At 43.7% G+C, this 144,179-nt stretch overlaps 2 protein-coding genes across 4 annotated transcripts in view; both read right to left on the bottom strand.

Annotated features, from left to right (window-relative positions):
* Nucleotides 1-42,515: 42,515 nt before the first annotated feature.
* LOC129864248 (dihydrolipoyllysine-residue acetyltransferase component of pyruvate dehydrogenase complex, mitochondrial-like) lies at nt 42,516-104,317 on the bottom strand. The gene is made up of 14 exons (XM_055936957.1): nt 103,881-104,317; nt 92,010-92,111; nt 90,647-90,771; nt 90,378-90,510; nt 77,832-77,958; nt 77,095-77,276; nt 73,549-73,684; nt 73,373-73,443; nt 72,456-72,581; nt 67,468-67,575; nt 64,253-64,371; nt 54,100-54,262; nt 53,729-53,994; nt 42,516-46,968 (listed from the first exon to the last, which is right to left on the bottom strand). Exons 1-13 carry the CDS (start codon nt 104,139-104,141, stop codon nt 53,854-53,856), a joined length of 1,794 nt encoding a protein of 597 aa, XP_055792932.1. The 5' UTR covers nt 104,142-104,317; the 3' UTR covers nt 42,516-46,968; nt 53,729-53,853.
* A 22,017-nt stretch (nt 104,318-126,334) lies between these two features.
* The window catches only part of LOC129864247 (dixin-like), a 180,362-nt gene continuing 162,517 nt past the window's right edge, over nt 126,335-144,179 (bottom strand). For all 3 annotated transcript variants that reach the window (XM_055936955.1, XM_055936954.1, XM_055936956.1), the window contains 4 exons: nt 131,094-131,202; nt 129,577-129,685; nt 128,531-128,610; nt 126,335-128,454 (listed from right to left, as the gene is read on the bottom strand). In XM_055936955.1, coding sequence (XP_055792930.1) covers nt 128,433-128,454; nt 128,531-128,610; nt 129,577-129,685; nt 131,094-131,202 — 320 coding nt within the window. In that variant the 3' untranslated portion in view covers nt 126,335-128,432. The remainder of the gene's footprint in view (nt 128,455-128,530; nt 128,611-129,576; nt 129,686-131,093; nt 131,203-144,179) is intronic.

The raw sequence follows: 144,179 nt of genomic DNA, 5'->3' as shown, positions 1-144,179 counted from the left end.
CGCAGTGCCCTTGTTTGGGTGTAGGGCCTGATCAGAGCCTGAAGGTACTGAGGTGCCGTTCCCCTCACAGCTCCGTAGGCAAGCACCATGGTCTTGTAGCGGATGCGAGCTTCAACTGGAAGCCAGTGGAGAGAGCGGAGGAGCGGGGTGACGTGAGAGAACTTGGGAAGGTTGAACACCAGCCGGGCTGCGGCGTTCTGGATGAGTTGTAGGGGTTTAATGGCACAGGCAGGGAGCCCAGCCAACAGCGAGTTGCAGTAATCCAGACGGGAGATGACAAGTGCCTGGATTAGGACCTGCGCCGCTTCCTGTGTGAGGCAGGGTCGTACTCTGCGGATGTTGTAGAGCATGAACCTACAGGAACGGGCCACCGCCTTGATGTTGGTGGAGAACGACAGGGTGTTGTCCAGGATCACGCCAAGGTTCTTAGCGCTCTGGGAGGAGGACACAATGGAGTTGTCAACCGTGATGGCGAGATCATGGAACGGACAGTCCTTCCCCGGGAGGAAGAGCAGCTCCGTCTTGCCGAGGTTCAGCTTGAGGTGGTGATCCGTCATCCACACTGATATGTCTGCCAGACATGCAGAGATGCGATTCGCCACCTGGTCATCAGAAGGGGGAAAGGAGAAGATTAATTGTGTGTCGTCTGCATAGCAATGATAGGAGAGACCATGTGAGGTTATGACAGAGCCAAGTGACTTGGTGTATAGCGAGAATAGGAGAGGGCCTAGAACACAGCCCTGGGGGACACCAGTGGTGAGAGCGCGTGGTGAGGAGACAGATTCTCGCCACGCCACCTGGTAGGAGCGACCTGTCAGGTAGGACGCAATCCAAGCGTGGGCCGCGCCGGAGATGCCCAACTCGGAGAGGGTGGAGAGGAGGATCTGATGGTTCACAGTATCGAAGGCAGCCGATAGGTCTAGAAGGATGAGAGCAGAGGAGAGAGAGTTAGCTTTAGCAGTGCGGAGCGCCTCCGTGATACAGAGAAGAGCAGTCTCAGTTGAGTGACTAGTCTTGAAACCTGTTCCAGGGTCAGTTTATAAATCTGCATGTAATCTATGAGTCGACATGCACTGCATACGCCTTCCCTGTCAGCAAGCAGTGAGAATTGGAATGGAGTTGCTAGGTAGATCTGAGGCTGTATAAAGGCTCATGGAACGGGTGGTGCAGTCTTTTCAACGTTCGTCATGGCGCAAAGCAGACCTCAGGATGGCATTCTGAAAAGCTCTCGTTATAGGAGTTAGATATATCCGGCTCTGATTTTATTCGATATAGGTGTTAAAGACATCATAATGTTGTTATTTTAAACCGAGTTATATCAGTTTATATCAGTATATTGCGATTTTCTGAATTTTCTTAGTGCTGCGTTATAGTGAGTTGGACACGTCTTCGCCACATGGCTAATGTTTACTGCTAATTCCAAAGTTGAAGGCGACAATCTACAACCGAGCAACGATTCTTCTGGACAAAGGACAACTTGCACAAGATTCTGTTGGAAGCTCATCAAATAGTAAGAACTATTTATGATGTTAATTCGTTGTTCTGTTGAAAAATGTGAAACTACTATTCCGCCATTAATTTCGGTGCGGTCTCGCTGTAACGCACGCTGTATGTCGTAGTAACGTTAATTTTAAAAATCTAACACAGCGGTTGCATTAAGAACTAATGTATCTTTCATTTGCTGTCCAACCTGTATTTTTTAGTCAAGTTTATGATTAGTTATTGATTAGATTAGGTGCCTCTCCCAAGATTTCTCCCGACATTTTCTTTGCAGCTTGGCTACTATTCTCATTGTATAACCGCGATATGTGCCGCTAAATATGCACATTTTCGAACAAACAATATATGTGTTGTGTAATATGATGTTTGTTAGGCGGGCTGTCCGGACACTTATGACAACATCCAGCTCTATTGCAGGGCGCGAAATTCAAAATCTATTTTTTTTTAATATTTAACTTTCACACATTAACAAGTCCAATACAGCATTTGAAAGATAAACATCTTGTCAATCCAGCCAACATGTCCGATTTTTTTAATGTTTTACAGAGAAAACACCACATATATTTATGTTAGCTCACCACCAAATAAAAAAGAGGACAGACATTTTTCACAGCACAAGTAGGATTCAAGTAGCATGCACAAGCCAACCTAACTAACCTAGAACCAACCTAAATAACCTAGAAAAAACTACCTCAGATGACAGTCCTATAACATGTTACACAATAAATCTATGTTTTGTTCAAAAAATGTGCATATTTTAGCTATAAATCAGTTTTACATTACTGCTCCCATCATAGCTACAGTCTGAAATCGCACGGGAGTAGCCAGAGAAAATACAGACACCAACGTCAACTACTAATTACACCTCATAAAACATTTCAGAAAAATATATGGTGGATAGCTAATGAAAGACAAAGATCGTGTGAATAGAGCCAATATTTCCGATTTTTGAAGTGTTTTTCAGCGAAAACACAATATATCGTTATATTAGCTTACTACATTAGCTAGCATACGGCAGCATTGATTCTAGTCAAACGGTAGCATAGCACAGTTCGACAGATATATGAAAAAGCATCCCAAATTGGGTCCTTATCTTTGTTGATATTCCATCAGAATGTTGTAAAGGGGTCCATTGTCCAGTACAGTCTTTGTTTGGGATCCAGAACGAACGATTTCCCTCTTGAATTAGCAAGCACACTGGCCGTGCGGCGCTAACCTCTCTTTCTTCAAACAATTCTTGCGTCGCATCACGTCTAAAGTCCAGAATAAATTTCAATAATATAATTAAACTATATTGAAAAAACATACTTTAGGATGATTTTGTGACATGTATCAAATAATATCGAAGCCAGAACTCATATTCACCTTTAACGAGCGTTGTCCAGGAGCCGAGTCATTGTTCTATTTCGTGCCCAGAAAAAAATATAAAGTGCGCAGGTCTCACTCCAGGATGTTGTGTTCAGTCCCTGGACGAGATATTCAAGTGCTTTCTGCTCTCACTTCCGCATTACACCCAGAGGAAGGCGTATGACGTGTTTCTACAGTCCTAAGTGACATGACCTTTTATTGACAAGCTCTTAAAGAGAGACATCGCATTTGGAAATCTCAATTCCGGATAGGAAATGGGCTGTAAAAATAGTTCTGTTCCACTTAGAGAAATAATTCAAACGTTTTTAGAAACTAGAGACTGTTTTCTATCCAATAGTAGTAAATATATGCATATTGTAAGAGCAAAAATTGATTAAGAGGCCGTTTGAAAATGTGCACATATTTTCCAGTTTTTCAATACGCCCCCTGCAGCCATAAGAAGTTATAGAACTGTCATCTGATGAAGTTTTGAGAAGGTTAGTGAAAAATGTAATATCTTTTGCTGGTTTATTAGCTATCGCTAACGTGCATGAATCAATGCTGCTGTGTGGTTGGCTATTGTAGTAAGCTAATATAATGCTAAATTGTGTTTTCGCTGTAAGACACTTAAAAAATCTGAAATATTGGCTGGATTCACAAGATCTTTGTCTTTCATTTGCTGTACGCTGTGTATTTTTCATAAATGTTTTATGATGAGTATTTAGGTAATTCACGTTGCTCTCTGTAGTGATTCTAGTTGCTTTGGTGAGAGTTGTGATGGTGGCTGCAATGTAAAACTATGATTTATACCTGAAATATGCACATTTTTCGAACAAAACATATGCTATACAATAAATATGTTATCAGACTGTCATCTGATGAAGTTGTTTCTTGGTTAGTGACTATTTACACCTTTATTTGGTCGAATTTGTGATAGCTACCTATGCAGTAAAAAAAAAAGTTGTGTCTTTTGCTATCGTGGTTAGCTAATAGATTTACATATTGTGTCTTCCCTGTAAAACATTTTAAAAATCAGAAATGATGGCTGGATTCACAAGATGTGTATCTTTCATCTGGTGTCTTGGACTTGTGATTTCATGATATTTAGATGCTAGTATTTACTTGTGGCGCTATGCTAGGCTATGCTTGTCAGCTTTTTTACTGATGAGGGTGCTCCCGGATCCGGGATTGTGCGCAACTAGAAGTTAATGAATAAGAGTTCAAAGTTCATACCATTCACAACCAAAGCTCACGCTGAGGTTGGATTGGTTCTGTAGTTGACATGTTAGTCCTTTTAACGTATGGACCGTCGTCCTATCGTCCTCGGAACAGGAGGTTACATTTTCGTCAAGGGCTTATATAGTGGAGGGAGAGAAGGGTGTGAGTCATAGTTTATAGCCCATGTCTCTTCACAGGGGCGGGCCACTGATTGAGCAGAGCTCTAACCTTATGAAAACCCAAATCTCTCATTTGGAAGCTAAAATTACATTTAATCTTTTAAACATTTAAATTGCACAACAATTCCATGTGAATATGATAACTAGAATGTGTAGACTTTCCCAGATACAGTTTATGTCGTCCTGTCATCAGTCATAGTGTCTCAGATGACAACCGAACTGACATCATATTCATTAAGTGCTTCTACACCTGCATTGCTTGCTGTTTGGTGTTTTAGGCTGGGTTTCTGTACAGCACTTTGAGATGTCAGCTGATGTACGAAGGGCTATATAAATACATTTGATTTGATTTGATGATTAAGTACCGACGCATATTTTACACTGGTTGGATTACCGAAATATGGTTCCTTTCACCGTTTGATGTTCCCAGACTCTCTATGTTTAACAAAGGCCAATCAAGAGTCCTTCAGTAGAGTCAAGAGAGAGAGGGGAGAAAGGAGCAGGTTGAGAGCTTCAAATTCCTTGGTGTCCACATCAACAACAAACTAGATTGGTCCAAACGAACCAAGACAGTCGTGAAGAGGGCACGACAAAGCCTATTCCCCCTCAGGAAACTAAAAAGATTTGGCATGGGTCCTGAGATCCTCAAAAGATTCTACAGCTGCAACATCGAGAGCATCCTGACCGGTTGCATCACTGCCTGGTACGGCAATTGCTCGGCCTCTGACCACAAGGCACTACAGAGGGTAGTGAGTACGGCCTCGTACATCACTGGGGCAAAGCTGCCTAACATCCAGGACCTCTACACCAGGCGGTGTAAGAGGAAGGCCCTAAAAATGGTCAAAAACCACCCCACTGTTCTCTCTACTACCGCATGGCAAGCGAAACCGGTGTGCCAAGTATAGGACAAAAAGTCTCCTCAACAGTTTTTACCCCCAAGCCATAAGACTCCTGAACAGGTAACCAATCTACTTCAATGTTTCATTGAAATATACAGCTTTGTGTCATCCGAATAGCAATGAAAGTTAACATTATGTTTTCGAATGACATCAGCAAGAGGTAAAATATATAGTGCAAACAATAGTGGTCCTAAAACGGAACCTTGAGGAACACCGAAATTTACAGTTGATTTGTCAGAGGACAAACCATTCACAGAGACAAACTGATATCTTTCTGACAGAGATATGATCTAAACCAGGCCAGAAACCAGGCCAGAACTTGTCCATGTAGACCAATTTGGGTTTCCAATCTAGCTGGTCTGTCGTAATATAATAAAGATAGCAGATATAGCTAGTCTGTCGTAATATAATAAAGACAGTCGATGTAGCTGGTCTGTCATAATATAGTAGTAATAATAGATCTATATGGTCTGTCATAAAATAGTAGAGACAGTAGATCTAGCTGGTCTGTCATAATATAATAGAGACAGGAAATCTAGCTGGTCTTTCGTAATATAATTGAGAGAGTAGATCTAGCTGGTCTTTCATAAAATAATTGTGGCAGTAGATCTAGAAGGTCTGTCATAATTTAATAGAGACAGTAGATGTAGCTGGTCTGTCATAATATAATAGAGACAGTAGATCTAGCTGGTGTGTCATAATATAAATGAGACAGTCGATCTAGCCTGGTCAGTCATAATGTAATAAAGACAGTAGATGTAGCTGGTCTGTCATAATATAATAGAGACAGTAAATGTAGCTGGTCTGTCATAATATAATAGAGACAGTATATCTAGCTGGTCTGTCATAATATAATAGAGACAGTAGATCTAGCTGGTCTGTCATAACATAATATAGATCTACTGTCTCCTTTATATTACGACAGACCAGCTATATCTAATGTTTCAATTATTTTATGACAGACCAGCTAGATCTACTGTCTCTATTATATTATGACAGACAAGCTAAATCTATCGTCTCAATTATATTACGAAAGACCAGATAGATTTACTGTCTCTAGTATATTATGACAGACCAGCTACGTATACTGTCTTTATTATATTATGATAGACCAGCTAGATCTAATGTCTCTATTATATTATGACAGACCAGCTGGATCTATTATATCTATTATTTTATGACAGACCAGCTAGATCTATTATATCTATTATATTCCGACAGTCCAGCTACATCTACTGTCTCTATTATATTATGACAGACCAGCTAGATCTACTGTATCTACTATATTATGACAGACCAGCTAGATCTATTATATCTATTATATTATGACAGACCAGCTACATCTAATGTCTCTATTATATTATGACAGATCAGCTAGATCTACTGCCTCTACTATATTATGACAGACCAACTAGATCTACTGCCTCTACTATATTATGACAGACCAGCTAGATCTACTGCCTCTACTATATTATGACAGACCAGCTAGATCTATTATATCTATTATATTACGACAGACCAGCTACATCTACTGTCTATGTTATACTATGACAGGCCAGCGAGATCTACTGTCTCTATTATATTATGACAGGCCAGCTAGATCTACTGTCTCATTTATATTATGACAGACCAGCTAGATCTACTGTCTCTACTATATTACGAAAGACCAGCTAGATATACTGTCTCAATTATATTATGGCAGACCAGCTAGATCTACTGTCTCTATTATATTATGACAGACCAGCTAGATCTACTGCCTCTATTATATTATGACAGACCAGCTAGATCTACTTTCTCAATTATACTACAAAAGACCAACAAAATCTACTGTCTCTATTATATTTTGACAGACCAGCTAGATCTACTGCCTCTATTATATTATGACAGACCAGCTAGATCTACTGTCTCTATTATATTATGACAGACCAGCTAGATCTACTGTCTCTATTATATTATGACAGACCAGCTAGATTTACTGTCTCTACTATTTTATGAGAGACCAGCTATATCTATTATCTCTATTATATTACGACAGACCAGCTACATCTACACTCTCTATTATATTATGACAGACCAGCTAGATCTACTGTCTCTATTATATTATGACAGACCAGCTAGATTTACTGCCTCTTTTTTTATTATGACAGACCAGCTATATCTATTGTCTCTACTATTTTATGAGAGGCCAGCTAGATCTATTATATATATTATATTACAACAGACCAGCTCCATCTACTGTCTCTATTATTTTATAACAGACCAGCTAGATCTACTGTCTCTACTATATTATGACAGACCAATTGCATCTACTGTCTCTACTATATTATGACAGACCAATTACATCTACTGTCTCTACTATATTATGATAGACCAGCTCGATCTACTGCCTCTATTATATTATGACAGACCAGCTAGATCTACTGTCTCTTATATATTATAACAGACCAGCTAGATCTACTGCCTCTACTATATTATGACAGACCAGCTAGATATATTATCTCTATTATATTATGACAGGCCAGCTACATCTACTGTATTTATTATATTTCGACAGACCAGCTAGATCTACTGTCTCTATTATATTTTCAAAAGACGAGCTAGATTTACTGTCTCTTCTATATTTTGACCGACCAGCTAGATCTACTATATTATGAAAGACCAGCTAGATCTGTTATCTCTATTATATTACGACAGACCAGCTACATCTAATGTCTCTTCTATTTTATGACAGACCAGCTAGATCTACTGTCTCTTCCATTTTATGACAGACCAGCTAGATCTATTATATATATGATATTACGACAGACCAGCTACATCTACTGTCTATATTATATTATGACAGGCCAGCGAGATCTACTGTCTCTATTATATTATGACAGACCAGCTACATCTATTGTCTCTATTATATTATGACAGGCCAGCGAGATCTACTGCCTCTTTTATATTGCGACAGACCAGCTATATCTACTGTCTCTACTATTTTATGAAAGACCAGCTAGATCTATTATCTCTATTATATTACGACAGACCAGCTACATCTACTGTCTCTTCTATTTTATGACAGACCAGCTAGATCTACTGTCTCTATTATATTACGAAAGACCAGCTACATCTACTGTCTCTATTATATTATGACAGAACTCTGAGATCTACTGTCTCTATTATATTATGACAGACTAGCTAGATCAACTCTCTGAATTATATTATGGCAGAATAGCTAGATCTACTATCTCAATAAAACTATGAAAAACCGGCTAGATTATTAACTGTCTCTATTATTTTATGACAGACCAGCTATATCTATTGTCTCTACTATTTTATGACAGACCAGCTAGATCTATTATATCCTTTAAATTACGACAGACCAGCTACATCTACTGTCTCTATTATATTAAGACAGACCAGTTAGATCTATTTTCTCTATTATATTATGACAGTCCAGCTAGATCTACTGTTTATTTCTTATTACGACAGTCCAGCTAGATCTACTGTCTCTACTATATTATGACAGACCAGCTACATCTACTGTATTTATTAAGTTACGACAGACCAGCTATATCTAATGTCTCTATTATATTATGACAGACCAGTTAGATCTATTATCTCTATTATATTATGACACTCCAGCTAGATCCACTGTCTCATTTATATTACGACAGACCAGCTAGATCTATTGTCTATTCTATTTTATGACAGACCAGCTAGATCTATTATATCTATTATATTACGACAGACCAGCTAGATCTACTGTATCAATTATAATTTGGAAGACCAGCTAGATCTACTGTCTCTATTATATTATGACAGACCAGCTATATCTATTGTCTCTACTATTTTATGACAGAACAGCTAGATCTATTATATATATTGTATTACGACAGACCAGCTACATCTACTGTCTCTTTTATATTATGACAGACCAGCTAGATCTACTTTCTCTACTATTTTATGACAGACCAGCTAGATCTATTATATCTATTAAATTTCGACAGACCAGCTACATCTACTGTCTCTTTTATATTATGACAGACCAGCTAGATCTACTGTCTCTATTATATTATGACAGACCAGTTAGATCTATTTTCTCTATTATATTATGACAGACCAGCTAGATCTACTGTTTATTTCTTATTACGACAGTCCAGCTACATCTACTGTCTCTACAATATTATGACAGACCAGCTACATCTACTGTATTTATTATGTTACGACAGACCAGCTATATCTACTGTCTCTATTATATTATGACAGACCAGTTAGATCTATTATCTCTATTATATTATGACACTCCAGCTAGATCCACTGTCTCATTTATATTACGACAGACCAGCTAGATCTATTGTCTATTCTATTTTATGACAGACCAGCTAGATCTATTATATCTATTATATTACGACAGACCAGCTAGATCTACTGTATCAATTATAATTTGGAAGACCAGCTAGATCTACTGTCTCTATTATATTATGACAGACCAGCTATATCTATTGTCTCTACTATTTTATGACAGAACAGCTAGATCTATTATATATATTGTATTACGACAGACCAGCTACATCTACTGTCTCTATTATTTTATGACAGACTAGCTTGATCTACTGTCTCTATTATATTATGACAGACAAGCTAGATCTACTGTCTATTATATAATATGGCAGACCAGCTAGATCTACTGTTTCAATTATATTATGGCAGACCAGCTAGATCTACTGTCTCTTCTATATTTTGACCGACCAGCTAGATCTACTATATTATGACAGACAAGCTAGATCTATTATCTCTATTATATTACGACAGACCAGCTACATCTAATGTCTCTATTATATTATGACATGCCAGTGAGATCTACTTTCTCTATTATATTATGATAGACCAGCTAGATCTACTGCCTCGTTTATATTATGACAGACCAGCTACATCTAATGTCTCTTCTATTTTATGACAGACCAGCTAGATCCATTATATCTATTATATTATGGCAGACCAAATAGATCTATTAGATCTATTATATTATGGCAGACCATCTAGATCTATCATATCTATTATATTATGACAGACAAGCTAGATCTACTGTCTCAATTATAATATGGCAGACCAGCTAGATCTATGGTCTCAATTATATTACGAAAGACCAGCTAGATTTACTGTCTCTAGTATATTATGACAGACCTGCTGCCTCTACTATATTTTGAAAGACCAGCAAGATCTATTATCTCTATTATATTATGACTAACAAGCTACATACTGTTTTTATTATGTTAAAACAGACTAGCTATATCTATTGTCTCTATTATATTATGACAGACCAGTTATATCTATTATCTCTATTATATTATGACAGACCAGCTAGATCTACTGTCTATTTTATATAATGGCAGACCAGCTAAATCTACTGTCTCTATTAACTTATAACAGACCAGCTAAATCTACTGTCTCATTCATATTTCGAAAGAAAAGCTACATCTACAATCTCTATTATATTATGACAGACCAGCTAGATCAACTGTCTCCTCTATTTTATGACAGACCAGCTAGATCTATTATATATATTATATTACGACAGACCAGCTACATCTACTGTTTCTTTTATATTATGACAGACCAGCTAGATCTACTGTCTCTATTATATTATGACAGGCCAGCGAGATCTACTGTCTCTATTATATTATGACAGACCAGCTAGATCTACTGTCTCTATTATATTATGACAGACCAGCTAGATCTACTGTCTCTTTTATATTATGACAGACCAGCTAGATCTACTGTCTCTATTATATTATGACAGACCATTTACATTTACATTTAAGTCATTTAGCAGAAGCTCTTATCCAGAGCGACTTACAAATTGGTGTATTCACCTTATGACATCCAGTGGAACAGCCACTTTACAATAGTGCATCTAAATCTTTTAAGGGGGGGGGGGGGGGGGGTCAGAAGGATTGCTTTATCCTATCCTAGGTATTCCTTAAAGAGGTGGGGTTTCAGGTGTCTCCGGAAGGTGATGATTGACTCCGCTGTCCTGGCGTCGTGAGGGAGTTTGTTCCACCATTGGGGTGCCAGAGCAGCGAACAGTTTTGACTGGGCTGAGCGGGAACTGTACTTCCTCAGTGGTAGGGAGGCGAGCAGGCCAGAGGTGGATTGAACGCAGTGCCCTTGTTTGGGTGTAGGGCCTGATCAGAGCCTGAAGGTACTGAGGTGCCTTTCCCCTCACAGCTCCGTAGGCAAGCACCATGGTCTTGTAGCGGATGCGAGCTTCAACTGGAAGCCAGTGGAGAGAGCGGAGGAGCGGGGTGACGTGAGAGAACTTGGGAAGGTTGAACACCAGACGGGCTGCGGCGTTCTGGATGAGTTGTAGGGGTTTAATGGCACAGGCAGGGAGCCCAGCCAACAGCAAGTTGCAGTAATCCAGACGGGAGATGACAAGTGCCTGGATTAGGACCTGCGCTGCTTCCTGTGTGACGCAGGGTCGTACTCTGCGGATGTTGTAGAGCATGAACCTACAGGAACGGGCCACCGCCTTGATGTTAGTTGAGAACGACAGGGTGTTGTCCAGGATCACGCCAAGGTTCTTAGCGCTCTGGGAGGAGGACACAACGGAGTTGTCAACCGTGATGGCGAGATCATGGAAAGGGCAGTCCTTCCCCGGGAGGAAGAGCAGCTCCGTCTTGCCGAGGTTCAGCTTGAGGTGGTGATCCGTCATCCACACTGATATGTCTGCCAGACATACAGAGATGCGATTCGCCACCTGGTCATCAGAAGGGGGAAAGGAGAAGATTACTTGTGTGTCGTCTGCATAGCAATGATAGGAGAGACCATGTGAGGTTATGACTGAGCCAAGTGACTTGGTGTATAGAGAGAATAGGAGAGGGCCTAGAACAGAGCCCTGGGGGACACCAGTGGTGAGAGCACGTGGTGAGGAGACAGATTCTCGCCACGCCACCTGGTAGGAGCGACCTGTCAGGTAGGACGCAATCCAAGCGTGGGCCGCGCCGGAGATGCCCAACTCGGAGAGGGTGGAGAGGACGATCTGATGGTTCACAGTATCGAAGGCAGCCGATAGGTCTAGAAGGATGAGAGCAGAGGAGAGAGAGTTAGCTTTAGCAGTGCGGAGCGCCTCCGTGATACAGAGAAGAGCAGTCTCAGTTGAATGACTAGTCTTGAAACCTGACTGATTTGGATCAAGAAGGTCATTCTGAGAGAGATAGCAGGAGAGCTGGCCAAGGACGGCACGTTCAAGAGTTTTGGAGAGAATAGAAAGAAGGGATACTCGTCTGTAGTTGTTGACATCGGAGGGATCGAGTGTAGGTTTTTTCAGAAGGGGTGCAACTCTCGCTCTCTTGAAGACGGAAGGGACGTAGCCAGCGGTCAAGGATGAGTTGATGAGCGAGGTGAGGTAAGGGAGAAGGTCTCCGGAAATGGTCTGGAGAAGAGAGGAGGGGATGGGGTCAAGCGGGCAGGTTGTTGGGCGGCCGGCCGTCACAAGACGCGAGATTTCATCTGGAGAGAGAGGGGAAAAAGAGGTCAGAGCACAGGGTAGGGCAGTGTGAGCAGAACCAGCGGTGTCGTTTGACTTAGCAAATGAGGATCGGATGTCGTCGACCTTCTTTTCAAAATGGTTGACGAAGTCATCTGCAGAGATGGAGGAGGGGGGTGGGGAGGAGGATTCAGGAGGGCGGAGCAGGTGGCAAAGAGCTTCCTAGGGTTAGAGGCAGATGCTTGGAATTTAGAGTGGTAGAAAGTGGCTTTAGCAGCAGAGACAGAAGAGGAAAATGTAGAGAGGAGGGAGTGAAAGGATGCCAGGTCCGCAGGGAGGCGAGTTTTCCTCCATTTCCGCTCGGCTGCCCGGAGCCCTGTTCTGTGAGCTCGCAATGAGTCGCCGAGCCACGGAGCGGGAGGGGAGGACCGAGCCGGCCTGGAGGATAGGGGACATAGAGAGTCAAAGGATGCAGAAAGGGAGGAGAGGAGGGTTGAGGAGGCAGAATCAGGAGATAGGTTGGAGAAGGTTTGAGCAGAGGGAAGAGATGATAGGATGGAAGAGGAGAGAGTAGCGGGGGAGAGAGAGCGAAGGTTGGGACGGCGCGATACCATCCTAGTAGGGGCAGTGTGGGAAGTGTTGGATGAGAGCGAGAGGGAAAAGGATACAAGGTAGTGGTCGGAGACTTGGAGGGGAGTTGCAATGAGGTTAGTGGAAGAACAGCATCTAGTTAAGATGAGGTCAAGCGTATTGCCTGCCTTGTGAGTAGGGGGGTAAAGGTGAGAGGGTGAGGTCAAAAGAGGAGAGGAGTGGAAAGAAGGAGGCAGAGAGGAATGAGTCAAAGGTAGACGTGGGGAGGTTAAAGTCACCCAGAACTGTGACAGGTGAGCCGTCCTCAGGAAAGGAGCTTATCAAGGCATCAAGCTCATTGATGAACTCTCCAAGGGAACCTGGAGGGCGATAAATGATAAGGATGTTAAGCTTGAAAGGGCTGGTAACTGTGACAGCATGGAATTCAAAGGAGGCGATAGACAGATGGGTAAGGGGAGAAAGAGAGAATGACCACTTGGGAGAGATGAGGATCCCAGTGCCACCACCCCGCTGACCAGAAGCTCTCAGGGTGTGCGAGAACACGTGGGCAGACGAGGAGAGAGCAGTAGGAGTAGCAGTGTTATCTGTGGTGATCCATGTTTCCGTCAGTGCCAAGAAGTCGAGGGACTGGAGGGAAGCATAGGCTGAGATGAACTCTGCCTTGTTGGCCGCAGATCGGCAGTTCCAGAGGCTACCGGAGACCTGGAACTCCACGTGGGTCGTGCGCGCTGGGACCACCAGGTTAGGGTGGCCGCGGCCACGCGTTGTGAAGCGTTTGTATGGTCTGTGCAGAGAGGAGAGAACAGGGATAGACAGACACATAGTTGACAGGCTACAGAAGAGGCTACGCTAATGCAAAGGAGATTGGAATGACAAGTGGACTACACGTCTCGAATGTTCGGAAAGTTAAGCTTACGTTGCAAAAATCTTGCAAAAATCTTGCAAAAATCTTTTTGACTAAAATGATTAAAATGATACAGTACTGCTGAAGTAGGCTGGCTAGCAGTGGCTGCGTTGTTGACCAGCTAGATCTACTACCTCTTTTATAATACGACAGACCCGCTAGATCTACTGTCTCTACTATTTTATGACAGACCAGCTAGATCTATTATATATATTATATTACAACAGACCAGCTACATCTATTATCTCTATTATATTATGACAGACCAGCTAGATCTACTGTCTCTATTATATTATGACAGACCAGCTAGATCTACTGTCTCTATTATGTTATGACAGACCAGCTAGATCTACCGTCTAAATTATATTATGACAGACCAGCTACATCTACTGTCTCTATATTATGAGAGACCAGCTAGATCTGCTGTCTCAAATATATTATGGCAGACCAGATAGATCTACTCTCTCAATTATACTACGAAAGACCAGCTAGATTTACTCTCTCTAGTATAACATGACAGACCAACTAGATCTACTGTCTCTACTAAATTATGACAGATCAGCTATATTTACTGTCTCTATTATATTATGTCAGACCAGCTAGATCTACTGCATCTTTTATAATATGACAGACCAGCTAAATCTACTGTTACAATTATGTTACAAAATACCAGCTACATTTACTGTCTCTATTATATTATGACAGACCAGCTAGATCTACTGTCTCTATTATATTATGACAGACCAGCTAGATCTGCTGTCTCAATAATATTACGAAAGACCAGCTACATCTACTGTCTCTATTATATTATGACAGACCAGCTACATCTAATGTCTCTAATATATTATGACAGACCAGCTAGATCTAATGTCTCTAAAATATTATTTCAGACCAGCTACATCTACTGTCTCTATTATATTATGACATACCAGCTAGATCTACTGTCTCTAATATATTATGACAGACCAGCTAGATCTAATGTCTCTAATATATTATATCAGACCAGCTACATCTACTGTCTCTATTATATTATGACAGACCAGCTAGATCTACTGTCTCTATTATATCATGACAGACCAGCTACATCTACTGTCTCTATTATATTATGACAGACCAGCTAGAACTACTGTCTCTATTATATTATGACAGACCAGCTAGATCTACTGTCTCTATTATATTATGACAGACCAGCTAGATCTGCTGTCTCAATTATATTACGAAAGACCAGCTACATCTACTGTCTCTATTATATTATGACAGACCAGCTACATCTAATGTCTCTAATATATTATGACAGACCAGCTAGATCTAATGTCTCTAAAATATTATTTCAGACCAGCTACATCTACTGTCTCTATTATATTATGACATACCAGCTAGATCTACTGTCTCTAATATATTATGACAGACCAGCTAGATCTAATGTCTCTAATATATTATATCAGACCAGCTACATCTACTGTCTCTATTATATTATGACAGACCAGCTAGATCTACTGTCTCTATTATATCATGACAGACCAGCTACATCTACTGTCTCTATTATATCATGACAGACCAGCTACATCTACTATCTATATTATATTATGACAGACCAGCTAGATCTACTGTCTAATGTATATTATGACAGACAAGCTAGATCTACTGTCTCTATTATATCATGACAGACCAGCTAGATCTACTGTCTCTATTATATTATGACAGACCAGCTAGATCTACTGTCTCTATTATATCATGACAGACCAGCTAGATCTACTGTCTCTATTATATTATTACAGACCAGCTACATCTACTGTCTCTATTATATTATGACAGACCAGCTACATCTACTGTCTCACTTGTATTATGACAGACCAGCTAGATCTACTGTCTCACTTGTATTATGACAGACCAGCTAGATCTATGTCTATTGTATTATGACAGACCAGCTAGATCTATTGTCTCACTTGTATTATGACAGACCAGCTAGATCTATGTCTATTGTATTATGACAGACCAGCTAGATCTATTATGTCTGTTATATTATGACAGACCAGCTAGATCTATTATGTCTATTATATTATGACAGACCGGCTAGATATACTGTCTCTATTATATTATGACAGACCAGCTACATCTACTGTCGTTATTATATTATGACAGACCAGCTACATATACTGTCTCACTTGTATTATGACATACCAGCTAGATCTAATGTCTCTAATATATTATTACAGACCAGCTACATCTACTGTCTCTATTATATGACAGATCAGCTAGATCTAATGTCTCTATTATATTTTGACCGGCCAGCTACATCTACTGTCTCTATTATATTATGACAGACCAGCTAGATCTACTGTCTCTATTATATTATGACAGACCAGCTACATCTACTGTCTCTATTATATTATGACAGACCAGCTAGATCTACTGTCTCTATTATATCATGACAGACCAGCTAGATATACTGTCTCTATTATATCATGACAGACCAGCTACATCTACTGTCTCTAGTATATTATGACAGACCAGCTAGATCTACTGTCTCTATTATATTATGACAGACCGGCTAGATATACTGTCTCACTTGTATTATGACAGACCGGCTAGATATACTGTCTCTATTATATCATGACAGACCAGCTACATCTACTGTCTCTAGTATATTATGACAGACCAGCTAGATCTACTGTCTCTATTATATTATGACAGTTCAGCTAAATATACTGTCTCTATTATATTATGACAGACCAGCTAGATCTGTTATGTCTATTATATTATGACAGACCAGCTCGGTCTACTGTCTCTATTATATTATGACAGACCAGCTAGATCTATTGTCTCCATTATATTTTGACAGACCAGCTAGATCTACTGTCTCAATTATATTATGGCAGACCAGATAGATCTACTCTCTCAATTATACTACGAATGACCAGCTAGATCTACTATCTCTATTATATTATGACAGACCAGCTAGAACTACTGTCTCTATTATATTATGACAGACCAGCTACATCTACTGTCTCTATTATATTATGACAGACCAGCTAGATCTAATGTCTCTATTATATTATGACAGACCAGCTAGAACTACTGTCTCTATTACATTATGACAGACCATCTAGATCTACTGTCTCTATTATATTATGACAGACCAGCTAGATCTAATGTCTCTATTATATCATGACAGACCAGCTACATCTACTGTCTCTATTATATCATGACAGACCAGCTACATCTACTGTCTATATTATATTATGACAGACCAGCTAGATCTACTGTCTAATGTATATTATGACAGACAAGCTAGATCTACTGTCTCTATTATATCATGACAGACCAGCTAGATCTACTGTCTAATGTATATTATGACAGACCAGCTAGATCTACTGTCTCTATTATATTATTACAGACCAGCTACATCTACTGTCTCTATTATATTATGACAGACCAGCTAGATCTAATGTCTCATTTATATTATGACAGACCAGCTAGATCTAATGTCTCATTTATATTATGACAGACCAGCTAGATCTACTGTCTAATGTATATTATGACAGACCAGCTAGATCTACTGTCTCTAATATATTATTTCAGACCAGCTACATCTACTGTCTCTATTATATTATGACAGACCAGCTAGATCTACTGTCACTACTATTTTTTGACAGACCAGCTACATCTACTGTCTCTATTATATTATGACAGACCAGCTAGATATACTGTCTCTATTATATCATGACAGACCAGCTACATCTACTGTCTCTATTATATTATGACAGACCAGCTAGATCTACTGTCTCTATTATATTATGACAGTTCAGCTAAATATACTGTCTCTATTATATTATGACAGACCAGCTAGATCTATTATGTCTATTATATTATGACAGACCGGCTAGATATACTGTCTCTATTATATTATGACAGACCAGCTACATCTATTGTCTCTATTATGTTATGACAGACCAGCTAGAACTACTGTCTCCATTATATTTTGACAGACCAGCTACATCTACTGTCTCTATTATATTATGACAGACCAGCTACATCTACTGTCTCTATTATATTATGACAGACCAGCTAGATCTACTGTCTCTATTATATTATGACAGTTCAGCTAAATATACTGTCTCTATTATATTATGACAGACCAGGTAGATCTACTCTCTCAATTATACTACGAATGACCAGCTAGATCTACTGTCTCTATTATATTATGACAGACCGGCTAGATATACTGTCTCTATTATATTATGACAGACCAGCTACATCTATTGTCTCTATTATGTTATGACAGACCAGCTAGAACTACTGTCTCCATTATATTTTGACAGACCAGCTACATCTACTGTCTCTATTATATTATGACAGACCAGCTACATCTACTGTCTCTATTATATTATGACAGACCAGCTAGATCTACTGTCTCTATTATATTATGACAGTTCAGCTAAATATACTGTCTCTATTATATTATGACAGACCAGGTAGATCTACTCTCTCAATTATACTACGAATGACCAGCTAGATCTACTGTCTCTATTATATTATGACAGACCAGCTAGATCTACTGTCTCAATTTTATTATGGCAGACCAGCTAGATCTGCTGTCTCAATTATATTACGAAAGACCAGCTGCATCTACTGTCTCTATTATATTATGACAGACCAGCTAGAACTACTGTCTCTATTATATTATGACAGACCAGCTACATCTACTGTCTCTATTATATTATGACAGACCAGCTAGATCTAATGTCTCTATTATATTATGACAGACCAGCTAGAACTACTGTCTCTATTACATTATGACAGACCATCTAGATCTACTGTCTCTATTATATTATGACAGACCAGCTAGATCTAATGTCTCTAATATATTATGACAGACAAGCTAGATCTAATGTCTCTAATATATTATTTCAGACCAGCTAAATCTACTGTCTCACTTGTATTATGACAGACCAGCTACATCTACTGTCTCTATTATATTATGACAGACCAGCTAGATCTAATGTCTCTAATATATTATGACAGACAAGCTAGATCTAATGTCTCTAATATATTATTTCAGACCAGCTAAATCTACTGTCTCTATTATATTATGACAGACCAGCTAGATCTACTGTCTCTATTATATCATGACAGACCAGCTACATCTACTGTCTCTATTATATCATGACAGACCAGCTACATCTACTATCTATATTATGACAGACCAGCTAGATCTACTGTCTAATGTATATTATGACAGACAAGCTAGATCTACTGTCTCTATTATATCATGACAGACCAGCTAGATCTACTGTCTAATGTATATTATGACAGACCAGCTAGATCTACTGTCTCTATTATATTATTACAGACCAGCTACATCTACTGTCTCTATTATATTATTACAGACCAGCTACATCTACTGTCTCTATTATATTATGACAGACCAGCTAGATCTACTGTCTTACTTGTATTATGACAGACCAGCTAGATCTATTATGTCTATTGTATTATGACAGACCAGCTAGATCTATGTCTATTATATTATGACAGACCAGCTAGATCTATTATTTCTATTATATTATGACAGACCGGCTAGATATACTGTCTCTATTATATTATGACAGACCAGCTACATCTACTGTCGTTATTATATTATGACAGACCAGCTAGAACTACTGTCTCCATTATATTTTGACAGACCAGCTACATCTACTGTCTCTATTATATTATGACAGACGAGCTAGACCTACTGTCTCTATTATATTATGACAGACCAGCTACATCTACTGTCTCTATTATATTATGACAGACGAGCTAGACCTACTGTCTCTATTATATTATGACAGACCAGCTAGATCTACTGTCTCTATTATATTATGACAGACCAGCTAGATCTATTATGTCTATTATATTATGACAGACCAGCTAGATCTACTGTCTCTATTATATTATGACAGTTCAGCTAAATATACTGTCTCTATTATATTATGACAGACCAGCTAGATCTATTATGTCTATTATATTATGACAGACCAGCTAGATCTACTGTCTCTATTATATTATGACAGACCAGCTAGATCTGCTGTCTCAATTATATTACGAAAGACCAGCTACATCTACTGTCTCTATTATATTATGACAGACCAGCTAGAACTACTGTCTCTATTATATTATGACAGACCAGCTAGATCTACTGTCTCTATTATATTATGACAGACCAGCTAGATCTGCTGTCTCAATTATATTACGAAAGACCAGCTACATCTACTGTCTCTATTATATTATGACAGACCAGCTACATCTAATGTCTCTAATATATTATGACAGACCAGCTAGATCTAATGTCTCTAAAATATTATTTCAGACCATCTACATCTACTGTCTCTATTATATTATGACATACCAGCTAGATCTACTGTCTCTAATATATTATGACAGACCAGCTAGATCTAATGTCTCTAATATATTATATCAGACCAGCTACATCTACTGTCTCTATTATATTATGACAGACCAGCTAGATCTACTGTCTCTATTATATCATGACAGACCAGCTACATCTACTGTCTCTATTATATCATGACAGACCAGCTACATCTACTATCTATATTATATTATGACAGACCAGCAAGATCTACTGTCTAATGTATATTATGACAGACAAGCTAGATCTACTGTCTCTATTATATTATTACAGACCAGCTACATCTACTGTCTCTATTATATTATGACAGACCAGCTACATCTACTGTCTCACTTGTATTATGACAGACCAGCTAGATCTACTGTCTCACTTGTATTATGACAGACCAGCTAGATCTATGTCTATTGTATTATGACAGACCAGCTAGATCTATTGTCTCACTTGTATTATGACAGACCAGCTAGATCTATTATGTCTATTATATTATGACAGACCAGCTAGATCTATTATGTCTGTTATATTATGACAGACCAGCTAGATCTACTGTCTCACTTGTATTATGACAGACCAGCTAGATCTATGTCTATTGTATTATGACAGACCAGCTAGATCTACTGTCTCTATTATATTATGACAGACCAGCTAGATCTACTGTCTCTATTATATTATGACAGACCAGCTAGATCTATTATGTCTATTATATTATGACAGACCGGCTAGATATACTGTCTCTATTATATTATGACAGACCAGCTACATCTACTGTCGTTATTATATTATGACAGACCAGCTAGAACTACTGTCTCCATTATATTTTGACAGACCAGCTACATCTACTGTCTCTATTATATTATGGCAGACCAGCTACATATACTGTCTCACTTGTATTATGACAGACCGGCTAGATCTACTGTCTCTATTATATTATGACAGACCAGCTAGATCTACTGTCTCTATTATATTATGACAGTTCAGCTAAATATACTGTCTCTATTATATTATGACAGACCAGCTACATCTACTGTCTCTATTATATTTTGACAGACCAGCTAGATCTACTGTCTCTATTATATCATGACAGACCAGCTAGATATACTGTCTCTATTATATCATGACAGACCAGCTACATCTACTGTCTCTAGTATATCATGACAGACCAGCTCGGTCTACTGTCTCTATTATATTATGACAGACCAGCTAGATCTACTGTCTCAATTATTTTATGACAGACCAGCTACATCTATTGTCTCCATTATATTTTGACAGACCAGCTAGATCTACTGTCTCAATTATATTATGGCAGACCAGATAGATCTACTCTCTCAATTATACTACGAATGACCAGCTAGATCTACTATCTCTATTATATTATGACAGACCAGCTAGATCTACTGTCTCAATTTTATTATGGCAGACCAGCTAGATCTGCTGTCTCAATTATATTACGAAAGACCAGCTACATCTACTGTCTCACTTGTATTATGACAGACCAGCTAGAACTACTGTCTCTATTATATTATGACAGACCAGCTACATCTACTGTCTCTATTATATTATGACAGACCAGCTAGATCTAATGTCTCTATTATATTATGACAGACCAGCTAGAACTACTGTCTCTATTACATTATGACAGACCATCTAGATCTACTGTCTCTATTATATTATGACAGACCAGCTAGATCTACTGTCTCTATTATATCATGACAGACCAGCTACATCTACTGTCTCTATTATATCATGACAGACCAGCTACATCTACTGTCTATATTATATTATGACAGACCAGCTAGATCTACTGTCTAATGTATATTATGACAGACAAGCTAGATCTACTGTCTCTATTATATCATGACAGACCAGCTAGATCTACTGTCTAATGTATATTATGACAGACCAGCTAGATCTACTGTCTCTATTATATTATTACAGACCAGCTACATCTACTGTCTCTATTATATTATGACAGACCATCTAGATCTAATGTCTCATTTATATTATGACAGACCAGCTAGATCTACTGTCTAATGTATATTATGTCAGACCAGCTAGATCTACTGTCTCTAATATATTATTTCAGACCAGCTACATCTACTGTCTCTATTATATTATGACAGACCAGCTAGATCTACTGTCACTACTAGTTTTTGACAGACCAGCTACATCTACTGTCTCTATTATATTATGACAGACCAGCTAGATATACTGTCTCTATTATATCATGACAGACCAGCTACATCTACTGTCTCTATTATATTATGACAGACCAGCTAGATCTACTGTCTCTATTATATTATGACAGTTCAGCTAAATATACTGTCTCTATTATATTATGACAGACCAGCTAGATCTATTATGTCTATTATATTATGACAGACCGGCTAGATATACTGTCTCTATTATATTATGACAGACCAGCTACATCTATTGTCTCTATTATATTATGACAGACCAGCTAGAACTACTGTCTCCATTATATTTTGACAGACCAGCTACATCTACTGTCTCTATTATATTATGACAGACCAGCTACATCTACTGTCTCTATTATATTATGACAGACCAGCTAGATCTACTGTCTCTATTATATTATGACAGTTCAGCTAAATATACTGTCTCTATTATATTATGACAGACCAGGTAGATCTATTATGTCTATTATATTATGACAGACCAGCTAGATCTACTGTCTCTATTATATTATGACAGACCAGCTAGATCTACTGTCTCAATTATTTTATGACAGACCAGCTACATCTATTGTCTCTATTATATTATGACAGACCAGCTAGAACTACTGTCTCCATTATATTTTGACAGACCAGCTAGATCTACTGTCTCAATTATATTATGGCAGACCAGATAGATCTACTCTCTCAATTATACTACGAATGACCAGCTAGATCTACTGTCTCTATTATATTATGACAGACCAGCTAGATCTACTGTCTCAATTTTATTATGGCAGACCAGCTAGATCTGCTGTCTCAATTATATTACGAAAGACCAGCTGCATCTACTGTCTCTATTATATTATGACAGACCAGCTAGAACTACTGTCTCTATTATATTATGACAGACCAGCTACATCTACTGTCTCTATTATATTATGACAGACCAGCTAGATCTAATGTCTCTATTATATTATGACAGACCAGCTAGAACTACTGTCTCTATTACATTATGACAGACCATCTAGATCTACTGTCTCTATTATATTATGACAGACCAGCTAGATCTAATGTCTCTAATATATTATGACAGACAAGCTAGATCTAATGTCTCTAATATATTATTTCAGACCAGCTAAATCTACTGTCTCACTTGTATTATGACAGACCAGCTACATCTACTGTCTCTATTATATTATGACAGACCAGCTAGATCTAATGTCTCTAATATATTATGACAGACAAGCTAGATCTAATGTCTCTAATATATTATTTCAGACCAGCTAAATCTACTGTCTCTATTATATTATGACAGACCAGCTAGATCTACTGTCTCTATTATATCATGACAGACCAGCTACATCTACTGTCTCTATTATATCATGACAGACCAGCTACATCTACTATCTATATTATGACAGACCAGCTAGATCTACTGTCTAATGTATATTATGACAGACAAGCTAGATCTACTGTCTCTATTATATCATGACAGACCAGCTATATCTACTGTCTAATGTATATTATGACAGACCAGCTAGATCTACTGTCTCTATTATATTATTACAGACCAGCTACATCTACTGTCTCTATTATATTATTACAGACCAGCTACATCTACTGTCTCTATTATATTATGACAGACCAGCTAGATCTACTGTCTTACTTGTATTATGACAGACCAGCTAGATCTATTATGTCTATTATATTATGACAGACCAGCTAGATCTACTGTCTCTATTATATTATGACAGACCGGCTAGATATACTGTCTCTATTATATTATGACAGACCAGCTACATCTACTGTCGTTATTATATTATGACAGACCAGCTAGAACTACTGTCTCCATTATATTTTGACAGACCAGCTACATCTACTGTCTCTATTATATTATGACAGACCAGCTAGATCTACTGTCTCATTTATATTATGACAGACCAGCTAGATCTACTGTCTCTAATATATTATTTCAGACCAGCTACATCTACTGTCTCTATTATATTATGACAGACCAGCTAGATCTACTGTCTCTATTATGTTATGACAGACCGGCTAGATCTACTGTCTCTATTATATTATGAGAGACCAGCTAGATCTACTGTCTCTATTATATCATGACAGACCAGCTACATCTACTGTCTCTATTATATTATGACAGACCAGCTAAATATACTGTCTCTATTATATCATGACAGACCAGCTACATCTACTGTCTCTATTATATTATGACAGACCCGCTACATCTACTATCTCTAATATATCATGACAGACCAGCTAAATATACTGTCTCTATTATATTATGACAGACCAGCTACATCTACTATCTCTAATATATCATGACAGACCAGCTACATCTACTGTCTCTATTATATTATGACAGACCCGCTACATCTACTATCTCTAATATATCATGACAGACCAGCTAAATATACTGTCTCTATTATATTATGACAGACCAGCTACATCTACTATCTCTAATATATCATGACAGACCAGCTAAATATACTGTCTCTATTATATTATGACAGACCAGCTACATCTACTGTCTCTATTATATCATGACAGACCCGCTACATCTACAGTCCCTAAAATATTATGATAGACCTGTTAGATCTACTGTCTCATTTATATTATGACAGACCAGCTAAATATACTGTCTCTTATATCATGACAGACCAGTTAGATCTACTGTCTCTAGTATAACATGACAGACCGGCTAGATATACTGTCTCTACTATATTATGTCAGATCAGCTAGATCTGCTGTCTCAATTATATTACGAAAGACAAGCTAGATCTACTGTCTCTATTATATTATGAGAGACCAGCTAGATCTACTGTCTCTATTATATTACGACAGACCAGCTACATTTACTATCTCTAATATATTATGGCAGACCAGCTAAATATACTGTCTCAATTATTTTTACGAAAGACAAGCTACATCTACTGTCTCTATTATATTATGAAAGACCTGCTACATCTACTGTCTCTATATTAAGAGAGACCAGCTTAATCTACTATATTATGAAAGACTAGCTAGATCTACTGTCTCTATTGTATTATGCCAGACTAGCTAGATCTACTGTCTCTATTATTTTATGACAGACCAGCTGTATCTACTCTCTTAATTATACTTTGAAAAACATGCTTTATTTACTGTCTCTATTATATTATGACACACCAGCTACATCTACTGTCTCTATTATATAATGATAGACCAGCTAAATCTACTTTCTCAATTATATTATGGCAGACCAGCTAGATTTACTGTCTCTAGAATAAAATGACAGACAAACTAGATCTACTGTCTCTACTATATTATGACAGACCAGCTAGATCTACTGTCTCTATCATATTATGACAGACCAGCTACATCTACTGTCTCTACTATATTATGACAGACAAGATAGATCTACTATCTCTAGTCTATTGTGTCATACAAGCTAGATATACTGTCTCTATTATATTATGACATACCAGCTAGATCTACTGCCTCTGTTATATTATGACAGACCAGCTAGATATACTCTCATGACTATATTTTGACAGACCAGCAACATCTGTCTCGATTATATTTCGATAGAGCAGCTACGTCTACTGTCTCTATTTTATTATGACAGACCAGCTAGATCTACTGTCTCCATTATATTATTAAAGACCTGCTAGATTTACTGTCTCAATTATATTATGACACACCAGCTAGATCTACTGTCTTTGGTATATTACTACAGCCCATCTACAGTCTCTATTATATATGACATACCAGCTAGATATGTCTCTACTATATTATGACTTACCAGCTAGATATACTGTCTCTACTATATTATGACAGAGCAGCTACGTCTACTGTCTCTACTATATTATGACAGACCAGCTAGATCTACTATCTCTATTATATTATGACAGAGCTGCTACATCTACTGTCCGTTTTATATTATGACAGACCAGCTATGTCTTCTGTCTCTATTATATTATGACAAACCAGCTAGATCTACTGTCTCTACTATATGATGACAGGCCAGCTAGATCTACTGTCTCTACTATATTATGACATACCAGCTAGATCTACTGTCTCTATTATATTATGACAGACCAGCTACATCTACTGTCTCTATTATATTATGACAAACCAGCTAGATCTACTGTCTCATATTATGACAGACCAGCTACATCTATTGTCTCTATTATATTACTACAGCCCAGCTACATCTACTGTCTCTATTTTATCATGACAGACCAGCTAGATTTTCTGTCTCTACTCTATTGTGACAGATCAGCAACTTCTACTGTCTCTATTGTATATATACATATATTATATATATATATATTATATATTTATTGCCTTACTTGCTTTACTTACGAAGATGGTGGATGGGAAAACATTTCTACCGCACATTATACATGGCAGAAAAACATTTTAAAAAACGTATTTAAGATGTCTTCGGTACATCATTGGTTTAGCCTATACTCCAAAATTAAACAAATTCTAGTAATCGCCTTTGAGTGTGGACTGTATCACGATGCGTACTGGGTGGTTACCTTATGCTCCAAATGTTTTATTAATGAGTCTGGGAGAGAACGTCTAGGTCTAGGTGATGCAGTTGGTTCATTAATTGTGCAGGACGGCAATTAGAGTGAAAATGTATTTGATTTTGAATAGCCTAGTAATAGGGGATTTTTATATTTGTATAATTAATTTACACATTACCTTTAGCTACAGAATCTCACAACTGTGCGTTTCCATCTCCTCTCTCTCCTTCATTCCTTTCTCCAGTGGTCAGAGAGAGGGGCGTTCAACTGTTTAAGCACTGGGTAAATGCAGGAACAGGTTGGAGAGCTCATGGTGTACAGAGGGCGGAATATCACCTGTCGTGCAGCAAAAGGCTGCATGCTCCTCAAACAGTGGTTGATGCCTGGTGTGAAACATCCGGAAAAAACAAATGATAGTCCCACTAAGCACAAAACAGATGGGATGGCGTATCGCTGCAGAATGCTGTGGTAGCCATGCTGGTTAAGTGTGCCTTGAAATCTAAATAAATCACTGACAGGGTCACCAGCAAAGCACCCCCACCACCTCCTCCTCCATGGTGCCACACATGCAGAGATCATTCATTCAACTACTCTGCATCTTACAAAGACACGGAGGTTGGAACCAAAAATGTCAAATTTGTACTCATCAGACCAAAGGACAGATTTCCACTGGTCTAATGTCCATTTGCTCGTGTTTCTTGGCCCAAGCAAATCTCTTCTTATTATTGGGGTCCTTTATTAGTGGTTTATTTGCAGCAATTTGACCATGAAGGCCTGATTCACATTGTCTCCTCTGAACTGTTGCTGTTGAGATGTGTCTGTTACTTGATCTCTGTGAAGCATTTATTTGGGCTGCAATTTCTGAGGCTGGTAACTCTAATGACTTATCCTCTGCAGCAGAGGTAACTCTGGGTCTTCCTTTCCTGAGGCGGTCCTCATGAGAGCCAGTTTCATCATAGTTCTTATGGTTTTTGTGACTGCACTTGCGGAAACTTTTAACGTTCTTGAACGTTAACGTTCTTTTCGGTATTGACTGACCTTCAGCTCTCAAAGTCTCTTTGCTTATTTGAGCTGTTCTTGCCATAATATGGACTTGTTCCTTTACCAAATAGAGCTATCGTCTGTATACCACCTTGTCACAACACAACTGATTTAAGAAGGAAAGAAATTCCACAAATTAATTTAACAAGGCACACCTGTTAACCTGTTTGGGCTGCAGGGGCAGTATTGAGTAGCCAGATAAAAGGTGCCCATTTCAAACGGCCTCGTACTCAATTCTTGCTCGTACAATATGCATATTATTATTACTATTGGATAGAAAACACTCTCTAGTTTCTAAAACCGTTTGAATTATATCTGTGAGTCAAACAGAACTCATTTGGCACAAACTTCCTGATCAGGAAGTGGAAAGTCTGAAATCGATGCTCTGTTCTACTTCCTGCCTATAAATGGGCATGATACGTATGAGTATACATGCACTTCATAGACCTTCCCCTGGATGTCAAGAGGCGGTGAGAGAAGAAATTTAGTGTTTATCTTGGTCTGAAGTGGAATACAAGCTCTTTGTATGACGTGTCCCCCGTTTCCGGTTTTCTGGAGAGCGCGAGGTGGTAACTGGATTTGCCTTCTGTTTAGCTGCCGTTATAGGCGGCTACTATCTCCGGCTTTGATTTTATTTGATACATGTGACCATATCATCGTAATGTATGTTTTTTCAATATAGTGTAATCAGATTATTGACATTTTTTCGGGAGTTTTGCCGTGTTCCATTCTCTGACTTTGTTGACGATGGAGCGATTCGTGCCACTTGGCTAGTGCGCGTGCTAAATCGAGAGGGAAAGTGGCCGTTCTAAATCCAAACAAAGACTGTTCTGGACAAAGGACCCCTTGTCCAACATTCTGATGAAAGATCAGCAAAAGTAAGAAACATTTTATGATGCTATTTCATATATCTGTCGTGCATGTGAACTAGTCGTCAGCGCCGAAAGAGTACCAAAAAATTAATTACTTAAAAATCATACAATGTGATTTTCTGGATTTTTGTTTTAGATTCCGTCTCTCACAGTTGAAGTGTACCTATGATAAAAATTACAGACCTCTACATGCTTTGTAAGTAGGAAAACCTGCTAAATCGGCAGTGTATCAAATACTTGTTCTCCCCACTGTATATTTATATAATATATATATATATATATATATATATATAAACACATACAGTTGAAGTCGGAATTTAACATACACTTACACGGAACCCAAACCGGCTGCGCGCGTGCGCTATCATGCATACATTTATTTTGTCCCCTTACACCAAACGCAATCACGAAACGCAGGTTAAAATATCAAAACAAACTCTGAACCAATGACAATAATTTGGGGACAGGTCGAAAAGCATTACATTTATTGGCTAGTTAGCTTGCACTTGCTAGCTAATTTGTCCTATTTAGCTAGCTTGCTGTTGCTAGCTAATTGTCCTGGGATATAAACATTGAGTTGTTATTTTACCTGAAATGCACAAGGTCCTCTACTCCGACAATTAATCCACCCATAAAACGGCCAACTGAATCGTTTCTAGTCATCTCTCCTCCTTCCAGGCTTTTTCATCTTTGAACTTAAATGGGGATTGGTATTACGACAACCGGCAAAACATTTAATCTTTCAATAACCCACGTGGGTATAACCAATGAGGAGATGGGAGAGGCAGGACTTGCCGCGCGAGCTGCGTCAGAAATAGAAAGAGTTCTATTTTAGCCCTTGGCATCGCGGACTCTCGTTGGCACGCGCGAGCAGTGTGGGTGCAATAATTGAATAACATAGATTTCTAAATTTATTTTGCGACGCTCGCGCACGTGACGTGTCCGGTCTGGTCAGCATGTTAGGTTGGAGTCAGTAAAACTCGTTTTTCAACCACTCCACAAATTTTCTGTTTATAAACTATAGTGTTGGCACGTCGGTTAGGACCACTTTGAGCATGACACAAGTAATTTTTCCAACAATTGTTTACAGACAGATTATTTCATTTATAATTCACTGTATCACAATTCCAGTTGGTCAGAAGTTTACATCCACTAAGTTGACTGTGCCTTTGAGCAGCTTGGAAAATTCCAGAAAATGATGTCATGGATTTAGAAGCTTCTGATAGGCTAATTGACATAATTTGAGTCAATTGGAGGTGTACCTGTGTATGTATTTCAAGGCCTACCTTCAAACTCAGTGCCTCATTGCAAAATCAAAAGAAATCAGCCAAGACCTCAGAAAAAACATTGTAGACCTCCACAAGTCTGGTTCATCCTTGGGAGCAATTTACAAACGCCTGAAGGCACCACGTTCATCTGTACAAACAATAGTATGCAAGTATAAACACCATGGGACCACGCAGCCGTCATACCGCTCAGGAAGGAAAAGCGTTCTGTCTCCTAGAGATTAATGTACTTTGGTGCAAAAAGTGCAAATCAATCCCAAATCAAATCAAATCAAATTGTATTTGTCACATACACATGGTTAGCAGATGTTAATGCGAGTGTAGCGAAATGCTTGTGCTTCTAGTTCCGACAATGCAGTAATAACCAACGAGTAATCTAACCTAACAATTCCACAACTACTACCTTATACACACAAGTGTAAAGGGATAAAGAATATGTACATAAAGATACATGAATGAGTGATGGTACAGAACGGCATAGGCAAGATGCAGAAGATGGTATAGAGTACAGTATATACATATGAGATGAGTAATGTAGGATACGTAAACATTATATTAAGTGACATTGTTTAAAGTGGCTAGTGATACATTTTTACATAAATTTCCATCAATTCCCATTATTAAAGTGGCTGGAGTTGAGTCAGTATGTTGGCAGCAGCCACTAAATGTTAGTGGTGGCTGTTTAACAGTCTGATGGCCTTGAGATAGAAGCTGTTTTTCAGTCTCTCGGTCCCTGCTTTGATGCACCTGTACTGACCTCGCCTTCTGGATGATAGCGGGGTGAACAGGCAGTGGCTCGGGTGGTTGTTGTCCTTGATGATCTTTATGGCCTTCCTGTGACATCGAGTGGTGTAGGTGACCTGGAGGGCAGGTAGTTTGCCCCCGGTGATGCGTTGTGCAGACCTCACTACCCTCTGGAGAAGATTACGGTTGTGGGCGGAGCGGTTGCCGTACCAGGCGGTGATACAGCCCGACAGGATGCTCTCGCATAGGTATTCCTCTTCTCCAGATGGGTTAGGGCAGTGTGCAGTGTGGTTGCGATTGCGTCGTCTGTGGACCTATTGGGTCGGTAAGCAAATTGGAGTGGGTCTAGGGTGTCAGGTAGGGTGGAGGTGATATGGTCCTTGACTAGTCTCTCAAAGCACTTCATGATGACGGAAGTGAGTGTTACGGGGCGGTAGTCGTTTAGCTCAGTTACCTTAGCTTTCTTGGGAACAGGAACAATGGTGGCCCTCTTGAAGCATGTGGGAACAGCAGACTGGGATAAGGATTGATTGAATATGTCCGTTAACACACCAGCCAGCTGGTCTGCGCATGCTCTGAGGATGCGGCTGGGAATGCCGTCTGGGCCTGCAGCCTTGCGAGGGTTAACACTTTTAAATGTTTTACTCACCTCGGCTGCAGTGAAGGAGAGCCCGCAGGTTTTGGTAGTGGGCCGTGTCAGTGGCACTGTATTGTCCTCAAAGCGAGCAAAAAAGTTATTTAGTCTGTCTGGGAGCAAGACATCCTGGTCCGCGACGGGGCTGGTTTTTCTTTTTGTAATCCGTGATTGACTGTAGACCCTGCCACATACCTCTTGTGTCTGAGCTGTTAAATTGCGGCTCTACTTTGTCTCTATACTGGCACTTAGCTTGTTTGATTGCCTTGCGGAGGGAATAGCTACACTGTTTGTATTCGGTCATGTTTCCGGTCACCTTGCCCTGGTTAAAAGCAGTGGTTCGCGCTTTCAGTTTCGCGCGAATGCTGCCATCAATCCATGGTTTTTAGTTTGGGAATGTTTTAATCGTTGCTGTGGGTATTACGTCGCTGATTCACTTTCTAATGAACTCGCTCACCGAATCAGCGTATTCGTCAATGTTGTTGTTGTTGGACGCAATGCGGAACATATCCCAATCCACGTGATCGAAGCAGTCTTGAAGCGTGGAATCAGATTGGTCGGACGCGCGTTGAACAGACCTGAGCGCGGGGACTTCTTGTTTTAGTTTCTGTCTGTATGCTGGAAGCAACAAAATGGAGTCGTGGTCAGCTTTTCCGAAAGGAGGGCGGGGGAGGGCCTTATATGCGTCGCGGAAGTTAGAATAACAATGATCCAGGGTTTTACCAGCCCTGGTAGCACAATCGATATGCTGATAGAATTTAGGGAGTTTTGTTTTTAGATTAGCCTTGTTAAAATCCCCAGCTACGATGAATGCAACCTTCAGGGTGTGTGGTTTCCAGTTTACAGAGAGTCAGATAAAGTTTGTTCAGGGCCATCGATGTGTCTGCTTGGGGGGGAATATATACGGCTGTGATTATAATCGAAGAGAATTCCCTTGGTAGATAATGCTGTCGACATTTGATTGTGAGGAATTCTAAATCAGGTGAACAGAATGACTTGAGTTCCTGTATGTTGTTATGATCACACCACGTCTCGTTAATCATAAGGCATACCCCCCCCCCCCCCCCCCCCCCCGCCCCTCTTCTTACCAGAAAGATGTTTGCTTCTGTCGGCGCGATGCGTGAAGAAACCGGCTGGCTGCACCGACTCCGTTAGCGTCTCTCGAGTGAGACATGTTTCTGTGAAGCACAGAACGCTACAGTCTCTGATGTCTCTCTGGAATGCTACCCTTGCTCGGATTTCATCAAACTTGTTGTCAAGAGACTGGACATTGGCGAGTAGTATGCTAGGGAGTGGAGCGCGGTGTTGCCATCCTCCGGAGCCTGACCAGAAGACCGCTTCGTTTGCCCCTTTTACGGCGTTGTTGTTTAGGGTCGCCGGCTGGGATCAGATCCATTGTACTGGGTGGAAGGCAAAACACAGGATCCGCTCCGGGAAAGTCATATTCCTGGTCGTAACGATGGTGAGTTGACGTTGCTCTTATATTCAGTAGTTCTTCCCGACTGTATGTAATGAAACCTAAGATTACCTGAGGTACCAATGTAAGAAATAACATGTAAAAAAAAAATACTGCATAGTTTCCTAGGAAGTAGGCTGTTCTCTCCCAGAACAACAGCAAAATACCTTGTGAAGATGCTGGAGGAAACAGGTACAAAGTATCTATATCCACAGTAATACGAGTCCTATATCGACATAACCTGAAAGGCCGCTCAGCAAGGAAGAAGCAATTGCACAAAAACCGCCATTAAAAAGCCAGACTATGGTCTGCAACTGCACATGGGGACAAAAATTGTACTTTTGGAGAAATGTCCTCTGCTCTGACAAAAATAGAACTGTTTGGCCATAATGACCATCGTTATGTTTGGAGGAAAAAGGGGGAGGCTTGCAAACCGAAGAACACCATCCCAACCGTGAAGCACGGGGGTGGCAGCATTATGTTGTGGGGATGCTTTGCTGCAGGAGGGACTGGTGCACTTCACAAAATAGATGGCATCATGTGAAATAAAAATTACGTGGATATATTGAAGCAACATCTCAAGACATCAGTCAGGAAGTTAAAGCTTGGTCGCAAATGGGTCTTCCAAATGGACAATGAGCCCAAGCATACTTCCAAAGTTGTGGCAAAATGGCTTAAGGACAACAAAGTCAAGGTATTGGAGTGGCCATCACAAAGCCCTGACTTCAATCTGACAGAAAATGTGTGTGCAGAACTGAAAAAAGCGTGTGCGAGCAAGGAGGCCTACAAACCTGACTCAGTTACACCAGCTCTGTCAGAAGAATGTGCCAAAATTCACCCAACGTTTGACCCAAGTTAAACAATTTAAAGGCAATGCTACCAAATACTAATTGAGTGTATGTCAACGTCTGACCCACTGGGAATGTGATTAAAGAAATAAAAGCTGAAATAAATCACTCTACTATTATTCTGACATTTCACATTCTTAAAATAAAGTGGTCATCCTAACTGACCTAAGACAGGGAATATTTACTAGAATTAAATGTCAGGAATTGTGAAAAACAGAACTTAAATGAATTTGGCTAAGGTGTATGTAAACTTCCGACTTCAACTGTATATAGAACAACGGAGTTTGGACACATCAATAGATAGACATAAATATAGATGTGTCAACTCCATGATTCTATTTCTATATATATATATATATATATATATATATATATATATATATATATATATATATATACACAGTGGGGAGAACAAGTATTTGATACACTGCCGATTTTGTAGGTTTTCCTACTTACAAAGCATGTAGAGGTCTGTAATTTTTATCATAGGTACACTTCAACTGTGAAAGACGGTGTCACGTTCCTGACCTATTTATGTTAGTTGTTATGTGTGTTAGTTGGTCAGGACGTGAGGTTGGGTGGGCATTCTATGTTTTCTGTTTCTGTGTTGGTTTTGGGTTGCCTGGTATGGCTCTTAATTAGAGGCAGGTGTTTGGCGTTCCTCTAATTAAGAGTCATATTTAGGTAGGCGTTGTCACAGTGTTCGTTGTGGGTGGTGGTCTTCCGTGTTTGTGTATGTCGTTGCACCACACGGGACTGTTTTCGGTTTGTTTTGTTCATCGTTGTTTTTGTGTAGCCTGTTTTCTCTATTCGTGCGTTCTTCTTGTTTCATGTAAGTTCGTCGTCTAGGTCTGTCTACACCGTTTGTTGTTTTGTTAGTTTATTCAAGTTCGTGTTTTTTCGTTAATAAATATGTGTTCAAACTCCACTGCGCCTTGGTTCGATAAATACTCCTCCTTTTCTGATGAAGAGAAGGAGGACCGCCGTTACAGACGGATTCTAAAATGTATTTGGCTAAGGTGTATGTAAACTTCCGATTTGAACTGTATAATGACGGCCTACCCCGGCCAAACCCGGACAATGCTGGGTCAATTGTGCGCTGCCCTATGGGACTCCCAATCACAGCCGGATGTGATGCTGCCTGGATTCAAACCAGGAACTTGCACTGAGATGCAGTGCCTTAGACCGTTGCTCCACTCAGGAGCCTTTTGGCAAACTCCAAGCGGGCTGTCATATGCCTTTTACTGAGGAGTAGCTTCCGTCTGGCCACTCTACCATAAAGGTCTGATTGGTGGACTGCTGCAGTGATGGCTGTCCTTCTGGAACCTTTTCCAAATCTCCACAGAGGAACTCTAGAGCTCTGTCTGAGTGACCATCGGGTTCTTGGTCACCTCCCTGACAAAGACCCTTCTCTCCCGATTGCTCTGATTAAGCTAATCAGGTACATAATTAACTAGAAAGGCGGGGCACCAAAAAAATAATGTTTATAGAGCTGTTATCTTCCGAATAAACTCTTAAAGACTTGGTAATCTTTTACCTCAATAGCAGTCAATATTTAATCGTCACCTTATTTAGTCATATCTGAAAGTTGTAAATTCTTGGTTATCTTCACGAACCCTGGCTAACAAGTTGAATCAGCAATATAAAATTTGGTTTAAAACCTCTTTGGGCTAGGGGGCAGTATTTTCACGTAACAGGACTGAAATGGCAGGTGAAACCCAGAGGACAAACCACCCCCCCCATTTTTTTTTTAGCATGACACCGATTCCAATGACTGGCACTTTTATTATAGGGCGAAATCCTCCCTGATTGCAGATCCTGGGGCTTCCACTAGATGTTAGAAAGAGTTTCAGGCTGGTTTTTTGAAAAATGTGGGAGAAGTTGTAGTTTTTCTATGTGGCTCCCATTTTGGCTGTAGTGTTTCCAAATCATGGCCGAGAGAGCGCGTTCTTTTTGTTTATCTCCGGTAAAGACAATAACGATTCTCCGTCTTAAATTTGATCGTTTATGTACGTATTAGGGTAACTAAGGTTTGATTATAAACGTTGTTTGACTTGTTTGGAAAAGTTTATTAGTAACGTTTGGGATTCATTTTTGTATGCATTTTGATGAAGGGAAACTGGGTCGATTATTGACTTTAGCGTGCCAGCTAAACTGAGTTTTTATGGATATAAAGAAGGACTTTATCGAAGAAAAGGACCATTTGTAATGTAACTGGGACCTATTGGAGTGCCAACAGAAGAAGATCATCAAAGGTAAGGCATTTATTATATCGCTATTTCTGACTTTCGTGTTGCAACTGCCTGGTTGAAATCTGTTTTTCATGGTTTAGTATACGGGGCGCTGTCCTCAGATAATCGCATGGTTTGCTTTCGCCGTAAAGCCTTTTTGAAATCTGACACCGCGGCTGGATTAACAAGAAGTTAAGCTTTAGTTTTATGTATTGCACTTGTATTTATATGAATGTTAAATATTTATTTTTCTGTCGTTTGAATTTGGCGCTCTGCAATTTCACCGGATGTTGTCAAATCGATCCCGCTTAAGAGATTTCATTATTTATTTACTAAATAATCACACAGAATTACATCTACACAGAATGGATCATACATTGATTACAAATATGTCATAAAGGAAAACGTCCCTAGCGGACGGAACAGATAAGATGGCTGGTTACACAAAGAAAGGGGGTTGGGTTTTGAATGAAAGAGCGGGAAGACTGAGGAAAAAATATTTGGTGTCTCTATCGGGCTGTAGGCAGCTAGTCTATCGTAAATACTGAATCTTAAGCATTCTAAATAACCACCCATTTAAAAAAGGAAAATGCAATAAATATTTACTCTGAGCTGCGCTTCGGTAGATTGATCGTAGATAGAAGGTGGGGTGGTCCAGCATGGATCTCTGGTCCTCTGAAGAATGTCTAGTTGTGAACTGGAGCGTGGTAGAATGGTTACTCTGTCCATCCTCTCCTAGCCAACGTCTACAGTTGCTGCTCTAACGCAACAGCTAGGAGGTATCACTTCCTTAGTGAATAAGAGTTCAAAGTTCATACCAAGTTGCCATACTTTAACCTCTCTTGGGTATGTGGGACGTTAGCATCCCACCTCTTCAACAGCCAGTGAAACTGCTGGGCGCCATATTCAAATACGCACGTTTTCTTCAGGAATCCACAGGCTCAAACGCAGTCAAAACAGGAAGAAAAAATCCAAATTGTATCCGTAAAGTTCATAGAAACATGTAAAAATATATATATATATATTCAAACCTCAGGTTGTTATTAGCCTTAATTAATAATAGCCTTAATAATCGATCATATTTCAACCGGACAATAACTTCAATTTATAAAGGTAAACAAGAATTGCTCTCTCTCTGTCGAGCGCATGAAAAAGCTCTGCAACACTTTAGCGTCCAGTCATTCCGAATGTTCTTATTCCCTAATTTTTCAGAATACAAGCCTGAAACTATTTCTAAAGACTGTTGGCATAGAAACTGCAGTTTGAGTCCTAAGTCAATGGATACTGTAATGGCATTGAATAGAAAACTACAAAACCCCCCAAAAGCGTTTTTTGCCTGTCAAATCAGTTCTGTTATACTCACAGACACTATTTTAACAGTTTTGGAAACTTTAGAGTGTTTTCTATCCAAACCCACCAGTTATATGCATATCATATCTTCTGGGCCCAAGAAGCAGACAGTTTAATTTGGGCATTTCATCCAAAATTCCGAATGCTGCCACCTTCCCTAGTGAAGTTAAGCTCATGCGATATTCTGGCTGGTATAGTCGAAATTCAGCCTTTTGGCGTGTGGATCGCCATCTTCATGTTGAAATTCGATGTTAATTTCCTTCTTGTCGTTCAACCAGAGCTCACGCCGAGGTTGGATTAGTTCTGTAGGTGACCTTGTCCTTTTAAACACGGGGACCGCAAGTCCTCACGTCCTTGGAACAGGAAGTTGAATTTTCGTGAACGGGTTTATATATTGGTGAAAAAAGGGCGTGTTTCATAGTTTACAACCAGTGTTTGTTCACTTGGGCGGGGCCTCTGAGTGAGCAGAGTTTCTCTATGACAAACCGTTCTCTCATTTAAGAAGCTAAAATTACATTTCATCATTTCACAAATAGTTTCATATTTAAACATTTAAATTATACAACAATTCCATGTGAATCTGATAACTAGAATTGGTAGACTTTCCAAGATACAGTTTATGTCGTCCTATCATCAGTAATAATGTCTCAGATGCCAACTGATCTGACATCATATTCATTAAGTACCAACGCATATTTTCAACTGGTTGGAATAGCGAAATATGGTTCAGTTTCCCACCTTTCGATGTTACCAGACTCTCTGTTAACAAAGGGATTTTCAATAGTCACATCGGTAGAGTAGAGAGGAAAAAGGGGAAAGGTATTTATGGGAGTCATAAACCTCCCCCAACAGGCCAACATCATGACACTAGGCTAGAGGCCGACCGTTTAATCCGAATGGCAGATTAATTTGGGCCGATTTCAAGTTTTCATAGCAATCGGTAATCTGTATTTTTGGACACCAATTTGGACGATTTTTTTTAAGAACACATTCTTATTTTCAATGACGGCCTAGGAACGGTGGGTTAACTTCCTTGTTCAGGGGCAGAACGACAGATTTTTACCCTTGTCAACTCAGGGATTCAATCTCGCAACCTTATAGTTAACTAGTCCAACGCTCTAACCACCTGCCTCTCATTGCACTCTACGAGGAGCCCGCCTGTTACGCGAATGCAGTAAGAAGCCAAGGTAAGTTGCTAGCTAGCATTAACCTTATCTTATACAAAACAATAAATCAATCATAATCACTAGTTAACTACACATGGTTGATGATATTACTAGTTTATCTAGCGTGTCCTGCGTTGCATATAATCAATGCGGGGCGCATTCGCGAAAAAGGTACCTAACCATAAACATCAATGCCTTTCTTAAAATCAATACACAAGTATATATTTTTAAAGCTGCATATTTAGTTAATATTGCCTGCTAACATGAATTTCTTTGTGCCACTTCTCTTGCAACAGAGTCAGGGTATTTGCAGCAGTTTGGGCCGTCTGGCTCGTTGCGAACTGTGTGAAGACTATTTCTTCAAAGACAGCCAACTTCTCCAAACGGGGGATGATTTAACAAAAGCGCATTTGCAAAAAAAGCGCAATCGTTGCACGACTGTACAAGGGCCCATTTCAAGTTTTCATAACAATCGGAAATCGGTATTTTTGGACACCGATTTGGTCGATTTAAAACATAATAATAATAATATATATTTTTTTACACCTTTATTTCACCTTTATTTAACTAGGCAAGTCAGTTAAGAACACATTCTTATTTTCAATGACGGCCTAGGAACGGTGGGTTAACTGCCTCGTTCAGGGGCAGAACGACAGATTTTTACCTTGTCAGCTCAGGGATTCAATCTTGCAACCTTACAATTAACTAGTCCAACACTCTAACCACCTGATTACATTGCACTACTCCACGAGGAGCCTGCGTGTTACGCGAATGCAGTAGAAGCCAAGGTAAGTTGCTAGCTAGCATTAAACTTATCTCATAAAAATCAATCAATCATAATCACTAGTTAACTACACATGGTTGATGATATTACTAGTTTATCTAGCGTGTCCTGCGTTGCATATAATCGATGCGGTGCGTATCGTTGCACCAACGTGTACCTAACCATAAACATCAATTCCTTTATTAAAATCAATACACAGAAGTATAGATTTTTAAACCTGCATATTTAGCTAAAAGAAATCCAGGTTAGCAGACAATATTAACCAGGTGAAATTGTGTCACTTCTCTTGTGTTCATTGCACGCAGAGTCAGGGTATATGCAACAGTTTGGGCCGCCTGGCTCATTGCGAACTAATTTGCCAGAATTTTACGTAATTATGACATAACATTGAAGGTTGTGCAGTGTAACAGGTATATTTAGACTTATGGATGCCACCCGTTAGATAAAATACGGAACGGTTCCGTATTTCACTGAAAGAATAAACGTCTTGTTTTCGAGATGATAGTTTCCGGATTCGACCATATTAATGACCTATGGCTTGTATTTCTGTGTGTTATTATGTTATAATTAAGTCTATGATTTGATAGAGCAGTCTGACTGAGCGATGGTAGGCACCAGCAGGCACTTAAGCATTCATTCAAACAGCACTTTTGTGTTTCGGCAGCAGCTCTGCAGTTTATGACCTCAAGCCTATCAAGTCCCGAGATTAGGCTGGTGTAGCCGATGTGAAATGGCTAGCTAGTTAGCGGGTTGCGCGCTAATAGCGTTTCAAACGTCACTTGCTCTGAGACTTGGAGTTGTTATTCCCCTTGCTCTGCATGGGTAACGCTGCATCGAGAGTGGCTGTTGTCGATGTGTTCCTGGTTCAAGCCCAGGTAGCGGCGAGGAGAGGGGATGGAAGCTATACTGTTACACTGGCAATACTAAAGTGCCTATAAGAGCATCTAATAGTCAAAAGGTATATGAAATAAAAATCATATAGAGAGAAATAGTCCTATAATAACTACAACCTAAAACTTCTTACCTGGGAATATTGAAGACTCATGTTAAAAGGAACCACCAGCTTTCATATGTTCTCATGTTCTGAGCAAGGAACTTAAACGTTAGCTTTCTTACATGGCACATATTGCACTTTTACTTTCTTCTCCAACACTTTGTTTTTGCATTATTTAAAACAAATTGAACACGTTTCATTATTTATTTGAGGCTATATTGATTTTATTGATGTATTATATAAAGTTAAAATAAGTGTTCATTCAGTATTGTTGTAATTGTCATTATTACAAATAAATAAATAAAAATCGTCCGATTAATCGTTATCGGCTTTTTTTGGTCCTCCAATAATCAGTATCGGTGTTGAAAAATCATAAATCGGTTGCCCTCTACACTAGGCATGTGTGTGCCTTTCCAAATGATGTTCAGTCGATTGAATTTACTCCAATCAAGTTGTAGAGACATCTAAAATGGCGATCAACGGAAACAGGATGCGCCGGAGCTCCATTTCAAGTTTCATTTAGTCCGAATACTTATTTTCATAAAGGTGTTCCTGTCATAGATTTTTAACACATTTGCTACATTTTCAAAAAAACTTTTTGGGTTTGTCATTATGGGGTATGATGTGTTTAGATTGAGAGAAAAAAAGTTATTTAATTTGTTTTAGAATAAGGCTGTAACGTAACAAAATCTGGAAAAAGTCAAGGGGTCTGAATACTTTCCGAATGCACTATATGAACAAAAATATAATCCTAACATGCAACAGTTTCAAAGATTTTACTGAGTTACAGTTCATATAAGGAAATCAGTCAATTGAAATAAATTCATAAGGCCCTAATCTATTGATTTCACATGACTGGGAATACAACAATTATCTGGTGTGACCACCATTCGCCTCATGCAGCGCGACACATCTCCTTCGTATAGAGTTGATCAGGCTGTTGATTGTGGCCTGTGGAATGTTGTCCCCATGGCTGTGTGAAGTTGCTGCATAATGGTAGGAAGTGGAACACTGTCATATATGTCAATGCAGAGCATCCCAAACATGCTCAATGGGTGACATGTCTGGTGAGTATAGAGCCATGGAAGATATGGGACATTTTCATATTCCATGAATTGTGTATAGATCCTTACGACATGGGGCCGGGCATTATCATGCTGAAACATGAGGTGATGGCGGAGGATAAATGGCACGACAACGGGGCCTCAGGATCTCCTCACGATATCTCTGTGCGTTCAAATTGCCATCGATAAAATGCAATTGTGTTCGTTGTCCGTAGCTTATGCCACGCCCAAACTATAAACCCACCATGGGGCACTCTGTTCACAACCGCTTGCCCACACGACGCCATACACGTGGTCTGAGGTTGAGGTTGGTTTGAAGTACTGCCAAATTCTCAAAAATTACGTTGGAGAACGCTTATGGTAGAAAAATTAACATTCAATTCAATGGCAACAGCTCTGGTGGACATTCCTGCAGTCAGCATGCCAACTGCATGCTCCCTCAAAACTTGAGACATCTGTGGCATTGTGTGGCAAAACTGCCCATTTTAGAGTGGCCTTTTATTGTCCCCAGCACAAGGTGCACCTGTGTATTGATCATGTTGTTTAATCAGCTTCTTGATATGCCACACCTGTCAGGTGGATGGATTATCTTGGCTAAGGAGAAATGCTCACTAACAGGGACGTAAACAAGTGTGTGGACAACATTTTAGAACTATAAGCTTTTTGTGCGTATGGAAAATCTCTGGGATCTTTTATTTCAGCTCATGAAACATGGGATCAACACATTTGTATTTTTGTTTAGTGTATAATATATATATATAACTGAGCTATAATATATATATATTAATATAGGACTCTCCCAACAGCACCATAGTAGCTCATTTTGACTCAAATTATTCAGCAATAATTCCCATGGCAACGGTACATCCAGCTTCACTTCTTTGTGCGTTTCACTTGTTTTCAGATGATGTCATGTAAATACACAACGTTTCCTGTTCAGAATGTTTGTTAACAGGTTATAAAATAATAACATGTCCAGGGGAAGAAGGGGATTGGCCGAGTGATAAGTCAGGGGGTGATGTCATAAATAAAGCCCCTCCCACTCTGTAAATGAAGACTCCACCCATCCTAGATTAGCTGATCGTAGAGCAGGGGTCTCCAACCTTTTCTAGCATAAGAGCTAGAAATGTCTTCAGTTACTCATTTCTTTCTAGCTTTCAAATAGGCACATTCTCCTCTTTCCTGCTACTCAGAAAGTAGTGAACTGTATTTTCTGTCAATATACCTGGTCAAATAACAGTTCATTCATAAACAACTCTAAGGGGGGCTATAAAGTCTTTTTTCTCTCTCCTAAATGATGGTTACAATTGTTCATAGAGAAACAACTACATTATGTTCTGAGTCCATGTCATTAAATCACATCAGAAGACCTATAGAGCCCCACAGTGGAGGTGTCATCACATCAGAAGACCTATAGAGCCCCACAGTGGAGGTGTCATTACATCAGAAGACCTATAGAGCCCCACAGTGGAGGTGTCATTACATCACATCAGAAGACCTATAGAGCCCCACAGTGGAGGTGTCATCACATCAGAAGACCTATAGAGCCCCACAGTGGAGGTGTCATCACATCAGAAGACCTATAGAGCCCCACAGTGGAGGTGTCATCACATCAGAAGACCTATAGAGCCCCACAGTGGAGGTGTCATCACATCAGAAGACCTATAGAGCCCCACAGTGGAGGTGTCATCACATCAGAAGACCTATAGAGCCCCACAGTGGAGGTGTCATCACATCAGAAGACCTATAGAGCCCCACAGTGGAGGTGTCATCACATCAGAAGACCTATAGAGCCCCACAGTGGAGGTGTCATCACATCAGAAGACCTATAGAGCCCCACAGTGGAGGTGTCATCACATCAGAAGACCTATAGAGCCCCACAGTGGAGGTGTCATCACATCAGAAGACCTATAGAGCCCCACAGTGGAGGTGTCATCACATCAGAAGACCTATAGAGCCCCACAGTGGAGGTGTCATCACATCAGAAGACCTATAGAGCCCCACAGTGGAGGTGTCATCACATCAGAAGACCTATAGAGCCCCACAGTGGAGGTGTCATCACATCAGAAGACCTATAGAGCCCCACAGTGGAGGTGTCATCACATCAGAAGACCTATAGAGCCCCACAGTGGAGGTGTCATCACATCAGAAGACCTATAGAGCCCCACAGTGGAGGTGTCATCACATCAGAAGACCTATAGAGCCCCACAGTGGAGGTGTCATCACATCAGAAGACCTATAGAGCCCCACAGTGGAGGTGTCATCACATCAGAAGACCTATAGAGCCCCACAGTGGAGGTGTCATCACATCAGAAGACCTATATAGCCCCACAGTGGAGGTGTCATCACATCAGAAGACCTATAGAGCCCCACAGTGGAGGTGTCATCACATCAGAAGACCTATAGAGCCCCACAGTGGAGGTGTCATCACATCAGAAGACCTATAGAGCCCCACAGTGGAGGTGTCATCACATCAGAAGACCTATAGAGCCCCACAGTGGAGGTGTCATCACATCAGAAGACCTATAGAGCCCCACAGTGGAGGTGTCATCACATCAGAAGACCTATAGAGCCCCACAGTGGAGGTGTCATCACATCAGAAGACCTATAGAGCCCCACAGTGGAGGTGTCATCACATCAGAAGACCTATAGAGCCCCACAGTGGAGGTGTCATCACATCAGAAGACCTATAGAGCCCCACAGTGGAGGTGTCATCACATCAGAAGACCTATAGAGCCCCACAGTGGAGGTGTCATCACATCAGAAGACCTATAGAGCCCCACAGTGGAGGTGTCATCACATCAGAAGACCTATAGAGCCCCACAGTGGAGGTGTCATCACATCAGAAGACCTATAGAGCCCCACAGTGGAGGTGTCATTACATCACATCAGAAGACCTATAGAGCCCCACAGTGGAGGTGTCATCACATCAGAAGACCTATAGAGCCCCACAGTGGAGGTGTCATTACATCACATCAGAAGACCTATAGAGCCCCACAGTGGAGGTGTCATCACATCAGAAGACCTATAGAGCCCCACAGTGGAGGTGTCATTACATCACATCAGAAGACCTATAGAGCCCCACAGTGGAGGTGTCATCACATCAGAAGACCTATAGAGCCCCACAGTGGAGGTGTCATCACATCAGAAGACCTATAGAGCCCCACAGTGGAGGTGTCATTACATCACATCAGAAGACCTATAGAGCCCCACAGTGGAGGTGTCATCACATCAGAAGACCTATAGAGCCCCACAGTGGAGGTGTCATCACATCAGAAGACCTATAGAGCCCCACAGTGGAGGTGTCATTACATCACATCAGAAGACCTATAGAGCCCCACAGTGGAGGTGTCATCACATCAGAAGACCTATAGAGCCCCACAGTGGAGGTGTCATTACATCACATCAGAAGACCTATAGAGCCCCACAGTGGAGGTGTCATCACATCAGAAGACCTATAGAGCCCCACAGTGGAGGTGTCATCACATCAGAAGACCTATAGAGCCCCACAGTGGAGGTGTCAATATGGATGTTCTGAGTCCACGTCAATGCTTAAATCACACAAGGCCATTTTATGGGCGTCTGGAAGAAAAATAACAAATGTAGACTTTTTGGGGTGTAATTCCCCTTTAATTGTGCATCTGGCCCTTTAATTGTGAAACTGGGGTTGTGAGGAATGTGCCGATCTAGTGATGGTTATGGACTGCTGCTGCTCAGCTCATGGCAGAGTTAACAAATAACAGATGCAAATGACGTACTTACTCATGATATGCTTCTGCCAGGTAAGCCTACTTTTGCAGTTAACATTTAATTGAGAAGGTTTTGGCGAAAGTATTTCTGTAAAACCACAAGACGGTTATCATATGAACTGGCTACACACTGAGTGACAGAAAAAATATGCACACCACACAGACAGAGGCAATATTGCTGGAAACTAATTGGCAGATATTGCTATAGGTTTGGCTTTCGAAGCCGATAGTCGCTAACAAGGGGTGGGATAATGTCATCGTTGTGTTGTTAGATAGTAGTTGGGAGCTTGCGGTGTCTGATACTGAAAAGGGCATGTACTTCCAGAATTGTTTGGCGAGCTACTCATAGGTGGGCTGGTAGCTACTGGTAGATGGACCTGTTGGAGACCCCTATCATAGAGCATCACAAGGTAGATCAGCTGATCATAGAGCATCACAAGATAGATCAGCTGATCATAGAGCATCACAAGATAGATCAGCTGATCATAGAGCATCAAAAGGTAGATCAGCTGATCATAGAGCATCACAAGATAGATCAGCTGATCATAGAGCATCACAAGATAGATCAGCTGATCATAGAGCATCACAAGATAGATCAGCTGATCATAGAGCATCACAAGATAGATCAGCTGATCATAGAGCATCAAAAGATAGATCAGCTGATCATAGAGCATCACAAGATAGATCAGCTGATCATAGAGCATCACAAGATAGATCAGCTGATCATAGAGCATCACAAGGTAGATCAGCTGATCATAGAGCATCACAAGATAGATCAGCTGATCATAGAGCATCACAAGATAGATCAGCTGATCATAGAGCATCATAAGGTAGATCAGCTGATCATAGAGCATCATAAGGTAGATCAGCTGATCATAGAGCATCACAAGATAGATCAGCTGATCGTGTCTCTATACTGGTTCTACATAGCAGGCTGATCAGAGGGGCTGGGCTAGTGTGTCTCTATACTGGTTCTACATAGCAGGCTGATCAGAGGGGCTGGGCTAGTGTGTGTGTTTGTCTGTGTGTGTCTTCAGGTCTCTCTGCTAACGTACTCTTAGCTCCAATCTCATCTTTTTTAACTTTAAACACAATCTTCTCCCAACTGTAACAGTTACCTTTATAAACAACATTTTGTAGTGACATCACAGCCTCTGGGCTAAACTGTAACTTTGTCAATAAATACAGTTATGGAGGGGGGAGAGACAGAGGAAGAGGGAAACGTGTCTGATATTCTGAGGGGAGTGAGTCCTGCCTCACCCCTTTAAGGGGGAGGGGGAGTGTCCTTGTGGTGGGCCAGCCAATCACAGAAACATGATGAACGGTTTCCACCAATCAGCTTGGCGACGGCTCCAGCCAACCACAGCGTGGCCTGGTGAGGGTGTTATCCAATCAGAGCAGCATGGTGACAGGCTTCTCCAGGAACTTCCTGAACTCTGCGAGCCACTGAGCGCCGACTGCTCCGTCCACCACGCGATGGTCACAACTCAACGTCACCGACATCATGCTGGCCACGTCAAACCTACACACACACACACACACACACACACACACACACACACACACACACACACACACACACACAACACACAACACACACACACAGTATAACAGAACAGTGTAGGATCAACCTTAAGTTTTAAAGGCCCTGTCCAGTCAATTCATGGGTTGCACCTATGTCACGTCATGCCATTGTTATACAGTGGGGCAAAAAAGTATTTAGTCAGCCACCATATGTGCAAGTTCTCCCAGACGTGTTGCAAATAAATTCATTAAAAATCCTACAATGTGATTTTTCTGGATTTTTTTTCCTCATTTTGTCTGTCATAGTTGAAGTGTACCTATGATGATAATTACAGGCCTCTCTCATCTTTTTAAGTGGGAGAACTTGCACAATTGGTGGCTGACTAAATACTTTTTTGCCCCACTGTACCTGTTCTAGAGACGCCGCAGGGGCAGCCATATTGGTGCCTGAGAGTCAAGTGGTGCCCAGTCATTCTGAACGGAGGCTAATGACGCTTTTCATCAAATTACACCAGTGTGATTTGGAAATACGGTGACATTGCTCAAGCAGGCAAATATTTAGTAGGAACAACTTTGCCTTCATCATGTTGTCACATTTCCTTTAAAACGGATGCATCGACGCTTAGTCAGGCGTCCAACGATATTGTGACGAAACGTGCAACCTATTAATATCGCGATGACATCACATGTATCACATTCAGTCACGTCAACGATGAGCCATTATCATTTACCTGATGACAAGACATCACAGGTTTTGGTAACATAGGATGGGTTAGGACAGGTTAGGGTTAGGATGGTTAGGACAGGTTAGGGTTAGGATGGTTAGGACAGGTTAGGGTTAGGATCTGTTAGGACAGGTTAGGGTTAGGATCTGTTAGGACAGGTTAGGGTTAGGATCTGTTAGGACAGGTTAGGGTTAGGATGGTTAGGACAGGTTAGGGTTAGGATCTGTTAGGACAGGTTAGGGTTAGGATCTGTTAGGACAGGTTAGGGTTAGGATGGTTAGGACAGGTTAGGGTTAGGATCTGTTAGGACAGGTTAGGGTTAGGATGGTTAGGACAGGTTAGGGTTAGGATGGTTAGGACAGGTTAGGGTTAGGATCTGTTAGGACAGGTTAGGGTTAGGATCTGTTAGGACAGGTTAGGGTTAGGATCTGTTAGGACAGGTTAGGGTTAGGATCTGTTAGGACAGGTTAGGGTTAGGATCTGTTAGGACAGGTTAGGGTTAGGATGGTTAGGACAGGTTAGGGTTAGGATCTGTTAGGACAGGTTAGGGTTAGGATGGTTAGGACAGGTTAGGGTTAGGATGGTTAGGACAGGTTAGGGTTAGGATGGTTAGGACAGGTTAGGGTTAGGATCTGTTAGGACAGGTTAGGGTTAGGATGGTTAGGACAGGTTAGGGTTAGGATGGTTAGGACAGGTTAGAATTAGGATGGTTAGGACAGGTTAGGGTTAGGATGGTTAGGACAGGTTAGGGTTAGGATGGTTAGGACAGGTTAGGGTTAGGATCTGTTAGGACAGGTTAGGGTTAGGATCTGTTAGGACAGGTTAGGGTTAGGATGGTTAGGACAGGTTAGGGTTAGGATGGTTAGGACAGGTTAGGGTTAGGATCTGTTAGGACAGGTTAGGGTTAGGATGGTTAGGACAGGTTAGGGTTAGGATCTGTTAGGACAGGTTAGGGTTAGGATGGTTAGGACAGGTTAGGGTTAGGATGGTTAGGACAGTTTAGAATTAGGATGGTTAGGACAGTTTAGAATTAGGATGGTTAGGACAGGTTAGGGTTAGGATGGTTAGGACAGTTTAGAATTAGGATGGTTAGGACAGGTTAGGGTTAGGATCTGTTAGGACAGGTTAGGGTTAGGATGGTTAGGACAGGTTAGAATTAGGATGGTTAGGACAGGTTAGAATTAGGATGGTTAGGACAGGTTAGGGTTAGGATGTGTTAGGACAGGTTAGGGTTAGGATGTGTTAGGACAGGTTAGAATTAGGATGTTAGGACAGGTTAAGGTTAGGATGGTTAGAATTAGGATGGGTTAGGACAGGGTAGAATTAGGATGGGTTAGGATTTGTATTCATTGTGGATCCCCATTAGCCAAGGCAGCAACTACTCTTCCTGGGGTCTGGCAAAATTAAGGCAGTTATACAATTTTCAAAAACTACAATACATTCATTACAGAATTCACAACCCACTAAGTGTGTGCCCTCAGGCCCCTACTCCATATCTACAACGCAAAACCCATGTGTACGTGTATGTGTGTGTACAGTGCGTATGTCATCGTGTGTCTTTGCCTGTGTGTGTGTCTTAACAGTCCTCACTGTTCCATAAGGTGTATTTGTATCTGTTTAAAATCTGATTCTGTATCAGTTACCTGATGTGGAATAGAGTTCCATGTAGTCATGGCTCTATGTAGTACTGTGGAATAGAGTTCCATGTAGTCATGGCTCTATGTAGTACTGTGGAATAGAGTTCCATGTAGTCATGGCTCTATGTAGTACTGTGGAATAGAGTTCCATGTAGTCATGGCTCTATGTAGTACTGTGGAATAGAGTTCCATGTAGTCATGGCTCTATGTAGTACTGTGGAATAGAGTTCCATGTAGTCGTGGCTCTATGTAGTACTGTGGAATAGAGTTCCATGTAGTCATGGCTCTATGTAGTACTGTGGAATAGAGTTCCATGTAGTCGTGGCTCTATGTAGTACTGTGGAATAGAGTTCCATGTAGTCATGGCTCTATGTAGTACTGTGGAATAGAGTTCCATGTAGTCATGGCTCTATGTAGTACTGTGCACCTCCCATAGTCTGTTCTGGACTTGGGGACTGTGAAGAGACCTCTGGTGGCATGTCTTGTGGGGTATGTATGGGTGTCTGAGCTGTGTGCTAGTAGTTTAGACAGACCTCTGGTGTCTTGTGGGGTATGTATGGGTGTCTGAGCTGTGTGCTAGTAGTTTAAACAGACCTCTGGTGACATGTCTTGTGGGGTATGTATGGGTGTCTGAGCTGTGTGTTAGTAGTTTAAACAGACCTCTGGTGGCATGTCTTGTGGGGTATGTATGGGTGTCTGAGCTGTGTGTTAGTAGTTTAAACAGACCTCTGGTGGCATGTCTTGTGGGGTATGTATGGGTGTCTGAGCTGTGTGTTAGTAGTTTAAACAGACCTCTGGTGGCATGTCTTGTGGGGTATGTATGGGTGTCTGAGCTGTGTGTTAGTAGTTTAAACAGACCTCTGGTGTCTTGTGGGGTATGTATGGGTGTCTGAGCTGTGTGCTAGTAGTTTAGACAGACCTCTGGTGTCTTGTGGGGTATGTATGGGTGTCTGAGCTGTGTGCTAGTAGTTTAAACAGACCTCTGGTGACATGTCTTGTGGGGTATGTATGGGTGTCTGAGCTGTGTGTTAGTAGTTTAAACAGACCTCTGGTGACATGTCTTGTGAGGTATGTATGGCTGTCTGAGCTGTGTGTTAGTAGTTTAGACAGACCTCTGGTGGCATGTCTTGTGGGGTATGTATGGGTGTCTGAGCTGTGTGCTAGTCGTTTAAACAGACCTCTGGTGACATGTCTTGTGGGGTATGTATGGGTGTCTGAGCTGTGTGCTAGTCGTTTAAACAGACCTCTGGTGGCATGTCTTGTGGGGTATGGATGGGTGTCTGAGCTGTGTGCCAGTAATTTAAAAACAGACAGCTCGGTACCTTCCGCTTATCAAAACCTCTTACAAAAACAAATAATGAGGAAGTCAATCTCTCCTCCACTTTCAGCCATGACAGTTTGACATGCATATTATTAATATTAGCTCTCCGTGTACATCCAAGGGCCAGCCGTGCTGCCCTGTTCTGAGCCAACTGCAATTTTCCCAAGTCCCTCTTTGTGGCACATGACCACACGACTGAACTGATATCCGTTTGAGACAAAACTAGGGTCTGTAGGACCTGCCTTGTTGATAGTGTTGTTAAGAAGGTAGAAACTAGGGCCTGTAGGACCTGCCTTGTTGATAGTGTTGTTAAGAAGGTAGAAACTAGGGCCTGTAGGACCTGCCTTGTTGATAGTGTTGTTAAGAAGGTAGAAACTAGGGCCTGTAGGACCTGCCTTGTTAATAGTGTTGTTAAGAAGGTAGAAACTAGGGCCTGTAGGACCTGCCTTGTTGATAGTGTTGTTAAGAAGGTAGAAACTAGGGCCTGTAGGACCTGCCTTGTTGATAGTGTTGTTAAGAAGGTAGAAACTAGGGCCTGTAGGACCTGCCTTGTTGATAGTGTTGTTAAGAAGGTAGAAACTAGGGCCTGTAGGACCTGCCTTGTTAATAGTGTTGTTAAGAAGGTAGAAACTAGGGCCTGTAGGACCTGCCTTGTTGATAGTGTTGTTAAGAAGGTAGAAACTAGGGCCTGTAGGACCTGCCTTGTTGATAGTGTTGTTAAGAAGGTAGAAACTAGGGCCTGTAGGACCTGCCTTGTTGATAGTGTTGTTAAGAAGGTAGAAACTAGGGCCTGTAGGACCTGCCTTGTTGATAGTGTTGTTAAGAAGGTAGGAACTAGGGTCTGTAGGACCTGCCTTGTTGATAGTGTTGTTAAGAAGGTAGAAACTAGGGCCTGTAGGACCTGCCTTGTTGATAGTGTTGTTAAGAAGGTAGAAACTAGGGCCTGTAGGACCTGCCTTGTTGATAGTGTTGTTAAGAAGGTAGAAACTAGGGCCTGTAGGACCTGCCTTGTTGATAGTGTTGTTAAGAAGGTAGAAACTAGGGTCTGTAGGACCTGCCTTGTTGATAGTGCTGTTAAGAAGGTAGAAACTAGGGTCTGTAGGACCTGCCTTGTTGATAGTGTTGTTAAGAAGGTAGAAACTAGGGCCTGTAGGACCTGCCTTGTTGATAGTGTTGTTAAGAAGGTAGAAACTAGGGCCTGTAGGACCTGCCTTGTTGATAGTGGTGTTAAGAAGGTAGAAACTAGGGCCTGTAGGACCTGCCTTGTTGATAGTGTTGTTAAGAAGGTAGAAACTAGGGCCTGTAGGACCTGCCTTGTTGATAGTGCTGTTAAGAAGGTAGAAACTAGGGCCTGTAGGACCTGTCTTGTTGATATTGCTGTCAGGAAGGCAGAGCAGAGCTTTATTATGGTCAGACTTCTCCCCATCTTGGCTACTGTTGTATCAATATGTTTTGACCATGACAGTTCCACCTGTGTGGAATCTAAGTGTCACATGATCTCAGTATATATACACCTGTTCTGAAAGGCCCCAGAGTCTGCAACACCACTCGTAATACATAGACCCTCTGGCTTTACTCAAAGACAGTGGCATGTCATTAGTAAAAATTGAAAAAGCAAGGGGCCTAGACAGCTACCCATTATATTTGAGAGGCTTCCATTAAAGAACACCCTCTGTGTTCAGGTAACAGGTAACTCTTTATCCACAATATAGCAGGGGGGTGTAAAGGCATAACACATTATAGCAGGGGGTGTAAAGCCATAACACAATATAGCAGGGGGTGTAAAGCCATAACACATTATAGCAGGGGGTGTAAAGCCATAACACATTATAGCAGGGGGTGTAAAGCCATAACACATTATAGCAGGGGGTGTAAAGCCATAACACATTATAGCAGGGGGTGTAAAGCCATAACACATTATAGCAGGGGGTGTAAAGTCATAACACATTATAGCAGGGGGTGTAAAGTCATAACACATTATAGCAGGGGGTGTAAAGCCATAACACATTATAGCAGGGGGTGTAAAGCCATAACACATTATAGCAGGGGGTGTAAAGCCATAACACATTATAGCAGGGGGTGTAAAGCCATAACACATTATAGCTGGGGGTGTAAAGCCATAACACATTATAGCAGGGGGTGTAAAGCCATAACACATTATAGCAGGGGGTGTAAAGCCATAACACATTATAGCAGGGGGTGTAAAGCCATAACACATTATAGCAGGGGGTGTAAAGCCATAACACATTATAGCAGGGGATGTAAAGCCATTACACCCCCTGCTATAATGTGTTAAGCCATAACACATTATAGCAGGGGGTGTAAAGCCATAACACATTATAGCAGGGGGTGTAAAGCCATAACACATTATAGCAGGGGGTGTAAAGCCATAACACACACGTTTTTCCAGTAGCAGACTATGATCGATAATGTTAAAAGCTGCACTGAAGTCTAACAAGACAGCCCCCACAATTATTTAATCATCAATTCTCTCAGCCAATCATCAGTCATTTGTGTAAGTGCCATGCTTGTTGAGTGTCCTTCTCTAGAAGCTGAAAGTCTGTTGTCAATTTGTTAAATGTGAAATAGCAATGTATCTGATCAAACACCATTTTCCCCAGACGTTGACTAAGGGTTGGTATCAGGCTGATTGGTCGGCTGTTTGAGCCAGTAAAGGGGACTTCACTATTCTTGGGTAGCGGAATGACTTTAGTTTAAGATGGGTTAGGACGTTAGGGTTAGGATGGGCGTCCCTGGGGAAGAAAAGTTTGAAGACCCCTGGTAGTGTATTTACCCTTTTTAATTATCAGCGGGCAGCAGTCTCTTCTCTGAGCCCCCTACTGCCAGTATACAGGCCTGGGGTAGTACTACAGTCTAGTATAGTGTAGTTACAGTAGTAGTAGTAGTAGTAGTAGTAGTAGTATAGTATAGTGGTAGTGTAGTTACCCTTTCTCATTGTCAGCGGGCAGCAGTCTCTTCTCCGAGCCCCCTACTGCCAGTATACAGGCCTGGGGTAGTACTAGTCTAGTATAGTGTAGTTATAGTAGTAGTATAGTATAGTGGTAGTGTAGTTACCCTTTCTCATTGTCAGCAGGCAGCAGTCTCTTCTCCGAGCCCCCTACTGCCAGTATACAGGCCTGGGGTAGTACTAGTCTAGTATAGTGTAGTTATAGTAGTAGTATAGTATAGTGGTAGTGTAGTTACCCTTTCTCATTGTCAGCAGGCAGCAGTCTCTTCTCCGAGCCCCCTACTGCCAGTATACAGGCCTGGGGAGGGTTGATGATCGCTGAGAAGTTCTTGACGCCAAACATTCCCAGGTTAGAGATGGTAAACGTGCCTCCCTGAAACACACAGTTTTAGAGGATTCAACTCCTGGAACCTGTGGGACCAACTAATGTTGCCGAAGTGTTTAACACATTTGTTTTTAGTGTGTAGTTGGTATTTACCTGGAACTCATGCGGCTGCAGTTTCCCGTCGCGGGCCTTGGCAGCCAGAGCTGAAACATCAGAGCTGATAGCAGCCAGTCCTTTGGTGTGGGCGTTGAACACGATGGGCGTTATCAGACCGTTGGGTGTACTCACCGCCACGCTCACGTCCACCACATGGTTCCTACACACACACACACACACACACACACATTAAAACTTGACCTATTCAAAAATTGGTTTTTGGGTGATGTGTTACTGGTTACTGTATGTTTGTACCTTCAGAAAGTATCAACACCCCTTGAATTTTCCCACATTTTATTGTGTTACAACCCACATTTAAAATGGATTAAATTTAGATTTCGTGTCATTAGAATTATGTTTGTAGAACATTTTCGAAATGTATAAAAAAAAATCTAAAGCTGAAATGTATTGAGTCAATAAGCATTCAACCCCTGTGTTAAATAACTACTGTTCAGTCGTGTACAGCACCATCTAGTGGTCAGAACCACCTGGACTACTGTTCAGTCGTGTACAGCACCATCTAGTGGTCAGAATCACCTGGACTACTGTTCAGTCGTGTACAGCACCACCTAGTGGTCAGAATCACCTGGACTACTGTTCAGTCGTGTACAGCACCACCTAGTGGTCAGAATACTACTGTTCAGTCGTGTACAGCACCATCTAGTGGTCAGAATCACCTGGACTACTGTTCAGTCGTGTACAGCACCACCTAGTGGTCAGAATACTACTGTTCAGTCGTGTACAGCACCATCTAGTGGTCAGAATCACCAGGACTACTGTTCAGTCGTGTACAGCAACATCTAGTGGTCAGAATACTACTGTTCAGTCGTGTACAGCACCATCTAGTGGTCAGAATCACCAGGACTACTGTTCAGTCGTGTACAGCACCACCTAGTGGTCAGAATCACCTGGACTACTGTTCAGTCGTGTACAGCACCATCTAGTGGTCAGAAACACCTGGACTACTGTTCAGTCGTGTACAGCACCACCTAGTGGTCAGAATCACCTGGACTACTGTTCAGTCGTGGTCAGAACCACCAGGACTACTGTTCAGTCGTGTACAGCACCATCTAGTGGTCAGAATACTACTGTTCAGTCGTGTACAGCACCATCTAGTGGTCAGAATACTACTGTTCAGTCGTGTACAGCACCATCTAGTGGTCAGAATACTACTGTTCAGTCGTGTACAGCACCACCTAGTGGTCAGAATACTACTGTTCAGTCGTGTACAGCACCATCTAGTGGTCAGAACCACCAGGACTACTGTTCAGTCGTGTACAGCACCATCTAGTGGTCAGAACCACCAGGACTACTGTTCAGTCGTGTACAGCACCACCTAGTGGTCAGAATACTACTGTTCAGTCGTGTACAGCACCATCTAGTGGTCAGAATCACCAGGACTACTGTTCAGTCGTGTACAGCACCATCTAGTGGTCAGAATACTACTGTTCAGTCGTGTACAGCACCATCTAGTGGTCAGAATCACCAGGACTACTGTTCAGTCGTGTACAGCACCACCTAGTGGTCAGAATCACCTGGACTACTGTTCAGTCGTGTACAGCACCATCTAGTGGTCAGAAACACCTGGACTACTGTTCAGTCGTGTACAGCACCACCTAGTGGTCAGAATCACCTGGACTACTGTTCAGTCGTTTACAGCACCATCTAGTGGTCAGAATACTACTGTTCAGTCGTGTACAGCACCATCTAGTGGTCAGAATTCTACTGTTCAGTCGTGTACAGCACCATCTAGTGGTCAGAATACTACTGTTCAGTCGTGTACAGCACCACCTAGTGGTCAGAATACTACTGTTCAGTCGTGTACAGCACCATCTAGTGGTCAGAACCACCAGGACTACTGTTCAGTCGTGTACAGCACCATCTAGTGGTCAGAATCACCTGGACTACTGTTCAGTCGTGTACAGCACCATCTAGTGGTCAGAAACACCTGGACTACTGTTCAGTCGTGTACAGCAACATCTAGTGGTCAGAATACTACTGTTCAGTCGTGTACAGCACCATCTAGTGGTCATAACTACCTGGACTACTGTTCAGTCGTGTACAGCACCATCTAGTGGTCAGAATCACCTGGACTACTGTTCAGTCGTGGTCAGAACCACCTGGACTACTGTTCAGTCGTGTACAGCACCATCTAGTGGTCAGAATCACCTGGACTACTGTTCAGTCGTGTACAGCACCATCTAGTGGTCAGAACCACCTGGACTACTGTTCAGTCGTGTACAGCACCATCTAGTGGTCAGAATCACCAGGACTACTGTTCAGTCGTGTACAGCACCATCTAGTGGTCAGAAACACCTGGACTACTGTTCAGTCGTGTACAGCACCATCTAGTGGTCAGAATCACCTGGACTACTGTTCAGTCGTGGTCAGAATCACCTGGACTACTGTTCAGTCGTGTACAGCACCATCTAGTGGTCAGAATCACCTTGACTACTGTTCAGTCGTGTACAGCACCATCTAGTGGTCAGAATCACCTGGACTACTGTTCAGTCGTGTACAGCACCACCTAGTGGTCAGAAACACCTGGACTACTGTTCAGTCGTGTACAGCACCATCTAGTGGTCAGAACCACCAGGACTACTGTTCAGTCGTGTACAGCACCATCTAGTGGTCAGAACTACCTGGACTACTGTTCAGTCGTGGTCAGAATCACCTGGACTACTGTTCAGTCGTGTACAGCACCACCTAGTGGTCAGAATCACCTGGACTACTGTTCAGTCGTGTACAGCACCACCTAGTGGTCAGAATCACCTGGACTACTGTTCAGTCGTGTACAGCACCACCTAGTGGTCAGAATACTACTGTTCAGTCGTGTACAGCACCATCTAGTGGTCAGAACCACCAGGACTACTGTTCAGTCGTGTACAGCACCATCTAGTGGTCAGAATCACCAGGACTACTGTTCAGTCGTGTACAGCACCATCTAGTGGTCAGAATCACCTGGACTACTGTTCAGTCGTGTACAGCACCATCTAGTGGTCAGAACCACCTGGACTACTGTTCAGTCGTGTACAGCACCATCTAGTGGTCAGAATCACCTGGACTACTGTTCAGTCGTGGTCAGAATCACCTGGACTACTGTTCAGTCGTGGTCAGAATCACCTGGACTACTGTTCAGTCGTGTACAGCACCATCTAGTGGTCAGAACCACCTGGACTACTGTTCAGTCGTGTACAGCACCATCTAGTGGTCAGAATCACCTGGACTACTGTTCAGTCGTGTACAGCACCATCTAGTGGTCAGAATCACCTGGACTACTGTTCAGTCGTGTACAGCACCATCTAGTGGTCAGAAACACCTGGACTACTGTTCAGTCGTGTATAGCACCATCTAGTGGTCAGAATACTACTGTTCAGTCGTGTACAGCACCATCTAGTGGTCAGAATCACCTGGACTACTGTTCAGTCGTGTACAGCACCATCTAGTGGTCAGAATACTACTGTTCAGTCGTGTACAGCACCATCTAGTGGTCAGAATCACCTGGACTACTGTTCAGTCGTGGTCAGAACCACCAGGACTACTGTTCAGTCGTGGTCAGAACCACCTGGACTACTGTTCAGTCGTGTACAGCACCATCTAGTGGTCAGAATCACCTGGACTACTGTTCAGTCGTGGTCAGAACCACCAGGACTACTGTTCAGTCGTGTACAGCACCATCTAGTGGTCAGAATACTACTGTTCAGTCGTGTACAGCACCGTCTAGTGGTCAGAACCACCTGGACTACTGTTCAGTCGTGTACAGCACCATCTAGTGGTCAGAATACTACTGTTCAGTCGTGTACAGCACCATCTAGTGGTCAGAATCACCTGGACTACTGTTCAGTCGTGTACAGCACCACCTAGTGGTCAGAATACTACTGTTCAGTCGTGTACAGCACCATCTAGTGGTCAGAACCACCAGGACTACTGTTCAGTCGTGTACAGCACCATCTAGTGGTCAGAATCACCTGGACTACTGTTCAGTCGTGTACAGCACCATCTAGTGGTCAGAAACACCTGGACTACTGTTCAGTCGTGTACAGCAACATCTAGTGGTCAGAATACTACTGTTCAGTCGTGTACAGCACCATCTAGTGGTCAGAACTACCTGGACTACTGTTCAGTCGTGTACAGCACCATCTAGTGGTCAGAATCACCTGGACTACTGTTCAGTCATGGTCAGAACCACCTGGACTACTGTTCAGTCGTGTACAGCACCATCTAGTGGTCAGAATCACCTGGACTACTGTTCAGTCGTGTACAGCACCATCTAGTGGTCAGAACCACCTGGACTACTGTTCAGTCGTGTACAGCACCATCTAGTGGTCAGAATCACCTGGACTACTGTTCAGTCGTGGTCAGAATCACCTGGACTACTGTTCAGTCGTGTACAGCACCATCTAGTGGTCAGAATACTACTGTTCAGTCGTGTACAGCACCATCTAGTGGTCAGAATCACCAGGACTACTGTTCAGTCGTGTACAGTACCATCTAGTGGTCAGAATCACCTGGACTACTGTTCAGTCGTGTACAGCACCATCTAGTGGTCAGAATCACCTGGACTACTGTTCAGTCGTGTACAGCACCATCTAGTGGTCAGAACCACATGGACTACTGTTCAGTCGTGTACAGCACCATCTAGTGGTCAGAAACACCTGGACTAATGTTCAGTCGTGTACAGCACCATCTAGTGGTCAGAATACTACTGTTTAGTCGTGTACAGCACCATCTAGTGGTCAGAATACTACTGTTCAGTCGTGTACAGCACCATCTAGTGGTCAGAATCACCTGGACTACTGTTCAGTCGTGTACAGCACCACCTAGTGGTCAGAATCACCTGGACTACTGTTCAGTCGTGTACAGCACCATCTAGTGGTCAGAATACTACTGTTCAGTCGTGTACAGCACCATCTAGTGGTCAGAACCACCTGGACTACTGTTCAGTCGTGTACAGCACCACCTAGTGGTCAGAATACTACTGTTCAGTCGTGTACAGCACCACCTAGTGGTCAGAATCACCTGGACTACTGTTCAGTCGTGGTCAGAACCACCTGGACTACTGTTCAGTCGTGGTCAGAACCACCAGGACTACTGTTCAGTCGTGGTCAGAACCACCTGGACTACTGTTCAGTCGTGTACAGCACCATCTAGTGGTCAGAATCACCTGGACTACTGTTCAGTCGTGGTCAGAATCACCTGGACTACTGTTCAGTCGTGTACAGAATCACCTGGACTACTGTTCAGTCGTGTACAGCACCACCTAGTGGTCAGAATCACCTGGACTACTGTTCAGTCGTGGTCAGAATCACCTGGACTACTGTTCAGTCGTGTACAGAATCACCTGGACTACTGTTCAGTCGTGTACAGCACCACCTAGTGGTCAGAATCACCTGGACTACTGTTCAGTCGTGGTCAGCACCATCTAGTGGTCAGAACCACCTGGACTACTGTTCTGTACTGCCTCAATAACTGCAGGAGTAAAAATGTACTTAACAAATCACATACGTTGCATGGACTCATTCTGCGTTCAATAATTGTGGTTAACGTGACTTTTGAATAACTACCCCATCTCTGAACCACACACATACAGTGCATTTGGAAAGTATTCAGACCCCTTGACTTTTCCCACATTTTGTTACATTACAGCCTTATTCTAAAATTGATTTTAAAAAAAAGAAGAAGTTTAGACCAAAAAGCTCTATTTTTGTCTCATCAGACCACATGACCTTCTCCCATTCCTCCTCTGGATCATCCAGATGGTCATTGGCAAACTTCAGACGGGCCTGGACATGCGCTGGCTTGAGCAGGGGGACCTTGCATGCGCTGCAGGATTTTAATCCATGACGGCGTAGTGTGTTACTAATGGTTTTCTTTGAGACTGTGGTCCCAGCTCTCTTCAGGTCATTGACCAGGTCCTGCCGTGTAGTTCTGGGCTGATCCCTTACCTTCCTCATGATCATTGATGCCCCACGAGGTGAGATCTTGCATGGAGCCCCAGACCGAGGGTGATTGACCGTCATCTTGAACTTCTTCCATTTTCTAATAATTGCGCCAACAGTTGTTGCCTTCTTACCAAGCTGCTTGCCTATTGTCCTGTAGCCCATCCCAGCCTTGTGCAGGTCTACAATTGTATCCCTGATGTCCTTACACAGCTCTCTGGTCTTGGTCATTGTGGAGAGGTTGGAGTCTGTTTGATTGAGTGTGTGGACAGGTGTCTTTTATACAGGTAACGAGTTCAAACAGGTGCAGTTAATACAGGTAATGAGTGGAGAACAGGAGGGCTTCTTAAAGTAAAACTAACAGGTCTGTGAGCCGGAATTCTTACTGGTTGGTAGGTGATCAAATACTTATGTCATGCAATAAAATGCAAATGAATTACTTAAAAATCATACAATGTGATTTTCTGGATTTTTGTTGTAGATTCCGTCTCTCACAGTTGAAGTGTACCTATGATATAATTACAGACCTCTACATGCTTTGTAAGTAGGAAAACCTGCTAAATCGGCAGTGTGTCAAATACTTGTTCTCCCCACTGTAAGTATTTGATCACCTACCATCCAGTAAGAATTCCGGCTCTCACAGACCTGTGAGTTTTTCTTTGGGTATGACGCTACAAGCTTTGCACACCTGTATTTGGGGAATTTCTCCCATTCTTCTTTGCAGATCCGCTCAGGTTGGATGGGGAGCGTTGCTGCACAGCTATTTAAAGGTCTCTCCAGAGATGCTCGATCAGGTCCAAGTCCGGGCTCTGGCTGGGCCAATCCTGCGTTGTCTTGGCTGTGTGCTGAAGGTGAACCTTCACCCCCAGTCTGAGGTCCTGAGCACTCTGGGGCAGGTTTTCAACAATGATCTCTCTGTACTTTCCTCCATTCATCTTTGCCTCGATCCTGTCTAGTCTCCCAGTCCCTGCCGCTGAAAAACATCCCAACAGCATGATGCTGCTACCACCATGCTTCACCGTAGGGATGGTGCCAGGTTTCCTCCAGACATGACGCTTGGCATTCAGCCCAGAGTTTGATCTTGGTTTCATCAGACCAGAGTATCTTGTTTCTCATGGTCTGAGAGTCTTTAGGTGCCTTCCGGCAAACTCCAAGTGGGCTGTCATGTGCCTTTTACAGAGGAGTGGCTTCCATCTGGCCACTCTACCATAAAGGCCTGATTGGTGGAGTGCTGCAGAGATGGTTGTCCTTCTGGAAAGTTCTTCCATCTCCACAGAGGAACTCTGGAGCTCTGTCAGAGTGACCATCGGGTTCTTGGTCACCTCCCTGACATAGGCCCTTCTCCCCCGATTGCTCAGTTTGGCCAGGCGGCCAGCTCTAGGAAGAGTCTTGGTGATTCCAAACTTCTTCCATTTAAGAAAGATGGGGGCCACTGTGTTCTTGGGGACCTTGAATGCTGCAGAAATGTTTTCGTACCCTTCTCCAGATCTGTGCCTCGACACAATCCTGTCTCGGCGCTATACGGACAATTCCTTCGATCTCATGGCTTGGTTTTTGCTCTGACATGCACTGTCAACAGTGGGACCTTATATAGACAGGTGTGTGCCTTTACAAATCATGTCCAATCCATTGAATTTACCACAGGTGAACTCCAATCCAGTTGGAGAAACATCTCAAGGGTGATCAATGGAAACAGGATGCACCGGAGCTCAATTTCAAGTCTCAGAGCAAAGGGTCTGAATACTTATGTAAATAAGATATGTTTTTTTTGTTTTTAATACATTTGCAAACATTTCTAAAAACCTGTTTTTGCCCAAAGCACAATGGGCAAATGTTATACAATCTAGAAAGACTCACAGCTGTAATCGCCTCCAAAGGTGCTTCTACAAAGTATTGGTCTCAGGGGTGTGAATACTTATGTAAATGAGATGTCTGTAGTTCATTCTCAATACATTTACAAAAATGTCTAAAAACTTGTTTTCACTTTGTCATTATGGGGTATTGTGTTTAGATGAGTGAGAGAAATCAAACAACAAAATGTGGAAAAAGTCAAGGGCTGGGAATACTTTCTGAAGGCACTGTATGTGTGAAGGAGCGCGGGAGACGGAGAGCGCGGGAGACGGAGAGCGCGGGAGACGGAGAGCGCGGGAGACGGAGAGCGCGGGAGACGGAGAGCGCGGGAGACTGAGAGCGCGGGAGACGGAGAGCGCGGGAGACGGAGAGCGCGGGAGACGGAGAGCGCGGGAGACTGAGAGCGCGGGAGACGGAGAGCGCGGGAGACGGAGAGCGCGGGAGACGGAGAGCGCGGGAGACGGAGAGCGCGGGAGACGGAGAGCGCGGGAGACGGAGCGCGCGGGAGACGGAGCGCGCGGGAGACGGAGCGCGCGGGAGACGGAGCGCGCGGGAGACGGAGAGCGCGGGAGACGGAGAGCGCGGGAGACGGAGAGCGCGGGAGACGGAGCGCGCGGGAGACGGAGAGCGCGGGAGACGGAGAGCGCGGGAGACGGAGAGCGCGGGAGACGGAGAGCGCGGGAGACGGAGAGCGCGGGAGACGGAGAGCGCGGGAGACGGAGAGCGCGGGAGACGGAGAGCGCGGGAGACGGAGAGCGCGGGAGACGGAGAGCGCGGGAGACGGAGAGCGCGGGAGACGGAGAGCGCGGGAGACGGAGAGCGCGGGAGACGGAGAGCGCGGGAGACGGAGAGCGCGGGAGACTCGTACATTTCCTCAGTGAAAACAATGTACTGAGCAAATGTCAAAATTGCCTTTTTACCAAGTTACCGTACGACAGACCACGTATTCACCCTGCACACCACAATAAACAAACAAACAAACAAAGGCAAAGTCTTTTCATGCTTTGTTGATTTTTTAAAAAAGACTCCATTTGGCATGAGGGTCTGTATCGTATAGCGGCAGGGAGCGCGGGAGACAGCGTAGCCTAGTGGTTAGAGCGTTGGACTAGTAACCGAAAGGTTGCAAGTTCGGATCCCCGAGCTGATAAGGTACAAATCTGTCGTTCTGCCCCTGAACAAGGCAGTTAACCCACTGTTCCTAGGCCGTCATTGAAAATAAGAATTTGTTCTTAACTGACTTGCCTAGTTAAATAAAGATAAAATTATAATTAAAAGTATAGTGTGTGTGTGGCAGGCTTATAATGATGGCAAAACACAACAGTTGAGGGTGTGCTGACCCTGGTGCTAGAGGGGGTACAGCTGGAGTGTGCTGACCCTGGTGCTAGAGGGGGTACAGCTGGAGTGTGCTGACCCTGGTGCTAGAGGGGGTACAGCTGGAGTGTGCTGACCCTGGTGCTAGAGGGGGTACAGCTGGAGTGTGCTGACCCTGGTGCTAGAGGGGGTACAGCTGGAGTGTGCTGACCCTGGTGCTAGAGGGGGTACAGCTGGAGTGTGCTGACCCTGGTGCTAGAGGGGGTACAGCTGGAGTGTGCTGACCCTGGTGCTAGAGGGGGTACAGCTGGAGTGTGCTGACCCTGTTGCTAGAGGGGGTACAGCTGGAGTGTGCTGACCCTGGTGCTAGAGGGGGTACAGCTGGAGTGTGCTGACCCTGGTGCTAGAGGGGGTACAGCTGGAGTGTGCTGACCCTGGTGCTAGAGGGGGTACAGCTGGAGTGTGCTGACCCTGGTGCTAGACGGGGTACAGCTGGAGTGTGCTGACCCTGGTGCTAGAGGGGGTACAGCTGGAGTGTGCTGACCCTGGTGCTAGAGGGGGTACAGCTGGAGTGTGCTGACCCTGGTGCTAGAGGGGGTACAGCTGGAGTGTGCTGATCCTGGTGCTAGAGGGGGTACAGCTGGAGGTTGAATGTTTGAAGGGATACGGCACTATAAAACGTTTGGGAATCACTGCTCTAGAGCACACAAAAAAACGATACATACTTCGGCCTAAACATCAGCGCAACAAGTAACTTGCACAAAGCTGTGAACGAGCTGAGAGGGGCCTTCTATGCCATCAAAATGAACATTCAATTCAACATACCAACTAGGATCTGGTTAAACATACTTGAATCAGTTATAGATGGTTGTGAGGTCTGGGGTCCAACTAAGAATTCACAAAATGGGACAAACACCAGATTGAGACTCTGCATGCAGAATTCTGCTAAAATATCCTCCGTGTACAACATAAAGAGACAGACACGGGGAGACAGACACGGGGAGACAGACACAGGGAGACAGACAGAAAGAGGTAGAGTATGTACTTACTGTCGGATGACAGAGTCGAGCCACTGGGAGTTGGCTTCCGGGACCTTGAGGCAGGCCAGAGCGCTGGCTTTAATGATGAAATCATTCACACTCAGCTTGATGTTCTGGGCCTTTACCTCCTAGGAAGGAGAGTACAGTATTACTTTATTAATCCCATTTGGGAAATTGTTTTATTTGACACTGGAAATAAATTGGTCTCTCTGTAATTAATGAAAGCAGCTAGATTCCTGGCGTTGCATTTCCCCCCAGCTTTAAGATAAAAACAAATAGACTGGGTTTTATCGTCTGCTGCCAATGCTCGGCTCAGAGCTGTAGAAAGCTGGGAAGAAACCTATGGTCATTGGTGGAAACATGAAATCAGCTGATACAAATGGACCAATAGAGATTATTTGGGAGGTTGGTGGAAAGTAACATATGAAATCAGATTATATAATAGGCCAATTTGTCTTCATGCTTTTTGTTCTATGTTGCTCTGTCTGTATGCTATGTCTTGCTTGTTCTATGTTGCTCTGTCTGTATGCTACGTCTTGTTCTATGTTGCTCTGTCTGTATGCTACGTCTTGTTCTATGTTGCTCTGTCTGTATGCTACGTCTTGCTTGTTCTATGTTGCTCTGTCTGTATGCTATGTCTTGCTTGTTCTATGTTGCTCTGTCTGTATGCTACGTCTTGTTCTATGTTGCTCTGTCTGTATGCTACGTCTTGTTCTATGTTGCTCTGTCTGTATGCTACGTCTTGTTCTATGTTGCTCTGTCTGTATGCTACGTCTTGCTTGTCCTATGTTGCTCTGTCTGTATGCTACGTCTTGCTTGTCCTATGTTGCTCTGTCTGTATGCTACGTCTTGCTTGTCCTATGTTGCTCTGTCTGTATGCTACGTCTTGCTTGTCCTATGTTGCTCTGTCTGTATGCTACGTCTTGCTTGTCCTATGTTGCTCTGTCTCTATGCTACGTCTTGCTTGTCCTATGTTGCTCTGTCTGTATGCTACGTCTTGTTCTATGTTGCTCTGTCTGTATGCTACGTCTTGCTCGTCCTATGTTGCTCTGTCTGTATGCTACGTCTTGTTCTATGTTGCTCTGTCTGTATGCTACGTCTTGTTCTATGTTGCGCTGTCTGTATGCTACGTCTTGCTCGTCCTATGTTGCGCTGTCTGTATGCTACGTCTTGTTCTTTGTTGCTCTGTCTGTATGCTACGTCTTGTTCTATGTTGCTCTGTCTGTATGCTATGTCTTGCTTGTTCTATGTTGCTCTGTCTGTATGCTACGTCTTGTCCTATGTTGCTCTGCGTGTGCTCACTGCTCAATGATTGTGTATATTGTAATTGTTTTTAATAACCTGCCCAGGGACTGCGGTTGAAAATTAGCCGACTAGCTAAAACCGTCCCTTTTACTGAAACGTTGATTAATGTGCAACTGTCCCTGTAACAATAACATAAACAACTCAATATAGATTATTGTAGAGGTTGTTATGAACTTGTCAGTTGTTGTGAATTAAATTGATGAAATCTAAAAGGACTCAGTTAAAGGAGAAGTTGTTAGGCCCCTTGTCAGCGATAGCTCTTTTCTTTGGGTATTTGTCACGACTGTGGGTGCTTGTATTTACACATACTTCAGTCCTTTCAAATGTCCTGACGAAGAACTGTGGATCCATTTTGTATCCACCTGGGCAGATGTAGCACCGGAAATACTGAGTGTTGACGCTGCGCTGGCGTCAAGCACCAACGTCTCTCCAAGTAGCGGTCGTTTTTAAATGTGCTTCTCTCCTCCGAGGGAACAACGGCTGATTCAAAGGGGGTGGATTTCAAAACTCTTCTGTGATAGGGAGCCCGTCAGACACACGAGTCTCCTTAGCCTCCTTCTCCTTAGCCTCCTTCTCCTTAGCCTCCTTCTCCTCCCTCTCCTTAGCCTCCCTCTCCTTAGCCTCCCTCTCCTTAGCCTCCCTCTCCTTAGCCTCCCTCTCCTTAGCCTCCTTCTCCTTAGCCTCCTTCTCCTCCCTCTCCTTCTCCTCCCTCTCCTTCTCCTCCCTCTCCTTAGCCTCCCTCTCCTTAGCCTCCCTCTCCTTAGCCTCCCTCTCCTTAGACTCCCTCTCCTTAGCCTCCTTCTCCTCCCTCTCCTTCTCCTCCCTCTCCTTCTCCTCCCTCTCCTTCTCCTCCCTCTCCTTAGCCTCCCTCTCCTTAGCCTCCCTCTCCTTAGCCTCCCTCTCCTTAGCCTCCCTCTCCTTCTCCTCCCTCTCCTTAGCCTCCCTCTCCTTAGCCTCCCTCTCCCGAGCCTCCTTCTCCCGAGCCTCCTTCTCCCGAGCCTCCTTCTCCTTAGCCTCCTTCTCCTGAGCCTCCTTCTCCTCCCTCTCCTTCTCCTCCCTCTCCTGAGCCTCCTTCTCCTTAGCCTCCCTCTCCTTAGCCTCCCTCTCCTTAGCCTCCCTCTCCTTAGCCTCCCTCTCCTTAGCCTCCCTCTCCTTAGCCTCCTTCTCCTTAGCCTCCTTCTCCTTAGCCTCCTTCTCCTTAGCCTCCTTCTCCTTAGCCTCCTTCTCCTTAGCCTCCTTTCGACTACTGATTATTCATTCATTAACACTCTCCTACATAAGACCACCATTCACCAGTTTCCGGGTCACGGAGAAGTTGAGGAGAGGACAGACTTTTCCCAGAATCTCACGTCTCTCAGGCATGCTAAGAACCTCATCAAGGTGCTGGGGGTCAAGCTGACAGGTCATTTATGTTGATAGACCCCACGAGGTACAGATGGACCCAGGCAACCTCTCTACTAGGGAGTTGGAGTCCTGTCTATTCACAGAGTAAAGGGTTAGACAGAGACAGACGACAGACAGCCAGCCAGACGACAGACAGAGAGACAGACGACAGACAGAGAGACAGACGACAGACAGAGAGACAGACGACAGACAGAGAGACAGACAGAGAGACAGACGACAGACAGCCAGCCAGACGACAGACAGAGAGACAGACGACAGACAGACAGAGAGACAGACAGACAGCCAGACGACAGCCAGAGAGACAGACGACAGACAGAGAGACAGACGACAGACAGAGAGACAGACGACAGACAGAGAGACAGACAGACAGACAGACAGAGAGACAGACGACAGACAGACAGCCAGAGAGACAGACGACAGACAACAGACAGACAGCCAGAGAGACAGACGACAGAGAGACAGACAGAGAGACAGACGACAGACAGAGAGACAGACAGAGAGACAGACAGACTCACAGCGTTGAGCTCCATGCGTAGTTCTAGGACGTGGTCCATGTTGACGTCAACAGACAGGTAGTAGTGGGGAATGGTCTGCTTGGACTGCATCAACCTCTGGGCTATCACCTAGGTAACAACAAGAACAATATCACCTGGACACACAGAACAATGTTTAACATAATGGTGAAGATATCTTTCAGATACGTGTGTTAACTGGTGTGTGTGTACGTGTGTTAACTGGTGTGTGTGTACGTGTGTTAACTGGTGTGTGTGTACGTGTGTTAACTGGTGTGTGTACGTGTGTTAACTGGTGTGTGTGTGTACGTGTGTTAGTGCTAAGCGATTGGTGCGTTTTGAGGTCGGTTCAGTATCTATAATCACAGTTATTTTAAAACATTAAATGTATTATGAAATAATGAAAAAATATTTGAGTATTTCAATGAAAATTCCAAAGCCAATATTTCAGTTGTGTATATTACTTAGTTTTTATTTGATTACTTTATTATATTTAATTCCTTAAAGTCTAGTCTTTAGTCCTCCTATTCGCCATACTGTAGTCTTTAGTCCTCCTATTCGCCATACTGTAGTCTTTAGTCCTCCTATTCACCATACCGTAGTCTTCAGTGCTCCTATTCGCCATACTGTAGTCTTTAGTCCTCCTATTCACCATACTGTAGTCTTTAGTCCTCCTATTCACCATACTGTAGTCTTTAGTCCTCCTATTCACCATACTGTAGTCTTTAGTCCTCCTATTCGCCATACTGTAGTCTTTAGTCCTCCTATTCGCCATACTGTAGTCTTTAGTCCTCCTATTCACCATACTGTAGTCTTTAGTCCTCCTATTCACCATACTGTAGTCTTCAGTCCTCCTATTCACCATACTGCAGTCTTTAGTCCTCCTATTCACCATACTGCAGTCTTTAGTCCTCCTATTCGCCATACTGTAGTCTTTAGTCCTCCTATTCACCATACTGTAGTCTTTAGTCCTCCTATTCACCATACTGTAGTCTAGTCCTCCTATTCGCCATACCGTAGTCTTTAGTCCTCCTATTCGCCATACCGTAGTCTTCAGTGCTCCTATTCGCCATACCGTAGTCTTCAGTGCTCCTATTCGCCATACCGTAGTCTTCAGTCCTCCTATTCGCCATACCGTAGTCTTCAGTCCTCCTATTCGCCATACCGTAGTCTTTAGCCCTCCTATTCGCCATACCGTAGCCTTTAGCCCTCCTATTCGCCATACCGTAGCCTTTAGTCCTCCTATTCGCCATACCGTAGCCTTTAGTCCTCCTATTCGCCATACCGTAGTCTTTAGTCCTCCTATTCGCCATACCGTAGTCTTTAGTCCTCCTATTCGCCATACCGTAGTCTTTAGTCCTCCTATTCGCCATACCGTAGTCCTTAGTCCTCCTATTCGCCATACCGTAGTCTTCAGTGCTCCTATTCGCCATACCGTAGTCTTCAGTCCTCCTATTCGCCATACCGTAGTCTTCAGTCCTCCTATTCGCCATACTGTAGTCTTTAGTCCTCCTATTCGCCATACTGTAGTCTTTAGTCCTCCTATTCGTCATACTGTAGTCTTTAGTCCTCCTATTCACTATACTGTAGTCTTTAGTCCTCCTATTCACCATACTGTAGTCTTTAGTCCTCCTATTCACCATACTGTAGTCTTTAGTCCTCCTATTCACCATACTGTAGTCTTTAGTCCTCCTATTCACCATACTGTAGTCTTTAGTCCTCCTATTCACCATACTGTAGTCTTTAGTCCTCCTATTCACCATACTGTAGTCTTCAGTCCTCCTATTCACCATACTGTAGTCTTCAGTCCTCCTATTCACCATACTGCAGTCTTCAGTCCTCCTATTCACCATACTGTAGTCTTTAGTCCTCCTATTCACCATACTGTAGTCTTTAGTCCTCCTATTCACCATACTGTAGTCTTCAGTCCTCCTATTCACCATACTGTAGTCTTCAGTCCTCCTATTCACCATACTGTAGTCTTTAGTCCTCCTATTCACCATACTGCAGTCTTTAGTCCTCCTATTCACCATACTGCAGTCTTTAGTCCTCCTATTCACCATACTGCAGTCTTTAGTCCTCCTATTCACCATACTGCAGTCTTTAGTCCTCCTATTCGCCATACTGTAGTCTTTAGTCCTCCTATTCGCCATACTGTAGTCTTTAGTCCTCCTATTCGCCATACTGTAGTCTTTAGTCCTCCTATTCGCCATACTGTAGTCTTTAGTCCTCCTATTCGCCATACTGTAGTCTTTAGTCCTCCTATTCGCCATACTGTAGTCTTTAGTCCTCCTATTCGCCATACTGTAGTCTTTAGTCCTCCTATTCGCCATACTGTAGTCTTTAGTCCTCCTATTCGCCATACTGTAGTCTTTAGTCCTCCTATTCGCCATACTGTAGTCTTTAGTCCTCCTATTCGCCATACCGTAGTCTTTAGTCCTCCTATTCGCCATACCGTAGTCTTCAGTCCTCCTATTCGCCATACCGTAGTCTTCAGTCCTCCTATTCGCCATACCGTAGTCTTCAGTGCTCCTATTCGCCATACCGTAGTCTTCAGTCCTCCTATTCGCCATACCGTAGTCTTTAGCCCTCCTATTCGCCATACCGTAGTCTTTAGCCCTCCTATTCGCCATACCGTAGTCTTTAGTCCTCCTATTCGCCATACCGTAGTCTTTAGTCCTCCTATTCGCCATACCGTAGTCTTTAGACCTCCTATTCGCCATACCGTAGTCTTTAGTCCTCCTATTCGCCATACCGTAGTCTTTAGTCCTCCTATTCGCCATACCGTAGTCTTTAGTCCTCCTATTCGCCATACCGTAGTCTTTAGTCCTCCTATTCGCCATACCGTAGTCTTTAGTCCTCCTATTCGCCATACCGTAGTCTTTAGTCCTCCTATTCGCCATACCGTAGTCTTTAGTCCTCCTATTCGCCATACCGTAGTCTTTAGTCCTCCTATTCGCCATACCGTAGTCTTTAGTCCTCCTATTCGCCATACCGTAGTCTTTAGTCCTCCTATTCGCCATACCGTAGTCTTTAGTCCTCCTATTCACCATACCGTAGTCTTCAGTCCTCCTATTCACCATACTGTAGTCTTCAGTCCTCCTATTCACCATACTGTAGTCTTCAGTCCTCCTATTCACCATACTGTAGTCTTCAGTCCTCCTATTCACCATACTGTAGTCTTTAGTCCTCCTATTCACCATACTGTAGTCTTCAGTCCTCCTATTCACCATACTGTAGTCTTTAGTCCTCCTATTCACCATACTGTAGTCTTTAGTCCTCCTATTCACCATACTGTAGTCTTTAGTCCTCCTATTCACCATACTGTAGTCTTTAGTCCTCCTATTCACCATACTGTAGTCTTTAGTCCTCCTATTCACCATACTGTAGTCTTTAGTCCTCCTATTCACCATACTGTAGTCTTTAGTCCTCCTATTCACCATACTGTAGTCTTTAGTCCTCCTATTCACCATACTGTAGTCTTTAGTCCTCCTATTCACCATACTGTAGTCTTTAGTCCTCCTATTCACCATACTGTAGTCTTTAGTCCTCCTATTCACCATACTGTAGTCTTTAGTCCTCCTATTCACCATACTGTAGTCTTTAGTCCTCCTATTCACCATACTGTAGTCTTTAGTCCTCCTATTCACCATACTGTAGTCTTTAGTCCTCCTATTCACCATACTGTAGTCTTTAGTCCTCCTATTCACCATACTGTAGTCTTTAGTCCTCCTATTCACCATACTGTAGTCTTTAGTCCTCCTATTCACCATACTGTAGTCTTTAGTCCTCCTATTCACCATACTGTAGTCTTTAGTCCTCCTATTCACCATACTGTAGTCTTTAGTCCTCCTATTCACCATACTGTAGTCTTTAGTCCTCCTATTCACCATACTGTAGTCTTTAGTCCTCCTATTCACCATACTGTAGTCTTTAGTCCTCCTATTCACCATACTGTAGTCTTTAGTCCTCCTATTCACCATACTGTAGTCTTTAGTCCTCCTATTCACCATACTGTAGTCTTTAGTCCTCCTATTCACCATACTGTAGTCTTTAGTCCTCCTATTCACCATACTGTAGTCTTTAGTCCTCCTATTCACCATACTGTAGTCTTTAGTCCTCCTATTCACCATACTGTAGTCTTTAGTCCTCCTATTCACCATACTGTAGTCTTTAGTCCTCCTTTTCACCATACTGTAGTCTTCAGTCCTCCTATTCACCATACTGTAGTCTTTAGTCCTCCTATTCACCATACTGTAGTCTTTAGTCCTCCTATTCACCATACTGTAGTCTTTAGTCCTCCTATTCACCATACTGTAGTCTTTAGTCCTCCTATTCACCATACTGTAGTATTTAGTCATCGTATTTTGCTAGCCTGCCTAAATATGCTGCAGAGTTGTCTGCCCTTATTTTTATTCAACCTTTATTTAACTTGGCAAGTCAGTTAAGAACAAATCATTTTTTACAATGATGGACTACGATGAGCCAATTGTGCGCCGCCCGAGGGAACTCCCAATCACGGCCAGATGTGATACAGCCTGGATACGAACCAGGGACTGTAGTGACGCCTCTTGCACTGAGATGCAGTGCCTTAGACCGCTGCGCCACTCGGGAGCTCATTTGACCAGTTCAAAATAGATATGGCAAACTTTCACAAACTCTATCCCTCTTTCTCCTAGTTGTGGAGGTTACATTCCTCTGTCATGCGGTCTATGTGTATCTAATCTAACGTAGCAGGTGTAAAAGTGTATCCATCTCTGTCCAAGTGGAACAGGCGCAATGGATTATGGTCATTGTAGTTAATTACAGCGCTTCTGCCCAGCGTCCCACATAGTTCTTGACTTAATTTCTCTCGTGAATGATTTGATTTCTCTCCAGAGAAATGGCGCATTGGGCTCACAATTCTTTTTTACTAAATTTTATTCAAGTAATTGAACCGACATCGGTTAAATCGCTCAGGACTAGTGTGTGCGTGTGTGTGTGTGTGTTACCCTGCGGATGTTGCTGATAGGAACGTCAGTGAAGGTGCCTGTTGGCCCTGGGTGTGCCCGGGCAACACCCGGGGGAGATGTAGGGGCGTGGCTAGCCGGGGAAGGAGGCGCTGCAGCAACAGGAGCCTAGACACCATCAGAAAACCAAACCGGTCTAGAGTGAACATTGCATCAGAAAACCAAACCGGTCTAGAGTGAACATTGCATCAGAAAACCAAACCGGTCTAGAGTGAACATTGCATCAGAAAACCAAACCGGTCTAGAGTGAACATTGCATCAGAAAACCAAACCGGTCTAGAGTGAACATTGCATCAGAAAACCAAACCGGTCTAGAGTGAACATTGCATCAGAAAACCAAACCGGTCTAGAGTGAACATTGCATCAGAAAACCAAACCGGTCTAGAGTGAACATTGCATCAGAAAACCAAACCGGTCTAGAGTGAACATTGCATCAGAAAACCAAACCGGTCTAGAGTGAACATTGCATCAGAAAACCAAACCGGTCTAGAGTGAACATTGCATCAGAAAACCAAACCGGTCTAGAGTGAACATTGCATCAGAAAACCAAACCGGTCTAGAGTGAACATTGCATCAGAAAACCAAACCGGTCTAGAGTGAACATTGCATCAGAAAACCAAACCGGTCTAGAGTGAACATTGCATCAGAAAACCAAACCGGTCTAGAGTGAACATTGCATCAGAAAACCAAACCGGTCTAGAGTGAACATTGCATCAGAAAACCAAACCGGTCTAGAGTGAACATTGCATCAGAAAACCAAACCGGTCTAGAGTGAACATTGCATCATATGTGTCTACAGACAATGTTTTATACTAAATATGTATCAATGGTAAGTAGAACAAACAAAAACACATTGAAGAACATCTAGGAGAAACACAGTAAAGTGTGTGGTGACTTACAGCAGGAGCAGCCTTGGGGGGGACAAAGGTCTCAATGTCTTTCCTGGTGACTCGACCGTCAGGACCGGAGCCTGAAACACACACACAACATGTGTCAGAGAGAGGAAGGTGTGTGTGTGTGTGTGTGTGTGTGTGTGTGTGTGTGTGTGTGTGTGTGCGTGTGTGTGTACACTCACCGCTGACCTGGGCCAGGTCAATGCCCTTCTCGGCAGCGAGCTTCTTGGCTAGCGGGCTGGCGAAGACACGCCCTTTCCTTGGGGTTGCCGGGGCCACATGAGCTGGGCTAGCTGCTGCAGGAGTGGGGGCTACAACCTAGAGGACACACAGTGTTGTTGCCTTGTGTCGCTATGAGTTGATGTTCTGTTATTCTCTAGTCTGTCAGAGAAATATCTGGAAAATGTAGCAAGATCTCTAACAATGCTAGCTAACAAGTTATAATACAAGATCTAACAACGCTAGCTAACAAGTTATAATACAAGATCTAACAACGCTAGCTAACAAGTTATAATACAAGATCTAACAACGCTAGCTAACAAGTTATAATACAAGATCTCTAACAACGCTAGCTAACAAGTTATAATACAAGATCTCTAACAACGCTAGCTAACACAAGATCTAACAACGCTAGCTAACAAGTTATAATACAAGATCTCTAACAACGCTAGCTAACACAAGATCTAACAACGCTAGCTAACAAGTTATAATACAAGATCTAACAACGCTAGCTAACAAGTTTTAATACAAGATCTCTAACAACGCTAGCTAACACAAGATCTAACAACGCTAGCTAACAAGTTATAATACAAGATCTAACAACGCAAGCTAACAAGTTATAATACAAGATCTCTAACAAGTTATAATACACGATCTAACAACGCTAGCTAACAAGTTATAATACAAGATCTATAACAACGCTAGCTAACACAAGATCTAACAACGCTAGCTAACAAGTTATAATACAAGATCTAACAACGCTAGCTAACAAGTTATAATACAAGATCTCTAACAACGCTAGCTAACAAGTTATAATACAAGATCTCTAACAACGCTAGCTAACACAAGATCTAACAACGCTAGCTAACAAGTTATAATACAAGATCTCTAACAACGCTAGCTAACACAAGATCTAACAACGCTAGCTAACAAGTTATAATACAAGATCTCTAACAACGCTAGCTAACACAAGATCTAACAACGCTAGCTAACAAGTTATAATACAAGATCTAACAACGCTAGCTAACAAGTTTTAATACAAGATCTCTAACAACGCTAGCTAACACAAGATCTAACAACGCTAGCTAACAAGTTATAATACAAGATCTCTAACAACGCTAGCTACACATTCGGATTGAGTAGAGCTGGGCGATATATACAGGGCACCAGTACTGAGTCGATGTGCAGGGGTACGAGGTAATAACTTGGCTCTATACACGGGGTACCAGTACTGAGTCGATGTGCAGGGGTACGAGGTAATTGTGGTAGATATGTAGATATAGATAGGGGTAAAGTGACTAGGAAACGGGATATATAATAAGCCGTAGCAGCAGTGCATGTGATGATTCAAAAGAGTGCAAAAGGGGGTCAATGCAGATAGTCCGGGTAGCTATTTGGTTAACTATTTAGCAGTCTGATGGCTTGGGGGTGGAAGCTGGTCAGGGTCCTGTTGGTTCCAGACTTGGTGCATCGATACCGCTTGCTGTGCGGAAGCAGAGAGAACAGTCCATGACTGGGGTGGCTGGAGCATGACAATTTTTACGGCCTTCCTCTGACACCGCCTGGTATAGAGGTCCTGGATGGCAGGAAGCTTTGCACCGGTGTTGTACTGGGCCGTACGCACTACCCTCTGTAGCTCCTTGCAGTCAAATGCCAAGCAGTTGCCATAACAAGCAGTGATGCAGCCAGTCAAGATGCTCTCAATGGTGCAGAGGAGGATCTGAGGGCCCATGACGAATCTTTTCAGCCCCCTGAGGGGGAAGAGGCGTTGTTGATGCCTACCCTCAGCACCTGGGGGGCGGCCCGTCAGGAAGTCCAGGATCCAGTTACAGAGGGAGGTGTTTAGTCCCAGGGTCTTTAGCTTAGTGATGAGCTTTGAGGGCACTATGGTGTTGAACGCTGAGCTGTAGTCAATGAACAGCATTCTCACATAGGTGTTCCTCTTGTCCAGGTGGGAAAGAGCAGTGTGGAGTGCAATAGAGATTGTATCATCTGTGGATCTGTTGGGGCGGTATGCGAATTGGAGTGGATCTAGGGTTTCTGGGATGGTGGTGTTGATGTGAGCCACAACCAGACTTTCAAAGCATTTCATGACTACAGATGCGAGTGCTACGGGTCTGTAGTCGTTTAGGCAGGTTACCTTAGTGTTCTTGGGCACAGGGACTATGGTGGTCTGCTCAGAGTACGCATCCCGGTGAATGTTAACAAAGAGACACACCCCTCGTCCCTTCATCTTAGCCAAAGACGCCGTCCGGTCTAGACGATGCACGGAAAAACGAGCGGGACGTATATCCATGTCCTTGTTCAGCCACGACTCCAAGAAACATAGAATGTTACATTTCGTCCCGTTGATAGTCTTGAATGGAACCTGTCCAGTTTGTTCTTTAGTGATTGTACGTTAGAGGCGATGTATTTGTTCACCAACGTAGTCTCGTCAGAATGCTGCCTCGACTGCCTCTTTCACAGCCGCTTCCACTGCTGACTGTCATCCAAATGAAGGTTAGTGAGCGCTGTTCTGATGCCCAGAAACTGTTTTCGGTTAGGGTGTGTGTTACCGGTGCTGGGGAAGGGGGTTAGGGTGTGTGCTACCGGTGCTGGGGGTTAGGGTGTGTGTTACCGGTGCTGGGGGTTAGGGTGTGTGTTACCGGTGCTGGGGAAGGGGGTTAGGGTGTGTGTTACCGGTGCTGGGGGTTAGGGTGTGTGCTACCGGTGCTGGGGGTTAGGGTGTGTGTTACCGGTGCTGGGGGTTAGGGTGTGTGTTACCGGTGCTGGGGGTTAGGGTGTGTGTTACCGGTGCTGGGGGTTAGGGTGTGTGTTACCGGTGCTGGGGGTTAGGGTGTGTGTTACCGGTGCTGGGGGTTAGGGTGTGTGTTACCGGTGCTGGGGGTTAGGGTGTGTGTTACCGGTGCTGGGGAAGGGGGTTAGGGTGTGTGCTACCGGTGCTGGGGGTTAGGGTGTGTGTTACCGGTGCTGGGGGTTAGGGTGTGTGTTACCGGTGCTGGGGGTTAGGGTGTGTGTTACCGGTGCTGGGGGTTAGGGTGTGTGTTACCGGTGCTGGGGGTTAGGGTGTGTGTTACCGGTGCTGGGGGTTAGGGTGTGTGTTACCGGTGCTGGGGGTTAGGGTGTGTGTTACCGGTGCTGGGGGTTAGGGTGTGTGTTACCGGTGCTGGGGGTTAGGGTGTGTGTTACCGGTGCTGGGGGTTAGGGTGTGTGTTACCGGTGCTGGGGGTTAGGGTGTGTGTTACCGGTGCAGGGGAAGGGGGTTAGGGTGTGTGTTACCGGTGCTGGGGGTTAGGGTGTGTGTTACCGGTGCTGGGGGTTAGGGTGTGTGTTACCGGTGCTGGGGGTTAGGGTGTGTGTTACCGGTGCTGGGGGTTAGGGTGTGTGTTACCGGTGCTGGGGGTTAGGGTGTGTGTTACCGGTGCTGGGGGTTAGGGTGTGTGTTACCGGTGCAGGGGAAGGGGGTTAGGGTGTGTGTTACCGGTGCTGGGGGTTAGGGTGTGTGTTACCGGTGCTGGAGCAGGCGGTGGGGTGGAGACATCAGCCCCTGCTGCCTCTACATAGTGTCTGAAGGCAGCGATGTCACTCTCCTTCTCCACGATGATGCAGAGAGGAGCGCCCAGAGGAACGTCACGCGTTCCCTCAGACACCATGATCTTCGCCAGGTAACCCTCCTCCTGTACCTCAAACCCTGCACACACACACACACACACACACACACACACACACACACACACTTGACATCACACTGTGTGTACAGTCTGTCTGTGTATTTATACAGTGTGTGTACAGTCTGTGTGTGGTGTGTGTGTACAGTCTGTCTGTGTATTTATACAGTGTGTGCATACCCTGTGTGTGGTGTGTGTGTACAGTCTGTGTGTGGTGTGTGTGTACAGTCTGTCTGTGTATTTATACAGTGTGTGTATACCCTGTGTGTGGTGTGTGTGTACAGTCTGTGTGTGGTGTGTGTGTACAGTCTGTCTGTGTATTTATACAGTGTGTGTATACCCTGTGTGTGGTGTGTGTGTACAGTCTGTCTGTGTATTTATACAGTGTGTGTATACCCTGTGTGTGGTGTGTGTGTACAGTCTGTGTGTGGTGTGTGTGTACAGTCTGTCTGTGTATTTATACAGTGTGTGCATACCCTGTGTGTGGTGTGTGTGTACAGTCTGTGTGTGGTGTGTGTGTACAGTCTGTCTGTGTATTTATACAGTGTGTGCATACCCTGTGTGTGGTGTGTACTGACCGATGGTAGCCTTGTCGGTCTCTATCTCTGCCAGTAGATCTCCTTCACTGAGTTTCTCTCCAACCTTCTTCTCCCAGCGCTGCACTGTCCCCATGGTCATCGTAGGAGACAGGGCTGGTAGACACACCTAACACAGACACAGACATGGTCATCGTAGGAGACAGGGCTGGTAGACACACCTAACACAGACACAGACACAGACATGGTCATCGTAGGAGACAGGGCTGACAGACACACCTAACACAGACATGGTCATCGTAGGAGACAGGGCTGACAGACACACCTAACACAGACACAGACACAGACATGGTCATCGTAGGAGACAGGGCTGACAGACACACCTAACACAGACACAGACACAGACATGGTCATCGTAGGAGACAGGGCTGGTAGACACACCTAACACAGACACAGACACAGACATGGTCATCGTAGGAGACAGGGCTGACAGACACACCTAACACAGACATGGTCATCGTAGGAGACAGGGCTGACAGACACACCTAACACAGACACAGACACAGACATGGTCATCGTAGGAGACAGGGCTGGTAGACACACCTAACACAGACACAGACACAGACATGGTCATCGTAGGAGACAGGGCTGGTAGACACACCTAACACAGACACAGACATGGTCATCGTAGGAGACAGGGCTGGCAGACACACCTAACACAGACACAGACATGGTCATCGTAGGAGACAGGGCTGGTAGACACACCTAACACAGACACAGACATGGTCATCGTAGGAGACAGGGCTGACAGACACACCTAACACAGACACAGACACAGACATGGTCATCGTAGGAGACAGGGCTGGTAGACACACCTAACACAGACACAGACATGGTCATCGTAGGAGACAGGGCTGGTAGACACACCTAACACAGACACAGACATGGTCATCGTAGGAGACAGGGCTGGTAGACACACCTAACACAGACACAGACACAGACATGGTCATCGTAGGAGACAGGGCTGACAGACACACCTAACACAGACATGGTCATCGTAGGAGACAGGGCTGACAGACACACCTAACACAGACACAGACACAGACATGGTCATCGTAGGAGACAGGGCTGACAGACACACCTAACACAGACACAGACACAGACATGGTCATCGTAGGAGACAGGGCTGACAGACACACCTAACACAGACACAGACACAGACATGGTCATCGTAGGAGACAGGGCTGGTAGACACACCTAACACAGACACAGACATGGTCATCGTAGGAGACAGGGCTGGTAGACACACCTAACACAGACACAGACATGGTCATCGTAGGAGAGAGGGCTGGTAGACACACCTAACACAGACACAGACATGGTCATCGTAGGAGACAGGGCTGACAGACACACCTAACACAGACACAGACATGGTCATCGTAGGAGACAGGGCTGACAGACACACCTAACACAGACACAGACACAGACATGGTCATCGTAGGAGACAGGGCTGACAGACACACCTAACACAGACATGGTCATCGTAGGAGACAGGGCTGACAGACACACCTAACACAGACACAGACACAGACATGGTCATCGTAGGAGACAGGGCTGGTAGACACACCTAACACAGACACAGACACAGACATGGTCATCGTAGGAGACAGGGCTGGTAGACACACCTAACACAGACACAGACATGGTCATCGTAGGAGACAGGGCTGACAGACACACCTAACACAGACATGGTCATCGTAGGAGACAGGGCTGACAGACACACCTAACACAGACACAGACACAGACATGGTCATCGTAGGAGACAGGGCTGACAGACACACCTAACACAGACATGGTCATCGTAGGAGACAGGGCTGACAGACACACCTAACACAGACACAGACACAGACATGGTCATCGTAGGAGACAGGGCTGACAGACACACCTAACACAGACACAGACATGGTCATCGTAGGAGACAGGGCTGGTAGACACACCTAACACAGACACAGACACAGACATGGTCATCGTAGGAGACAGGGCTGACAGACACACCTAACACAGACACAGACATGGTCATCGTAGGAGACAGGGCTGACAGACACACCTAACACAGACACAGACATGGTCATCGTAGGAGACAGGGCTGACAGACACACCTAACACAGACACAGACATGGTCATCGTAGGAGACAGGGCTGGCAGACACACCTAACACAGACACAGACACAGACATGGTCATCGTAGGAGACAGGGCTGGTAGACACACCTAACACAGACACAGACACAGACATGGTCATCGTAGGAGACAGGGCTGACAGACACACCTAACACAGACACAGACACAGACATGGTCATCGTAGGAGACAGGGCTGGTAGACACACCTAACACAGACACAGACATGGTCATCGTAGGAGACAGGGCTGACAGACACACCTAACACAGACATGGTCATCGTAGGAGAGAGGGCTGGCAGACACACCTAACACAGACACAGACATGGTCATCGTAGGAGACAGGGCTGACAGACACACCTAACACAGACACAGACACAGACATGGTCATCGTAGGAGACAGGGCCGGTAGACACACCTAACACAGACACAGACATGGTCATCGTAGGAGACAGGGCTGGTAGACACACCTAACACAGACACAGACATGGTCATCGTAGGAGACAGGGCTGGCAGACACACCTAACACAGACACAGACACAGACATGGTCATCGTAGGAGACAGGGCTGGCAGACACACCTAACACAGACACAGACATGGTCATCGTAGGAGACAGGGCTGGCAGACACACCTAACACAGACACAGACATGGTCATCGTAGGAGACAGGGCTGGTAGACACACCTAACACAGACACAGACACAGACATGGTCATCGTAGGAGACAGGGCTGGTAGACACACCTAACACAGACACAGACATGGTCATCGTAGGAGACAGGGCTGGTAGACACACCTAACACAGACACAGACATGGTCATCGTAGGAGACAGGGCTGACAGACACACCTAACACAGACACAGACATGGTCATCGTAGGAGACAGGGCTGGTAGACACACCTAACACAGACACAGACATGGTCATCGTAGGAGACAGGGCTGACAGACACACCTAACACAGACACAGACATGGTCATCGTAGGAGACAGGGCTGACAGACACACCTAACACAGACATGGTCATCGTAGGAGACAGGGCTGGTAGACACACCTAACACAGACACAGACATGGTCATCGTAGGAGACAGGGCTGGTAGACACACCTAACACAGACACAGACATGGTCATCGTAGGAGACAGGGCTGACAGACACACCTAACACAGACACAGACACAGACATGGTCATCGTAGGAGAGAGGGCTGGTAGACACACCTAACACAGACACAGACATGGTCATCGTAGGAGACAGGGCTGGTAGACACACCTAACACAGACACAGACATGGTCATCGTAGGAGACATGGCTGGGAGACACACCTAACACAGACACAGACATGGTCATCGTAGGAGACAGGGCTGGTAGACACACCTAACACAGACACAGACATGGTCATCGTAGGAGACAGGGCTGGTAGACACACCTAACACAGACACAGACACAGACATGGTCATCGTAGGAGACAGGGCTGGTAGACACACCTAACACAGACACAGACATGGTCATCGTAGGAGAGAGGGCTGGTAGACACACCTAACACAGACACAGACATGGTCATCGTAGGAGACAGGGCTGACAGACACACCTAACACAGACACAGACATGGTCATCGTAGGAGACAGGGCTGGTAGACACACCTAACACAGACACAGACATGGTCATCGTAGGAGACAGGGCTGACAGACACACCTAACACAGACACAGACATGGTCATCGTAGGAGACAGGGCTGGTAGACACACCTAACACAGACACAGACACAGACATGGTCATCGTAGGAGACAGGGCTGGTAGACACACCTAACACAGACACAGACACAGACATGGTCATCGTAGGAGACAGGGCTGGTAGACACACCTAACACAGACACAGACATGGTCATCGTAGGAGACAGGGCTGGTAGACACACCTAACACAGACACAGACATGGTCATCGTAGGAGACAGGGCTGGTAGACACACCTAACACAGACACAGACACAGACATGGTCATCGTAGGAGACAGGGCTGGTAGACACACCTAACACAGACACAGACATGGTCATCGTAGGAGACAGGGCTGGTAGACACACCTAACACAGACACAGACACAGACATGGTCATCGTAGGAGACAGGGCTGGTAGACACACCTAACACAGACACAGACATGGTCATCGTAGGAGACAGGGCTGACAGACACACCTAACACAGACACAGACATGGTCATCGTAGGAGACAGGGCTGGCAGACACACCTAACACAGACACAGACATGGTCATCGTAGGAGACAGGGCTGGTAGACACACCTAACACAGACACAGACATGGTCATCGTAGGAGACAGGGCTGGTAGACACACCTAACACAGACACAGACACAGACATGGTCATCGTAGGAGACAGGGCTGACAGACACACCTAACACAGACATGGTCATCGTAGGAGACAGGGCTGACAGACACACCTAACACAGACACAGACATGGTCATCGTAGGAGACAGGGCTGGTAGACACACCTAACACAGACACAGACACAGACATGGTCATCGTAGGAGACAGGGCTGACAGACACACCTAACACAGACACAGACACAGACATGGTCATCGTAGGAGACAGGGCTGACAGACACACCTAACACAGACACAGACATGGTCATCGTAGGAGACAGGGCTGGTAGACACACCTAACACAGACATGGTCATCGTAGGAGAGAGGGCTGACAGACACACCTAACACAGACACAGACATGGTCATCGTAGGAGACAGGGCTGGTAGACACACCTAACACAGACACAGACATGGTCATCGTAGGAGACAGGGCTGACAGACACACCTAACACAGACACAGACATGGTCATCGTAGGAGACATGGCTGGCAGACACACCTAACACAGACACAGACATGGTCATCGTAGGAGAGAGGGCTGGTAGACACACCTAACACAGACACAGACATGGTCATCGTAGGAGACAGGGCTGGTAGACACACCTAACACAGACACAGACATGGTCATCGTAGGAGACAGGGCTGGTAGACACACCTAACACAGACACAGACACAGACATGGTCATCGTAGGAGACAGGGCTGGTAGACACACCTAACACAGACACAGACATGGTCATCGTAGGAGACAGGGCTGACAGACACACCTAACACAGACACAGACATGGTCATCGTAGGAGACAGGGCTGGCAGACACACCTAACACAGACACAGACATGGTCATCGTAGGAGACAGGGCTGGTAGACACACCTAACACAGACACAGACATGGTCATCGTAGGAGACAGGGCTGGTAGACACACCTAACACAGACACAGACATGGTCATCGTAGGAGACAGGGCTGGTAGACACACCTAACACAGACACAGACACAGACATGGTCATCGTAGGAGACAGGGCTGACAGACACACCTAACACAGACACAGACATGGTCATCGTAGGAGACAGGGCTGACAGACACACCTAACACAGACACAGACATGGTCATCGTAGGAGACAGGGCTGGTAGACACACCTAACACAGACACAGACACAGACATGGTCATCGTAGGAGACAGGGCTGACAGACACACCTAACACAGACACAGACACAGACATGGTCATCGTAGGAGACAGGGCTGACAGACACACCTAACACAGACACAGACACAGACATGGTCATCGTAGGAGAGAGGGCTGGTAGACACACCTAACACAGACACAGACATGGTCATCGTAGGAGACAGGGCTGGTAGACACACCTAACACAGACACAGACATGGTCATCGTAGGAGACAGGGCTGACAGACACACCTAACACAGACACAGACATGGTCATCGTAGGAGACAGGGCTGGTAGACACACCTAACACAGACACAGACACAGACATGGTCATCGTAGGAGACAGGGCTGACAGACACACCTAACACAGACACAGACATGGTCATCGTAGGAGACAGGGCTGGTAGACACACCTAACACAGACACAGACATGGTCATCGTAGGAGACAGGGCTGGTAGACACACCTAACACAGACACAGACATGGTCATCGTAGGAGACAGGGCTGACAGACACACCTAACACAGACACAGACATGGTCATCGTAGGAGACAGGGCTGACAGACACACCTAACACAGACACAGACATGGTCATCGTAGGAGACAGGGCTGGTAGACACACCTAACACAGACACAGACACAGACATGGTCATCGTAGGAGACAGGGCTGGCAGACACACCTAACACAGACACAGACATGGTCATCGTAGGAGACAGGGCTGACAGACACACCTAACACAGACACAGACATGGTCATCGTAGGAGACAGGGCTGGCAGACACACCTAACACAGACACAGACATGGTCATCGTAGGAGACAGGGCTGGTAGACACACCTAACACAGACACAGACATGGTCATCGTAGGAGACAGGGCTGGCAGACACACCTAACACAGACACAGACACAGACATGGTCATCGTAGGAGACAGGGCTGGCAGACACACCTAACACAGACACAGACACAGACATGGTCATCGTAGGAGACAGGGCTGGCAGACACACCTAACACAGACACAGACACAGACATGGTCATCGTAGGAGACAGGGCTGACAGACACACCTAACACAGACACAGACATGGTCATCGTAGGAGACAGGGCTGGTAGACACACCTAACACAGACACAGACATGGTCATCGTAGGAGACAGGGCTGACAGACACACCTAACACAGACACAGACATGGTCATCGTAGGAGACAGGGCTGACAGACACACCTAACACAGACACAGACATGGTCATCGTAGGAGACAGGGCTGGCAGACACACCTAACACAGACACAGACACAGACATGGTCATCGTAGGAGACAGGGCTGGCAGACACACCTAACACAGACACAGACATGGTCATCGTAGGAGACAGGGCTGGTAGACACACCTAACACAGACACAGACACAGACATGGTCATCGTAGGAGACAGGGCTGGTAGACACACCTAACACAGACACAGACATGGTCATCGTAGGAGACAGGGCTGACAGACACACCTAACACAGACACAGACATGGTCATCGTAGGAGACAGGGCTGGCAGACACACCTAACACAGACACAGACACAGACATGGTCATCGTAGGAGACAGGGCCGGTAGACACACCTAACACAGACACAGACATGGTCATCGTAGGAGACAGGGCTGGTAGACACACCTAACACAGACACAGACACAGACATGGTCATCGTAGGAGACAGGGCTGGTAGACACACCTAACACAGACACAGACATGGTCATCGTAGGAGACAGGGCTGGCAGACACACCTAACACAGACACAGACATGGTCATCGTAGGAGACAGGGCTGACAGACACACCTAACACAGACACAGACATGGTCATCGTAGGAGACAGGGCTGGCAGACACACCTAACACAGACACAGACACAGACATGGTCATCGTAGGAGACAGGGCTGGCAGACACACCTAACACAGACATGGTCATCGTAGGAGACAGGGCTGACAGACACACCTAACACAGACACAGACACAGACATGGTCATCGTAGGAGACAGGGCTGACAGACACACCTAACACAGACACAGACATGGTCATCGTAGGAGACAGGGCTGGTAGACACACCTAACACAGACACAGACATGGTCATCGTAGGAGACAGGGCTGACAGACACACCTAACACAGACACAGACATGGTCATCGTAGGAGACAGGGCTGGCAGACACACCTAACACAGACATGGTCATCGTAGGAGACAGGGCTGACAGACACACCTAACACAGACACAGACACAGACATGGTCATCGTAGGAGACAGGGCTGACAGACACACCTAACACAGACACAGACATGGTCATCGTAGGAGACAGGGCTGGTAGACACACCTAACACAGACACAGACATGGTCATCGTAGGAGACAGGGCTGACAGACACACCTAACACAGACACAGACATGGTCATCGTAGGAGACAGGGCTGACAGACACACCTAACACAGACATGGTCATCGTAGGAGACAGGGCTGGTAGACACACCTAACACAGACACAGACATGGTCATCGTAGGAGACAGGGCTGGTAGACACACCTAACACAGACACAGACATGGTCATCGTAGGAGACAGGGCTGACAGACACACCTAACACAGACACAGACACAGACATGGTCATCGTAGGAGAGAGGGCTGGTAGACACACCTAACACAGACACAGACATGGTCATCGTAGGAGACAGGGCTGGTAGACACACCTAACACAGACACAGACATGGTCATCGTAGGAGACAGGGCTGACAGACACACCTAACACAGACACAGACATGGTCATCGTAGGAGACAGGGCTGACAGACACACCTAACACAGACACAGACATGGTCATCGTAGGAGACAGGGCTGGTAGACACACCTAACACAGACACAGACATGGTCATCGTAGGAGACAGGGCTGGTAGACACACCTAACACAGACACAGACACAGACATGGTCATCGTAGGAGACAGGGCTGGTAGACACACCTAACACAGACACAGACACAGACATGGTCATCGTAGGAGAGAGGGCTGGCAGACACACCTAACACAGACACAGACACAGACATGGTCATCGTAGGAGACAGGGCTGGTAGACACACCTAACACAGACACAGACACAGACATGGTCATCGTAGGAGACAGGGCTGGTAGACACACCTAACACAGACACAGACATGGTCATCGTAGGAGACAGGGCTGGTAGACACACCTAACACAGACACAGACACAGACATGGTCATCGTAGGAGACAGGGCTGGTAGACACACCTAACACAGACACAGACACAGACATGGTCATCGTAGGAGACAGGGCTGACAGACACACCTAGCACAGACACAGACACAGACATGGTCATCGTAGGAGACAGGGCTGGTAGACACACCTAACACAGACACAGACATGGTCATCGTAGGAGACAGGGCTGGTAGACACACCTAACACAGACACAGACATGGTCATCGTAGGAGACAGGGCTGGTAGACACACCTAACACAGACACAGACATGGTCATCGTAGGAGACAGGGCTGACAGACACACCTAACACAGACACAGACATGGTCATCGTAGGAGACAGGGCTGACAGACACACCTAACACAGACACAGACATGGTCATCGTAGGAGACAGGGCTGGTAGACACACCTAACACAGACACAGACACAGACATGGTCATCGTAGGAGACAGGGCTGGTAGACACACCTAACACAGACACAGACACAGACATGGTCATCGTAGGAGAGAGGGCTGGCAGACACACCTAACACAGACACAGACACAGACATGGTCATCGTAGGAGACAGGGCTGGTAGACACACCTAACACAGACACAGACATGGTCATCGTAGGAGACAGGGCTGGTAGACACACCTAACACAGACACAGACATGGTCATCGTAGGAGACAGGGCTGGTAGACACACCTAACACAGACACAGACATGGTCATCGTAGGAGACAGGGCTGACAGACACACCTAACACAGACACAGACATGGTCATCGTAGGAGACAGGGCTGGTAGACACACCTAACACAGACACAGACACAGACATGGTCATCGTAGGAGACAGGGCTGGTAGACACACCTAACACAGACACAGACACAGACATGGTCATCGTAGGAGACAGGGCTGGTAGACACACCTAACACAGACACAGACATGGTCATCGTAGGAGACAGGGCTGGTAGACACACCTAACACAGACACAGACACAGACATGGTCATCGTAGGAGACAGGGCTGGTAGACACACCTAACACAGACACAGACACAGACATGGTCATCGTAGGAGACAGGGCTGACAGACACACCTAGCACAGACACAGACACAGACATGGTCATCGTAGGAGACAGGGCTGACAGACACACCTAGCACAGACACAGACACAGACATGGTCATCGTAGGAGACATGGCTGGCAGACACACCTAACACAGACACAGACATGGTCATCGTAGGAGACAGGGCTGGTAGACACACCTAACACAGACACAGACATGGTCATCGTAGGAGACAGGGCTGACAGACACACCTAACACAGACACAGACACAGACATGGTCATCGTAGGAGACATGGCTGGCAGACACACCTAACACAGACACAGACATGGTCATCGTAGGAGACAGGGCTGGCAGACACACCTAACACAGACACAGACATGGTCATCGTAGGAGAGAGGGCTGGTAGACACACCTAACACAGACACAGACATGGTCATCGTAGGAGACAGGGCTGGTAGACACACCTAACACAGACACAGACATGGTCATCGTAGGAGACAGGGCTGACAGACACACCTAACACAGACAGAGACATGGTCATCGTAGGAGACAGGGCTGGTAGACACACCTAACACAGACACAGACACAGACATGGTCATCGTAGGAGAGAGGGCTGGTAGACACACCTAACACAGACACAGACACAGACATGGTCATCGTAGGAGACAGGGCTGGTAGACACACCTAACACAGACACAGACATGGTCATCGTAGGAGACAGGGCCGGTAGACACACCTAACACAGACACAGACATGGTCATCGTAGGAGAGAGGGCTGGTAGACACACCTAACACAGACACAGACACAGACATGGTCATCGTAGGAGACAGGGCTGGCAGACACACCTAACACAGACACAGACACAGACATGGTCATCGTAGGAGACAGGGCTGGTAGACACACCTAACACAGACACAGACATGGTCATCGTAGGAGAGAGGGCTGGTAGACACACCTAACACAGACACAGACATGGTCATCGTAGGAGACAGGGCTGGTAGACACACCTAACACAGACACAGACACAGACATGGTCATCGTAGGAGACAGGGCTGACAGACACACCTAACACAGACACAGACATGGTCATCGTAGGAGACAGGGCTGACAGACACACCTAACACAGACACAGACATGGTCATCGTAGGAGACAGGGCTGACAGACACACCTAACACAGACACAGACATGGTCATCGTAGGAGACAGGGCTGACAGACACACCTAACACAGACACAGACATGGTCATCGTAGGAGACAGGGCTGGTAGACACACCTAACACAGACACAGACATGGTCATCGTAGGAGACAGGGCTGACAAACACACCTAACACAGACATGGTCATCGTAGGAGAGAGGGCTGGCAGACACACCTAACACAGACACAGACATGGTCATCGTAGGAGACAGGGCTGGCAGACACACCTAACACAGACACAGACATGGTCATCGTAGGAGACAGGGCTGGCAGACACACCTAACACAGACACAGACATGGTCATCGTAGGAGACAGGGCTGACAGACACACCTAACACAGACACAGACACAGACATGGTCATCGTAGGAGACAGGGCTGGTAGACACACCTAACACAGACACAGACATGGTCATCGTAGGAGACAGGGCTGGCAGACACACCTAACACAGACACAGACACAGACATGGTCATCGTAGGAGACAGGGCTGGTAGACACACCTAACACAGACACAGACATGGTCATCGTAGGAGACAGGGCTGGTAGACACACCTAACACAGACACAGACATGGTCATCGTAGGAGAGAGGGCTGGTAGACACACCTAACACAGACACAGACATGGTCATCGTAGGAGACAGGGCTGGTAGACACACCTAACACAGACACAGACATGGTCATCGTAGGAGAGAGGGCTGGTAGACACACCTAACACAGACACAGACACAGACATGGTCATCGTAGGAGACAGGGCTGACAGACACACCTAACACAGACACAGACATGGTCATCGTAGGAGACAGGGCTGGCAGACACACCTAACACAGACACAGACACAGACATGGTCATCGTAGGAGAGAGGGCTGACAGACACACCTAACACAGACACAGACATGGTCATCGTAGGAGACAGGGCTGGCAGACACACCTAACACAGACACAGACATGGTCATCGTAGGAGACAGGGCTGGCAGACACACCTAACACAGACACAGACATGGTCATCGTAGGAGACAGGGCTGACAGACACACCTAACACAGACACAGACATGGTCATCGTAGGAGACAGGGCTGGCAGACACACCTAACACAGACACAGACACAGACATGGTCATCGTAGGAGAGAGGGCTGACAGACACACCTAACACAGACACAGACATGGTCATCGTAGGAGACAGGGCTGGTAGACACACCTAACACAGACACAGACACAGACATGGTCATCGTAGGAGACAGGGCTGACAGACACACCTAACACAGACACAGACATGGTCATCGTAGGAGACAGGGCTGGCAGACACACCTAACACAGACACAGACACAGACATGGAGGGTTTTCAGACTAATTGGACCGGAGACGCAGACTGGTCGGGGACTTCAAACTATCTTAACTGAAAGTGTTTAGTACAGGAAAAGGTAAGGTGTCCTACCTTCATGTGGGTTGGTAGGGAGCTGCCAGGGGCGACAGCAGCGGGGGGGGGAGGGGCAGAAGGGGCAGAAGGGGCAGAGCTAGCAGCCAGCTTGTCCAACGTCAGGTCCTTAAAGGCTGGGATCAGATCAGCACTGATAAAACACACAGAGAGGTTAGAACACACACACACACACACTCCTGTGGACAACACACACACACTCCTGTGGACAACACACACACACTCCTGTGGACAACACACACACACTCCTGTGGACAACACACACAGACCTGTCGACGGTGATGCAGATGACTGCTCCGACGGTGACGTCTCTCGTTCCTTCAGGTACCAGGATCTTGGCCAGGTAACAGTCCTCCAACAGCTCAAACCCCACCGTGGCCTTGTCCGTCTCCACCTAACACACACACAGTTAGCCAGGTCTGTGGTCACTACGTATGAACCAGAGGAGGAACACACCGTGGCCTTGTCCGTCTCCACCTAACACACACACAGTTAGCCAGGTCTGTGGTCACTACGTATGAAACAGAGGAACACACCGTGGCCTTATTCGGCTATATTCGGCTAGCCAGGAGATGGGCCTAGATTTGAGGCTAGCTCCAGGCTAACTGGTGCTTGCTTCGGGACAGAGACGTTAGCCAGGAGTAGCCACTCGGATAGCAGCTAGCTAACTGCGATGATCCGGAGTGAAGATTCAGAGCTTGTGGTAGGAATCCAGATATATGGTGGAGAAAAGCAGTCCGATATGCTCTGGGTTGATATCGTGCTGTGCCGACTGGCAGGAGTTGACCGGGCTGACAGATGTCCCAGTTAACGGTGATGGCTAACTGACTACTAGCTAGTAGCTGGCTAGCTTGAAGGGGTTTACGGTTCTAAAGTATAAAAAATAGCAGATCCACATTGGGTGACACGGGTTGCAGGAGATTATTTCAATCTGTAGATGGAAAACTTTGATAAAAAATACATAGTAAATATATACGAAGAAAGAAACAATATATACAAGGGACAGGACAAGACAATCAAAACATCGCCATCTTGGATATCTGGGAGTTGAACCGCAGAGTGAAGGAAATGCAGCCAACAAGTGCTCAGCATATGTGGGAACTCCTTCAAGACTGTTGGAAAAGCATTCCAGGTGACGCTGGTTGAGAGAATGCCAAGAGTGTGCAAAGCTGTCAAGGCAAAAGGGTGGCTACGTTGAAGAACCTAAAATCTAAAATATATTTTGATTTGTTTAACACTTTGTTGGTTACTACATGATTCCATATGTGTTATTTCATAGTTTTGATGTCTTCACTATTATTCTACAACGTAGAAAATAGTAAAAATAAAGAAAAACCCTTAATTGAGCAGGTGTCCAAACGTTTGACTGGTACTCTATATTAAAAATATACTCAAGACACATTATCTTCACACATATTTTAGATTCTTCAGAATGGTGTTTTCCTGCTAACTGTATTTAAATGTGATTCCTGTCATTCTGACCACCGTGGCTGGACACCCTAATGGGTTACACGCCCTAATGGGTCCGGTAAACTTTTCAAATAGCCGGTAAATTAATATCTTCCCGGTCATGCTGTCCGGCACAACATTATACGAACAGAAAACCTGGTGTGTGTGTGTGTGTGTACTCACCTCAGCGATCAGGTCTCCCTCATTGATCTTGTCTCCCTCCTTCTTCTCCCAGCGAGCGATGGTTCCAGTCTGCATGGTGGGGGACAGAGCAGGCAGCTCCACCTACCACACAGTCACACACAAATTATGCAAACGTATATTCAGAGTCTGAATCTCTTTATTAAACACATTTAATTGTTAACTGCCTATGAGCCCAATTTGCATGTGCAAAAAAGTGAGAAAACCTCCCATCTGAACAGTAATATATCTAGTAAACCTCCCATCTGAACAGTAATATATCTAGTAAACCTCCCACCTGAACAGTAATATATCTAGTAAACCTCCCACCTGAACAGTAATATATCTAGTAAACCTCCCATCTGAACAGTAATATATCTAGTAAACCTCCCACCTGAACAGTAATATATCTAGTAAACCTCCCACCTGAACAGTAATATATCTAGTAAACCTCCCATCTGAACAGTAATATATCTAGTAAACCTCCCACCTGAACAGTAATATATCTAGTAAACCTCCCACCTGAACAGTAATATATCTAGTAAACCTCCCACCTGAACAGTAATATATCTAGTAAACCTCCCACCTGAACAGTAATATATCTAGTAAACCTCCCATCTGAACAGTAATATATCTAGTAAACCTCCCATCTGAACAGTAATATATCTAGTAAACCTCCCATCTGAACAGTAATATATCTAGTAAACCTCCCACCTGAACAGTAATATATCTAGTAAACCTCCCACCTGAACAGTAATATATCTAGTAAACCTCCCATCTGAACAGTAATATATCTAGTAAACCTCCCACCTGAACAGTAATATATCTAGTAAACCTCCCACCTGAACAGTAATATATCTAGTAAACCTCCCATCTGAACAGTAATATATCTAGTAAACCTCCCATCTGAACAGTAATATATCTAGTAAACCTCCCACCTGAACAGTAATATATCTAGTAAACCTCCCATCTGAACAGTAATATATCTAGTAAACCTCCCACCTGAACAGTAATATATCTAGTAAACCTCCCATCTGAACAGTAATATATCTAGTAAACCTCCCATCTGAACAGTAATATATCTAGTAAACCTCCCACCTGAACAGTAATATATCTAGTAAACCTCCCACCTGAACAGTAATATATCTAGTAAACCTCCCACCTGAACAGTAATATATCTAGTAAACCTCCCATCTGAACAGTAATATATCTAGTAAACCTCCCATCTGAACAGTAATATATCTAGTAAACCTCCCATCTGAACAGTAATATATCTAGTAAACCTCCCATCTGAACAGTAATATATCTAGTAAACCTCCCACCTGAACAGTAATATATCTAGTAAACCTCCCATCTGAACAGTAATATATCTAGTAAACCTCCCACCTGAACAGTAATATATCTAGTAAACCTCCCACCTGAACAGTAATATATCTAGTAAACCTCCCATCTGAACAGTAATATAACTAGTAAACCTCCCACCTGAACAGTAATATATCTAGTAAACCTCCCATCTGAACAGTAATATATCTAGTAAACCTCCCACCTGAACAGTAATATATCTAGTAAACCTCCCACCTGAACAGTAATATATCTAGTAAACCTCCCATCTGAACAGTAATATATCTAGTAAACCTCCCACCTGAACAGTAATATATCTAGTAAACCTCCCATCTGAACAGTACTATATCTAGTAAACCTCCCACCTGAACAGTAATATATCTAGTAAACCTCCCACCTGAACAGTAATATATCTAGTAAACCTCCCATCTGAACAGTAATATATCTAGTAAACCTCCCATCTGAACAGTAATATATCTAGTAAACCTCCCATCTGAACAGTAATATATCTAGTAAACCTCCCATCTGAACAGTAATATATCTAGTAAACCTCCCACCTGAACAGTAATATATCTAGTAAACCTCCCACCTGAACAGTAATATATCTAGTAAACCTCCCACCTGAACAGTAATATATCTAGTAAACCTCCCACCTGAACAGTAATATATCTAGTAAACCTCCCATCTGAACAGTAATATATCTAGTAAACCTCCCATCTGAACAGTAATATATCTAGTAAACCTCCCACCTGAACAGTAATATATCTAGTAAACCTCCCACCTGAACAGTAATATATCTAGTAAACCTCCCACCTGAACAGTAATATATCTAGTAAACCTCCCACCTGAACAGTAATATATCTAGTAAACCTCCCATCTGAACAGTAATATATCTAGTAAACCTCCCATCTGAACAGTAATATATCTAGTAAACCTCCCATCTGAACAGTAATATATCTAGTAAACCTCCCATCTGAACAGTAATATATCTAGTAAACCTCCCATCTGAACAGTAATATATCTAGTAAACCTCCCATCTGAACAGTAATATATCTAGTAAACCTCCCATCTGAACAGTAATATATCTAGTAAACCTCCCATCTGAACAGTAATATATCTAGTAAACCTCCCATCTGAACAGTAATATATCTAGTAAACCTCCCATCTGAACAGTAATATATCTAGTAAACCTCCCATCTGAACAGTAATATATCTAGTAAACCTCCCATCTGAACAGTAATATATCTAGTAAACCTCCCATCTGAACAGTAATATATCTAGTAAACCTCCCACCTGAACAGTAATATATCTAGTAAACCTCCCACCTGAACAGTAATATATCTAGTAAACCTCCCATCTGAACAGTAATATATCTAGTAAACCTCCCATCTGAACAGTAATATATCTAGTAAACCTCCCATCTGAACAGTAATATATCTAGTAAACCTCCCATCTGAACAGTAATATATCTAGTAAACCTCCCACCTGAACAGTAATATATCTAGTAAACCTCCCACCTGAACAGTAATATATCTAGTAAACCTCCCACCTGAACAGTAATATATCTAGTAAACCTCCCACCTGAACAGTAATATATCTAGTAAACCTCCCATCTGAACAGTAATATATCTAGTAAACCTCCCATCTGAACAGTAATATATCTAGTAAACCTCCCATCTGAACAGTAATATATCTAGTAAACCTCCCATCTGAACAGTAATATATCTAGTAAACCTCCCATCTGAACAGTAATATATCTAGTAAACCTCCCACCTGAACAGTAATATATCTAGTAAACCTCCCACCTGAACAGTAATATATCTAGTAAACCTCCCATCTGAACAGTAATATATCTAGTAAACCTCCCATCTGAACAGTAATATATCTAGTAAACCTCCCATCTGAACAGTAATATATCTAGTAAACCTCCCATCTGAACAGTAATATATCTAGTAAACCTCCCATCTGAACAGTAATATATCTAGTAAACCTCCCATCTGAACAGTAATATATCTAGTAAACCTCCCACCTGAACAGTAATATATCTAGTAAACCTCCCATCTGAACAGTAATATATCTAGTAAACCTCCCATCTGAACAGTAATATATCTAGTAAACCTCCCATCTGAACAGTAATATATCTAGTAAACCTCCCATCTGAACAGTAATATATCTAGTAAACCTCCCATCTGAACAGTAATATATCTAGTAAACCTCCCATCTGAACAGTAATATATCTAGTAAACCTCCCATCTGAACAGTAATATATCTAGTAAACCTCCCATCTGAACAGTAATATATCTAGTAAACCTCCCATCTGAACAGTAATATATCTAGTAAACCTCCCACCTGAACAGTAATATATCTAGTAAACCTCCCACCTGAACAGTAATATATCTAGTAAACCTCCCATCTGAACAGTAATATATCTAGTAAACCTCCCATCTGAACAGTAATATATCTAGTAAACCTCCCACCTGAACAGTAATATATCTAGTAAACCTCCCATCTGAACAGTAATATATCTAGTAAACCTCCCATCTGAACAGTAATATATCTAGTAAACCTCCCATCTGAACAGTAATATATCTAGTAAACCTCCCATCTGAACAGTAATATATCTAGTAAACCTCCCATCTGAACAGTAATATATCTAGTAAACCTCCCATCTGAACAGTAATATATCTAGTAAACCTCCCATCTGAACAGTAATATATCTAGTAAACCTCCCATCTGAACAGTAATATATCTAGTAAACCTCCCATCTGAACAGTAATATATCTAGTAAACCTCCCACCTGAACAGTAATATATCTAGTAAACCTCCCACCTGAACAGTAATATATCTAGTAAACCTCCCATCTGAACAGTAATATATCTAGTAAACCTCCCATCTGAACAGTAATATATCTAGTAAACCTCCCACCTGAACAGTAATATATCTAGTAAACCTCCCATCTGAACAGTAATATATCTAGTAAACCTCCCATCTGAACAGTAATATATCTAGTAAACCTCCCATCTGAACAGTAATATATCTAGTAAACCTCCCATCTGAACAGTAATATATCTAGTAAACCTCCCATCTGAACAGTAATATATCTAGTAAACCTCCCACCTGAACAGTAATATATCTAGTAAACCTCCCATCTGAACAGTAATATATCTAGTAAACCTCCCATCTGAACAGTAATATATCTAGTAAACCTCCCATCTGAACAGTAATATATCTAGTAAACCTCCCACCTGAACAGTAATATATCTAGTAAACCTCCCACCTGAACAGTAATATATCTAGTAAACCTCCCATCTGAACAGTAATATATCTAGTAAACCTCCCATCTGAACAGTAATATATCTAGTAAACCTCCCATCTGAACAGTAATATATCTAGTAAACCTCCCATCTGAACAGTAATATATCTAGTAAACCTCCCACCTGAACAGTAATATATCTAGTAAACCTCCCATCTGAACAGTAATATATCTAGTAAACCTCCCATCTGAACAGTAATATATCTAGTAAACCTCCCACCTGAACAGTAATATATCTAGTAAACCTCCCATCTGAACAGTAATATATCTAGTAAACCTCCCATCTGAACAGTAATATATCTAGTAAACCTCCCATCTGAACAGTAATATATCTAGTAAACCTCCCATCTGAACAGTAATATATCTAGTAAACCTCCCACCTGAACAGTAATATATCTAGTAAACCTCCCATCTGAACAGTAATATATCTAGTAAACCTCCCATCTGAACAGTAATATATCTAGTAAACCTCCCATCTGAACAGTAATATATCTAGTAAACCTCCCATCTGAACAGTAATATATCTAGTAAACCTCCCATCTGAACAGTAATATATCTAGTAAACCTCCCACCTGAACAGTAATATATCTAGTAAACCTCCCATCTGAACAGTAATATATCTAGTAAACCTCCCATCTGAACAGTAATATATCTAGTAAACCTCCCATCTGAACAGTAATATATCTAGTAAACCTCCCATCTGAACAGTAATATATCTAGTAAACCTCCCACCTGAACAGTAATATATCTAGTAAACCTCCCATCTGAACAGTAATATATCTAGTAAACCTCCCATCTGAACAGTAATATATCTAGTAAACCTCCCATCTGAACAGTAATATATCTAGTAAACCTCCCACCTGAACAGTAATATATCTAGTAAACCTCCCACCTGAACAGTAATATATCTAGTAAACCTCCCATCTGAACAGTAATATATCTAGTAAACCTCCCATCTGAACAGTAATATATCTAGTAAACCTCCCATCTGAACAGTAATATATCTAGTAAACCTCCCATCTGAACAGTAATATATCTAGTAAACCTCCCATCTGAACAGTAATATATCTAGTAAACCTCCCATCTGAACAGTAATATATCTAGTAAACCTCCCATCTGAACAGTAATATATCTAGTAAACCTCCCACCTGAACAGTAATATATCTAGTAAACCTCCCATCTGAACAGTAATATATCTAGTAAACCTCCCACCTGAACAGTAATATATCTAGTAAACCTCCCATCTGAACAGTAATATATCTAGTAAACCTCCCATCTGAACAGTAATATATCTAGTAAACCTCCCATCTGAACAGTAATATATCTAGTAAACCTCCCATCTGAACAGTAATATATCTAGTAAACCTCCCATCTGAACAGTAATATATCTAGTAAACCTCCCACCTGAACAGTAATATATCTAGTAAACCTCCCATCTGAACAGTAATATATCTAGTAAACCTCCCATCTGAACAGTAATATATCTAGTAAACCTCCCATCTGAACAGTAATATATCTAGTAAACCTCCCATCTGAACAGTAATATATCTAGTAAACCTCCCATCTGAACAGTAATATATCTAGTAAACCTCCCACCTGAACAGTAATATATCTAGTAAACCTCCCATCTGAACAGTAATATATCTAGTAAACCTCCCATCTGAACAGTAATATATCTAGTAAACCTCCCATCTGAACAGTAATATATCTAGTAAACCTCCCACCTGAACAGTAATATATCTAGTAAACCTCCCATCTGAACAGTAATATATCTAGTAAACCTCCCATCTGAACAGTAATATATCTAGTAAACCTCCCATCTGAACAGTAATATATCTAGTAAACCTCCCATCTGAACAGTAATATATCTAGTAAACCTCCCATCTGAACAGTAATATATCTAGTAAACCTCCCATCTGAACAGTAATATATCTAGTAAACCTCCCATCTGAACAGTAATATATCTAGTAAACCTCCCATCTGAACAGTAATATATCTAGTAAACCTCCCATCTGAACAGTAATATATCTAGTAAACCTCCCATCTGAACAGTAATATATCTAGTAAACCTCCCATCTGAACAGTAATATATCTAGTAAACCTCCCATCTGAACAGTAATATATCTAGTAAACCTCCCATCTGAACAGTAATATATCTAGTAAACCTCCCATCTGAACAGTAATATATCTAGTAAACCTCCCATCTGAACAGTAATATATCTAGTAAACCTCCCATCTGAACAGTAATATATCTAGTAAACCTCCCATCTGAACAGTAATATATCTAGTAAACCTCCCATCTGAACAGTAATATATCTAGTAAACCTCCCATCTGAACAGTAATATATCTAGTAAACCTCCCATCTGAACAGTAATATATCTAGTAAACCTCCCATCTGAACAGTAATATATCTAGTAAACCTCCCATCTGAACAGTAATATATCTAGTAAACCTCCCATCTGAACAGTAATATATCTAGTAAACCTCCCATCTGAACAGTAATATATCTAGTAAACCTCCCATCTGAACAGTAATATATCTAGTAAACCTCCCATCTGAACAGTAATATATCTAGTAAACCTCCCATCTGAACAGTAATATATCTAGTAAACCTCCCATCTGAACAGTAATATATCTAGTAAACCTCCCATCTGAACAGTAATATATCTAGTAAACCTCCCATCTGAACAGTAATATATCTAGTAAACCTCCCATCTGAACAGTAATATATCTAGTAAACCTCCCATCTGAACAGTAATATATCTAGTAAACCTCCCATCTGAACAGTAATATATCTAGTAAACCTCCCATCTGAACAGTAATATATCTAGTAAACCTCCCATCTGAACAGTAATATATCTAGTAAACCTCCCATCTGAACAGTAATATATCTAGTAAACCTCCCATCTGAACAGTAATATATCTAGTAAACCTCCCACCTGAACAGTAATATATCTAGTAAACCTCCCATCTGAACAGTAATATATCTAGTAAACCTCCCACCTGAACAGTAATATATCTAGTAAACCTCCCATCTGAACAGTAATATATCTAGTAAACCTCCCATCTGAACAGTAATATATCTAGTAAATCTCCCATCTGAACAGTAATATATCTAGTAAACCTCCCACCTGAACAGTAATATATCTAGTAAACCTCCCACCTGAACAGTAATATATCTAGTAAACCTCCCATCTGAACAGTAATATATCTAGTAAACCTCCCATCTGAACAGTAATATATCTAGTAAATCTCCCATCTGAACAGTAATATATCTAGTAAACCTCCCATCTGAACAGTAATATATCTAGTAAACCTCCCACCTGAACAGTAATATATCTAGTAAACCTCCCACCTGAACAGTAATATATCTAGTAAACCTCCCATCTGAACAGTAATATATCTAGTAAACCTCCCATCTGAACAGTAATATATCTAGTAAACCTCCCATCTGAACAGTAATATATCTAGTAAACCTCCCACCTGAACAGTAATATATCTAGTAAACCTCCCACCTGAACAGTAATATATCTAGTAAACCTCCCATCTGAACAGTAATATATCTAGTAAACCTCCCATCTGAACAGTAATATATCTAGTAAACCTCCCATCTGAACAGTAATATATCTAGTAAACCTCCCACCTGAACAGTAATATATCTAGTAAACCTCCCACCTGAACAGTAATATATCTAGTAAACCTCCCATCTGAACAGTAATATATCTAGTAAACCTCCCATCTGAACAGTAATATATCTAGTAAACCTCCCACCTAAACAGTAATATATCTAGTAAACCTCCCACCTGAACAGTAATATATCTAGTAAACCTCCCATCTGAACAGTAATATATCTAGTAAACCTCCCATCTGAACAGTAATATATCTAGTAAACCTCCCATCTGAACAGTAATATATCTAGTAAACCTCCCATCTGAACAGTAATATATCTAGTAAACCTCCCATCTGAACAGTAATATATCTAGTAAACCTCCCACCTAAACAGTAATATATCTAGTAAACCTCCCACCTGAACAGTAATATATCTAGTAAACCTCCCATCTGAACAGTAATATATCTAGTAAACATCAATGACAGTCAGGAGTTTTGAATACTAGTGTTTGCATGATATGCAATGCATTTTCAGACTGGAGAAAATGGTCATTGTTCTACCAAAGTATTGTTTGTTTGTTGTTATATGTGTATTTCTATTTACATGGAGTGAGTACTGACTAAACTCTGGCTGTATATCTATTTACATGGAGTGAGCACTGTGACTAAACTCTGCCTGGCTGTATTTCATACATGGAAAGCATGGAATTTGGGCAATGCAGAAATAATGACACACTGAAGATAAACAACTTGTGCAATATACATGTAGCACCTTTAAATCGGTGGCCGCCATTGTTGTCATTCCCTTGTTATTGATTGAATATACACTGAGTGTATAAACCATTAGGAACAGTAAAAACTGACCAGGTGAATCCAGGTGAAAGCTATGATCCCTTATTGATGTCACTTGTTAAATCCACTTCAATCAGTGTAGCTGAAGGGGAGGAGACGGCTTAAAGAATGATTTTTAAGCCTTGAGACATGCATTGTGTATGTGTGCCATTCAGAGGGTGAATGGGCAAGACAAATATTGTAAATGCCTTTGAACGGGTTATGGTAGTAGGTGCCAGGCACATCAGTTTGTGTCAAGAACTGTAACGCTGCTGGGTTTTTCACGCTCAACAGTTTCCCGTGTGTATCATGAATGATCCACCACCCAAAGGACATCCAGCCAACCTGACAAATGTGGGAAGCATTGGAGTCAACATGGACCAGCATCGCTGTGGAGTCAACATGGACCAGCATCGCTGTGGAGTCAACATGGACCAGCATCGCTGTGGAGTCAACATGGACCAGCATCGCTGTGGAGTCAACATGGACCAGCATCGCTGTGGAGTCAACATGGACCAGCATCGCTGTGGAGTCAACATGGACCAGCATCGCTGTGGAGTCAACATGGACCAGCATCGCTGTGGAGTCAACATGGACCAGCATCGCTGTGGAGTCAACATGGACCAGCATCGCTGTGGAACGCTTTCAACACCTTGTAGAGTCCATGCCCCAACAAATTGAGGCTGTTCTGGGGTCAAAGGGGGGTGCATTTTTTGATAAAACTATACTAAATATAATCACGTCACAAAATAATTGATTATTATTACTGTTTTTCACTGTTTTGCAATGAAGTTCTTCAGTAGCCTCAACACCATTATGTAGGGTAGCACCACGGCGTAGCCGGAGGACAGCTAGCTTCCGTCCTCCTCTGGGTACATTGACTACCATACAAAACCAAGGAGGCTCATGGTTCTCACCCCCTTCCATAGACTTACTAATTATGACAACTTCTGGAGGACATCCCCCAACCTATCAGAGCTCTTGCAGCATGAATTGACATGTTGTCCACCCAATCATAGGATCAAAGAATGAATCTAGTACTGAAAGCATAAGCTACAGCTAGCTACCACTACAGTGCATACAATGTGGTGAGTAGTTGACTCAAAGAGAGAGAAAGACACTAGTTGAACAAATTAATTTCATCCAAAATGAAGGAGAAGCAAGAGAGAGCTAGAAAGAGTTCAAAATGTTCAGTTTCACTTTCTTAGCTAGCAAATGCAGCTAGCTAGTATAGTCTACTCAAACAGAGGGATGCTATGTTAGCTAACTGGCTATGACTATCCAACACAATAGTGGAACTCTTCCAAGGCAAAATAACCTTCTGCTTTTACTAATTTATAGCCACTGTAGCTTGCTGGTGTTAGTCAGTAATAAGTTTAGCATTATGTTGACTAACGTTACTGCATGATTGTAGCGGGTTTAACGCGTTAGTTCTATTAGCTATGTTGTTACTTTAGCTAATATGGTGACAAAGATGTGGGCTGTGTGTAGCGGTTATGATATGCTTTGGCATGGGAATATTTTTTGGACTGGTCACATACAGCTGATGTGTCGTCCATTGAAGACCATAAGCGAAGGGAAAAGGGGAGAGGAGAGCGCAAAGACCCAAGAAGGAATACAACGTGGCTGATATGAAAGTGAACTGTGTTTATGCGTGATCAGGGGTGTATTCATTCCGCTGATTCTGTGGAAAACATGTTTTTTAAACGGAAGCAAACAGAACGAAACTGGGATAAACATACCTGAATTTGTCCAACAGAAATTCTTGTTTGCAACTGTTGGACTAATGATTACACCCTAGATCAGCTAGATGCAGGCCAGAGGGTGCAAGGCGGAATTGAATGTGTCACTGTCTGTTCATGTGTTTGTCGCCTCAAATGTTTCTCTGCACACCTACATTGTAAACGTTCATTCATAGGCTAGGTTGTAGCAACCTCATGATGGGTATAGGGACAATTTGAGTATCATGTAGTAGCCTAAACCTATCGCTGTTACACTGAACTGAGTGAATGGAATATGAATGACAGTCATCCAATATGCTGTAATAGAAATAAGGCCATAATCATGAAAATAATGTAACGACCCTGGTTTCCCACTTCTGACACCAGTGTAATGAAACAGCAGGGAGCAGGTCTCGAACCCTCGACCTCCTAGCCCGAGGTCCGGCGCGCTATCGACTGTGCCTCAAAAGCATGCTCGTGCGGCGGAGTCGATTTCCGCGCTTATAAACCCAGGGTCGTTACACTAATGATAATTGTCCTCCCTCAACGGCACTGACCGTCACTGGTTGATATACGTATATATAAATGATATATATATGTAACATTGCATAAATATCGCCAGGAGTGATGAATAAAACCATCTTATTTGGGGTCTCTTTGGGCAGTCCGAATCACGACGTAATTTTCATGCAATGAAAACTTGGTCCTAGTTTATAAAAGTTAACGTTCACTGACACACAATTCAAAACCATTTCGATGGCTTTCACGGCAATAAAAACAGCATTTTTTATATCTCGGATCTATTTGGGTCGGATACAGACCCGACACAACTTGGATGCGATTCTCTCTGTTTTGGGTAGGATGTGGTCCACCTCGGATCGGATATTGATTTTCCAAAACAAAAAAATTACAGTATCGTGTCGGGGTCAGGTAGGAATTTAACGCATCCAATTCAGTTCGGATCTGAATTTTAGGATCCGAGAAGACTTGTAGTCATAGCCCACACAATCACAAAGTTAACTAGCTAGCTGGCTAGCAAGCTACATCACTGAAGTTACCTTCTGGTGCGGTGGTAGGCTGTAGAAGCGCTGGGTGCTGCTGGCGGCCAGGGGGGCTTGCAGCAGGGCCGTTCTGCTGGCGAGCACCACGGTGTTCAAACTACCTCCATTGCAAACAGCCCTTGACCGGACAAAACCGTGGTAACGCCTCAGATGACAAGGTCCCGGAGAGGGGTGAGAGCTCAGGGCAGGCCCAGGTAGGGCACCACGGCACCGGGGAATCGCTGAAGAATTCCTCAGCCGCAGGACGAGACGAAGCATTTCGTCTTGGTTAGTTTAGTCGCTAAATACCTTTTAGATTCCGCTGGATCTACTCCGGTACCGGAATAGCTGATAGCAATAAAGTATCTTTCTGTCCCCCGAACCAGCCCAGGTAGCTCTGTGCTCACTTTCCAATGACCTCTCTCATCACAACACAACGCTTTACGGCTCTCCTTCTCCCGTCCTACGCCCATCCTAAACTAGGTTGCCAGTTTGGCAAAATACTGATTTCCAAATTCAGTAGAAACCTTCCCACGTCATTTCATGTGTCCTCAGATTTTTTTGAGCCGTGTTATATTTACTTAATTGACATTGAGATGAATATAGCCACGTTTATTTACCCAATTCTTTAGATAACACCATAAAGCCAGTGTCTACTAGTGTTGTCACAGTGAGTAACAACTATAAATCTAAAGGAAAACTTTCTTTATCTGGCAACGTTGAGGACTCTGTCTACTGTCGTAAAAGAGTCGCAAAGCGTCTGCTGTGGGAGCTCTGCAGTTTGGTCGAGGCGCCACCTGAGGGCGCTGACCGGCCGGTTTGGCTGGATTTATGTATTCAATTGAGTACAACAGTAGATAAAACCAGGAAATTCTTTTAATTGTTTTTCCGCAATTCATTTTCTTGGTAGGGGATTGTAGAACTACTTCATATAATGTCTGTATTTCGTGTAGGCTTACCCTGGCGTAATGTTTTGATAACCACGCAAATCGCTCTCGGACAAGGTCACTTTTATCAACATATTCGCCTGTGTTTACCCTCCAAAATTGAAACGCTAATAATCCGCTAATGTGGTTATCATACAGAACTACACATCCTGTCGCAAACTTTTACATAATCACTCAAGGTGCAGGGTGGGAGAAACCTCCACATTACTCCATGCAAACTCTCACCGACAAGTAGCAAGTAACCTCTAAGTAGATATATGAACCTTTTACCGAGGTAAAGTTGGCTTTATATTGTAACGTTTATAAGCGCGCATATCGACTCTGCCGCTCGAATAGGCTTTTATGGCACTGTCATAGCGCGCTGGAATTCGGGCTAGAAGGTCGATGGTGCCGGACCTGCTCCCTGCACGTTTCATTTCAATATTCACACATTCGGACATTCAACAGACATTCGCCAAAAGCCTTTTAAAAATGTAAAAATCAATAACTAATTCACTGTTTGCTACAGAGTCATCAAACGATGTATGATTTATTCTATAAATGTCTAGCATACTTTTACAACCTTTGTTTTGAGGAAATATTCCAGTTTGGATTCTATAGAAATATATAAGATCAATAAAATGCCATTTAAAGCTATATAAATCAATAACGTTTTCACTGATTATGACAGAATCATGAAATTAGGTATGATTTATTCTATACGTATCTAGTATACTTTTGCAACCTTTGCTTTGAGTAGAAATTCCAGTTTTCATATGATAGAAATACATAAAATCTCACACATCACGGCGTACACATCACGGACAAACTGAATTGGTCCACCCACACAGACAGCGTGGTGAAGAAGGAGCAGCGCCTCTTCACCCTCAGGAGGCTGACGAAATGTGGCTTGTCACCAAAAACACTCACAAACTTCTACAGATGCACAATCGAGAGCATCCTGTCGGGCTGTATCACCACCTGGTACGGCAACTGCTCCGCCCACAACCGTAAGGCTCTCCAGAGGGTGGTGCGGTCTACCAACGCATCACCGGGGGCAAACTACCTGCCCTCCAGTACACCTACACCACTCGATGTCACAGGAAGGCCATAAAGATCATCAAGGACAACAACCACCCGAGCCACTGCCTGTTCACCCAGCTATCATCCAGAAGGTGAGGTCAGTACAGGTGCATCAAAGCAGGGACCGAGAGACTGAATAACAGCTTCTATCTCAAGGCCATCAGACTGTTAAACAGCCACCACTAACATTGTGTGGCTGCTGTCAACATACTGACTCAACTCCAGCAACTTTAATAATGGAAAAATGTATGTAATAAATGTATCACTAGTCACTTTAAACAATGCCACTTTATATAATGTTTACATACCCTACATTACTCATCTCATATGTTTATACTGTACTCTATACCATCTACTGCATCTTGCCATCTTTATGTAATACATGTACCACTAGCCACTTTAAACAATGCCACTTCATATAATGTTTACATACCCTACATTACTCATCTCATATGTTTATACTGTACTCTATACCATCTACTGCATCTTGCCTATATTTTTATGTACATATTCGTATTCACCCCTTTACACTTGTGTGTATAAGGTAGCTGTTGTGAAATTGTTAGGTTAGATTACTTGTTAGATATCACTGCATGGTTGGAACTAGAACCATAAGCATTTCACTACACTCGCATTAACATCTGCTAACCATGTGTATGTGACGGATGTGAAATGGCTAGCTAGTTAGCGGGTACGCGTGTTACATGTATGTGACAAATACAATTTGATTTAAAATATTGCATTTAAAGGTGAAGACATCTAATTCAGTGATTGTCTCAGAAAAGAGTGAAGATATGCATCTATTTGCAATAACTTTAAAGAAATTCATTTCAATTTGTTCTATATGAAGTTGTACAATGTTTACAATCTCAAATTGAATGCCAAATCAATATTCTCATTGTTAGTGCAACAGTTCTACATCTTAAAGTAGTTACAAGGCACAACAGTCATTTATTTATACGTCTCTAGTTTAACAGCAAAGAGGACCAATCATTTTCTGTTTTGGCTTTGTTGATGTTCTTTGTCAAGCTGAATGGAACCGTCTCTGGAAACACAGAGCGTTCTATCTGTTCTATCTGCACAGATCGTTCTATCTGCACAGAGCGTTCTATCTGTTCTATCTGCACAGATCGTTCTATCTGCACAGAGCGTTCTATCTGCACAGAGCGTTCTATCTGTTCTATCTGCACAGATCGTTCTATCTGCACAGAGCGTTCTATCTGTTCTATCTGCACAGAGCGTTCTATCTGCACAGAGCGTTCTATCTGCACAGAGCGTTCTATCTGTTCTATCTGCACAGATCGTTCTATCTGCACAGAGCGTTCTATCTGCACAGAGCGTTCTATCTGTTCTATCTGCACAGATCGTTCTATCTGTTCTATCTGCACAGATCGTTCTATCTGCACAGAGCGTTCTATCTGCACAGAGCGTTCTATCTGTTCTATCTGCACAGATCGTTCTATCTGCACAGAGCGTTCTATCTGCACAGAGCGTTCTATCTGTTCTATCTGCACAGAGCGTTCTATCTGTTCTATCTGCACAGATCGTTCTATCTGCACAGAGCGTTCTATCTGCACAGAGCGTTCTATCTGTTCTATCTGCACAGATCGTTCTATCTGTTCTATCTGCACAGATCGTTCTATCTGTTCTATCTGCACAGATCGTTCTATCTGTTCTATCTGCACAGAGCGTTCTATCTGTTCTATCTGCACAGATCGTTCTATCTGCACAGAGCGTTCTATCTGCACAGAGCGTTCTATCTGTTCTATCTGCACAGATCGTTCTATCTGTTCTATCTGCACAGAGCGTTCTATCTGTTCTATCTGCACAGATCGTTCTATCTGCACAGAGCGTTCTATCTGCACAGAGCGTTCTATCTGTTCTATCTGCACAGATCGTTCTATCTGCACAGAGCGTTCTATCTGCACAGAGCGTTCTATCTGTTCTATCTGCACAGATCGTTCTATCTGCACAGAGTGTTCTATCTGTTCTATCTGCACAGATCGTTCTATCTGTTCTATCTGCACAGAGCGTTCTATCTGTTCTATCTGCACAGATCGTTCTATCTGTTCTATCTGTTCTATCTGCACAGAGCGTTCTATCTGTTCTATCTGTTCTATCTGCACAGAGCGTTCTATCTGCACAGATCGTTCTATCTGTTCTATCTGTTCTATCTGCACAGAGCGTTCTATCTGTTCTATCTGTTCTATCTGCACAGAGCGTTCTATCTGTTCTATCTGTTCTATCTGCACAGAGCGTTCTATCTGTTCTATCTGTTCTATCTGTTCTATCTGCACAGAGCGTTCTATCTGTTCTATCTGTTCTATCTGTTCTATCTGCACAGAGCGTTCTATCTGTTCTATCTGTTCTATCTGCACAGATCGTTCTATCTGTTCTATCTGTTCTATCTGCACAGAGCGTTCTATCTGTTCTATCTGTTCTATCTGTTCTATCTGCACAGAGCGTTCTATCTGTTCTATCTGTTCTATCTGCACAGAGCGTTCTATCTGTTCTATCTGTTCTATCTGCACAGAGCGTTCTATCTGCAGTATTCAAAACATAAAACAGGGTTGTGTTTATTTATTTATGTAAATTACAGTTCTGGAATACCCAAATTCTGTTTCATGCTTTTGCAATTAGGAACATTTGCAAATTGAATTGGATTTTTTGTTCAATTGCTAAATTGACTTTAAATGACATGCATTTGACCACAACCCTGACAGAAGAACACATAACTGTCGTGTTAATCATATAAGTCATATAGAAATAAAGGCATACATTTGCAAAAAACATATGCCTTGATAAAAAAGTTATCACACATCAATGTTGTAATATCAAACATTACAATAATGTCTTTCAAATCCAAATCATTTTAATCGTCACTTGTGCCAGACACAACGTGTGTACCTATTACAGTGAATTGCTGTCATAGTATGCATCTAGTATCTCTCATAGTAGAATAATAAAATAGAGTCATGATAATAGAACATTAGAGCAATAACTAGGGTTGCAAAGGGATGGAATTTTTCAGGAAATTTTCCATGGGAAGTTAAGCCTAGGAATTTTGGGAATTTTGCTTAAATTCATCCAAAAAGTTAGCTCATAATAGTGAACTTTTTTTTGTGGGATACACATAAAGATATTTTAGGTCTTGTGGCATTTTTTTGGTTAAACTATCCTCAATTCAATGGAATTGCAACCCTCTGCATGCACAGTGCATTCTTCCATCACATGTACAGCTGATTCTCAAGATCTTGCACACTAATGAGACGGTATTGAGCCCACACTACTACACTGTCTGAGCCAAGGACTACATGCTTTCTGGTAAGTTTTGATTACAATACTGGGTGGGGTGAATTTATTTTACATGACATACATGATTTTTTGTTAACTAGTAAATAGTAGCCTACAGAAAAGTGTGTTTAAATCATTTCTAACCTGTTAACAATTTCTGCTAGTTAGTTTTTGCTACCATGTGGGTTTTAGCTTGTTTGAGCCTGCTGAGGAGTGTTAATTCACCTGTTTCCATACATGCTTTATTTTAAAACATTTATCTTACAAAGGAGGAGTTTAATCTAACTGCATAACAATTTATCTGTACATGGAATTGTATTTTTTTACAATTTTTTTTCTAATCTTTACAAGAAAATGCCACGGGCACTATCTGATGTGTGGAGACATATCACTGCAGCTAATGTAGAAGGAAAAGCTGTGTACATTTGCAAATACTCTGCCAAATCATATGTGAAGAATTCAGCAAAGATACAGAATCATATGGCCAAGTGCATGAAGTTCCCTCAGCGCTCACAACAAGCAACCACTGACAAAAGTCCCTCTACTTCTATTCAAGGTGAAAATTATGAATCAGACACCTTATCGATAGCAACAGCTCATGGTCCTCCTGGAATCAGAAGTTTTTTTGTCTCAATGGAGGAACGTAGTCAGTAGCTGCTGGGTCCCCTCCATAGGGGGAGTAGCAGGGGGAGGGGGAACTAGTGGTGGTTATTCAGCAGCCTGACGATCTTAGGATAGAAACTATTGGCCAGTCTTTCAGTTTTAGCCATGATGCTCATGTACTGCCTGCGTCTGATTGATTTGAAGTGGGGAGAACAGGCCCCTGATGATATTTTTGGCCTTCTTGTAACACCTAGTATTGTAGGTGCCCTGTTCTCGTGGAGGAGGCCGTAGGAGGGCAACAACCCAGCAGCAGGACCGCTACCTCCACCTTTGTGCAAGGAGGAGCACTGCCAGAGCCCTGCAAAATGACCTCCAGCAGGCCACGTCTCCTGATGTACTGGCCTGGTAGCGCCTCCATGCTCTGGACACTACGCTGACAGACACAGCAAACCTTCTTGCCACAGCTCGCATTGATGTGCCATCCTGGATGAGCTGCACTACCTGAGCCACTTCTGTGGTTTGTAGACTCCGTCTCATGCTACCACTAGAGTGAAAGCACTGCCAGCATTCAAAAGTGACCAAAACATCAGCCAGGAAGCATAGGAACTGAGAAGTGGTCTGTGGTCACCACCTGCAGAACCACTCCTTTATTGGGGGTGTCTTGCTAATTGCCTATAATTTCCACCTTTTGTCTATTCCATTTGCACAACAGCATGTGAAATGTATTGTCAATCAGTGTTGCTTCCTAAGTGGACAGTTTGATTTCACAGAAGTGGGATTGACTTGGAGTTACATTGTGTTGTTTAAGTGTTCCCTTTATTTTTTTGAGCAGTGTATAAAAATAAGTGTTACAATCTAAGGTAACGCCAAGTAATTTAGTCTCAACTTGTTCAACCTGTTGGGGGTGCAGCCCGACACCGGTACACCTATGAAAACATCCAGCTCAAAGTGCACGGCGCGAAATTCAAAATATATATATTTTTAAATATTTAACTTTCACACATTAACAAGTCCAAGACACCAGATGAAAGGTGCACATCTTGTGAATCAAGCCAACATGTCCGATTTTTAAAATGTTTTACAGGGAAGACAAAATATGTAAATCTATTAGCTAACCACGTTAGCAAAAGACACAACTTTTCTAACTCCATCAGTTTCTTACTCCATCAGGTGCTATCACCAATTCGACCAAATAAAGATATAAATAGCCACTAACCAAGAAACAAATTCATCAGATGACAGTCTGATAACATATTTATTGTATAGCATATGTTTTGTTCGAAACATTTGCATATTTCATGTATAAACCATAGTTTACATTTCAGCTACATGTCACGCCCTGGCCTTAGTATTCTTTGTTTTCGTAATTATTTTAGTTAGGTCAGGGTGTGACATGGGGAATGTATGTGTTTTTGTAGTGTCTAGGGTGGTTGTAAAGTTTAGGGGGTTTATTAGAGTAGTTGGGTTTATGTTTAGTATAGTAGTCTAGCTGTGTCTATGGTTGAGTGTAGGTATCTAGGAAAGTCTATGGTTGCCTGAATTGGGTCTCAATTAGAGACAGCTGGTTATTGTTGTCTCTGATTGGGAGCCATATTTAAGGCAACCATAGGCTTTAGCTGTTTGTGGGGAATTGTCTATGTCGAGGTTCTATGTTGCATGTGTTGCACTTAGTTCTTGTATAGCTTCACGTTCGTCTGTTCTGTTTGTTGTTTTGTTTTTTCCTTCTTTAAAATAAAAGAAGATGTACTTTCCACGCGCTGCGCCTTGGTCCTCTCTCAGTCCCGTTGACGATCGTGACAGAATTCCCCACCACTTATGCGGGATCAAGCAGCGTGAAAAGCGGCAACAGGAGCAGCGCAAGGAGGAATGGAAATGGGAGCATAATATGGACTACACTACGTGGGAGGAGATCGACAGGTGGGCGATCGACCCAGGGTGAGTGCCGGAGCCCGCCTGGGATTCTCTGGCGCAGTGCGAGGAGGGATACCGGCGGATGGAGGCAGCACGACAACGCGGTAGGAAGCCTGTGAGAAAACCCCAAAAATGTATTGGGGGGGGGGGGCTTAGAGGTAGTGGGCCGAGGGCAGGTAGGAGACCTGCGCCCACTTCCCAGGCTAACCGTGGAGAGCGGGAGTACGGGCGGACACCGTGTTACGCAGTAGAGCGCACGGTGTCTCCTGTACGAGTGCATAGCCCAGTGCGGGTTATTCTACCTCCCCGCACTGGCAGGGCTAGATTGGGCATTGAGCCAGGTGCCATGATACCGGCTCAACGCGTCTGGTCTCCAGTGCGTCTCCTCGGGCCGGCATACATGGCACCAGCCTTACGCATGGTGTCCCCGGTTCGCCTACATAGCCCGGTGCGGGTTATTCCACCTCCCCGCACTGGTCGGGCGACGGGGAGCATTCAACCAGGTAAGGTTGGGCAGGCTTGGTGTTCAAGGGAACCAGTACGCCTGCACGGTCCGGTATTTCCGGCGCCACCTTCCCGCCCCAGTTCAGTTCCACCAGTGCCTACACCACGTAACAGGCTTCCAGTGTGTCTCCAGAGCCCTGTTCCTCCTCCACGCACTCGTCCTATGGTGCGTGTCTCCAGCCCGGTACCACCAATTCCGGCACCACGCACTAAGCCTCCTGTGCGTCTCCAGAGCCCTGTGCATCCTGTTGCTGCTCCCCGCACTAGCCCTGAGATGTGTCCCCAGCCCGGTACCACCAATTCCGGCACCACGCACTAAGCCTCCTGTGCGTCTCCAGAGCCCTGTGCATCCTGTTGCTGCTCCCCGCACTAGCCCTGAGATGCGTGTCCCCAGCCCGGTACCACCAGTTCCGGCACCACGCACCAGGCCTACAGTGCGCCTCATCCGGCCAGAGCCATCCGTCTGCCCAGCGCCATCTGAGCCATCCGTCTCCCCAGCGCCAGCGCCCCAGCGTCAAAGAAATGGTTTTTTTTCCACCACAGACCAAGATGAGCACAAAAATGTCTTCTCTCACATCCTCTTTACACCAATAGGAAGGCGTATGGAGTGTAAGTAGACTCCTAAGTGTCAAGACCATGTATAGGTATCAAGTTGAAAAGATCATCGATTTCTGACATTTCACTTCCTGGTCAGGAAAAGTGCTTAAAGACAACCCTCTGAGTTCTATTCAATAGATAGCGCTTGTTAATTTGTTTTTCCAACAATGTCAGGTACAGGCAGGGTTGACTGGGGCCTTCAAGTAAGGCACAGGGGGTAAGAAGTCATTTGAACATCACAGATATAAATTCCCACTGCGCCCATGATAAAGTTAACTACATTACTTTAGTTGGCTGCTTTGAACAAAACTTGATTGTTATGTAACCTGTTCTGTGAGCCGTGTGTGTGTGTGTGTGTGTGTGTGTGTGTGTGTGTGTGTGTGTGTGTGTGTGTGGAATATTTTTGGACCATTGTCTTCTCTGAAAACAGGTACTGACAGGAGGAGCAATATGAGTCTGTCAGAGGTCGTCACGCTGGATGGTGATGGTGATGGAGGCTTTGGTGGTCCACACAACGAAGAAGCAGGTGTCCCTTCCAGTGATGTGGAGCTGACCTTGGACCTGGTGCCAGTAAGGATGGTCTTAAAAGAGGCGGTAAGACCCTCCCTCCTTGATATAGACATTCTTCGACTTCACTGCCTCTTCAATGGTAAGGCCCCATGACTACCACTACTGTCGTGCCCACCAAACCATTCGGTGAGGCACCCGGGATCCCAGACCCCGTGACCCAAAGCCTTTACTCCTGCACATCCATCCCTGTAGCCATTGTGAATGTCTTGATGTCCTCCTCTTCGTTATGTGCCTCACTTTACAGACAACACCCAACGACTGTGATCTGAGAACCCTTTTTAGCAGCGACGGAGTAACGTGCTTGACAGACAACACCCCATCCAACGACTGTGATCTGAGAACCCTTTTTAGCAGCGACGGAGTCGGGCACAGGTCTCGGATCGCGCTGGTGAACTGTAGCTGACAGTGTCGGCTGGAGATGACCAGCTTCCTGCAGGAAGCTGTAGTCTTGCTGAGGTCTTCTCTGTTGCTAATTAGTATTTTGAATTTGAGACAAATATGTTGATACAACTTACACGGTTATCAAAACATCACGCCAAGGTAAGCCTATACCAAATACATACTTAATTTGAAGTGTTTGTAAAATTCACTGTGAAAAATTAATGGAGGAAAAACAATTTCCTTGTTTGATCGCTAGGTTTTATGGGTATTGTGACGCGTCCACTATGGCGGACTATGAGTTTATAGTTTCAGTAACCAGGTTTCCATCCAAACTTTTTATGCGAGTAAAGTACATGTCGAATAAAAAATGTCCTGACAGGCCTGACGGAAACCATTTTTGGGGGGGTCAACTTTCCAAATGTCGACAAAACAAAATACGCTAGACAAGGTGGGATCTTTTTGTGTCAGTAAAATCAATTATGCGAGAAATGTCAAACGCTTTTATGCACAAAATATTGATATAATAACCATCATATTTATTAGGCTACAGATTAAATAAATGATGAACTTCACAGGGTGGTGAAACGGTGATGAGCTTGATGCTTTCCAATACATATCGAGGTTCTTATTATGGTGACATGATCATCGATGCTTCAAGGTTCTTATTATGGTCACATGATCATCGATGCTTCGAGGTTCTTATTATGGTCACATGATCATCGATGCTTCGAGGTTCTTATTATGGTGACATGATCATCGATGCTTCGAGGTTCTTATTATGGTCACATGATCATCGATGCTTCGAGGTTCTTATTATGGTCACATGATCATCGATGCTTCGAGGTTCTTATTATGGTCACATGATCATCGATGCTTCGAGGTTCTTATTATGGTCACATGATCATCGATGCTTCGAGGTTCTTATTATGGTCACATGATCATCGATGCTTCGAGGTTCTTATTCTGGTCACATGATCATCGATGCTTCGAGGTTCTTATTATGGTCACATGATCATCGATGCTTGGCTGCCGTTTTACGGCATCTTTTCAAGACATGAGACTTGGAACTGGCATCATGGCAACAACGTCAAGGTATAACTGGCATCAACGTCAAGGTATAACTGGCATCATGGCATCAACGTCAAGGTATAACTGGCATCAACGTCAAGGTATAACTGGCATCATGGCATCAACGTCAAGGTATAACTGGCATCAACGTCAAGGTATAACTGGCATCAACGTCAAGGTATAACTGGCATCATGGCAATAATGTCAAGGTATAACTGGCGTCATGGCAATAACGTCAAGGTATAACTGGCATCATGGCAAAAACGTCAAGGTATAACTGGCATCAACGTCAAGGTATAACTGGCATCAACGTCAAGGTATAACTGGCATCATGGCATCAACGTCAAGGTATAACTGGCAATAACGTCAAGGTATAACTGGCATCAACATCAAGGTGTAACTGGCATCATGGCAATAACGTCAAGGTATAACTGGCATCATGGCAATAACGTCAAGGTATAACTGGCATCAACGTCAAGGTATAACTGGCATCAACGTCAAGGTATAACTGGCATCAACGTCAAGGTATAACTGTCAATAACGTCAAGGTATAACTGGCATCAACGTCAAGGTGTAACTGGCATCATGGCAATAACGTCAAGGTATAACTGGCATCATGGCAATAACGTCAAGGTATAACTGGCATCAACGTCAAGGTATAACTGGCATCAACATCAAGGTATAACTGGCATCATGGCAATAACGTCAAGGTATAACTGGCATCAACGTCAAGGTATAACTGGCATCATGGCAATAACGTCAAGGTATAACTGGCATCATGGCAATAACGTCAAGGTATAACTGGCATCATGGCAATAACGTCAAGGTATAACTGGCATCAACGTCAAGGTATAACTGGCATCAACGTCAAGGTATAACTGGCATCATGGCAATAACGTCAAGGTATAACTGGCAATAACGTCAAGGTATAACTGGCAATAACGTCAAGGTATAACTGGCATCATGGCATCAACGTCAAGGTATAACTGGCATCAACGTCAAGGTATAACTGGCATCAACGTCAAGGTATAACTGGCATCAACATCAAGGTGTAACTGGCATCATGGCAATAACGTCAAGGTATAACTGGCATCAACGTCAAGGTATAACTGGCATCAACATCAAGGTATAACTGGCATCATGGCAATAACGTCAAGGTATAACTGGCATCAACGTCAAGGTATAACTGGCGTCATGGCAATAACGTCAAGGTATAACTGGCATCAACGTCAAGGTATAACTGGCAATAACGTCAAGGTATAACTGGCAATAACGTCAAGGTATAACTGGCATCAACGTCAAGGTATAACTGGCATCAACGTCAAGGTATAACTGGCAATAACGTCAAGGTATAACTGGCAATAACGTCAAGGTATAACTGGCATCATGGCATCAACGTCAAGGTATAACTGGCATCAACGTCAAGGTATAACTGGCCTCAACGTCAAGGTATAACTGGCAATAACGTCAAGGTATAACTGGCATCAACGTCAAGGTGTAATTGGCATCATGGCAATAACGTCAAGGTATAACTGGCATCAACGTCAAGGTATAACTGGCATCAACATCAAGGTATAACTGGCATCATGGCAATAACGTCAAGGTATAACTGGCATCAACGTCAAGGTATAACTGGCATCATGGCAATAACGTCAAGGTATAACTGGCATCATGGCAATAACGTCAAGGTATAACTGGCATCAACGTCAAGGTATAACTGGCATCAACGTCAAGGTATAACTGGCATCATGGCATCAACGTCAAGGTATAACTGGCATCATGGCAACAACGTCAAGGTATAACTGGCATCATGGCAACAACGTCAAGGTATAACTGGCATCAACGTCAAGGTATAACTGGCATCATGGCATCAACGTCAAGGTATAACTGGCATCAACGTCAAGGTATAACTGGCATCAATGTCAAGGTATAACTGGCATCATGGCAATAATTTATGCCAGCAGCATACCACCCTGCATACCACTACTGGCTTGCTTCTGAAGCTAAGCAGGGTTGGTCCTGGTCAGTCCCTGGATGGCAGACCAGATGCTGCTGGAAGTGGTGTTGGAGGGCCAGTAGGAGGCACTCTTTCCTCTGGTCTAAAAAAATATCCCTATGCCCCAGGGCAGTGATTAGGGACACTGACCTGTGTAGGGTGCCGTCTTTCGGATGGGACGTTAAACGGGTTTCCTGACTCTCTGAGGTCATTAAAGATCCCATGGCACTTATCGTAAGAGTAGGGGTGTTAACCCCGGTGTCCTGGCTAAATTCCCAATCTGGCCCTCAAACCATCATGGTCACCTAATAATCCCCAGTTTACAATTGGCTCATTCATCCCCCTCCTCTCCCCTGTAACTATTCCCCAGGTCGTTGCTGCAAATGAGAACGTGTTCTCAGTAAACTTACCTGGTAAAATAAATAATAACGTCAAGGTATAACTGGCATCAACGTCAAGGTATAACTAGCGTCATGGCAATAACGTCAAGGTATAACTGGCATCATGGCAATAACGTCAAGGTATAACTGGCATCAACGTCAAGGTATAACTGGCATCAACGTCAAGGTATAACTGGCATCAACGTCAAGGTATAACTGGCATCAACGTCAAGGTATAACTGGCACCATGGCAATAACGTCAAGGTATAACTGGCGTTAACATCAAGGTATAACTGGCATCAACGTCAAGGTATAACTGGCACCATGGCAATAACGTCAAGGTATAACTGGCGTTAACATCAAGGTATAACTGGCATCAACGTCAAGGTATAACTGGCATCAACGTCAAGGTATAACTGGCACCATGGCAATAACGTCAAGGTATAACTGGCATCAACGTCAAGGTATAACTGGCACCATGGCAATAACGTCAAGGTATAACTGGCGTCAACATCAAGGTATAACTGGCATCAACGTCAAGGTATAACTGGCAATAACGTCAAGGTATAACTGGCATCATGGCATCAACGTCAAGGTATAACTGGCGTCAAGGTATAACTGGCATCAACGTCAAGGTATAACTGGCATCATGGCAATAACGTCAAGGTATAACTGGCATCATGGCAATAACGTCAAGGTATAACTGGCATCAACGTCAAGGTATATCTGGCCTCATGGCATCAACGTCAAGGTATAACTGGCGTCAAGGTATAACTGGCATCAACGTCAAGGTATAACTGGCATCAACGTCAAGGTATAACTGGCATCAACGTCAAGGTATAACTGGCATCATGGCAATAACGTCAAGGTATAACTGGCATCATGGCAATAACGTCAAGGTATAACTGGCATCATGGCAATAACGTCAAGGTATAACTGGCATCATGGCAATAACGTCAAGGTATAACTGGCATCATGGCATCAACGTCAAGGTATAACTGGCATCAAGGTCAAGGTATAACTGGCATCATGGCAATAACGTCAAGGTATAACTGGCATCATGGCAATAACGTCAAGGTATAACTGGCATCATGGCAATAACGTCAAGGTATAACTGGCATCATGGTATAAATGACTTGACAACCATATTGAAGTTCAGCTTTATAAATATATCAGTAAATCAAGACATATATTTTACTCCTAATAAGAGTTATCTGGCGTAACTTACTGATCCTGCTTTTGCAACAGCTCAATGTTCTGATGTTCAACTCTACTGCAAAACCATTCTCCTCTGTAAACAATACAAAACATAATTCCTTCTTAATTCTAAATAAAAACAACATTTTAAACCAGAATAGAAATATATTAACAGGAATGTACAACAAAAACAATGACAATTCAGCAGTCTTTCATCTACAGTAACGTTATAACTCAGTCCAGTTCGTGATTATATACTACAGAAAAGCATGTCCTTCATAAGGCAGAGTTCTCAAAGGATTTAGTAACAGTGTGTTCCTTAGCAACACCTCACTAGGTCCTTTAGTAACAGTGTGTTCCTCAGCAACACCTCTCTAGGTCCTTTAGTAACAGTGTGTTCCTCAGCAACACCTCTCTAGGTCCTTTAGTAACAGTGTGTTCCTCAGCAACACCTCTCTAGGTCCTTTAGTAACAGTGTGTTCCTCAGCAACACCTCACTAGGTCCTTTAGTAACAGTGTGTTCCTCAGCAACACCTCTCTAGGTCCTTTAGTAACAGTGTGTTCCTTAGCAACACCTCTCTAGGTCCTTTAGTAACAGTGTGTTCCTCAGCAACACCTCTCTAGGTCCTTTAGTAACAGTGTGTTCCTCAGCAACACCTCACTAGGTCCTTTAGTAACAGTGTGTTCCTCAGCAACACCTCTCTAGGTCCTTTAGTAACAGTGTGTTCCTCAGCAACACCTCTCTAGGTCCTTTAGTAACAGTGTGTTCTTCAGCAACACCTCTCTAGGTCCTTTAGTAACAGTGTGTTCCTTAGCAACACCTCACTAGGTCCTTTAGTAACAGTGTGTTCCTCAGCAACACCTCTCTAGGTCCTTTAGTAACAGTGTGTTCCTCAGCAACACCTCTCTAGGTCCTTTAGTAACAGTGTGTTCCTCAGCAACACCTCTCTAGGTCCTTTAGTAACAGTGTGTTCCTCAGCAACACCTCACTAGGTCCTTTAGTAACAGTGTGTTCCTCAGCAACACCTCTCTAGGTCCTTTAGTAACAGTGTGTTCCTCAGCAACACCTCTCTAGGTCCTTTAGTAACAGTGTGTTCCTCAGCAACACCTCACTAGGTCCTTTAGTAACAGTGTGTTCCTCAGCAACACCTCTCTAGGTCCTTTAGTAACAGTGTGTTCCTTAGCAACACCTCACTAGGTCCTTTAGTAACAGTGTGTTCCTCAGCAACACCTCTCTAGGTCCTTTAGTAACAGTGTGTTCCTCAGCAACACCTCACTAGGTCCTTTAGTAACAGTGTGTTCCTCAGCAACACCTCTCTAGGTCCTTTAGTAACAGTGTGTTCCTCAGCAACACCTCTCTAGGTCCTTTAGTAACAGTGTGTTCCTCAGCAACACCTCACTAGGTCCTTTAGTAACAGTGTGTTCCTCAGCAACACCTCTCTAGGTCCTTTAGTAACAGTGTGTTCCTTAGCAACACCTCTCTAGGTCCTTTAGTAACAGTGTGTTCCTTAGCAACACCTCTCTAGGTCCTTTAGTAACAGTGTGTTCCTCAGCAACACCTCTCTAGGTCCTTTAGTAACAGTGTGTTCCTCAGCAACACCTCTCTAGGTCCTTTAGTAACAGTGTGTTCCTCAGCAACACCTCACTAGGTCCTTTAGTAACAGTGTGTTCCTCAGCAACACCTCTCTAGGTCCTTTAGTAACAGTGTGTTCCTCAGCAACACCTCTCTAGGTCCTTTAGTAACAGTGTGTTCCTTAGCAACACCTCTCTAGGTCCTTTAGTAACAGTGTGTTCCTTAGCAACACCTCTCTAGGTCCTTTAGTAACAGTGTGTTCCTTAGCAACACCTCTCTAGGTCCTTTAGTAACAGTGTGTTCCTCAGCAACACCTCTCTAGGCCCTTTAGTAACAGTGTGTTCCTCAGCAACACCTCTCTAGGTCCTTTAGTAACAGTGTGTTCCTCAGCAACACCTCTCTAGGTCCTTTAGTAACAGTGTGTTCCTCAGCAACACCTCTCTAGGTCCTTTAGTAACAGTGTGTTCCTCAGCAACACCTCTCTAGGTCCTTTAGTAACAGTGTGTTCCTCAGCAACACCTCTCTAGGCCCTTTAGTAACAGTGTGTTCCTCAGCAACACCTCTCTAGGCCCTTTAGTAACAGTGTGTTCCTCAGCAACACCTCTCTAGGCCCTTTAGTAACAGTGTGTTCCTCAGCAACACCTCTCTAGGCCCTTTAGTAACAGTGTGTTCCTCAGCAACACCTCTAGGTCCTTTAGTAACAGTGTGTTCCTTAGCAACACCTCTCTAGGTCCTTTAGTAACAGTGTGTTCCTCAGCAACACCTCTCTAGGTCCTTTAGTAACAGTGTGTTCCTCAGCAACACCTCTCTAGGTCCTTTAGTAACAGTGTGTTCCTTAGCAACACCTCTCTAGGTCCTTTAGTAACAGTGTGTTCCTCAGCAACACCTCTCTAGGTCCTTTAGTAACAGTGTGTTCCTTAGCAACACCTCTCTAGGTCCTTTAGTAACAGTGTGTTCCTCAGCAACACCTCACTAGGTCCTTTAGTAACAGTGTGTTCCTCAGCAACACCTCACTAGGTCCTTTAGTAACAGTGTGTTCCTTAGCAACACCTCTCTAGGTCCTTTAGTAACAGTGTGTTCCTCAGCAACACCTCTCTAGGTCCTTTAGTAACAGTGTGTTCCTCAGCAACACCTCACTAGGTCCTTTAGTAACAGTGTGTTCCTTAGCAACACCTCTCTAGGTCCTTTAGTAACAGTGTGTTCCTTAGCAACACCTCACTAGGTCCTTTAGTAACAGTGTGTTCCTCAGCAACACCTCACTAGGTCCTTTAGTAACAGTGTGTTCCTCAGCAACACCTCTCTAGGTCCTTTAGTAACAGTGTGTTCCTTAGCAACACCTCACTAGGTCCTTTAGTAACAGTGTGTTCCTTAGCAACACCTCTCTAGGTCCTTTAGTAACAGTGTGTTCCTTAGCAACACCTCACTAGGTCCTTTAGTAACAGTGTGTTCCTTAGCAACACCTCTCTAGGTCCTTTAGTAACAGTGTGTTCCTTAGCAACACCTCACTAGGTCCTTTAGTAACAGTGTGTTCCTTAGCAACACCTCACTAGGTCCTTTAGTAACAGTGTGTTCCTTAGCAACACCTCACTAGGTCCTTTAGTAACAGTGTGTTCCTTAGCAACACCTCTCTAGGTCCTTTAGTAACAGTGTGTTCCTTAGCAACACCTCACTAGGTCCTTTAGTAACAGTGTGTTCCTTAGCAACACCTCTCTAGGTCCTTTAGTAACAGTGTGTTCCTTAGCAACACCTCACTAGGTCCTTTAGTAACAGTGTGTTCCTTAGCAACACCTCACTAGGTCCTTTAGTAACAGTGTGTTCCTCAGCAACACCTCTCTAGGTCCTTTAGTAACAGTGTGTTCCTCAGCAACACCTCTCTAGGTCCTTTAGTAACAGTGTGTTCCTCAGCAACACCTCTCTAGGTCCTTTAGTAACAGTGTGTTCCTTAGCAACACCTCTCTAGGTCCTTTAGTAACAGTGTGTTCCTCAGCAACACCTCTCTAGGTCCTTTAGTAACAGTGTGTTCCTTAGCAACACCTCACTAGGTCCTTTAGTAACAGTGTGTTCCTTAGCAACACCTCTCTAGGTCCTTTAGTAACAGTGTGTTCCTCAGCAACACCTCTCTAGGTCCTTTAGTAACAGTGTGTTCCTTAGCAACACCTCACTAGGTCCTTTAGTAACAGTGTGTTCCTTAGCAACACCTCTCTAGGTCCTTTAGTAACAGTGTGTTCCTCAGCAACACCTCTCTAGGTCCTTTAGTAACAGTGTGTTCCTCAGCAACACCTCTCTAGGTCCTTTAGTAACAGTGTGTTCCTTAGCAACACCTCTCTAGGTCCTTTAGTAACAGTGTGTTCCTCAGCAACACCTCTCTAGGTCCTTTAGTAACAGTGTGTTCCTCAGCAACACCTCACTAGGTCCTTTAGTAACAGTGTGTTCCTCAGCAACACCTCTCTAGGTCCTTTAGTAACAGTGTGTTCCTCAGCAACACCTCACTAGGTCCTTTAGTAACAGTGTGTTCCTCAGCAACACCTCTCTAGGTCCTTTAGTAACAGTGTGTTTCTCAGCAACACCTCTCTAGGTCCTTTAGTAACAGTGTGTTCCTCAGCAACACCTCTCTAGGTCCTTTAGTAACAGTGTGTTCCTCAGCAACACCTCACTAGGTCCTTTAGTAACAGTGTGTTCCTTAGCAACACCTCTAGGTGCTTTAGTAACAGTGTGTTCCTTAGCAACACCTCTCCAGGCCCTTTAGTAACAGTGTGTTCCTCAGCAACACCTCACTAGGTCCTTTAGTAACAGTGTGTTCCTCAGCAACACCTCACTAGGTCCTTTAGTAACAGTGTGTTCCTTAGCAACACCTCTAGGTCCTTTAGTAACAGTGTGTTCCTTAGCAACACCTCTCTAGGTCCTTTAGTAACAGTGTGTTCCTCAGCAACACCTCTCTAGGTCCTTTAGTAACAGTGTGTTCCTTAGCAACACCTCACTAGGTCCTTTAGTAACAGTGTGTTCCTTAGCAACACCTCTCTAGGTCCTTTAGTAACAGTGTGTTCCTTAGCAACACCTCACTAGGTCCTTTAGTAACAGTGTGTTCCTTAGCAACACCTCACTAGGTCCTTTAGTAACAGTGTGTTCCTTAGCAACACCTCACTAGGTCCTTTAGTAACAGTGTGTTCCTTAGCAACACCTCTCTAGGTCCTTTAGTAACAGTGTGTTCCTTAGCAACACCTCACTAGGTCCTTTAGTAACAGTGTGTTCCTTAGCAACACCTCTCTAGGTCCTTTAGTAACAGTGTGTTCCTTAGCAACACCTCACTAGGTCCTTTAGTAACAGTGTGTTCCTTAGCAACACCTCACTAGGTCCTTTAGTAACAGTGTGTTCCTCAGCAACACCTCTCTAGGTCCTTTAGTAACAGTGTGTTCCTCAGCAACACCTCTCTAGGTCCTTTAGTAACAGTGTGTTCCTCAGCAACACCTCTCTAGGTCCTTTAGTAACAGTGTGTTCCTTAGCAACACCTCTCTAGGTCCTTTAGTAACAGTGTGTTCCTCAGCAACACCTCTCTAGGTCCTTTAGTAACAGTGTGTTCCTTAGCAACACCTCACTAGGTCCTTTAGTAACAGTGTGTTCCTTAGCAACACCTCTCTAGGTCCTTTAGTAACAGTGTGTTCCTCAGCAACACCTCTCTAGGTCCTTTAGTAACAGTGTGTTCCTTAGCAACACCTCACTAGGTCCTTTAGTAACAGTGTGTTCCTTAGCAACACCTCTCTAGGTCCTTTAGTAACAGTGTGTTCCTCAGCAACACCTCTCTAGGTCCTTTAGTAACAGTGTGTTCCTCAGCAACACCTCACTAGGTCCTTTAGTAACAGTGTGTTCCTCAGCAACACCTCTCTAGGTCCTTTAGTAACAGTGTGTTCCTCAGCAACACCTCACTAGGTCCTTTAGTAACAGTGTGTTCCTCAGCAACACCTCTCTAGGTCCTTTAGTAACAGTGTGTTCCTCAGCAACACCTCTCTAGGCCCTTTAGTAACAGTGTGTTCCTCAGCAACACCTCTCTAGGTCCTTTAGTAACAGTGTGTTCCTCAGCAACACCTCACTAGGTCCTTTAGTAACAGTGTGTTCCTTAGCAACACCTCTAGGTCCTTTAGTAACAGTGTGTTCCTTAGCAACACCTCTCTAGGCCCTTTAGTAACAGTGTGTTCCTCAGCAACACCTCACTAGGTCCTTTAGTAACAGTGTGTTCCTTAGCAACACCTCTAGGTCCTTTAGTAACAGTGTGTTCCTTAGCAACACCTCTCTAGGTCCTTTAGTAACAGTGTGTTCCTCAGCAACACCTCTCTAGGTCCTTTAGTAACAGTGTGTTCCTTAGCAACACCTCTCTAGGTCCTTTAGTAACAGTGTGTTCCTTAGCAACACCTCACTAGGTCCTTTAGTAACAGTGTGTTCCTCAGCAACACCTCTCTAGGTCCTTTAGTAACAGTGTGTTCCTTAGCAACACCTCTCTAGGTCCTTTAGTAACAGTGTGTTCCTCAGCAACACCTCACTAGGTCCTTTAGTAACAGTGTGTTCCTCAGCAACACCTCTCTAGGTCCTTTAGTAACAGTGTGTTCCTCAGCAACACCTCACTAGGCCCTTTAGTAACAGTGTGTTCCTTAGCAACACCTCACTAGGTCCTTTAGTAACAGTGTGTTCCTCAGCAACACCTCTCTAGGTCCTTTAGTAACAGTGTGTTCCTCAGCAACACCTCTCTAGGTCCTTTAGTAACAGTGTGTTCCTTAGCAACACCTCTCTAGGTCCTTTAGTAACAGTGTGTTCCTCAGCAACACCTCACTAGGCCCTTTAGTAACAGTGTGTTCCTCAGCAACACCTCACTAGGTCCTTTAGTAACAGTGTGTTCCTTAGCAACACCTCTCTAGGTCCTTTAGTAACAGTGTGTTCCTCAGCAACACCTCTCTAGGTCCTTTAGTAACAGTGTGTTCCTTAGCAACACCTCTCTAGGTCCTTTAGTAACAGTGTGTTCCTCAGCAACACCTCACTAGGTCCTTTAGTAACAGTGTGTTCCTCAGCAACACCTCACTAGGTCCTTTAGTAACAGTGTGTTCCTCAGCAACACCTCACTAGGTCCTTTAGTAACAGTGTGTTCCTTAGCAACACCTCTCTAGGTCCTTTAGTAACAGTGTGTTCCTTAGCAACACCTCTCTAGGTCCTTTAGTAACAGTGTGTTCCTCAGCAACACCTCTCTAGGTCCTTTAGTAACAGTGTGTTCCTCAGCAACACCTCACTAGGCCCATTCTTAAATGGAAGAAGTTTGGAACAACCAATACTCTTCCTAGAGCTGGCCGGGGGGGGGGTCTTGGTCAGGGAGGAGCTCTTCTGTGGAAATGGAATAATCTTACAGAAGGACAACCATCTCTGCAGCACTCCACCAATCAGGCCTTTATGGTAGATTGGCCAGACGGAAGCCACTCCTCAGTTAAAGGCACATGACAGCCCTCTTGGAGTTTGCCAGAAGGCACCTAAATGTCTCTCAGACCACGAGAAACAAGATTTTCAGGTCTGATGAAACCAAGATTGAACTCTTTGGCCTGAATGCAAAGCATCACGTCTGGAGAAAGCCTGGCACCATCCCTACTGTGAATCATGGTGGTGGCAGCATCATGCTGTGGGGATGTTTTTCAGGACTAGTCAGGATCAAGGCAAAGATGAACGGAGCAAAATACAGAGAGATCCTTGATGAAAACCTGCTCCAGAGCGCTCAGGATGTCAGACTGGGGCGAAGGTTCACCTTCCAACAGGATAACGACCCTAAGCACACAGCCAAGACAACGCAGGAGTGGCTTCGGGACAAGTCTCTGAATATCCTTGAGTGGCCCAGCCAGAGCCCGGACTTGAACCCAACATCTTGAGAGACCTGAAAATAGCTGTGCATCAACGCTCCCCATCCAACCTGACAGAGCTTGAGAGGATCTGCAGAGAAGAATGGGAGGAACTCCCCAAATACAGGTGTGCCAAGCTTGTAGCGTCATACCCAAGAAGACTCAAGGCTGTAATCGCTGCCAAAGGTGCTTCAACAAAGTACTGAGTAAAGGGTCTGAATACTTATGTAAATGTGATATTACATTTTTTTTTTTATACATTTGCAAAAATGTCTGAAAACCAGTTTTTGCTTTGTCAGTATGGAGTATTGTGTTTTTTTTAAATATTTTTGGTCCATTTTAGAATAAGGCTGTAAAGTAACAACATTTGAAAAAAGTCAAGGGGTCTGAATACTTTCCGAATGCACTGTATGTCCTTTAGTTCCTCAGCAGCTACAGTTGAAGTCGGAAGTTTACATACACATTAGATAAATACATTTAAACCCTGACATTTAATCCTAGTAAAAATTCCCTGTCTTAGGACAGTTAGAATCACCACTTTATTTTAAGAATGCGAAATGTCAGAATAATAGTAGAGAATTATTTATTTCAGCTTTTATTTCTTCCATCACATTCCCAGTGGGTCAGAAGTTTACATACACTCAATTAGTATTTGGTAGCATTGCCTTTAAATTGTTTAACTTGGGTCAAACATTTCAGGTAGCCTTCCACAAGCTTCCTACAATAAGTTGGGTTAATTTTGGCCCATTCCTCCTGACAGAGCTGGTGTAACTGAGTCAGGTTTGTAGGCCTCCTTGCTCGCACACGCTTTTTCAATTCTGCCCACAACGATTCTATGGGAATGAGGTCAGGGCTTTGTGATGGCCACTCCAATAACTTGACTTTGTTGTCCTTAAGCCATTTTGCCACAACTTTGGAAGTATGCTTGGGGTCATTGTCCATTTGGAAGACCCATGTTGCTTCAATATATCCACATAATTTTCCTTTCTCATGTCACCATCTATTTTGTGAAGTGCACCAGTCCTTCCTGTAGCAAAGCACCCCCACAACATAATGCTGCCACCCCCGTGCTTCACAGTTGGGATGGTGTTCTTCGGCTTGCAAGCGTCCACCTTTTTTGATGGTCATTATGGCCAAACAGTTACATTTTTGTTTCATCAGACCAGGGGACATTTCTCCAAAAAGTACGATCTTTGTCCCCATGTTCCGTTGCAAACCGTAGTCTGGCTTTTTTATGGCGGTTTTGGAGCAGTGGCTTCTTCCTTGCTGAGCGGCCTTTCAGGTTATGTCGATATAGGACTCGTATTACTGTGGATATAGATACTTTTGTACCTGTTTCCTCCAATATCTTCACAAGGTCCTTTGCTGTTGTTCTGGTATTGATTTGCACTTTGTGCACCAAAGTACATTAATCTCTAGGAGACAGAACGCGTCTCCTTCCTGAGCGGTATGACGGCTGCGTGGTCCCATGGTGTTTATACTTGCGTACTATTGTTTGTACAGATGAACGTGGTACCTTCAGGCATTTGGAAATTGATCCCAAGGATGAACCAGACTTGTGGAGGTCTACAATTTTTTTTCTGAGGTCTTCTTTTGATTTCCCCATGATGTCAAGCAAAGATGCACTGAGTTTGAAGGTCGGCCTTGAAATACATCCACAGGTACACCTCCATTTGACTCAAATGATGTCAATTAGCCTATCAGAAGCTTCTAAAGCCATGACATAATTTTCTGAAATTTTCCAAGCCGTTTAAAGGCACAGTCAACTTAGTGTATGTAAACTTCTGACCAACTGGAATTGTGATACAGTGAATTATAAGTGAAATGATCTGTCTGTAAACAATTGTTGGAAACATTACTTGTATCATGCACAAAGTAGATGTCCTAACCGACCTGCCAAATTAACAATACATTTGTGGAGTGGTTGAAAAACGAGTTTTAATGACTCCAACCTAAGTGTATGTAAACTTCCGACTTCAACTGTAGGGCCTTCAGTTCCTCAGCAGCTAGGGCCTTTAGTTCCTCAGCAGCTAGGGCCTTCAGTTCCTCAGCAGCTAGGGCCTTCAGTTCCTCAGCAGCTAGGGCCTTTAGTTCCTCAGCAGCTAGGGCCTTCAGTTCCTCAGCAGCTAGGGCCTTCAGTTCCTCAGCAGCTAGGGCCTTTAGTTCCTCAGCAGCTAGGGCCTTCAGTTCCTCAGCAGCTAGGGCCTTTAGTTCCTCAGCAGCTAGGGCCTTTAGTTCCTCAGCAGCTAGGGCCTTCAGTTCCTCAGCAGCTAGGGCCTTTAGTTCCTCAGCAGCTAGGGCCTTCAGTTCCTCAGCAGCTAGGGCCTTCAGTTCCTCAGCAGCTAGGGCCTTTAGTTCCTCAGCAGCTAGGGCCTTTAGTTCCTCAGCAGCTAGGGCCTTTAGTTCCTCAGCAGCTAGGGCCTTCAGTTCCTCAGCAGCTAGGGCCTTTAGTTCCTCAGCAGCTAGGGCCTTCAGTTCCTCAGCAGCTAGGGCCTTCAGTTCCTCAGCAGCTAGGGCCTTCAGTTCCTCAGCAGCTAGGGCCTTTAGTTCCTCAGCAGCTAGGGCCTTTAGTTCCTCAGCAGCTAGGGCCTTCAGTTCCTCAGCAGCTAGGGCCTTCAGTTCCTCAGCAGCTAGGGCCTTTAATCCTGTGGGAAAACAAAGAACAATGACAGACTGAACACTGACGGAGAAGTGTGTGTGTGTATGTGTTTGAGTGCGTACCTCTCCTCTCCGTTGTCCTCCTCCACCCAGGCCACTATCTTCCCCTCCCAGCCTGGAACCAACGCCTCGTCTTCAAATACCTATATATGCACACACACACACAAAATATCAAGTGTGACTGTATTTATGTATAGATCACCAGACTTCTCTCCCTCCTTCTACCGATTCTCTCCTCTCTCTCCTCCCCCTCCTCTCCTTCTCTCCTCCACCTCCTCTCCTTCTGTCCTCCCCCTCCTCTCCTTCTCTCCTCCCCCTCCTCTCCTTCTCTCCTCCACCTCCTCTCCTTCTCTCCTCCCCCTCCTCTCCTTCTCTCCTCCCCCTCCTCTCCTTCTCTCCTCCACCTCCTCTCCTTCTCTCCTCCCCCTCCTCTCCTTCTCTCCTCCACCTCCTCTCCTTCTCTCCTCCACCTCCTCTCCTTCTTTCCTCCCCCTCCTCTCCTTCTCTCCTCCACCTCCTCTCCTTCTCTCCTCCCCCTCCTCTCCTTCTCTCCTCCCCCTCCTCTCCTTCTCTCCTCCCCCTCCTCTCCTCCACCTCCTCTCCTTCTCTCCTCCACCTCCTCTCCTTCTCTCCTCCCCCTCCTCTCCTTCTCTCCTCCCCCTCCTCTCCTCCCCTTCTCTCCTCCCCCTCCTCTCCTTCTCTCCTCCCCCTCCTCTCCTTCTCTCCTCCCCCTCCTCTCCTTCTCTCCTCCCCCTCCTCTCCTTGTCTCCACCTCCTCTCCTTCTCTCCTCCACCTTCTCTCCTTCTCTCCTCCCCCTCCTCTCCTTCTTCCCCACCTCCTCTCCTCACCTCCTCTCCTCCACCTCCTCTCCTTCTCTCCTCCACCTCCTCTCTTTCTGTCCTCTGCCCCTTCTCTCCTCTCCCTCCTCCCCCTCCTCTCCTTCTCTCCTCCACCTCCTCTCCTTCACCTCCTCTCCTTCTGTCCTCTGCCTCTCCTCCCCACTTGTCCCCCTCCTCTCCACTCGTCCCCCCCTCTTCTCCTTTCCTCTTCCCTCTTCTCTCCCCCTGCTCTACTCTCCCTCATCTCTCTTTTCTCCTTCCCTCCTCACCTCTTCTTTGACGGTACCAAACTCGGGGTCGAGGGCTTTGAAGTGGAATCTGTGGTTGTCATCTCTGTCTACTGCCGTCTTCACATCTCTCAGAGTTACTTTCCCCAACCTAACACACATCAAATGTTTCCAATAATCTACTTTCCCCAACCTAACACACATCAAATGTTTCCAATAATCTTCTCACCCGGACTATGCACCATGCATGATCATCCAAAACTACATCTCTGCACATCCTGACTCTTGACATTTTATAGTTCCTCCATTGCACATGATCCTGTCATTGTTTTTGTTTTGTTTAATACTTCTCTACATACAGTGCCTTCAGAAAGTATTCATACCCCTTGACTTATTGCACATTTTGTTGTTAGTCTCAATTCAAAATGGATTAAATAAAAAAAAACGATCTCACCCATCTCAACACAAAGTGAAAATGTGTTTTTAGAAATGTTTGCAAATGTATTGGAACATGAAATACAATTTTTATTTTATTTTTTATTGTTCAAGTTCTTTCAAATTGGTTGTTGATCATTGCTAGACAGCAATTTTCAAGTCTTGCCATTTTTAAGATGATTTATGTAAAAACTGTAACTCACTTTGGGACATTCAATGTCTGCCAGTGTAGACTTGGCCTTGTGTTTTAGGTAATTGTCCTGCTGAAAGGTGAATTCATCTCCAAGTGTCTGTTGGAAAGTAGACTGAACCAGGTTTTCCTCTAGGATTTTGCATGTGCTTAGTTTTATACCATTTATTTTTTATTATAACAAAACTCCCTCGTCATTGCAGATGACAAGCATACCCATAACATGATGCAGCCACCACAATGCTTGACAATATGAAGTGGTACTCAGTGATGTGTTGTTGGATTTTCCCCAAAACATAACGCTTTGTATTCAGGACATAAAGTTGATTTCTTTGCCACACCTTTTGCAGTTTTACTTTAGTGTCTTGTTGTCAACAGGAGGCATGTTTTGGCATATTATTAATCTGTATAGACTTCCTTTTCATTCTGTCATTCAGGTTAGTATTGTGGAGTAACTACAATGTTGTTGATCCACCTTCAGTTTCATGCAACTTATTATATGACTTGTTAAGTAAATGCTTACTCCTTATTTAGGCTTGAGATAATAAAGGAGTTGAATACTTATTGACTCAAGAGATTTTCGGCTTTTCATTTTTAATTCATTTGTAAAAAAAAAAAATCTAAAAACACAATTCCACTTTAACATTATGGGGTATTGTGTGTAGGCCAGTGACACAAAAACTCAATTTAATCCGTTTTAAATTCAGGATGTAATAAAACAATGTGGGAAAAGTCAGATGGTGTGAGTACTTTCTGAAGGTACTACATGTGGATTGTTCATCTAGAGATGTCTCTATATCCTGTTTATTGTGGCAGCACCATTTCACCAAATTAAATGACTGTTCATGCAAATGTATTTGTCGAATAAAGGTGATCCTGAAACATTTTAAGGTTCCAGATACATTGGGTTATGATTAGGGGTAAACACACGTACCTCTTGTTGATGTGGCTCATGCAGGGTGTGTGTGAGTGGTCTGTAAAGTAGAGGACCTTAGTGGAACCACACGAGCTCAGCAATGGACTACTGTAGGAGTGGGCCATCTCTGGAACACACACACCATCAGAAAAAGGGGACATTTCATGTGTGTGGCTGACATGCCAGGGAAGGTCCTACACTGCGTAGACCCCCTGGTGCACTCAACGACCGTACAATACAGTGGTTCCTCCTTCAAAAATTGCATCAACAGAGAAGTATTTTTTTCTGGGTGATTTTAAATATTAACCGGCTATCATCAAGCTGCCCACTCAGGAAAAAAACGGCAAACTGTAACCAGGATCAGGTTGTCAGTCAACCTACCAGGGTAGTTACAAACATCACAGGAATTAAGTCATCAACATGTATTGATCAAATCTTTACTAACGCTGCTGATATTTGCTTTAGTAGTAGTAGTATCCAAATCCATAGGATGTAGTGATCACAATATAATAGCCTTTTCTAGGAAAGCCAAAGTTCCTAATGCTGGGCCTAATATAGTGTATCTTATTTAACTAGGCAAGTCAGTTAAGAACACATTCTTAATTTCAATGACAGCCTAGTGGGTTAACTGGTCTAGGAACAGTGGGTTAACTGGTCTAGGAACAGTGGGTTAACTGGCCTAGGAACAGTGGGTTAACTGGTCTAGGAACAGTGGGTTAACTGGTCTAGGAACAGTGGGTTAACTGGTCTAGGAACAGTGGGTTAACTGGTCTAGGAACAGTGGGTTAACTGGTCTAGGAACAGTGGGTTAACTGGCCTAGGAACAGTGGGTTAACTGGCCTAGGAACAGTGGGTTAACTGGTCTAGGAACAGTGGGTTAACTGGACTAGGAACAGTGGGTTAACTGGTCTAGGAACAGTGGGTTAACTGGTCTAGGAACAGTGGGTTAACTGGTCTAGGAACAGTGGGTTAAATGGTCTAGGAACAGTGGGTTAACTGGTCTAGGAACAGTGGGTTAACTGGTCTAGGAACAGTGGGTTAACTGGTCTAGGAACAGTGGGTTAACTGGTCTAGGAACAGTGGGTTAACTGGCCTAGGAACAGTGGGTTAACTGGTCTAGGAACAGTGGGTTAACTGGTCTAGGAACAGTGGGTTAACTGGCCTAGGAACAGTGGGTTAACTGGTCTAGGAACAGTGGGTTAACTGGTCTAGGAACAGTGGGTTAACTGGTCTAGGAACAGTGGGTTAACTGGTCTAGGAACAGTGGGTTAACTGGTCTAGGAACAGTGGGATAACTGGTCTAGGAACAGTGGGTTAACTGGTCTAGGAACAGTGGGTTAACTGGTCTAGGAACAGTGGGTTAACTGGTCTAGGAACAGTGGGTTAACTGGCCTAGGGACAGTGGGTTAACTGGTCTAGGAACAGTGGGTTAACTGGTCTAGGAACAGTGGGTTAACTGGTCTAGGAACAGTGGGTTAACTGGTCTAGGAACAGTGGGTTAACTGGTCTAGGAACAGTGGGTTAACTGGTCTAGGAACAGTGGGTTAACTGGTCTAGGAACAGTGGGTTAACTGGTCTAGGAACAGTGGGTTAACTGGTCTAGGAACAGTGGGTTAACTGTTCTAGGAACAGTGGGTTAACTGGTCTAGGAACAGTGGGTTAACTGGTCTAGGAACAGTGGGTTAACTGGTCTAGGAACAGTGGGTTAACTGGTCTAGGAACAGTGGGTTAACTGGCCTAGGAACAGTGGGTTAACTGGCCTAGGAACAGTGGGTTAACTGGTCTAGGAACAGTGGGTTAACTGGTCTAGGAACAGTGGGTTAACTGGTCTAGGAACAGTGGGTTAACTGGTCTAGGAACAGTGGGTTAACTGGTCTAGGAACAGTGGGTTAACTGGTCTAGGAACAGTGGGTTAACTGGTCTAGGAACAGTGGGTTAACTGGTCTAGGAACAGTGGGTTAACTGGTCTAGGAACAGTGGGTTAACTGGTCTAGGAACAGTGGGTTAACTGGTCTAGGAACAGTGGGTTAACTGGTCTAGGAACAGTGGGTTAACTGGTCTAGGAACAGTGGGTTAACTGGTCTAGGAACAGTGGGTTAACTGGTCTAGGAACAGTGGGTTAACTGGTCTAGGAACAGTGGGTTAACTGGTCTAGGAACAGTGGGTTAACTGGTCTAGGAACAGTGGGTTAACTGGTCTAGGAACAGTGGGTTAACTGGTCTAGGAACAGTGGGTTAACTGGCCTAGGAACAGTGGGTTAACTGGTCTAGGAACAGTGGGTTAACTGGTCTAGGAACAGTGGGTTAACTGGCCTAGGAACAGTGGGTTAACTGGTCTAGGAACAGTGGGTTAACTGGTCTAGGAACAGTGGGTTAACTGGTCTAGGAACAGTGGGTTAACTGGTCTAGGAACAGTGGGTTAACTGGTCTAGGAACAGTGGGTTAACTGGTCTAGGAACAGTGGGTTAACTGGCCTAGGAACAGTGGGTTAACTGGCCTAGGAACAGTGGGTTAACTGGTCTAGGAACAGTGGGTTAACTGGTCTAGGAACAGTGGGTTAACTGGTCTAGGAACAGTGGGTTAACTGGTCTAGGAACAGTGGGTTAACTGGTCTAGGAACAGTGGGTTAACTGGCCTAGGAACAGTGGGTTAACTGGTCTAGGAACAGTGGGTTAACTGGTCTAGGAACAGTGGGTTAACTGGTCTAGGAACAGTGGGTTAACTGGCCTAGGAACAGTGGGTTAACTGGCCTAGGAACAGTGGGTTAACTGGTCTAGGAACAGTGGGTTAACTGGTCTAGGAACAGTGGGTTAACTGGTCTAGGAACAGTGGGTTAACTGGTCTAGGAACAGTGGGTTAACTGGTCTAGGAACAGTGGGTTAACTGGTCTAGGAACAGTGGGTTAACTGGTCTAGGAACAGTGGGTTAACTGGTCTAGGAACAGTGGGTTAACTGGTCTAGGAACAGTGGGTTAACTGGTCTAGGAACAGTGGGTTAACTGGTCTAGGAACAGTGGGTTAACTGGCCTAGGAACAGTGGGTTAACTGGTCTAGGAACAGTGGGTTAACTGGTCTAGGAACAGTGGGTTAACTGGTCTAGGAACAGTGGGTTAACTGGCCTAGGAACAGTGGGTTAACTGGCCTAGGAACAGTGGGTTAACTGGCCTAGGAACAGTGGGTTAACTGGTCTAGGAACAGTGGGTTAACTGGTCCAGGAACAGTGGGTTAACTGGTCCAGGAACAGTGGGTTAACTGGTCCAGGAACAGTGGGTTAACTGGTCCAGGAACAGTGGGTTAACTGGCCTAGGAACAGTGGGTTAACTGGTCTAGGAACAGTGGGTTAACTGGTCTAGGAACAGTGGGTTAACTGGTCTAGGAACAGTGGGTTAACTGGTCTAGGAACAGTGGGTTAACTGGTCTAGGAACAGTGGGTTAACTGGTCTAGGAACAGTGGGTTAACTGGTCTAGGAACAGTGGGTTAACTGGCCTAGGAACAGTGGGTTAACTGGTCTAGGAACAGTGGGTTAACTGGTCTAGGAACAGTGGGTTAACTGGTCTAGGAACAGTGGGTTAACTGGCCTAGGAACAGTGGGTTAACTGGCCTAGGAACAGTGGGTTAACTGGCCTAGGAACAGTGGGTTAACTGGTCTAGGAACAGTGGGTTAACTGGTCCAGGAACAGTGGGTTAACTGGCCTAGGAACAGTGGGTTAACTGGCCTAGGAACAGTGGGTTAACTGGTCTAGGAACAGTGGGTTAACTGGTCTAGGAACAGTGGGTTAACTGGTCTAGGAACAGTGGGTTAACTGGTCTAGGAACAGTGGGTTAACTGGTCTAGGAACAGTGGGTTAACTGGTCTAGGAATAGTGGGTTAACTGTTCAGGGGCAGAACGACAGATATGTACCTTGTCAGCTCAGGGATTTGAACTTGCAACCTTTCGGTTACTAGCCCAACACTCTAACCACTAGGCTACCCTGTCGTATAAGAGGTCATACGTTTAGTTTTGTAGTGATTCCTATGTTGATGATGTGAAGAATATCAGCTGGTCTGTGGTGGGTAATGAGGAGCAACCAGACACTGCTGGTCTGTGGTGTGTAATGAGGAGCAACCAGACACTGCTGGTCTGTAATGAGGATCAACCAGACACTGCTGGTCTGTGGTGTGTAATGAGGAGCAACCAGACACTGTTGATCTGTGGTGGGTAATGAGGAGCAACCAGACACTGCTGGTCTGTGGTGTGTAATGAGGATCAACCAGACACTGCTGGTCTGTGGTGGGTAATGAGGAGCAACCAGACACTGCTGGTCTGTGGTGGGTAATGAGGAGCAACCAGACACTGCTGGTCTGTAATGAGGAGCAACCAGACACTGCTGGTCTGTAATGAGGAGCAACCAGACACTGCTGGTCTGTAATGAGGAGCAACCAGACACTGCTGGTCTGTAATGAGGAGCAACCAGACACTGCTGGTCTGTAATGAGGAGCAACCAGACGCTGCTGGTCTGTGGTGGGTAATGAGGATCAACCAGACACTGCTGGTCTGTGGTGGGTAATGAGGAGCAACCAGACACTGCTGGTCTGTGGTGTGTAATGAGGAGCAACCAGACACTGTTGGTCTGTAATGAGGAGCAACCAGACACTGCTGGTCTGTGGTGGGTAATGAGGAGCAACCAGACACTGCTGGTCTGTGGTGGGTAATGAGGAGCAACCAGACACTGCTGGTCTGTAATGAGGAGCAACCAGACACTGCTGGTCTGTAATGAGGAGCAACCAGACACTGCTGGTCTGTAATGAGGAGCAACCAGACACTGCTGGTCTGTAATGAGGAGCAACCAGACACTGCTGGTCTGTGGTGGGTAATGAGGAGCAACCAGACACTGCTGGTCTGTGGTGTGTAATGAGGAGCAACCAGACACCGTTGGTCTGTAATGAGGAGCAACCAGACACTGCTGGTCTGTGGTGGGTAATGAGGAGCAACCAGACACTGCTGGTCTGTGGTGGGTAATGAGGATCAACCAGACACTGCTGGTCTGTGGTGGGTAATGAGGAGCAACCAGACACTGCTGGTCTGTGGTGTGTAATGAGGAGCAACCAGACACTGTTGGTCTGTAATGAGGAGCAACCAGACACTGCTGGTCTGTGGTGGGTAATGAGGAGCAACCAGACACTGCTGGTCTGTGGTGGGTAATGAGGAGCAACCAGACACTGCTGGTCTGTAATGAGGAGCAACCAGACACTGCTGGTCTGTAATGAGGAGCAACCAGACACTGCTGGTCTGTAATGAGGAGCAACCAGACACTGCTGGTCTGTAATGAGGAGCAACCAGACACTGCTGGTCTGTGGTGGGTAATGAGGAGCAACCAGACACTGCTGGTCTGTGGTGTGTAATGAGGAGCAACCAGACACCGTTGGTCTGTAATGAGGAGCAACCAGACACTGCTGGTCTGTGGTGGGTAATGAGGAGCAACCAGACACTGCTGGTCTGTGGTGGGTAATGAGGAGCAACCAGACACTGCTGGTCTGTGGTGGGTAATGAGGAGCAACCAGACACTGCTGGTCTGTGGTGGGTAATGAGGAGCAACCAGACACTGCTGGTCTGTAATGAGGAGCAACCAGACACTGCTGGTGTGTGGTGGGTAATGAGGAGCAACCAGACACTGCTGGTCTGTAATGAGGAGCAACCAGACACTGCTGGTCTGTAATGAGGAGCAACCAGACACTGCTGGTCTGTGGTGTGTAATGAGGAGCAACCAGACACTGTTGGTCTGTAATGAGGAGCAACCAGACACTGCTGGTCTGTAATGAGGAGCAACCAGACCCTGCTGGTCTGTGGTGGGTAATGAGGAGCAACCAGACACTGCTGGTCTGTAATGAGGAGCAACCAGACCCTGCTGGTCTGTGGTGGGTAATGAGGAGCAACCAGACACTGCTGGTCTGTAATGAGGAGCAACCAGACACTGCTGGTCTGTGGTGGGTAATGAGGAGCAACCAGACCCTGCTGGTCTGTGGTGGGTAATGAGGATCAACCAGACACTGCTGGTCTGTGGTGGGTAATGAGGAGCAACCAGACACTGCTGGTCTGTGGTGTGTAATGAGGAGCAACCAGACACTGTTGGTCTGTAATGAGGAGCAACCAGACACTGTTGGTCTGTAATGAGGAGCAACCAGACACTGCTGGTCTGTAATGAGGAGCAACCAGACACTGCTGGTCTGTGGTGGGTAATGAGGAGCAACCAGACACTGCTGGTCTGTGGTGTGTAATGAGGATCAACCAGACACTGCTGGTCTGTAATGAGGAGCAACCAGACACTGCTGGTCTGTAATGAGGAGCAACCAGACACTATAATATCCACTGGCATAACTATTTTTGATAAAAAGCGGGTTCATCCAATTGAAACATTTTTGAAAGTGGACATGGCTTTGATATACTGTAAGCTACATGGTAGTGAATACTGTATAGCCTATTTTACATATTATAAATATATAATATATACTGTAAGTTACATGGTAGTGAATACTGTATAGCCTATTTTACATATTATAAATATATAATATATACTGTAAGTTACATGGTAGTGAATACTGTATAGCCTATTTTACATATTATAAATATATAATATATACTGTAAGTATATACTGTAACTGCCTATTTTTTTTAATGGTTGGTGTTGATGGTTGGTGTTGATGTTAATGGTTGGTGTTAATGGTTGGTGTTGATGGTTGGTGTTGATGGTTGGTGTTGATGGTTGGTGTTGATGGTTGGTGTTGATGGTTGGCGTTGATGGTTGGTGTTGATGGTTGGTGTTGATGGTTGGTGTTAATGGTTGGTGTTGATGGTTGGCGTTGATGGTTGGTGTTGATGGTTGGTGTTGATGGTTGGTGTTAATGGTTGGTGTTGATGGTTGGTGTTGATGTTAATGGTTGGTGTTGATGGTTGGTGTTAATGGTTGGTGTTGATGGTTGATGTTAATGGTTGGTGTTAATGGTTGGTGTTGATGGTTGGCGTTAATGGTTGGTGTTAATGGTTGGTGTTGATGGTTGGTGTTGATGGTTGGTGTTGATGTTAATGGTTGGTGTTGATGGTTGGTGTTGATGGTTGGTGTTAATGGTTGATGTTGATGGTTGGTGTTGATGGTTGGCGTTAATGGTTGGTGTTAATGGTTGGTGTTAATGGTTGATGGTTGGTGTTGATGGTTGGTGTTGATGGTTGATGTTGATGGCTGATGTTGATGTTTGGTGTTAATGGTTGGTGTTAATGGTTGATGGTTGGTGTTAATGGTTGGTGTTGATGGTTGGTGTTGATGGTTGGTGTTGATGTTAATGGTTGGTGTTGATGGTTGGTGTTGATGGTTGATGTTGATGGTTGGTGTTAATGGTTGGTGTTGATGGTTGGTGTTAATGGTTGATGGTTGATGTTAATGGTTGGTGTTAATGGTTGATGTTGATGGTTGGTGTTAATGGTTGGTGTTGATGGTTGGTGTTAATGGTTGATGGTTGATGTTAATGGTTGGTGTTAATGGTTGGTGTTGATGGTTGGTGTTGATGGTTGATGTTGATGGTTGGTGTTAATGGTTGATGTTGATGGTTGGTGTTAATGGTTGATGTTGATGGTTGGTGTTAATGGTTGGTGTTAATGGTTGATGTTAATGGTTGATGGTTGGTGTTGATGGTTGGTGTTAATGGTTGGTGTTAATGGTTGGTGTTAATGGTTGATGGTTGGTGTTGATGGTTGGTGTTAATGGTTGGTGTTAATGGTTGGTGTTAATGGTTGGTGTTAATGGTTGGTGTTAATGGTTGATGGTTGGTGTTGATGGTTGGTGTTAATGGTTGGTGTTGATGGTTGGTGTTGATGGTTGGTGTTAATGGTTGGTGTTAATGGTTGGTGTTAATGGTTGGTGTTAATGGTTGATGGTTGGTGTTGATGGTTGGTGTTAATGGTTGGTGTTGATGGTTGGTGTTGATGGTTGGTGTTGATGGTTGGTGTTGATGGTTGATGTTGATGGTTGATGTTGATGGTTGGTGTTGATGGTTGGTGTTGATGGTTGGCGTTAATGGTTGGTGTTGATGTTAATGGTTGGTGTTGATGGTTGGTGTTGATGGTTGGTGTTGATGGTTGGCGTTAATGGTTGGTGTTGATGGTTGATGGTTGGTGTTGATGGTTGGTGTTGATGTTAATGGTTGATGTCGATGGTTGATGTTGATGGTTGGTGTTAATGGTTGATGTTGAAGGTTGGTGTTAATGGTTGATGGTTGGTGTTGATGGTTGGTGTTGATGGTTGGTGTTAATGGTTGGTGTTGATGGTTGGTGTTAATGGTTGATGTTGATGGTTGGTGTTAATGGTTGATGGTTGATGTTGATGGTTGGTGTTGATGTTAATGGTTGGTGTTGATGTTAATGGTTGGTGTTAATGGTTGATGGTTGATGTTGATGGTTGGTGTTGATGGTTGGTGTTGATGGTTGGTGTTGATGGTTGGTGTTGATGGTTGGTGTTGATGGTTGGTGTTGATGGTTGGTGTTAATGGTTGATGTTGATGGTTGGTGTTAATGGTTGATGGTTGATGTTGATGGTTGGTGTTGATGTTGATGGTTGTTGTTGATGTTAATGGTTGGTGTTGATGTTAATGGTTGGTGTTAATGGTTGATGTTGATGGTTGATGTTGATGGTTGGTGTTGATGGTTGGTGTTGATGGTTGGTGTTGATGGTTGGTGTTAATGGTTGGTGTTGATGGTTGGTGTTGATGGTTGGTGTTGATGTTAATGGTTGGTGTTGATGGTTGGTGTTAATGGTTGGTGTTGATGGTTGGTGTTGATGGTTGGTGTTAATGGTTGGTGTTAATGGTTGGTGTTGATGGTTGGTGTTGATGGTTGGTGTTGATGGTTGGTGTTGATGTTAATGGTTGGTGTTGATGGTTGGTGTTGATGGTTGGTGTTGATGGTTGGTGTTAATGGTTGATGGTTGGTGTTGATGGTTGGTGTTAATGGTTGGTGTTGATGGTTGGTGTTGATGTTAATGGTTGGTGTTGATGTTAATGGTTGGTGTTGATGGTTGGTGTTGATTGTTGGTGTTAATGGTTGGTGTTGATGGTTGATGGTTGGTGTTGATGGTTGGTGTTGATGTTAATGGTTGATGTCGATGGTTGATGTTGATGGTTGGTGTTAATGGTTGATGTTGATGGTTGGTGTTAATGGTTGATGTTGATGGTTGGTGTTAATGGTTGATGGTTGGTGTTGATGGTTGGTGTTGATGGTTGGTGTTAATGGTTGGTGTTGATGGTTGGTGTTAATGGTTGATGTTGATGGTTGGTGTTAATGGTTGATGGTTGATGTTGATGGTTGGTGTTGATGTTAATGGTTGGTGTTGATGTTAATGGTTGGTGTTAATGGTTGATGGTGATGGTTGGTGTTGATGGTTGGTGTTGATGGTTGGTGTTGATGGTTGGTGTTGATGGTTGGTGTTGATGGTTGGTGTTAATGGTTGATGTTGATGGTTGGTGTTGATGGTTGGTGTTGATGTTGATGGTTGGTGTTGATGTTAATGGTTGGTGTTGATGTTAATGGTTGGTGTTAATGGTTGATGGTTGATGTTGATGGTTGATGTTGATGGTTGGTGTTGATGGTTGGTGTTGATGGTTGGTGTTGATGGTTGGTGTTAATGGTTGGTGTTGATGGTTGGTGTTGATGGTTGGTGTTGATGTTAATGGTTGGTGTTGATGGTTGGTGTTAATGGTTGGTGTTAATGGTTGATGGTTGATGGTTGATGTTAATGGTTGGTGTTGATGGTTGGTGTTGATGGTTGGTGTTGATGGTTGGTGTTGATGGTTGGTGTTAATGGTTGATGTTGATGGTTGGTGTTGATGGTAATGGTTGGTGTTGATGGTTGGTGTTAATGGTTGGTGTTAATGGTTGATGTTGATGGTTGGTGTTGATGGTTGGTGTTAATGGTTGGTGTTAATGGTTGATGTTGATGGTTGGTGTTGATGGTAATGGTTGGTGTTGATGGTTGGTGTTAATGGTTGGTGTTAATGGTTGATATTGATGGCTGGTGTTAATGGTTGATGTTGATGGTTGGTGTTAATGGTTGGTGTTAATGGTTGATGTTGATGGTTGGTGTTAATGGTTGGTGTTGATGGTTGGTGTTGATGTTAATGGTTGGTGTTGATGGTTGGTGTTGATGTTAATGGTTGGTGTTGATGGTTGGTGTTGATGTTAATGGTTGATGTCGATGGTTGATGTTGATGGTTGATGTTGATGGTTGATGTTGATGTTAATGGTTGATGTTAATGGTTGGTGTTGATGGTTGATGGTTGATGTTGATGGTTGGTGTTGATGGTTGGTGTTGATGTTTGGTGTTGATGTTTGGTGTTAATGGTTGGTGTTGATGGTTGGTGTTGATGGTTGGTGTTGATGGTTGGTGTTGATGGTTGGTGTTGATGGTTGGTGTTGATGGTTGGTGTTGATGGTTGGTGTTAATGGTTGGTGTTAATGGTTGATGTTGATGGTTGGTGTTGATGGTTGATGTTGATGGCTGATGTTGATGGCTGATGTTGATGGTTGGTGTTGATGGTTGGTGTTGATGGTTGGTGTTGATGGTTGATGGTTGGTGTTGATGGTTGGTGTTGATGGTTGGTGTTGATGGTTGGTGTTGATGGTTGATGGTTGGTGTTGATGGTTGGTGTTGATGGTTGGTGTTGATGGTTGGTGTTGATGGTTGGTGTTGATGGTTGGTGTTGATGTTAATGGTTGGTGTTGATGGTTGGTGTTGATGGTTGATGTTAATGGTTGGTGTTGATGGTTGGTGTTGATGGTTGGTGTTAATGGTTGATGTTGATGGTTGGTGTTGATGGTTGGTGTTAATGGTTGGTGTTGATGGTTGGTGTTGATGGTTGATGTTAATGGTTGGTGTTGATGGTTGGTGTTGATGGTTGGTGTTGATGTTAATTGTTGGTGTTGATGGTTGGTGTTGATGTTAATGGTTGGTGTTGATGGTTGGTGTTGATGGTTGGTGTTGATGTTAATGGTTGGTGTTGATGGTTGGTGTTGATGGTTGGTGTTGATGGTTGGTGTTGATGGTTGATGTTGATGGTTGGTGTTGATGGTTGGTGTTAATGGTTGGTGTTGATGGTTGGTGTTGATGGTTGGTGTTGATGGTTGGTGTTGATGGTTGGTGTTGATGTTAATGGTTGGTGTTAATGGTTGGTGTTGATGGTTGGTGTTAATGGTTGGTGTTGATGGTTGGTGTTGATGGTTGGTGTTGATGGTTGGCGTTGATGGTTGGTGTTGATGGTTGGTGTTGATGGTTGGTGTTGATGGTTGGCGTTGATGGTTGGCGTTGATGGTTGGTGTTGATGTTAATGGTTGGTGTTAATGGTTGGTGTTAATGGTTGGTGTTGATGGTTGGTGTTGATGGTTGGCGTTGATGGTTGGTGTTGATGTTAATGGTTGGTGTTAATGGTTGGTGTTGATGGTTGGTGTTGATGGTTGGTGTTGATGGTTGGTGTTGATGGTTGGTGTTGATGGTTGGTGTTGATGGTTGGTGTTGATGGTTGGTGTTGATGGTTGGTGTTAATGGTTGGTGTTGATGGTTGATGGCTGGTGTTGATGGTTGATGTTAATGGTTGGTGTTGATGGTTGGTGTTGATGGTTGGTGTTGATGGTTGGTGTTGATGGTTGGTGTTGATGGTTGGTGTTGATGGTTGGTGTTGATGTTAATGGTTGGTGTTGATGGTTGGTGTTGATGGTTGGTGTTGATGGTTGGTGTTGATGTTAATGGTTGGTGTTGATGGTTGGTGTTGATGGTTGGTGTTGATGGTTGGTGTTGATGTTAATGGTTGGTGTTGATGGTTGGTGTTGATGGCTGGTGTTGATGGCTGGTGTTGATGGTTGGTGTTGATGGTTGGTGTTAATGGTTGATGTTAATGGTTGGTGTTGATGGTTGGTGTTGATGGTTGGTGTTAATGGTTGATGGTTAATGGTTGGTGTTGATGGTTTGTGTTGATGGTTGGCGTTGATGGTTGGTGTTAATGGTTGGTGTTGATGGTTGGTGTTAATGGTTGATGGTTGATGTTAATGGTTGGTGTTGATGGTTGGTGTTGATGTTAATGGTTGATGTCGATGGTTGATGTTGATGGTTGGTGTTAATGGTTGATGTTGATGGTTGGTGTTAATGGTTGATGTTGATGGTTGGTGTTAATGGTTGGTGTTGATGGTTGGTGTTAATGGTTGATGGTTGATGTTAATGGTTGGTGTTGATGGTTGGTGTTGATGTTAATGGTTGATGTCGATGGTTGATGTTGATGGTTGGTGTTAATGGTTGATGTTGATGGTTGGTGTTAATGGTTGATGTTGATGGTTGGTGTTAATGGTTGATGGTTGGTGTTGATGGTTGGTGTTGATGGTTGGTGTTAATGGTTGGTGTTGATGGTTGGTGTTAATGGTTGATGTTGATGGTTGGTGTTAATGGTTGATGGTTGATGTTGATGGTTGGTGTTGATGTTAATGGTTGGTGTTGATGGTTGGTGTTGATGGTTGGTGTTGATGGTTGGTGTTGATGGTTGGTGTTGATGGTTGGTGTTGATGGTTGATGTTGATGGTTGGTGTTGATGGTTGGTGTTAATGGTTGGTGTTGATGGTTGGTGTTGATGGTTGGTGTTGATGGTTGATGTTGATGGTTGGTGTTGATGGTTGGTGTTAATGGTTGGTGTTAATGGTTGGTGTTGATGGTTGGTGTTGATGGTTGGTGTTGATGGTTGGTGTTAATGGTTGATGTTGATGGTTGGTGTTGATGGTAATGGTTGGTGTTGATGGTTGGTGTTAATGGTTGGTGGTAATGGTTGATGTTGATGGTTGGTGTTGATGGTTGGTGTTAATGGTTGGTGTTAATGGTTGATGTTAATGGTTGGTGTTAATGGTTGATGTTGATGGTTGGTGTTAATGGTTGGTGTTAATGGTTGATGTTGATGGTTGGTGTTAATGGTTGGTGTTGATGGTTGGTGTTGATGTTAATGGTTGGTGTTGATGGTTGGTGTTGATGTTAATGGTTGGTGTTGATGGTTGGTGTTGATGTTAATGGTTGGTGTTGATGGTTGGTGTTGATGGTTGGTGTTAATGGT

This window comes from Salvelinus fontinalis, chromosome 10 (genome assembly GCF_029448725.1).
Source record: "Salvelinus fontinalis isolate EN_2023a chromosome 10, ASM2944872v1, whole genome shotgun sequence".
In the NCBI taxonomy this organism is placed as follows: domain Eukaryota; kingdom Metazoa; phylum Chordata; class Actinopteri; order Salmoniformes; family Salmonidae; genus Salvelinus; species Salvelinus fontinalis.
The sequence above is the reverse complement of the archived record's forward strand: the minus strand, read 5'-3'. Positions and strand labels throughout refer to the sequence as shown.

What these genes read in the sequence shown, in the direction of transcription:
- LOC129864248 (XM_055936957.1), bottom strand. Translation starts at nt 104,141, where the DNA reads ATGCTTCGTCTCGTCCTGCGGCTGAGGAATTCTTCAGCGATTCCCCGG. An exon ending in CCCTACCAACCCACATGAAG is followed by an intron (nt 77,959 to 90,377) that starts GTAGGACACCTT and finishes TGTCTGTGTTAG; the next exon opens with GTGTGTCTACCAGCCCTGTC. An exon ending in TGCAGCCGCATGAGTTCCAG is followed by an intron (nt 53,995 to 54,099) that starts GTAAATACCAAC and finishes TGTGTGTTTCAG; the next exon opens with GGAGGCACGTTTACCATCTC.